The following is a 144,179-nucleotide window of genomic DNA, read 5'->3' on the forward strand; positions in this document are numbered from 1 at the left end:
CCCATAATGGGACTACTAAAGATATCGTATACAGCCCAAAATCCCTAGCACAAATAACACTTTAGTGTAAATTTCAGTGACGTATTTTTTTTCTATATAAACAATATTCATTAAATACACATGCAGAAAAATCCAGAAATCACACTGATCTTTGTATGTTTCTGGCAAACTCGCAGCTCAGGAGGTGGAGTGTTTGAAACTTCAATTTCTATGCGAGTTTGCTCTAATCTCACCAGAGATTGTAATATTGAAATCACAGTAAATTTGCAAACTGCATCTTTTTCATGAAAAGTACTTTCGAGTTTGCCCGATGGTGAGGTGATTCAAGTTTGCGATCTCAACCGAGTTTTACGAGTGAGAAGAGAGAACTCTCTCCCAAACTCACCAGAGTTTGCCTTTAGTAAATTTGCGAGATGAAAAACATTCCTAACCTCACCCGAGATTGTCATCTCGACCAAACTCGAATCTTAGTAAATTTACCCCCTAGAGAGGTAAACATGGTGAATTTGGCATTGTTTGTAAATCTAGTTTATGTAAAGTATTTTAATGAAGCTCCATTGAGATTTAGAGCACCATATAATGACATCGAGCTCTTAAATCTCCTAAAAATTTACCCTGATGTAACAATTAGTAAAAAAGCTTACATTGCTTTTACCAGACACCTCTGGTTTCTTTCTGAACACTTGGTAGCTTTAGCATTTTTTACAATCGAGCATCTAGGAAAACCAAAGAAAAAATGGTAAAAAATCTGAAACGTCCACAGCTACCCGATTTTCCGCGACGCATTCAACTATCTGAGGACGCAGATTTAAGCCTAGAAAAGTTCAATATAAGGCGACCCCTAAATATTGTTTGTTTGAAAAATGTTTTGGTGTACTACCCATTGATGTACTAAAGAATAAAAATAGCCTTGTGGAGAAACAATATTCTAATGTTTTATTTTTTGGACCACCCTAATGTTCTTCGTTATGTATGAATTCTTGTATTTGGGAGGATTTATATGACTAATGATAAAAAATTTATGAATAGATGTGTCTCACTCTAATAATAATAATAATAATAATAATAATAATAATAATAATAATAATAAGTGAAATAACTAACAAGAATAGATCATGGGAAAACACAACCACACAATTCCATATTAATTTGACATTAGAAATTACACAATGCAGACACCGTTTAGCAAAAAAAAAATATCCATTACAAAATACTAATTATATAGCAAGTGTAATCAGCATGCAATATTTAGTTGGATAGATTAAATAAATGGAATATGGATGTGATGAAAAGTAACAGTGACTTATATTAATTATAACAAATAACTGACAAATTGGTAAGAGAAAGCATATTGTGATCAGAGGCTGGTTTTACTATATTAATTTAAACCCTCTTCGTACATGGTAGGAAATTTGAAGATACTAAATTAAACATCAATTTATAACCCATTATTGTCAGATTGGCAGGGAATTTATAATGTATCTTGAAATACTTTGATAGATTAGGTATTTTTAAAATGCCATTGGTCTTTGTGCTAACATAATGTTGGCTACAAGTATATTCAATGAGGTAAGGAAAATGACAATCTTGTCAGTTTTGTTAAAGATAGATTGAGTTTTATTTATTTTTAATTTTAATGAGCAAATCAGAATAATTAATATTGCATATATTATGGTGGTAAGAGTTAAATCCCCATCTATATGTAACCTTTAAGACACTTAAAGGGAGGATTATCAAATCGGAGAGAGATAAAGTGAAGAAGTTACTTACAGCAACCAGTCAGCTTGTCTTATTTTCTAGTACAGGGCCTGATTCAGCAAGGATTGGTATTCTGCTTATACGCACGCAACGCAGTTGCTAATATCAGCGGTGATATGTAAATAATTCCATTCGCATTGCGATTACAGCCTAACATAAGGACGCCCACTTCCCGTTACTGAAATCCATATACTTGGGCAACATAGCTAAACAATCGGTAACATCGGATCCATGCGCACAGTTAAAGCAGGTCAGACCTCACTCAGGAAATGTTTACTTCAGCGCACGTTATGAGGCATCAGCGGCGTCTGTTAATGCAATGCCGTCCCAACGCACTGGCACGCATGCGTTCACCTGACCACCCCCCCATTACCACCCACAAACGGCACTTCCTGTCAACCATGGGTCTCGTGCATGAGCAGTACGCAACAATCGGCCAATTGCGCGCGATCCTTGCTGAATCAGGCCCACAACAGTTTGTAAGATGACAGTTAGAAGCTGATTGGTTGGTATGGAAAACTTCTCCACTTTATCTCTCTTCAAGATTTGATAAATCTCCCCCTTAGTGATTGATTAACACTACTTCAAAGTAAGGTAACTAAAGTTTCTACAATCAAAAAGCATTGCCTGCTTAACGGAATTGCGGGCCATTCAAAGGTAAGAGTTTGCGGAGATCTGCCTGATTTCAGACAGGTCTCTTGCATCAGGTATAGCAATAGTGCATGGGCGCGCACAGGGCCGTTCTAGACCTTTTGGAGCTCAAGGCAAATGTTTTCTTTGGTGCCCCAAACCCCACCCCCCACACACACAAATGTAAAAATCAAAGAGGGTGTTCTTCTGTACGCACCGAAGGCGTGCACGCCACTGAAATGGAGGTGTGGATTTGTGGCATGCCACTCCCCTGTTCATCACTCTAGGGGGTATGCCCTGCAGAAAGTGGATACGCTGCTGCAGTGTGCTGCTGCTCCATTCTCTCCCATGGCCACTTCCAGTATGCCATGCGCGACGACATCACGCCCAGCACCAACTGGGAGGGATTGACAACAGCAGCACGGTTTGTGAATGTGGCGCCACTAGAGTTTGTACGTTATGCCATACAGAGCCCATTCACATTATGCCACACAGAGCACATTCAAGTTATGCCACACAGTAGTACTCCTTATACCACACTGTAGTAGTGCCCCTTATAACATATTATGCCACACACAGTAATGTCCCTTACACATTATGCCACAGACAGTAATGCCCCTTACACAATATGCCACACACAGTAATGCCCTTTACACATTAAGTCACACTGTAATGCCCTTTACACATAATGACACTTTTATGCCCTTTACATATTATACCACACTGTAATGGCCATTACACATTATACCACACTGTAATGCCCCCCAGCAACACACCTTCCCTCCCAGCAACTCACTTGCCCCACCCCTTAGTGACTCCCTCCCAACCCCCCCCCCCCCCAGCAGCCCGTCCCGGTCTTCTCTCCCCTGCGGCTGCTCAGTCCCAGAATGCCAGGCGTGGCCGCGATGATGTCACAGGGTTTGCTGCACAGGCTTTCTGGGAGACAGTGGGAGGAAACAAGTGTCCATCAGAGCACCACCAAATTAATGTCTCAGAAAGTCTCAGGCGCTAAGGGAGCAGGCCTGCCCAGGGCACCCTGTTACGGCTCTTTGAGAATGTATTCAGAGTTGGCTACTTCTGCCTAATTCTGACTGCTGAGTGTATCGCTGGTGGAAATTGTCCCACTTTCCCTCTACACTGAAATGATTGTTGTCCAACTAGTTTGGAAAAATCAGACATGTTTGCTTTCTCCTGCTAGTTAGAATTACGTTGAGTTAAGGCTATAATTACAATAAAATAAAATACCCTTTCAGCATAGAAATATAACTTATTTGGTAAACTATAAGAAAGACAATCTATCAATTCCAACTGGGGAAGCCAAAGCAACTGTAGGTGAATACAACACAAAAATGGATGAGTTTAGCACAAAGTTGAACGATGTGTGCTGGCCGATCCGATGTGCGGCGGGACCCTACATCAGTAAGTGCATACACACTTGCATGGGGTTCAAATCCCGACAGCGGCATCCCGGCAGCAGTGAAAATCCCGATCGTCGAAAGGTAAGTACTTACTAACCTATTCTACCCCCTAACCCTCCCTTAGGGATGCCTAACCCTAACCTCCCCCCTAAGTGCCTAACCCTAATCCCCTTTGTAAGTGCCTAAACATAACCCCCCCTTCCCCACCGCCTAAACTTAAGTCCCCCAAGAGGGGTGCCTAAGCCTAACCTCCCCACGGGGGTGCCTAACCCTCCCTTCCCCTAGCCTAGATCTAACCTCCCGGGGGGGGTACCTAACCTTAAGTCCTCCCCGGGAACCCTAAACCTAACCCTCCCCCCCTGCGGCTGTCCGCGCCCGTTGCCTGGTTTACCTTCGATTGGTAAGCCGGGTGTCAGGCTCCTGGCATAGGGAAAATGACAGGCGTCGAGATTTTGACGCCTGTCATTTAACCCTTGCTGGGATTATACAGTCGGGAAGCCGGCAGTCGGGATTCCGTCCATCAGCTTCCCGACTGTTTCCCACTTGCATGGTGCACGGGGAGATGGCACGAAGTAGGATGCCATGCTTCATTCGGCAGCATGCGACTGCGGGAGTGAGCAAATTGGGCAAACACACTTAACGATATGCCCAATTTGCCCAGAAATGTCAAATCGGGCCAATATCATTTATTTGTACCCAGCCTATCACACAAATAGGTGAAGAATTGTATTGGTAGTTAGAGCAAATATAAGTAGACAAAGACAGTATATGAGTAAGTGTGAGTGGTACAGCTGAACCTAGCAGCAGGGAGTTGCCAGGTTAGCAATGAAGTAACAACAGTTAAGTCTGAGAACTATTTGCAGTTTCATGAAGCCAATTACAATAAGATAGATCATTCATGTTGCGATCTCACCCACTGTCATTCTCCCACTGGTTTTATATTCTCCTTAGCTGAATAAAAGAAAAACAAAATCACATTGCCTATGCAATCTGTAACCAAAACTTTAGTGTGCCTCAAGTTCAGTATGGTGGTGGGCATGCCCTTTGTCACCGAAAGGAGGTCCATTCTTCTTGATTTTTTTTTTTTATTTCCAAAATGTTTTTTTTTATTCTGAAGCATGTCAAAAAAGTACATCAAACAATGCAGTATAATTTGGACATGAAATAGAGTGATTCATCCAGCAAATTGAATATGTCCAGTGAACATAAAATACAATGTCAAAAATTTTAGGAGTGAAGGACACACTGTGCGAATGAAGTGGATAGTTCATTAAGCAGTCGTGGGATCATTGTCAACCAGCCTCATTAGGTACCATGAGGTACATGAGAAACATTAAATGAGCAGTTGTTGCATCTGTTTAGGAAGTATAGAAATGTCAAACCTCAAAAAACCTGGCTACTCTAGATTCCTTAGCCCAGGAAGGCTCCAACCAGTCCATTCACAAAAGATAAAATACATTTTCTTGAAATAGAGAAAAAAGGGGGTTCTCCAGGCTGTATCCAGACCTGTAAAATGTTTTTTAGCAGCTGCACTCAGTGTCAGTAAAAGTTTATGACATCCACTTGACACCTGCTGACTCTGTGGCAAAACTCCCAATATGGCCCATGTGGGATCAAAAGGCAGAAAATTAACCAGATGGTCCAGGACATAGCTACGAACCCGGAGACAGAAGATTCTGACCAGGGGACAAGACCATAAACACTGAAAAAGGTCAGTGTTACTCTCCCGACATCGGGGGCACATATGCGAGGATGAGGAGCACATTACAAACCCACTTTGTGGGCTAATATACGTTCTATGTTATATATTAAGGAACAACTCTCTGTAAGAGCTAGCAGGAATAATGCGACAAGAGTCATACAGGTTTTTAAGCAATATGTCTACGGTGAGGTTGGGAAAGTGGGGGGAGAGAGAGAGAGAAAAATATGGTGTAATATTGTGCGTTATCAAAGGGAGAAAATGGTATCATTAGATGGCAGCATCCGGGTTGGCTTAGAGTGGCTTATTGGGTAGGATCACCACTAAAACAAATGCCTAATAAGAAAATGGTCTACCTATTTTCCTTGGGTTACATAGGAAAAGAGAGTTTGACATCACAACAATGGCTGGCTTTAGCATACAAAGTGCTTGGAAGTAAAACAGTGCTAGGTCATCCCCCAGGGCCTGTGCACCTCCCTCCGCCACGGACTAGAAAAACTATAGTAGAATCATTGGGTCCCTACCAAATATTTATATGGTGCCCAGCAATGTACAGTTCGGCCCCTCAAGTAAAGGCTAGAGTAAATATTCCACGTTTATTTTTTATTTATTTTGTTTAAATATCCTAATTCATAACAAACAGCCTGTGACAACTAATGTGAGCCATACATCTATGGGGCAATTCCTCATTCTGCCAATGCAGATCCGATGGGCGTTCAAAAATGCTGATCGGTGGCAATTGCTGATCGTCGATCCTTGGTGAATCGGCAAAATACAACATATTAAAAATCCCTGACTCACTGATTCCGCTCATTTTTGTGTTGGAATCAGCAAATCAGGATTGTCCAATATGTTGGATTTCACCCATGCCCTGCCCCAGGCACCAGCAGAACATGGAATTGCACCGATAGCTGCCTGATGTAAATACCCCATAATGCGACAGAGTACAATAAAGCTGTACTGTTTAAAGATGATGAAGAATCACATTGGGGCCTATTCATGATGTTAATTATCGGACCCCGATAATTAACATTCTAACTCACCGCGGATTCCTGAGCAATTCATCCCTCTTCGCGACCCGGGACTCCTTCCCATCTGAAGAAACAAATCAAGCAGACCTTGAAGAAAAACGACTGTCCAAACCAGGAAGAACAATAACCAATGCAGGTGGAACAGCACCCCATGAAGGACCCACTGAGCTCGTAGAATGCGCTGTGATTGAAGTAGGAGGTTGTTTTGATGCAGCCAGATAGGCTTGTCTGATTGTCAGACGAATCCATCTAAAAATAGTTGCCTTAGAAGCCGGCCAGCCCGGACGCACCTTATCATATCGAACAAACAGCGTATCCGACTTCCGGAGGGATGCAGTCCTATCAACATAAATCCGAAGATCTGTCTAGGGATCTGGAAGCCGAAGAATCATCTTTAAACACCGGAACCACAATCGGTTGGTTGATGTTAAATGCAGACACTACCTTAGGCAAAAAAGATAACTGCGTACGTAGCTCAGCCCTATCCTCATGAAAAATTAATTAAGGCAGACGACAAGAAAGCACCCCTAGCTCCGACACACGCCTAGCAGAGGCAAGCGCCAAAAGGAGAACCACTTTCCATGATAAAAATTTTAATTCCACAGTCTGTAAAGGTTCAAATAGGGAAGACTGGAGAAAAGAGAGGACCAAATCCAAATCCCATGGAGCTGTTGGAGGTACAAATGGAGGTTGTAACCTGACAACCCTTGTAGAAATCTTTGATTGGACATCCGGCAATAATATTAGTTTATTCTGAAATAAAATCGACAGAGCCGATATTTGAACCTTCAAAGATCCCAGACGAAGACCTGCTGATAAACCAGCCTGTAGAAAAAGAAGCAGCCTGGCTAAGTTGAATTCTGACGGTGGCGCACTGTTGCGTTCACACCAAGAGATATACGCCTTCCATATACGATGATAGTGCTTTGAGGTAACTTCCTTTCTAGCCCATAACATAGTAGGAAGCACCCTGGAAGGGATACCCTTTCTTCTTAAGATAGCCCTTTCAACAGCCACGCCGTCAAACGAAGCCGCTTTAAGTCCTGATAGATAAACGGACCCTGTTGCAGTAGATCTTCTTGCAGAGGAAGAGGCCAAGGGTCTTCTATCAGTAGAAGACTCAGGTTGGAATACCACGCCCGTCTAGGCCAGTCTGGAGCCACTAACAGAACCTTTACCCTTTCTCGTTTGATTCTTTCAAGCAGACGAGGAAGAAGTGGGAGTGGTGGAAACAGGCAAACAAACTGAAACCGCCAAGGAGTTGTTAGAGCATCCACTGCCACCGCCTGTGGATCTCTTGTCCGTGAGCAGTAAAGTGGCAGTGATGGTTCAACCTCGGCGCCATGAGATCTACCTGAGGGAGACCTCAATGCTGAATCAGTTGTTGAGAGACCTGTGGATTGAGCATCCATTCTCCCGGATGAATGTCTTGTCGACTGAGGTAGTCGGCCTCCCAATTTTCTACCCCTGGGATGAAAATTGTTGATAACGGGGATTACAGCAAATTCCTCTGCCCAGAGAAGAATGCGGCTTACCTCCCTCATGGCGGACCGACTCTTGGTGCCGCCTTGTCTGTTGATGTACACCACAGCCGTGGCATTGTCGGAATGCACTCTGATGGCACGGCCCTTCAACAGAGGATGTGCTACCTGGAAAGCATAGAACACGGCCCTTAGCTCCAGAATGTTTATGGGCAGTACCGCCTCCAGTCGAGTCCAGCAGCCCTGAAAGTGTTTTCCCTAAGTCACTGCCCCCCATGCTCTCAGACTGGCGTCTGTGGTGAGGAAAATCCATTCCCACATTGCAAACCACTTGCCTGCCAATAGGTGAGAGGAATTCAGCCACCAAAGGAGAGATGTTCGAGTCCTGGGTGACAGTTGAACTCGCTAGTGAAGAAAAAGGTGGGACCCTGACCACTGAGAGAGGAGGTCCAGTTGGAATGGACGGGCATGGAACCTCCCGTATTGGATGGACTCGAAGGTCGCAACCATCTTCCCCAGAAGGCGAATACACAGGTGTACTGACACCCTGCGATGACGCAGTAACAATCACACCGTGTGTTGGATGGAGGTGACCTTTTCCTGTGGAAGAAATACCTTCTGCTCCACCGTGTCCAAAATCATCCCTAGGAAAGGCAGACACTGAGTAGGTTGTAGATGAGATTTTGGTAATTCAGGATCCATCCGTGTTGTAACAGAAGACTTGGATGTCCTGCAGTAATTGAGTGACTGATGGAGCCTTGAGAAGCAGGTCGTCCAAGTACGGGATGATAGTAACCCCTTGAATCCGAAGAAGGACCATCATTACTGCCATGACCTTCGTGAACGCTCTTGGTGCTGATGAAAGACCGAAAGGTAAGGCCTGAAATTGAAAATGAGAAGCCCGCACTGCGAACTGAAGGAATGCCTGATGAGGAGGTCAAGTGGGAATGTGGAGATAGACATCCTTTATGTCCAAGGATAAGAGAAACTCATCCCTCTCAAGCCCTGCAATGACAGACTGCAGGGACTCCATTTTGAACTTGAAGGTCTGCAAATAAGGATTAAGATGTTTCAAGTTCAGAATGGGTCTCACTGAGCCGTCTGGCTTGGGAACTACAAACAAGCTGGAATAAAAGCCTTGACCCTCCTGATGGATAGGGACATGCACTATTACTCGAGAAGACAGTAGCTTTTCTATTGCTTCCTGTATTACAACCCGTTTGTCCGTTGATCCGTTGGATCTGAAATCCAACTTCTACCCCTGAATAATGATGTCCCGGACCCACGCGTCCTGGCAACACTTGATCCAAACTTTTTTGAAATTGCGAAGGCGAGCTCCCACCCTGGGGTCCACCAGGAGAGAAGGGAGCGCGTCATGCCGGAGGCTTAACTGAAGACTTATCCTGCTGGGAGGAGGATGCAGTGGCTCTACCCCTGCCTCTGGAACCACGGGAGATAGCGGGAGCTCCTCTGCCACGACCCCTGAATCTCCCTGGGAATACGAAATGACGGTCCAGCAAAGGGTTTCCTAGGAGGAGGAGCAGCAGATAAGTGGACTTACCACCTGTGACTTGAGATATCCACTTATCCAGTTCCGTTCCAAACAGAGCTTCCCCTGTGAATGGAAGCGCTTCCACGGCTCTCTTAGATTCCGCATCCGCCTGCCATTGTCTCAGCCACAGGGCTCTGCGTGCTGACACAGCCAAAGCCGAGGATCTAGAGGAAAGACTACAAATATCTTTTGAAGCCTCTCCAAGAAAAGAACCAGACTCTGCAATCTGTTCCGCTAGAGGAACTAGATCCTCCGCCGGAACACCAGTCTTAAGGCCCTCAGAAAGCTGCGTAGCCCATGCTTCCACCGCCTTGTTGGCCCAACAGCTGACTAATGCAGGTCAAAGGGACACCCCCACTACAGTGTACATAGACTTTAAGGTAGTTTCTAACTACCTTAAAGACAGAAGACTCCTTTAAAGAAACTGCTCCTGGAACAGGGAGCACCGTCTTTTTAGACAGACGTGACACTGAAGGGTCCACTGAAGGAGGTGCTGCCCCCCCTTTCACATAATTTCCTGCTCTCTGCAGGAAAGGGATAGTAGGATAAAGTTTGCGTGAGATCTGAAACTTTTTATCTGGGTGTTTCCACGCTGAGGTAAGGATCTCGTCCAATTCCTCAGACACTGGAAAGGAGGCTGCTAGTCTTTGTTCCTATTAAAGATAGACGGCCTAACTTCCACAGGGTCCATGTCCTCAACAAGTAACACCTGGTGTATAGCTGCAATCAGCGCCTCTACACCCTGAGATACAGGCTCCGCTTCCTCTGGCGCCTGTTCCTCTATAGGGTCCTGTACCTCCCCTTCCTCTGTATCAGGCATGATGTCCTCTTCCAGATCATCCCACATAAGGGGATTTGGTATTAGTCTCCTAGCAGGGACACTAGAGGACGATGCCACGGGAGGAAACTGGGCTGACATAATCCTTGTGAGCCCTTCTACAGACCTGGCTAAAGACCACGCCCAGTCTGGTTCAGAGAAGGCAGACCTTTGAGACATGACTGATGTAATTTGATCAGCCCAAATAGGGTGTTGTGAGGATGCTGCAGTCTGTGTTTCTGAAACACACTTCTCACACAACAGGGAACTGGATGATAGTCCCTGTGTAAACTTCTCTGCACAATTCTTACAGGAGAAAGCTTTTTGTGCAGCCTTAGACCCCTTTGAAGTCAGGTTACCAATTCACTGTTCACACACACACAGAGAGAAAAGGTAGTGATACACACAAACACACACAGAGAGACTGTTTAGAAAGAAGAGATTAAGGGCCTGATTCAGAGCCGGACGCTCTGACCAGAGCGCTCGCTCTGAATCAGGGCCCTCCTCCATTAAAATGGAGAGTCCTCCTGGACGCTCGTATAGCTGTGGGTGACCACCCACAGCATATACGAGCGTCCAAAAAGATGGTCGCGATGGTCTTGACCATCGCGACCATCGGACTTGCGACGGAAACCCTGCGGTAGGGTTTCCCAGCCACAAGTCCTGAAGTGATTTTGGCTCTAGCAGAGCCAAAATTACTCCCACTGACATCACTAGTGATGTCAGTGGGGCCGGCTTCAGACCGTAGGCGTTCCCATGGGAACGCCTCCGTCTGGCAGGCACGCCCCCGGCACCATCGACACTCACCATCGACAGCACGCCCCCTTTGGTGCGAGACCCGGAGCGACAGCTTGGCTGTCGCAGTACGGGTCTCGCGCACGCGCACGACGGAGCTCCCTCCGTCATGCGCATGCGCAGTGGGGAACATCGACCCACTTGCGAGCGTACTGCCACTTGCGAGTGGGTCTGAATGACCCCCTATGGGCATAGAGGGAGATTATGCTATTAATCCAGCCCAACCAGCGCTGATGCAGAGACCACCGCTGTGTAACCTGCTCTTCACAAGTCTAACCCCACTGTGCAGTCACAATATGAGCAGACAGCTCTCTCTTCTGCATTTGTCAGCAGCCTGTGTCTTCTAAAATGGCCACCAGCCTCATTCTGGGAGCGCTGGGGCAGCTGGGTGGTAGGAGCAGAACTGTGTTAGGCTCCACCCCCTTCATTCTGGCGCCTTTCAGCACTGTATCAGTTGCTGCTTTTAAATGCCCGTCTGTCATTTTCTCCTGGCCACCCTGCTACTCAGGGTGCCAGGAGTCACTAAACTTCTTGCTGCCAATTGCTGCCAGCGGCAGACTGAGCTAATGGGGGACCACGACGAATGCTGCACGCAGCGTGTCTGGGCACCCCCCAGAGACAGTGGTCTCTGTAGCTGAAGACCCCAGCGCACACCACAAGCAGCGGCGGTGAGGTCTCCCCAGCAGCTAGAACGAAGCAGACAGGCAGGGGCAGTGAGCTGCCTGTCTGAACCTCTTGCTGATCGAGGATCCTTGATTTTTAGCAGAGAGCTCTTTGTATGTGACCAGCTCCCTTGGCACAAAATTAGGACTGACCTGTAGAGGGGTATAGAGGGGGAGGAGCTAGCTACTATTCAGATTTATTAAAGTGCCAGCTCCCGGTTATCCCACATTTATAGCCCACTGTACTGAGACTTCAGTACCCCTAGTGGATGAAGGAGAAATTCTGTTGTTAATTCAAGAGTGTTCTCTATGAAAAATTTGTTTTATAAAGTATTAAAATGAACCAACTTTATGCCATCAGAAAACTAAACAATGATTGACTTAAATGGCTGTACAGAATGAGCTGTCATAATAAAATTGCTGCAACATGTCCAGAACAGGGTAACATGCGTATGCGCCCATGCAAATTTGTGTGACTCTGCCAAATACCCCTGCATGTGCATAAATGGGATGAACATGGTGGGATAAGGCGCACTTACCTACTCTCCTGGAAGTTGCACGAGGCTCACAAATTTTCAGGAAGCCCCCCTCACCCCCGGAAGTGTGTCCGGATCTTCCACATCCCATCCACTTCCTAGTGATGTGGACAGGATGGGGAGAACATTTCTGGGCCTTTGAGGATTATTGTGTTCTTACCAACCCTTGACAAATATGTAAAAGAACCATGCTTTGGTGCATGCAAGATTAAGAATATATTACTTTCTGGAACACTGGATTTTATTGATTCATTTGGAAGATTGTCATATGTCATACTTGCCTACCCTCCCGATTTGGCCGGGAGCCTCCCAAAAATCGGGTGCCGTTCCCGACCTCCTGGGAAGGCAGGCTATTCTCCCGGCTGCCGCCCACCCCTCCTATCCCCCCCACAATAACCCCTACAACCCCCGCAGCGGGGGGGACGGTGAAGCGATTCACGTCATTTTGGCCCTGCCCCCTGCTCCACAATGCCTATTTTATCGCCACTGTGTAGCGGGGCCAAACTAACGCGTTCGCGTGACCCCGCCCCCACCATGCCTACAAGTGATGTCACCTGCCCGGCCACTTCCCCTTGTACCGGCCACGCTCCCCCCCCCCCCGTCCTGCCGATCTGGCTGCTCCCTCCCGGAAGGAGCAGCCAGAAAGTCGGCAGGTATGTCATATGTTTTATTTCCAAATGAAGATTATACATCCATGAAAATATGAGATATGGTAAGAACTTACCCTTGTTATCTCTATTTCTACGAAGTCCATAGGGTTCCACAGGATACCTTGGGGTATAGGTGTGACGTCAGTCGCAGGGCACCAAAGAGTTAAGCTTTCAGCCTCCCAGGATGCACTAGGTCCCCCTCCTATACCCCGCCCCCGGGCCAAGGCACCTCAGTTAGTTACCAAGCCATAGGCCGGAGGAGGAGAAGGAAGAGAGAGAACAAAGATCTGGACACATACAAGAATCACATTCTCACCAGAGGGAGACGGAAAACCGGTGACCAGAGCAAAGCCCATCTGCAGCACAGGTGCGACAGGGCGGGAGTCCTGTGGAACCCTATGGACTTCGTAGAAATAGAGATAACAAGGGTAAGTTCTTACCATATCTCATATTTTCTACTTCAGGGTCCATAGGGTATCCACAGGATACCTTGGGGATGTCCCAAAGCAGTATCCTTTAAGGGTGGGGACGCTCCTGTGCAGAAAGGAGAATCCGCCGCCCGAAGGAAGCATCCTGAGAGGCGAATGTGTCAAACCTGTAATACCTCACGAAGGTATGGACAGAAGACCACGTAGCAGCCTTGCAGATCTGAACTGCCGAGGCACCTCGTCGAGCTGCCCACGAAGGACCCACAGACCTAGTGGAATGAGCCTTCAGAGAAGGAGGGACCGGTAGGCCTTCATGAAGATAAGCTTCAGAAATAGCCATACGGATCCAGGCTGCCAAAGTTTGCTTTGAAGCAGGCCAACCCTTTTTACGGAAGCCATAGAGGACAAACAAAGCGTCCGACTTCCTAAACGAAGAAGTGCGGTCAACATAAGTCCTTAAGGCCCGCACAACATCCAAAGAGGCCTCACCCACGGAAAGACCCGGTGAGTTAAAGGCCGGAACAACTATTTCCTCGTTAACATGAAACTGGGAAACAACTTTGGGAAGAAACTCGGGCCGAGTGCGGAGCACTGCCCTGTTCCCATAAAAAACCAAGAAAGGGGGTCTACAAGAAAGAGCCCCTATCTCAGAAACACGTCTGGCCGAAGCAATGGCCAGAAGGAAAACAGTCTTAGCTGTTAGCCATTTAAGATCCACTGAGCCCAGTGGTTCAAACGGCGGTCCTTGGAGAGCCCTCAGGACCACAGCCAAATCCCAAGGCGCCACAGGTGGAACAAAGGGCGGCTGAATGCGGAGAACACCTTGCATAAAGGTGCGCACATCCGGGATTGTAGCAATCCTACGGTGAAACCAGACAGATAGGGCCGAAACCTGTACTTTCAAAGAAGCAAGGCGAAGCCCATGATCTAGTCCCGCTTGCAGGAAGGCGAGAATCCGAGACAGACGAAACTCCCGCGGTGCATAACCTCTCGGTCGACACCACTGGAAGAACGTATGCCACACGCGATGGTATATCCTCGCGGAAGACGGTTTCCGAGCTCGTAACATGGTACGCACCACAGAGCTGGAAAACCCCCGGGACCTCAGCATGGCCGTCTCAACAGCCACGCCGTCAAAGACAGCCGAGTCAGGTCCGGGTGAAGGCAAGGACCCTGAGACAGAAGGTCCGGTCGTAGCGGCAACCGCAGAGGACTGTCCACGGACAGACCCTGAAGGTCTGAGAACCAGTGCCGTCTGGGCCACGCGGGAGCTATCAACAGGAGCGTCCCTCCTTCCTGTTTGAATTTCCGGATTACCCGTGGAAGAAGGGAGACCGGAGGGAACAGGTATGCGAACCGGAACGTCCACCGGATGGACAGAGCATCCACCAGAGACGCCCCTTCGTCTCTTGTGCGAGACCCGTACACCGGCAACTTGTTGTTGTGCCGGGACGCCATGAGGTCGATCTCTGGAAGACCCCACCTGTCCACCAGCAGTTGAAAAACGTCCAGGTGCAGGGACCATTCCCCCGGATGAACGTCCTGGCGACTTAGAAAGTCCGCCTCCCAATTTAGCACTCCCGGGATGAAGACCGCTGATATGGCCGGAAGATTGCGCTCCGCCCAAACCAGGATCCGAGAGACCTCTACGAGAGCCGCCCGACTGCGAGTTCCTCCTTGCCTGTTTATGTAGGCCACGGTGGTAGCGTTGTCCGACTGGACCTGCACCGGGCGACCCTGGAGAAACCGCTGTGCCTGCTGGAGAGCATTGAAGACCGCACGGAGTTCCAAGATATTTATTGGAAGCTCCGCTTCTGTTGGCGTCCACCTGCCCTGGAACAAGTGTGGACCCGAAACTGCTCCCCAGCCCCGAAGACTGGCGTCCGTTGTCAACAGGACCCAATTTGGAACCCAGAACGGACGTCCCTTGTTGAGGTGGGTCGTCTGTAACCACCACGCAAGGGACAGGCGAACCTCCTGGGTGAGCACAATCGTCTGGGACTTCAAAGACTGAGTCAGCCCGTTCCACTTGGACAGGATCAGGTGCTGCAGAGGTCTGGAGTGAAACTGGGCGTATTCCACCATGTCGAACACCGACACCATGGAGCCCAGTAACCTCATCGCCGAGTGTAAGGACACCCGGCGGCTGTGCAGGCAACTGCGCACCCTTGACTGTAAAGCAGAGATCTTGTCCTCCGTCACGAAGATCCTTTGCTGTCCCGAGTCCAATAAGGCTCCAAGATGCAGAATCCTCCGAGACGGGATTAGAGTGGACTTCTGCCAGTTGATTAGCCAGCCGTGCCGTTGCAGCAGTGCAATGGTCAGGTCCAAGTGGCGTAACAGGAGCTCTGGAGATCCTGCCACCAATAACAGGTCGTCCAAATACGGCAACATGCGGACTCCCTGCAGCCGCAGAGAAGCCGCCATGACCGCCATCACCTTGGTGAAAACACGTGGTGCTGTTGCCAGGCCAAAAGGTAACGCCCGAAACTGGAAGTGGTCGCTGCGGATTGCAAACCTGAGGAACTGTTGATGGCGCCAAAGAATAGGGACATGCAGGTAAGCGTCCTGTATGTCCAATGACACCAAGTAGTCCCCAGGTTCCAGCGCCAGAATGATGGACCGTAGGGTCTCCATCCGAAACTTCGGGACCCGCAAAGACTTGTTGAGTGCTTTGAGGTTGAGAATCGGACGATATGACCCATTGGGTTTCTGTACCAAAAATAGATTTGAATAGAAACCCTGGCCCCTCTGGGAGAATGGAACAGCCACTATAACTCCAGCCTGGAGCATAGTGTGCAATACCTTCCGCAGCTCCGTAGCCTTGTTCCGGTCTGATGGGAGACCCGTGGTGAAGAAGCGAGCCGGGGGTCTGTGCCGGAAGGAGAGGGCGTATCCGTGGGAAACCACCTCCAGAACCCAAGTGTCTGTCGTAGTGGTAGTACTAATGTCTAGAGCCGCCTCGTTGATGTAGGTGGCCGAATCACGGAGATTGCCAATCAACTCCGCCTGTTCGGCCGGACAGTCGGATTCAAAAGAAGCCTCTAATGAATCCGCCCAGCGCTCCATCGCTCTGGCAACCCAGCAAATGGCCATAGCCGGCCGTGCTGCCCCCCCTGCAAGGGAATAAGCGGACTTCAGGCAGATTTCTACCTTGCGGTCCGTAGCATCCTTAAGGGAGGACATGGATGGCATCGGCAATGTGGCACTACGGACAAGACGGGTCACGTGAGAATCCACCTGTGGAGGGGATTCCCACTTAGCAAAATAATTATCCGCGAACGGATAAGCCACCGCCAGGCGTCTCTGCGGCTGGTATCTTTTGCCAGGTTGTTTCCACGCCTCCTCTAAATGGTCCACCAACTGACCCGAAAGAGGAAAGACTGTGGCATCGCCCTTCACATCTTTGAAAAAGGCATACTTAGATTTAGCCGCTGGGAGAACTTCGTCCTCAATCACCAAGGCTGTGCGGACCGCCCGAATAAGTCCAGGAATATATACTTTGGACTTAGCATCAGCGTCCTTAGTATGGAGAGGTTCCTGATCGTAAGGATCCAGAATCTCCCCATCATCAGACGTCCCTTCATCATCCTCATAAGGAGCGGACAGAGACGCCACCGGCCTTTTATGAGGCCGCATCACAGACTCCCCTTGCAACACATCCGACAAGTGCTGTACAGAACTCGTCAGGGAGTTAACCCACGCTGGCTCCTGAGAACTCGGGAGCGGGGAAATAGGGAGACTGTGGGGTACCACCAATTGTCGTGGGAACCCCCGCATGGGTGACGACACCACAGACTGCTGGGACAAACCCCTCGGAGTAAACGCGGGCTGCGGAGCTAACTGGCCCACTAAAGCTGTTAACGCCTGAGCGAAACAAGCCCAGGGCGGCTCCTGTACCGGTGCTGTAACCGAAATAGGCTGCGCCATGGACAAACACTGCCGGCAAAGGCCCTCCGCGCTACCCTCCCCCTCCGCTAACGGTACTTTACACGTGGTACACTGTAGCCGGAGGGGAAAATCACTTTCAGACATGATGGCACCACGTATGTGACCTCTCTCACCAATTAAGTATTAAATAGGCGAGAGACCACCCTGCAGCACCGCACCGCAAGGGCTTTAGCAGAAGAACAGGGACAGTAATAAAGCTGACAGTTTAGAGAAGAAAAGTTACAGGCAGCAGCGCTAGCACAGTCACATACAATGCAGAGAAATAACAATTCCTGCACTAACAGCGCTGATTACTCAACTACACAGACACAGGGCCTGGTAGGACACAGCGCTGCATACACAGACCTGAGCCACAGCGGAGGAGAGGTATGCGGGGGGACCCAGACCACGATGCTTCCGTCCAGCGCTTCCAGCAGCGTTCACCATGCGTTCTGGAGAAGATGGCCGCCGAGGAGCAGAGAGGAGGCCGGCCTGGGGGAGGAGCGCTGCCACAGGACCAGTCGGCAGCATGCAGAGAGGGCTGTGTGCAGCGGGGGAGGCGCCGGCTGTGAGACAGGGAAGGCGCGCTCCCCTGGCATGCATTTAACCCCTGGGACGCCGCAGCGCTACCGCTCTGCTGCGGTCCGCTGTCCCAGGGGGTAGTGGAAGCGCAGGTTGGTCGCCTGGCTCCACGCTGCAGCCAGTCCCCAGGGAGCCCCCTGCCTGGGGACTTAGGACCATGTGATCAGCGGGGACCCACCGCGGGACCCCGCTGCTTACCTCTGTCCCCCTTGAATCCGGCCATGGTCCGGAGCATCTGGGGTCACCGCTAGCTGTGACCCCAGACGCCCACCAGCATCCCCGGATCAGTACCGGCGTTCTGGTACCGGCGGGGTGTAGGGAAGACAGCATGGACGTCAGGACTGACTGTCCATGCTGTTCATCCAGATGTGCAGCCACAGCTGCATGAAGAAAAAGCTTCAGGGGCTCTTCTAGCCCCCACTCCAACAGGTGCACCCGACTCCGGCCGGGCACCAAACTAAACTGAGGTGCCTTGGCCCAGGGGCGGGGTATAGGAGGGGGACCTAGTGCATCCTGGGAGGCTGAAAGCTTAACTCTTTGGTGCCCTGCGACTGACGTCACACCTATACCCCAAGGTATCCTGTGGATACCCTATGGACCCTGAAGTAGAAATGAAGCTAACTTAAAGTTAAGTAATTTTGTACACATTTTATAAGGGTTGATATATGCCCCTTGATGAATGAGCTTAATTCCTGACCAAATCCCAGTGTGGAGTTTATGTTTTCTCCGTGTTTGAGTGGATTGCCTTAAACACTTCAAAAACATAATGATAAATTAATTGTCTTCTGACAAAAAATTACCCTAATGTGTATGTGTGTCCATGTGATAGGTCTTGAAATATGGAGTGTGATACTCGGCATAGTTGCTCCACTAGCTCCATACATCACCGGCTGGTGCTCTATATGTCCCGGTCAAAGTCCACTTCATCTAGATCAAAAAGTGTGTGACTTGAGTACGGCTGTATCAGCAACTACTAATGCATTTCAATAAACCTGACACCTGGTTAAGCACCTGGACTATTTGGTGTGTCTGCAATTCCACTAGTGCTGCTGTTAATTCTGCATACCACTGCCAAATAGCACACACATATCAACAACAGGGAATATAGGGCCTGATTCAGAGCTGGACGCTATTTGCGCTCGCTCGTCCAGAAAATAGGGGTGGCTATTCAAATGAACTGTTCGCTGTTTGCGGTCTGTTCACGCCTCTAGGTCCGCTATTTATTAGATTAATCGAGTACATCGAACAGGGTATGAGCTGCTCGCTAGCAGTTCTGGCTTAAAAAAAACCCAGTGACGTGGTCAATGACGCTGCTGTTTTAAATATGCACACCCATAAAACGCCCGTTTTAACCTTTAAGCACGCCTGCGATCGGATCTCCACTGCCCGTTTTCAAGCACCTTCCCCTGTTACCACCCACATACGCCTCATTCTGTCACTCAAATTAGCAGGCATTCGCTATTTTGCGAGCACATGAATTTCGGCCGCACTGACTGGTTCGCGCATGCGTATAACGAATCGTACGCATGCGCAGTTGGGCAAACATCGCTCGGAGTGAACGAGCTGCCGCTTACAAGTGGCTCTGAATCAGGCCCATAGATTGTAAGCTCCACTGGACCAGGGACCGATGTGAAAGACTGAAAAATTCTCTGTAGAGTGCTGCGTAATGTGTGTGTACTATATAAAAAAAAGTTAATAAATAGTTCATGCTTAAGCTTTTTGTATTTCTAGGTTTTTGCATACACAAGACTGAGTGGTTTCTGCTGTACAAAAGAGGTTTTGTAGTTTTGGGGATATATTTACAAAGCTTCGATTTTGACTTTAGTGTGATTTCTCATTCGATTTTCATTCGATTTTGCATTTGGAGATTTACTAAAGGCAAAATCGAATGTCAAATCGAACATAAAACCGAATTTCACTCAAGATCGAACATCGGAAAAATATCGGTACTTTTACATAGACCAACACACAAATCCCTTATTTACTATTATTCGATTAGAAATCGAACCTCAAATCGAACTTCAAATCCCCAAATGAATAGACCTGCTTTATGCTTTTGATTTTAGCATGAGCAGGTCGGATTGACACAGATACATGTATACATCAGTGAGATGCATGCATGTATCTTACTGTAAAAGCTTAGAAAGAGTTAAAGTAAAAAAAAAAATGTAGGTGTCACCCCCTAAATACACAACCAGCACCAGACTTTTCATAGCCAGTCCTGGTCGTGTAAGTACAGGGAAAAAATTGCGTAGGGTTCCACTGTACTTAGCACAACCAGCACCAGGCTCTGATCTGGTTCTGGAATTACAGGGGAAAAAATGCGTAGGATCACCCTGCAATTTTTACAACCAGCACCGGACCCTTTCTAGCGGGGGGAAGTAATGTCACAGCCAGGGAAACCCTATCACTGGGTTCCCAGCCGAATCACTACTCCTGACCGCTAGTCAGCCCAGGCCAGGGATCCCTGGGGAGTTGGGGACCCCCCAATAAAGGGGTCCCCCTCTCCAGGGCACCCCTGGCCTAGGCTGGTAGCCAGGGGCTATCCCCGCCACTCCTGGGCGGTGGGTGGCGGGTTGATGCTGAAAATTAAAGCATAAAGCAGTTCTGGGATTTGGTGTTCAATTAGGACATGAACATGCAAAAACGAACATCAAAACACTGTTCAAAATCGAACCAAATCGAATTCGATTTTAGTAAATGTGGGATTTGAAGAGGGATTTGTACAGTCGTTTTGATTCGATTTGAGGTTAGCTAAATCGAACATCAAAACGAAAGTAAAAACAAACTTTGATAAATATACCCCTTCATGTTTAATACTGTGTTTATTGCAAATAAAACACATGGTTTAAATCATGGGTGCAAGTGGGACGTGGTTGTTATGTGTGCCAGCCGGAAATCAGATGCATAAGCTAGTGTTTCCTACTGTAAGGTATCTTTTCCTTTGTATATGTGCGGAAATGCTTTCTTTTAGAGTCATTTAAGCCAATATTGCTACCAATGCTTCATCAGCCCCATTGTTTGGAATCTCACTGGGCCGAATTCAATTCAGAGCGATGTTGAATAGCCGCGGGAGGGAGCTCCCGCAGCGATTCAATGCACCGCACTGTTTGGGCGGCTAAAGGATTTCTTCTTGCACCCCCCTGGGGAACTGAGCAGAAATTCGACAAAGGTGCCAGGCGCGCGTCTGTTTGACAGCGTAGCGCGGTACTAGCAGCCACGCGCCCGGCACTTTAGATGGAGAATGCCGCACCTTAACACCCAGGTTAAGTCGCGAGAACCGCCATTCTCAGACTTACCTGCTTCCCGACCAGACAAACAACGCGTTGAATTAAATAGAGAGCTCCCGCAGCTATTCAATATCGCACTGAATTAAATTCGGCCCAATGTGTCTACTAATTCAAAGCCCCCTAATATAGGCTGTATCCTGCACCTGGCTGTATATCTCTACAAATTGTCCCTGCTACTGCTACCCTTTAAAAATTATTATATATGTTGTACAATCATATTACTCAAGAGCAAAACAAGAGCTATTTCACAATAACCCTCTGTGGTTCTTCGATTAAAAATATGAGATATGGTAAGACCTTACCTTTGTTATCTCTATTTCTATGAAGTCCATAGGGTTCCACAGGATACCTTGGGGTATAGGTGATGACGTCAGGCATCGGGCACCATAGAGTTAAAGCTTTCAGCCTCCCAGGATGCACTAGGGTCCCCCTCCTACACCCCGCCCCCGAGCCAAGGCATCTCAGTTACGTACCAAGCCATAGGCCGGAGGAGGAGAAGGAAGAGAGAAAAAAAATATCTGGACACACACAAGAATCACATTCTCACCAGAGGGAGACGGAAAAACCGGTGACCAGAGCAAAGCCCATCTGCAGTACAGGTGCGACAGGGCGGGAGTCCTGTGGAACCCTATGGACTTCGTAGAAATAGAGATAACAAAGGTAAGGTCTTATCATATCTCATATTTTCTACTTCAGGGTCCATAGGGTATCCACAGGATACCTTGGGGATGTCCCAAAGCAGTATCCTTTAAGGGTGGGGACGCTCCTGTGCTGAAAGGAGAATCCGCCGCCTGAAGGAAGCATCCTGAGAGGCAAAGGTGTCAAACGCGTAATACCTCACAAAGGTATGGACCGAGGACCATGTGGCAGCCTTGCAGATCTGGACTGCAGAGGCATCACGTCGAGCAGCCCACGAAGGACCCACAGACCTAGTGGAATGAGCCCTCACAGAGGAAGGAACCGGAAGGCCTTCATGAAGATAAGCTTCTGTAATGGCCATACGAATCCAGCCTGCCAAAGTCTGCTTTGAAGCAGGCCAACCCTTTTTACGGAAGCCATAGAGGACAAACAAGGCGTCCAACTTCCTAAACAAAGAAGTGCGGTCAACATAAATATTCAAGGCCCGCACAACGTCCAAAGTGGCCTCACCCACTGAAAGATCAGGTGAGTTAAAAGCCGGCACAACGATTTCCTCGTTGATGTGAAAACTTGAGACAACTTTAGGAAGGAAACCAGGACGAGTGCGCAGCACCACCCTGTTCCTATGAAAAATCAGAAAAGGGGGTCTACAGGAGAGAGCCCCTAAGTCAGAAACACGTCTTGCCGAAGCAATGGCCATTTGAGGTCCACTGAGCCCAGTGGTTCAAACGGCGGTCCCTGGAGAGCCCTCAGGACCACAGCTAAATCCCAAGGCGCCACCGGTGGAACAAAAGGTGGCTGAATTCTGAGAACACCTTGCATAAAGGTGCGCACATCAGGGATTGCAGCAATCCTACGATGGAACCAGACGGACAGGGCAGACACCTGCACCTTCAGAGATGCAAGGCGAAGCCCATGGTCCAGTCCCGCCTGCAGGAAGGCTAACAATCTAGACAGACGGAACTCCCGAGGGGCATAACCTCTCGGTCGACACCACTGGAAGAACGTATGCCACAGTCGATGGTATATCCTTGCAGAGGATGGTTTCTGAGCCCGTAGCATTGTTTGCACTACAGATCTGGAAAACCCCCTGTACCTTAACATGGCCGTCTCAACAGCCACGCTGTCAAAGACAGCCGAGTCAGGTCCGGGTGAAGACAAGGACCCTGTGACAGGAGGACCGGTCGTAACGGCAACCGCAGAGGAATGTCCACGGACAGACCCTGGAGGTCTGAGAACCAGTGCCTCCGAGGCCACGCGGGAGCTATAAACTGTTTGAATTTCCGGATTACCCGTGGAAGAAGGGAAACCGGAGGAAACATATAAGCAAACCGGAACGTCCACTGGACGGACAGAGCATCCACCAGAGACGCCTTTTCGTCTCTTGTGCGAGACCCGTACACCGGCAACTTGTTGTTGTGCTGTGACACCATGAGGTCGATCTCTGGAAGACCCCACCTGTCCACCAGAAGTTGAAAGACGTCCTGGTGCAGAGACCATTCCCCCAGATGAACGTCCTGGCAACTGAGAAAGTCCGCCTCCCAGTTTAGGACTCCCGGGATGAAGACTGCTGATATGGCCGGAAGATTGCGCTCCGCCCAAACCAGGATCCGGGACACCTCCACGAGAGCCGCCCGACTTCGGGTTCCTCCTTGCCGATTTATGTAGGCCACGGTGGTGGTGTTGTCCGACTGGACCTGCACTGGGTGACCTTGGAGAACCCGATGTACCTGCTGGAGTTTATTGTTTATTGTTTATTGTTATTGTTTAATGTTTATTGGAAGCTCTGTTTCCGCCCGAGTCCACCTGCCCTGGAACAAGTGTGGACCCGTGACTGCACCCCAGCCCCGAAGACTGGCGCCCGTTGTCAACAGGACCCAATTCGCCACCCAGAACGGACGACCCTTGTTGAGATGGGTCGTCTGCAACCACCAGGTTAGAGACAGGCGAACCTCCAGAGTGAGCACCATTGTCTGTGATTTTAGAGTCTGAGGCAGTCCATTCCATTTGGACTGGATCAACTGCTGCAGAGGTCTGGAGTGAAACTGGGCATATTCCACCATGTCGAATACTGAGACCATGGAGCCCAGTAACCTCATCGCCGAGTGTAGAGACACACGGCGACTCTGCAGACAACTGTGCACCCTCGACTGCAAGACCGAGATCTTTTCCCCCGTCACAAAGATCCTTTGCTGTCCGGAGTCCAATAAGGCTCCGAGGTGCAGAATCCTCTGGGATGGGATCAGGGTGGACTTCTGCCAGTTTATCAACCAGCCGTGCCGTTGCAGTACCGCAATGGTCAGGTCCAAATGACGTAGAAGGAGCTCTGGAGATCCTGCCACCAACAGAAGGTCGTCCAAGTACGGTAACATGCGGACTCCCTGCAGCCGCAGAGAAGCCGCCATAACCGCCATCACCTTGGTGAATACACGTGGTGCTGTCGCCAGCCCAAAGGTAACGCCCGGAACTGAAAGTGGTCGTTGTGGATTGCAAACCTGAGAAACTGTTGATGGCGTAAAAGAATAGGGACATGCAGGTAAGCGTCCTGTATGCCCAACGACACCATGTAATCCCCAGGTTCCAGCGCCGGAATGATGGACCATAGGGTCTCCATCCAAAACCTCGGCACCCGCAAAGACTTGTTGAGTGCTTTGAGGTTGAGGATCGGACGATACGACCCATTGGGTTTCTGCACCAAAAACAGATTGGAATAGAAACCCTGGCCCCTCTGGGAGAATGGAACAGGCACTATAACTCCAGCCTGGAGCATAGTGTGCAAGACTTTCCGCAGTTCCACTGCTTTGTTCCGGTCTGATGGAAGACCCGTGGTGAAGAATCGGGACGGGGGCCTGTGCCGAAAGGAGAGGGCATACCCATGAGAAACCACCTCGTGAACCCAAGTGTCTGTCGTGGTAACCGAGCAACACTGGGCGAACTGCAGCAGGCGGCCTCCCACTTTGGGGTCCCCCAAAGGGAGGCCCGGACCGTCAGGCCGCAGGCTTGTCATCCGGCTTAGGGGCCGGACGTCTGGTACTCCAGGCCTGTTTCCTGGGGCTTGGCCGATTTTTTGGGGCCAGCCTGTCTGGGAAAGGACTGAGTCTTAGGCCTACCCTGGGCCCTGTAAGGCCGAAAGGACAACCTACCAGAACTGGAAGGGACCGCAGCAGACGGAAGATGCCGACTTGGCTGCCGCCAGTGTGGCTACAATTTTGTCCAGATCCGGACCAAATAGGACTTCTCCATTAAACGGCAAAGCTTCCAAGTCCTTCTTGGAATCAGCGTCCGCCTTCCAAGATCGCAACCATAAGGTGCGTTGAGCAGCTACCGCAGCCGAAGAAATCAGAGACGCCAGGGTACTGACATCCAAGGCCGCTTCATTGATATAAGTGGCCGAATCCCGGATATTTCCTATCAACTCGGTCTGTTCAGCCGAACAGTCGGAATCAAGAGAGGCCTCCAAAGTATCAGCCCAGCGCTCCGTAGCTCTGGCTACCCAACAAATGGCCATAGCCGGCCTAGCTGCCCCCCGCAAGGGAATAAACGGACTTTAGGCAGATCTCTACCTTACGGTCCGTAGCATCCTTCAAGGAAGACATGGAGGGCATGGGCAACGTAGCACTACGGACCAGGCGTGTCACATGAGAATCCACCTGTGGAGGTGACTCCCACTTAGAAAAATAATTATCCGCAAACGGATAAGCCACCGCCAAGCGCCTCTGAGGCTGATACCGTTTGCCAGGCTGTTTCCACGCCTCCTCTAAATGGTCCACTAACTGACCCAAAAGAGGAAACACTGTGGCGTCACCCTTAATATCCTTAAAAATGGCATATTTAGACTTGGACACTGGAGGATCTTCATCCTCAATCACTAAAACTGTGCGGACTGCCCGAATAAGTCCAGGAATATATACCTTGGACCTAGCGTCCGCCTCTTTAGTATGGAGAGGTTCCTGGTCAGAAAGATCCAGAATCTCCCCATCATCAGACGTCACGTCGTCATCCTCATAAGGAGCAGACAGAGACGCCACCGGCCGCTTATGTGGCCGCAACACAGACTCCCCTTGTAACACGTCCGACAAGTGCTGTACAGAACTTGTCAGCGAATTAACCCACGCAGGCTCCTGAGAGACTTGGGGAGGGGTATTAGGGAGACTGTGGGGTACCATCAATTGTCTCGGGAAAACCTGCATGGGTGACGACACCACTGACTGCTGTGACAATCCCATCTGTGAGAGCGCAGGCTGTGGAGCTAACTGGCCCACCAGGGTTGTAAGTGCTTTGGCGAAACAAGCCCAGGGCGGCTCCTGTACCAGGGCCACGACAGTAATTGGCCGCGCCAATAAATAACACTGCCGACATAGCCCCTCCGCGCTACCCTCCCCCTCCGCTATTGGTACCTTACATGCAGTACACCGAAGCTGGAGAGGAAAGTCACTTTCAGACATGATGGTAAGTATGTGACTCCTCACACTAATACTTTTAGTATAGCGTGAGACCACCCTGCAATCACCGCACCACAAGGGCTTTAGCAGAAAAAGATCAGGGACAGTGAAAAGGCTGACAGTAGAAATGAAAGTACAGGCAGCAGCGCTAGCAGAAGTCACATACAATGCAAAGAAAATGAATTCCTGCACTATCAGCGCTGTTACTCAACTACGCAGACAAGGAGCCTGGTAGGACACAGCGCTGCATACACTGACCTGAACCTTAACGGAGGAGAGGTATGCCGGGGGACCCAGACTGCGAAGCCACCTTTCCAGGCCTCAAGCAGCGCTCACCTTGCGTTCAGAGAAGATGGCCGCCGAGGAGCATAGAAGAGGCCGGCCTGGGGGAGGAGCGCTGCCACAGGGCCAGTCGGCGTGTGCAGAGAGGGCTGTGTGCAGCGGGGGAGGCGCCGGCTGTGAGACAGGGAAGGCGCGCTCCCCTGGCATGCATTTAACCCCTGGGACACAGCACTACCGCTCAACTGCGGTCCAGCTGTCCCAGGGGGGTAGTGGAAGCGCAGGTTAGTACCTGGCTCCACGCTGCAGCCAGTCCCCAGGGAGCCCCCTGCCTGGGGACTGTGGACCATGTTCAGCAGGGTCCCACCACGGGGCCCCGCTGCTTACCTTGCTGTCCCCCTTAGATCCGGCCATGGTCCCAAAACATCTGGCGTCACCGCTAGCTGTGACCCCAGACGCTTACCAGCATCCCTGGATCGGTACCGGCGTTCTGGTACCGGCGGGAGTATAGGGAAGACAGCATGGACGTCAGCACTGACTGTCCATGCTGTACTTCCAGATGTGCAGCCACAGCTGCATTGTAGAAAGCTTCAGGGGCTCTTCTAAGCCCCCCTCTAAGAGGTGCATTCAACTCCGGCCGGGCACCAAACTAAACTGAGATGCCTTGGCTCGGGGGCGGGGTATAGGAGGGGGACCCTAGTGCATCCTGGGAGGCTGAAAGCTTTAACTCTATGGTGCCCGATGCCTGACGTTATCACCTATACCCCAAGGTATCCTGTGGATACCCTATGGACCCTGAAGTAGAAATACACATTTTCTATTCCTTGGGGTAAATTTACTAAAGGGAGAGTTTTTAGAAGTGGAGATGTTGCCCATAGCAAATAATAGCAGCCTGTAAAATGACAGTGAAGCTGGGTACACACCATACAATGGCACAACCCAGCGACGGCACAATGCAATGTACCGATACATCATGCGCGCCGTACACACTGCACAATCCAGTGTACAGTGTATGATGGTGAGATGTATCATTACATATGTCATGTAACTGCACTGCGTTGTTCATTGCATCGTCCCATCTGAAGTGCAGGGCAGCAGATGAGACACTACGATCAATATCCATTAGGAACAACGGATCGGGCGTACACATTATACGATGTGTACGATATATTGTTCCATTCCACAATGAAACGGTATATTTCGTACAATGGATTGTATAGTGTGTATCCAGCTTTAGTAGCTGATTTATTAGTACGTTATATCTCTCCACTTTATCTCTCTCCAAGCTTGTATGGTCTCACTAGTATGGGGACAGAATTCATCAAGCTCCCTATGGGAAGGAGTCCCGGGTCCGCCGGCACTGCGGCGATGTGTGTGTTTCAGCAGCTAATGAGAGTCAGACAGACTCTCATTGGCTGCTGCGCCCACTGCCAGAGCCTGGCTGGAGCTCACTCCTGAGCTCCGCCTTCCAGCTCCTGCAGTGGATGATGGTAGAGACGTCATGACGTCTCTCCCATAGTACTGAGCGGGAGGACGGAGGAGCAGACAGCGGCGGGTGCGGCAGTAGCGGGGATTCAGGTACGTCATTGTTTTCTGTTTTGTGTGTGTATGTCTGTGTGTGTTATGTAAGGGGCACTACTGGCACTGTATCACTACCGGGGGCACTGAATAGATGGGATCACTACTGCGGGCCTGCATAAGGGGGACCACTACTGGGGGCACTGTATAAGGGGCACTAATGGGGGCCTGCATAAGGGGGGCCACTACTGGGGGCACTGTATAAGAGGCACTAATGGGGCCTGCATAAGGGGGACCTCTACTGGGGGTACTGTATAAAGGGCACTACTGGGGGCCTGCATAAGGGGGACCACTACTGGGGACACTGCATAGGGCGCACTGTATAAGGGACACTGCATTAAGGTGCATATGGAAAGGAATGTTCCCAGAGTGATGAGAAGGGGGGTGTGTCATATTAACATGCCCCATTTTTCAGTGACCACACCCATTTATTTTTTGGCGCGCCCTGGGCTCCAAATACCCTAGTTATGACACTGGTAGCTGTTATATTAAAAAATAATCAGAGATATATACATTCAAATGGGATCATTAGTATAATTTCCCTGCATTGATTATAAGGCACACTGGGGCAAATGTATGAAGCTCTGGGAAGTGATAAAGTGGAGAGTGATAAACAACAAACCAATCAGCTCCCAACTGTCATTTTTCAAACACAGCCTGTAACATGACAGTTGGGAGCTGATTGGCTGGTCATTTATCACTCTCCACTTTATCACTTTCCAGAGCTTCATAGAGCTGCCCCAATGATGCTATGGTTGCATACATTTTCTGAAAGGTATTAAGGCAGAATATACTAAATGGAAAATGTGATAAAAAACCCTGTTTTTGCGGTTTTACCGCAATTTCCATATGTACTATTGGGTGACCGCCGGGGCTCTGGCGCAGAGGGTAATGCCAGCTTTTACATCGCGATGGTATGAGGGATCCCTCCCAGCATGCCCGGCTGCCGCCGCGTCACTCTGCACATGCGCAGATGGACTCCCGGGTCATAAACCTGGAAGTCCAGGGCGCAGCGCTGATTGCAAAGGACAGCTCTTATCGCTGTCCTTTGCGGAACTGATTTGGGGCTCATTTACATTTGTACTGTATGTAAATACATTTTATGACACGCCTCTCAGATGTAGCAGTACACGCCCATTTTAATGCGCTCTTATAGGTGTTTCTTTCACAATCTCCCTGAAATGCATTTTCAAAAGTAGGCAAGTATGCCCCATAGTGATAGTGTGCTCATGGATAAGATCAATAACTAATCAGAGTCAGTGACTTTAAACATGGTAAATATTTTCATGTAATTTGTTTGTTAAGCAACTTTGAAAAAAAATTATTGTAAGTAAATAGTGACAGTGTGACATGCAAATTAAGACAAAATTTACATATTAAGTTAAAGACAGAAATAGTAGCAAAAATATATAAAAGCGCATGTCATATTATCACTTATACAGTAGGAGTTTTGGGGCCCATTTATCAAAGAACATTTGCAGTTTTTCCGATAGCAGCCGCGGCCCCCGTAGGTTCCTATGAAGATTGCATAGCTGTCAGTTTGGCCCTGATAGGTAACACCATGACCAGATAGCATTGTCCTATAGTAGCTTATGGGCTACAGTGCGTAGGAGTCCCGATAGAGGAGTGAAGAGGCTGCTGATTCGGTCACTTCAATCCGAGCACATTGCAGGGACGGGCTCCGCTGTCCCTCCGGGTATATATTTATACATCCGGGAGGTATTTCATTTCTCATTGCCGCGAAAAGCCATAAAACCTGATATTTGATAAATATGCCCCTTTATCCCTTTAAAGCAGAGACCCTGACTCCTGACAATATAACCCAATTATATTTTCAGTCGTGCACAATTGTGAACTAATATACTGCAATATAACAGATTGCATCAGCTGGCACATATGCACTTACAGTACTTTTCAGCAGTACTTGGGTGGCATGAACAGCACAACAAGCGTGCCTTGTGATATACTGCAATTTGGTGAATAGTACTTTACACAGTAGTCATAGCTTTTCCGACCAATATGAATTCCAACACCTGATGCCAAAAGATAATGGCTTTGCATGATAAAAGCACATTTTACTGAACAGCAGGGAGAATAGACAGTATGAACAGACATTAAAACAAACAAGCAAAAAATCCTGTTGCAGTATTGCTTTAGTAATCTGCAGTGTTCTACACGTTTTCAAAGATTGCTGGCATCACTGCAAATGTACCATGTGTGGATAGGATGGCACATGCATTTATGTGATTGTTCTAGGCTTTGATGTCACCCTAATTCACCTTGCTTATGTCTTTCTGCATGCTAAACATGAATGATTTCAAAGTTGTCTGCAGCATCCCTCTGAGGATAAAGCAGACAGTATGCAAGGTGAGAGATCCAGCAATGCAGCATGCCACACACTGAGCACATGGCCAGCACCCGGCTCATCTCCTTGTGTACTCACCTCAAACGTAGGAGACGCACCCTTGTCTCGCAATGTGCAGCCCAGAAGCTCTGCAAAAAACTTTGCCATATACAGTCAGTGTGGATAGGTATCTCACCAGCAGATATTGCAGTACAATTGTAATGAAGTGCTTAATATCCCGAGTTCTCCAGTAAATTATCAGCATCAGGGCAGTAAAACAAATTCCATACATCCCATCCAGCCCATAGTAGTAATCTGAAGGTGCTGCTCCATGCAATGTCTCCGGTCCAGCATGGTGAGGTTGCTATATAGACACAAGGGGACCTAATAAGCAGGAATCACCAGCACTGTCTACGCTTTCATGTCTGCTCCTAGCCTTTCCAGCTGAATGTCACTATTACCATAGTAAAAAAGAGAAGGGCCCCACATAGGGGGTAAAGAGAGGGACAACACTGCAGCGTTCAGTAAAGATACATGATGGGGAAGAAGCCTGCTTCAAACTCTTTGGCTGAAGGATTATGTGATACACAGCACAGCCCTGCTGCAGATATTTGTCATAGATCCTATGTACAAGTAGGACATCACAGTAACAATTATATGTTTATTTAATAAACATGTTTGTACTTTGTAGACATAGTAGTTTTAGAAGGGGCTGGTGCGGAGCTGAAAATATGCCTGTGTGCAGAGCGGGAGCAATTATGGCCAGTTTGTGTTCACCTGCATCAGTCCCTAAATATTTTTGTACTTATTATGTTTTATGATAGTGCTAGTGATGATAAATCTCTGGTGATGACGCCCTTCATTCAAAATAGAGAAGGATCAAGAAAGATCAAAATTAATATTCTGAGCATCTAGCTAAGAATAATTTAAAACCAAGGAACATTGTAACTGCTTTACCTGCAACTCCTTTCCACTTACTTGGCTTCCTGTTGGATTAGTCTGGTCTGCCAATCTATCCATATTTTACTGATCCACCTGCTAGAACCAAAGAGCCACTCACCGTCACATAACGGGAAGAGATAGATCCCCTTCCATAGCTGTACGATGACGTCATCTGCCAGTGTCCAACGTCATTCCCTACCATCCAAGTGGGCATATTCATGTGGCGAGCGAAGCAAAAATCTCCACTTCAGCCCTCACTCACGTCACTTCCAGGTACGGCTACGGAAGGGGTTTTATGCTCTTCCGTTACATAACCCAGAGCTGATGATCCCTGCAGCAAACTGCTTCCTAGTCACAGGTTGAAGTGTACCTGTGATTAAAAATCAGTTTGCAGGAGGGATCAGTAGCACCCACAGTCCTGACAACATACAGCACTCACTCCACGAGCCCCACACACCAAAAGCACTCACAAGGCAGAGGCGGGAACATAGGAACGGCAGCCCCTGCACCCACGGTAGTTGGGCTCACCCAATTTATATATATATATATATATATATATACAAATGTGTGTGTAAATGTAGAAGGAACAAAAGACTGCGGCACTCGGGGACTGATATTAATCAAATGTACTAAATGGTGTCACAAAAAATAATCCAACGTTTCGTAGCTCTGTGGCTCCTTTGTCAAGGTGTGAACCGTGTGTATAATTAATATATATATATATATATATATATACACAGTCAGGTCCATAAATATTGGGACATTGACAGAATTTTCATATTTTGGCCTCTATTCACCACCACAATGGCTTTGAAATTAAACAAACAAGATGTGCTTTAACTGCAGACTTTCATATTTAATTTGAGGGTAATTACATCCAAATCAGATGAACAGTGTAGGAATTACAACGGTTTCTATATGTGCCTCCCACTTTTTAAGGGACCAAAAGTAATGGGACAAACTAAACAATCCTAAATCTAACTTTCACTTTTTAATACTTTGTTGCAAAACCTTTGCAGGCAATTACAGCCTGAAGTCTGGAACGCATAGACATCACCAGACGCTGGGTTTCATCCCTGGTGATGCTCTGCCAGGCCTCTACTGCAAATGTCTTCAGTTCCTGCTTGTTCTTGGGGCATTTTCCCTTCAGTTTTGTCTTCATCAAGTGAAATGCATGCTCAATCGGATTCAGGTCAGGGGATTGACTTGGCCATTGCATAACATTCCACTTTTTAGCCTTAAAAAACTCTTTGGTTGCTTTTGCAGTATGCTTCGGGTCACTGTCCATCTGCACTGTGAAGCACCATCCAATGAGTTCTGAAGCATTTGACTGAATATGAGCATATAATATTGCCTGAAACACTTCAGAATTCATTCTGCTGCTTTTGTCAGTAGTCACATCATAAATAAATACAAGGGAACCAGTTCCATTGGCAGCCATACATGTCCACACCCTGACACTATCACCACCATGCTTCACTGATGAGGTGGTATGGTTTGGATCATGAGCAGTTCCTTTCCTTCTCCATACTCTTCTCTTCCCATCACTCTGGTACAAGTTGATCTTTGTCTCATCTGTCCATAGGATGTTGTTCCAGAACTGTAATGCCTTTTTTTAGATGTTGTTTGGCAAACTCTAATCTGGTCTTCCTGTTTTTGTGGCTCACCAATGGTTTACATCTTGTGGCGAACCCTCTATATTCACTCTTGTGAAGTCTTTTGTTGATTGTTGACTTTGACACATATACACCTACCTCCTGGAGAGTGTTCTTGATTTGGCCAACTATTGTGAAGGGGTTTTCCTTCACCAGGGAAATAATTCTTCTGTCATCCACCACAGTTGTTTTCCGTGGTCTTCCGGGTCTTTTGGTGTTGATGAGCTCTGCGGTGCGTTCTTTCTTTTTAAGAATGTTCCAAACAGTTGATTTGGCCACACCTAATGTTTCTGCTATCTCTCTGATGGGTTTGTTTTGATTTTTCAGCCTAATGATGGCTTGCTTCACTGATAGTGACAGCTCTTTGGATCTCATATTGAGAGTCGACAGCAACTGATTCCAAATGCAAATGTCACACCTAGAATCAACTCCAGACCTTTTACCTGCTTAATTGATAATGAAATAACGAGGGAATAGCCCACACCTGTCCATGAAATAGCTTTTGAGTTGATAGTCCCATTACTTTTGGCCCCTTAAAAAGTGGGAGGCACATATAGAAACAGTTGTAATTCCTACACCGTTCACCTGATTTGGATGTAAGTACCCTCAAATTAAATTTGAAAGTCTGGAGTTAAAGCACATCTTGTTTGTTTCATTTCAAAGCCATTGTGGTGGTGAATAGAGGCCAAAATCTAAAAATTTTGTCAATGTCCCAATATTTATGGCCCTGACTGTATATACACAGGTTGAGTCTCCCACATCCAAATAGTTTGAAATTTGGAATATTCCGAAATACGGATTTTTTTGGGGCATGACTGAGATGATGAAACCTTTTATTGTTGATGATTCAATGTACACAAACTTTGTCTAAGGTACAAATTATTAAAAATAATGTATAAAATTACCTACAGGCTGTGTGTATAAGTATATGAAACATAAATGATTTTCATTGCTGTACACAAACTTTGTTTGAGCCATAAAATTATTGAAAATATTGTATAAAATGACCTGCAAGGCTGTGTGTATAAGGTGTATATAAAACATAAATGCATTCTGTGTGTATATGTGGGTCCCATTCCCAAGATATTTCATTATTAAATGCAAATATTCCAAAATACGGAATATTCCATTATCCAAAATACCCCTGGTCCCAAGCATTTTGGATATGGGAGACTAAACCTGTATATATATATATATATATATATATATATACATATATATATATATATATATATATATATATACTGTATATGAAGGGATGGCATGCAATCCAAGCCTTTAAAATATTTCAACATATTGTCATGGAAGAACGGATTCATAAAACTATGTACATGTTCTTACTATTAAAGACTGTGACATATGTAAAAATATAATAAAAATAATGAATGCCTTATTAAAATCACAGGGCCTTATTCAGATGTGGGTATACAGTAAGACTGAGCAAGTAACTGTGTGCAAAGTGTGCAAATACATACATTTGTTTTTTGCATGCAGGGTAAATACTGGCTGCTTTTGCATGTAGCCCTCAAACACTGCACAGCTTTATTTTTACATTGCAATTTAGATTTCAGTTTGGACATGCCCTTCCCAAATCTAAATCTCTCTGCACATTTTACATGTGCCCGCCTGCAGTGCAACATGGTTTTATCAAGATGCACAGTTGCTTGCTCTATCTTACTCTATTCCCAAATCTGATTCAGGATCACAGTACTACATGGTAGAAAATAACTGGCATAATTATGATAAAATGTATAAAAGCATAAAATATTCATAAAATATCTCACTGAAGGTCTGTTACAAGGGAATGGGTAGAGAGAAAGCTGGTGAGGTGATTGTACAGCACCGGTCAAGTAGCTTGGAACCTTAGGGGAGAAGAGAGAGGGGACAGTAATTAATGAGGGCGAGGGTCAAGAGAAGGTTTCTTAAGAATTGGGAGACTAGGTCATGATTGAAGGATGAAGGGAAGGTGCCAGAGGAGACAGATAAGTTGACCATGTTAGGTACTTCAGGATGGAGGAATGGAGGAGGTCAGAGGCAATGAGGTCAAGGGGGCAGTTGAAGGGTGAAGAGGAGAGCATGGACATCAGTCCTTTAGACTGGTAAGAAGGAGGACAAGGTTGGTGGTTCCAGAAGGGTGAAGAAGGAGAATGAGGTGAGCCCTACAGTGACAAGTGGATGGACTCTATATTGGAGGTAAAGTGGGTGGGAAAATCAAGCACACTGAGGTATGATAGAAAGTGGAGGAGACAGGGAAAGAGGAGGGAGTTGAAGGTAGCAAAGATGCATCAACGGTTGAAGGCCTGTGAAGAGATGAGAACTTTAAAGTAGGATCGTTTAGTGAGTAAGAGAGCAAAGCTGTAGGATGATAGAATGAACTTGAAGTGGAGGAAGTTGATTTCCTCCAGGGATGCACAGCAGAGTGAGAGCACTTTTGGAGAAAACAGGTCTGACTTTAGTGCCATGGTTAAGGAGGGGACTGTCGAAGATTGACAGTAACAGCTGTGGCAGCATAGCTAAAGCCAGTAGTGAGGGTATGTTCAGGTCAGATGAGGCTAGTATTGGAGGAGAGAAGGGAATCAAGAGTACAGATGAAACTGGTGGGATTTAGGGAGACTAAATTCTACTCGATAAGAGTGGTCTTATGGAAGGGTGGTGTAGTGGGGGATGGGTAATTCTGAAGAAGAGTTGATGGTGGTCTGAGAGATTGAGGGTGGAAGTTGTTGGGAATAGGGTATGATCTGGGTATTGGTAGGACCTATAGGTGTCAATATAGTTGTCAGTAGTGTATGATGGAGGTCAGTCCACACAATGAATAGCTTAACCAGGATTGGTTCATTAACCAGGTAGAACACAGGATGCAGGTTAACACAGGGTTAAATCAGCAGGTATACAATGCAGGAATACAGGTGCAACACGTGCAGCCAGGAACGGGCGGGGTTAACACAGGTGTTGTGCAGTGTGGTAAACCACACACCTATACATTGAGACATTGACACAGTGGTGGCAGATGAATATATGCTCTGACTAGCTTTGGTGACACAGAAGTAGTTTGTAGGCTCTCTAGTGTAATATATGCAGTTTCCGCTCAGCTGACCCTAATGGGCATGTTCTTCAACAATGGAGAATGAAGGAGGAAGATGCACAACTAGGCTATGTATTAATGAGAGGTAGAAGCCTACATCTAACCATAGAAAGTGCAGTGGATATGAGGAAATTGACACTTAAGGGTATATTTACTAAAGCTCATTTTTAAACAATTTTGATCGATTTTAAATCAATTAAAATCATTCAATATCTATCAACATCGATGTTGTGTTTCTGGGGCTAAAACACACATTTACTAATACGTTTTTTTACTAAAATGTTAGTTGTCAGTTAGCAAATATGTGATTTAGCCCCAGAAACACGAAATCGATTTTCATAAATTTTAAATCGACCTTTAGTAAATATACCCCTTATGGTGTGGTAAGCCAAGGACAATAAGGAGATGGGTGACAGAAGGAGTGAGGATGTATGGGAAGTTGATGAAAAAGAGACAGGGAGCACTAGTCAGTAACAGTGACTACAAAATGCCATTTACAATAATATATGTGCCTCCTTAATTTAATCACAATAAATGTAGCCCTGTAATTATTTTAAATGATCTAATATGTGGCCCCTATATAAATACAATTAGCAATATTGCCCCCTTATCTAAAATATCTGTGGATTCTTAACGTTTAATAATAATATATTTGCCATATTAATAATAACAATTAATGGCCCTTTCTGTAATGTAGATTATTGACTCGTCGTAGTCCAATGGGCTAAAAAAGAAACCTCAACCAAAGACAGCTCCATGAATGAGGTAGTAAGATTGGCATGTCCGTCTTCTTGTGATCTTTTAGGTGAGGGAAGAGAGAATCTTTTGCCACAGCGTGGCTGCATCCTTATGTTAATGCCGCAGCCAATGGGATTAGTACAGAGATACTCAACGGCTGCGGTTTTAATCCACCGCTGTGCACATTCTAAAGCACCATCGGTCATATCGATTGCACCATTTGACGTACAATTGGAGATTGCGTCAAGTTGTGAATATGGCTGCCAGTGTCAGTGCAACTTGGTATTAATATGCAGTAGCTGACAGCAATATGTCAGCGTCTGGCTAGCCACCCTCCTGTTACCACCCAGAAAAACCTACCAAAATTGTCTCTCTGCATCCCAATTCCTTCAGCTGCTCCCGGCTGTAACCATTGGATGCAGACTGAAAAAATCGGCCACTTTCGTGTGTTATCTGTGATTGCAATGAATCATGTGTCAGACAGGGATATTTAAAGGTCCAGTGAATCTAAAATCTATAACTTATCAGTAGATTCACAAGTGGAACAACTTTGAGCAGAAAACTGAATTACAAATGTGATTGGGAAGTGCATGCTATTGCAACAGCTACCTTATCTTTTGCCACAGCGCGACTGCGTCTTTATGTTAATACCGCAGCCAATTGGATTCGTACAGAAATGCCGACCGGATGCGGCACTAATCCACCACTGTACGCAATAAGAAGCACCATCGGTCGTGGGTTGCACCTCGGAAACACCAGCCCTGTGGCAAAGGCAAATTCTCTGACTGACTATGGCTGCCAGAGTCAGTGCAACTGCTTCTCAAGACAAAGTCGCTGACCACGATACGGCAGCGTCTGGCAGGCTCCTCTTCTGGGTAACACCCAGAAACGCCAACCGAAAATGCCTCTCTCTGCATCCAAATTCGTTCTGCAGCTCTCGGCAGTAACCATCGGCATGTATGTGCAGTGCGACTTGGACACTTGCGCAGACTGAAAACATTGGCGTAAGGACACTGCGTGCACCTCTGAATCAGGACTATTGGGTGATGAGGAAAATGTAGGTAGTATAGCCTGAGAAAAACTAATATATATTATTTTTACCTTATTCAGATTTCTTAATATTTAATTCTCTTAAGCAAACCATGCTATAGGAATGATTAAGTAGGTAGTACAGCAAGACAGCAAAGAGGTGCAGCTGCAAAGCCGTCTGGCCTAGATCTATCAAGGTGATATAATCCCCCTGTGGGGAACATTTTGGGTTATTCTAAGACATCAGTTTATCATACTGTCTTAAGCTATCTCTGCTTACTAAATTAGTACTATACAATAACACTGCATTGGGAAACTGCCTGGCATACATCAAAGCCTTTGCATAAATACTGTATGCTACTAAACCTAATATATATATATATGTGTGTGTGTGTGTGTGTGTATATATATATATATGTATATATATATATATATGTGTGTGTGTGTGTGTGTGTGTGTGTGTGTGTATATATATATATATATATATATACATATATATATATATATATATATTTAGCATACTATCCCTTTAAACTGGGTCACACATAAATTTCACAGTTTGTGTGGCTGATCAAGACCTGCTGAAATGCAGGCTTGAAGTCAGCCAGTCACAGAGCCTGTGTAATTCATGGGTGTCCTGATTTAAAGGGATAGTATGGCAAGCCTATATATTACATATACGCACACATACACACACCAATCAGCCATAACATTAAAACCATTGACAGGTGAAGTCAATAATATTGACTGTCTCATTACAGTGGCACATGTCAATGGGTAGACTATATTAGACAGCAAATGATCAGTCAGTTCTTGAAGCTGATGTGCTCGAAGCAAAAAAAAAAGTGCATGCATAAGGATCTGAGTCACTTTGACAAGGGACAAATTGTGATGGCTAGACGACTGGGTAAGAGTATCTCAAAAACGGCAGGTCTTGTGGGGTGTTCCCAGGGGGATGTAGTTGATGTACTGACCGCCGGGAAGCCGTCTGTCTAAATCCCGACGTCTTAATCCCGACACGGGACTAAAGACAGGCGTCGAAATACTGACACCGATCTAGATCCCGACGCTAGGGTTAGGCACCTCCGGAGGGTGGGTTAGGGTTAAGCACCACTAAGGGAGGGTTAGAGGGGGAGAGGGGTAGGGTTAGTGTACTTACCTGCCCCTGTTGGAATCTCTTAGCATCGGGATTCTGGCGTCGGTATTTCACCCGGCGGCTATTCAGCCGTCGGGATTTCATACCCAACCCGTTCCTAGGATGCAGTGGTTAGTGCCTACCAAAAGTGGTCCAAGGAAGGACAACCGTGAACCAGCGATAGGGTCATGGGTGCCTAGGGCTTATTGATGCGCGTAGGGAGCGAAGGTTAGCCCGTCTGGTCCTATACCACACAAGAGCTACTGTAGCACAATTGCTGAAAAAAATACTGGCTATGATAGAATGGTAACACACAAAATGGTGTTTGCTCATATCAATTTATAACTCCATTATAGATGCGTGTGAGGGGGGGTTAATCTAGGCAAGAAAAAATTCCCCCAGCACTCTGCATATAGGGCTTGATTCAGTACGGATCGCAACTGCGATTGCAATAACGATTACACACACAGGACCTGATTCAGAGCCGTTCACTAAGGCACATTCGCTCGCTGCCGGGCGATTGTTGCTCAGTGCGAATGCGTATAATTCGCAGTGCGCGTGCGCAAGCCAGTCTCAGCGATGGGGAATCGTGCGCTCGTAGTAGACAGACTTCCTGCTACTTTGAGTGACAGTGCCATTTGTGGGAGGTAACAGGGGAAGGTGCTTGTAAGCAGGGGAGTGGTGTTGCGGAAGCAGGCGTGTCAGGCCAACAAAACACAGTTTAAAGGGCGTGCATACTTAGCAAAGTAGTGTGATTGCACACGTCACCTGCATGTATCTCAGCCAGCACTGATCGCAGTGCTTGCGGCGGGGTAAGGCTACCTCAAGGGCTGCAAGCAGCTCCGATGGCTCTCGATGTTACCGATTAATCCAACAATTCCAGGAGATGACGTGTGTTGCTAAGGGAAAGGGGGCGTCTTTATACACTAGCGAAGGCTCAGTGCCGTAGCTCGCTAAGACATAGAGGGCGTCCTTACGTCACGCATGGAATTTGAATATCTGGACCCTTTTTGCCAGCGAGCGGCCACATCTTGCGAGCAGGTCTGAATGAGCTCCACAGTCTCACTGTGATAATATGCTAATCCATTGCGATCACACATCCGTAATACTTAGCAAGACTGCGAAACCATTGGTAACATTGAGTACAATAGCAGCCTCACACACACTTGCACAAGCTCTAACCTTACTCAATAATTGCTAACCTCATCGCATGCATTGAAAGCCCAAGCTGGCATCGCAGTGCCTAATTTATGCATGTCCCTGCAACGACATTCAAACGCACTGACACGCCAGTGTGCACTGCTTTTTGCTGACCACCCCCCCATCACCTTTCGCTGACCACCTCCCCATCACCTCTGGTCTGCGTAGTCACTGCGATCTCAGTCCCGATTGCAGTGGAGTTTTCACACACTCGCACTGCGATGCATACGCATGTGCAGAATGCAACAATCGGCCAATTGTGTACGTAATGGTATGCGTAATGGTTGCGATCCTTGCTGAATCAGGCCCATAGTCCAGTAAAGAGATTTGCATCCTAGATAATAATAATTGCAGAGATCTCTGGGCCTGATTCAGACCCGGTCGCAAACGTTGAGCACTCGCAACCGGGTCGATGGTGGCCCACAGCGCATGCGCACGACGGAGCCGGCTCTGTCGTGTGCATGCGCGAGACCCGGCTAGCGACAGGCAATCCGTCGCTCCGGGTCTTGCACCAAAGGGGGCGAGCTGTCGATGTTGAGTGACAGCTGGTGGGTGGGCTGGGGAGTGGCTGCCCAGACGGAGGCGTTCCCGAGGGAACACTTGCCGTTTGGGGGCGGCCACACTGAGAGCTTCCGGCTCTGTTAGAGCCGAAAGCTCTCTGAGGCTTGCGATGAACGAGACCCTACCACAAGGGTCTCGTCACAAGCCCGATGGTCGCGATGGTCTTGACCATCGCGACCATCATCATGGCTGCTCGCTATAGCTGTGGGCGGTCACCCACAGCTATGCGAGCGGCCAGGAGGCCGCTCCTAAAAAAATCAGCGCCCGCCCTGATTCAGAGCAAGCGCTCGCTTTTTGCAAGCGCCTCATAATCAGGCCCTCAGTACATATATTTGCAAACAAGTGGTAAAGCCACCAGCCCCGCCAAGGCATCCATACTTTTGGTGGTCCTAACATTATGGTGCTATTATCATGCAGCCAACATAAAAACATGACAATTCAGATTTTTGTAAGACAACACATCAGCAAACACAGGGCCTGATTCAGTTTGGATCTTGGATCGCAGTAGCTAATACCCACGCAATTGGCCGATTGTTGCATTTTGCGTATGCGTACGCATCGCAGTGCGCGTGCGTGAACCGGCCACTGCGATCGGGACTGCTATCGCAGCAGCGACGCAGACCCATCGCAGAGTGATTGACAGGAAGTGCCGTTTGTGAGTGGTGTCTGGGAGGTGGTCAGTGAAACGCAGGTGTGCCAGTGCCATTTCAGGGGTGTGCATAAATTATCCACTGCAAAGCCATACCGAGTGTAAGGTCTCATAACTTGCATGGCTGTTAGAAATTTCTAATTTCTAAGGTCAGGGCTTGTGCAAGTGGGCGTATGGGTCCGATGGTACTCGATTGTACCAATCTTTTTGCTATTCTGCTAATTATTATGGATGTGCTTATGGTAAAGTGGGTGTCCTTATGTGATGCTGAGTTTGCATTGCGATCGCAGTGGTCTGGCTTTCTATCGTAGTTGAACTGTGTGCGTACGCAGTATTACGATCTGTAGTGAATCAGGCCCACAATCCCGAACAAGGATTCCGAGGCTGGAGATGGCAGAATCCATTGGCAATTTTCAAACTACTCAGTTTATGGCAACTGAAACACCCCAAAATGCACAACACTGATGCTATATACTGAACTGGAGCCACACTTAAGATACAAAATACAAAAAATCACCAGTGTCTGTGCAGAGTAGTGTTCCACATGGGACACAGCGGCGGCTGATGCTGTTACACGGCATGGACCCATCACTGGATAGCCAGCCAATTAGAGCACTGCACGTCTTAGCACTGCCCCATTGCAGAGGTTTGTATTGACTACTATGAGCAAGAAGACATCAGTTCAATGGGAGACAGGAAGCGCTCAACAATAGTAGATCTCCTGGAAAGATAACCAAAAAAGATAGGTGTCGGTAGCAGGTGAAGTCTGTGCTAACAAGGCCCAGCTGACCCCTGTAGAGATGTGCCGGTGCAGAAGTGGCAGCCCATGCAAGAACTTATCCAGGGTGTCCATTCTGTGCCTGCCAAGGTCAACTGACCAGATAAGGCCTCAGTGGGACACCCTTTCTTTTACCACCAGGAATTTGGCGCTTCCTCTATTGGGCATCAAGCCCATGCTGCGTGTTAAGTCCTAGCTGTTGTCTCTCCTGCCTATATATTTACTTTATGTATTTTCCCGGTCATAACATCTGTCTCTTCCCTAGAGAGAGTCACCAAGCCTGTGCTTCAGGACCATCTACAATATTGCGGTGGCCTGAAGGAGAGAGTGTGTGGAGCATGGTAAGCACCAGACTACACCTGCACTCACACAAGCTCCATTCATCTTACATCTACTGGCTCAGAGGATGGCACAGCATAAAGCTTCCAGATGATGCCTTTCATTACTCAGTCTCAAAGTAGGACATTAGGACTCATGCGGTACTATAGAATGCTACTTTTAACTCATGCCATTGTAACTCCTGGGTGGGAAACAGATTGAGGAATAACACTCTCTTCTCGGTAAGCAGGACCTGTGATAAATGGCATGAAAAAGTGAGCTGGCTAATGCCCAAAACCAGAGGGGTAGCGTGGAACCATAACTACCGGAGAAAGTGCATGTCATAGCGCCCCCCTCCCCCCCACTACCTGTACTGAACTGTGCTAGTGGGGTATGGCCAGCCTGCAGGGAAATACTGAAGTGAATATAAAAACAGAAAGCAGTGGCAGTATCACGCTGGGCATTGAGGTCCCATTGGGGGAATGGAATGCTTCAGTGATGCACTATCTGACATTAAGGGGTAGCTTCTTTGGCACTGCTTTATTTATTTATAGCACCTAGGATCTGACTTTTATCTCCTTTGAATTATTGATATTAGCCAATAGAGGAGACTGTATTATATATTCTGATCATTTAAATTACAGAATACATGTGCTAGAGTAAAATTCCACAGGGTGCACAGCCACGGCTATGGGAGACAATGGAGGCGCCTGTCGCCGGGCTCTAGCTCTGAAGGGGCACCTCCTCAATTGTCCACAACATATTCACCCCACTCAGGGCTGTAACTATGTACCTGGAGTGTACCATCATGGCCACCCAATACATGTTATCTCTCCCGGCACCTGAGAAGCCACCATGCACTAGTGGAGAGCTCCATGTCAGACCATCAGCTGCCGCCTTCTTCTATCTATAGCCTGTTTGTATGCGAAATGCTAAATTACAGCATCAGCGTCTGTGACGGGGGGGGGGGGACACGCACACAACAAATTATAACTTATCTCCGAACATCTGAGATGAACTTACACCACTGTGCACAGCTAATGACTGCAATTACTGCCCCAAGCAGCTTTCACTGGAGTGGGAACACCTATGGGAAGCTCCCTTCTCTGCTATGCTCCTACTTTGCAAATATACAGTCAAGTGCATAAATATTGGGACATTGACAGAATTTTCATATTTTGACCTCTATTCACCACCACAATGGCTTTGAAATGAAACAAACAAGATGTGCTTTAACTGCAGACTTCAGATTTAATTTGACAGTAATTACATCCAAATCAGGTGAACGGTGTAGGAATTACAACGGTTTCTACATGTGCCTCCCACTTTTTAACGGGCCAAAAGTAATGGGACAAACTAAACAATCCTAAATCTAACTTTCACTTTTTAATACTTTGTTGCAAATCCTTTGCAGGCAATTACAGCCTGAAGTCTGGAACGCATAGACATCACCAGACGCTGGGTTTCATCCCTGGTTATGCTCTGCCAGGCCTGCTTGTTCTTGGGGCATTTTCCCTTCAGTTTTGTCTTCATCCAAGTGAAATGCATGCTCAATCAGATTCAGGTCAGGGGATTGACTTGGCCATTGCATAACATTCCACTTTTTAGCCTTAAAAAACTCTTTGGTTGCTTTTGCAGTATGCTTCGGGTCATTGTCCATCTGCACTGTGAAGCGCTGTCCAATGAGTTCTGAAACATTTGACTGAATATGAGCATATAATATTGCCCGAAACACTTCAGAATTCATTCTGCTGCTTTTGTCAGCAGTCACATCATCAATATATACAAGGGAACCAGTTCCATTGGCAGCCATACATGCCCACGCCATGACACTACCACCACCATGCTTCACTGATGAGGTGGTATGTTTTGGATCATGAGCAGTTCCTTTCCTTCTCGCTACTCTTCTCTTCCCATCACTCTGGTACAAGTTGCTCTTTGTCTCATCTGTCCATAGGATGTTGTTCCAGAACTGTAATGGCTTTTCTAGATGTTGTTTGGCAAACTCTAATCTGGTCTTCCTGTTTTTGTGGCTCACCAATGGTTTACATCTTGTGGTGAACCCTCTATATTCACTCTTGTGAAGTCTTCTCTTGATTGTTGACTTTGACACATATACACCTACCTCCTGGAGAGTGTTCTTGATTTGGCCATCTGTTGTGAAGGGGTTTTTCTTCACCAGGGAAATAATTTTTCTGTCATCCACCACAGTTGTTTTCCGTGGTCTTCCGGGTCTTTTGGTGTTGCTGAGCTCTCCGATGCATTCTTTCTTTTTAAGAATGTTCCAAACAGTTGATTTGGCCACACCTAATGTTTTTGCTATCTCTCTAATGGGTTTGTTTTGATTTTTCAGCCTAATGATGGCTTGCTTCACTGATAGTGACAGCTCTTTGGATCTCATATTGAGAGCGACTGATTCCAAATGCAAATTTCACACATAGAATCAACTCCAGACCTTTTATCTGCTTAATTGATAATGAAATAATGAGGGAATAGCCCACACCTGTCCATGAAATAGGTTTTGAGTAGATAGTCCCATTACTTTTGGCCCCTTAAAAAGTGGGAGGCACATATAGAAACAGTTGTAATTCCTACACCGTTCACCTGATTTGGATGTAATTACCCTCAAATTAAATCTGAAAGTCTGCAGGTAAAGCACATCTTGTTTGTTTCATTTCAAAGCCAGTGTGGTGGTGAATAGAGGCCAAAATATGAAAATTATGTCAATGTCCCAATATTTATGCACCTGACTGTACATTGCACCTATAGTAATGTGAGTACTACTAATCATGTTCTGTCTACCACCATTATTATTATTTTAGGTATCCTAATATTTTTTAAAACACCTTTCAAATAACATATTGTCATATCTGGGAACACCTCATTTCTTTAAATAGCAAAGCAGTGACTTTTTTTAAACTCATACCTTATAATTGAAGTTTAGGATTTTACCTCAGATGTGTCACTTTTAAGTCCATTGAAACACTGAATGAAGAGAGAAGGAGGGAGGGATCACAGAGGAGAGGGGAGAGGAAAGTGCATCAGAGAGGGCCCGTGACAGAAGCCAATAAGAAAGGGGAGAGGCAAAGAGTCAATCAGAGAGGGGTCGTGACAGAAGCCAATAAGAGAGGGGAGAGGCAAAGAGTCAATCAGAGAGGGGTGGTGACAGAAGCCAATAAGAAAGGAGTGGACAGGGGCAAAGAGCCGATCCCATGGTAGAGAGGGGAAGGAATTAAAGAGGTGAGAAGTGAATGTAATCAATCTGACAGGAAAGGGAAGGTGACAGAAGATGATCACAGTGGAGGGAGGGCCGGAGGGGAGGCAATCTGCATATATGCAGTAACTAGTATGCTTGAGTTTGCCAAAAAACTTAAATTTTCCTAAAGCCAAAGTAGTGTACATGTTTGACATGTTAGATCAATTGGAATTGTCTTTCCCCAGTCTTGTCTGTCAGAAGCCACACCTGTTTTAGGTAGTTGAAATTGCGTTTTAAACTGGATTTTTAAGAAATGTTTTCCAATGTATAAATCATGTCACACATCCAGGGGCCCCGTTACCAGGTCCGGCGATGTCACTTACTGTCAATCTGTGCCCCCGCTGGTTGCCTGCACTGTTCCCAAATCCCCTAGTCATTTATCTGAAAATGTGGCTGACATCCTCCTCCGGCGGTTTTCACCCTTCTGAACTTTGGGCACCGCCATCTTGGATTGTGCCACATGTTCTGCTCTGCCAATCTGCATTTAGCAGCTCCCAGTCATATGTTTTGCCCAGCCAATCAATGCCTAAAGGTAGGTACACACTATAGCGATATATCTGCATATCGAGTGATCTGCAGATATCTGCAGATGATGGTCGTTCATACACACTGAACGACCATCATCTGCATGCTGCAGCGTGTTGGGCCGGCTTTTTCGAAAAAAAAGGAAAAAGCAAAAACATTTGCGTTGGGGCGCTGGGGAGGGAGGGGGCACTGAGTGCCCCTCAGCCGCTGCACAGCCAATGGGGGGCGCGATCAGCGTGATCGCTCCCCCACATTTGGCATAGGAGACTCTCCGACTGTTGCTTTAGCAGCCTAGGACAGTAACGTGTGGTGGGCTGCTGTGACCTAAGAGGGATGGGGATCGGGGCCGGACCTGAGTAATCAGTACCCGCTGGCAGCTCCCCCCACCCTCTCGGTGCCCCTGTGTACGAGCGATTGGCTGATCGCCCAAACACACTTGCCGATGGACAGATATATCTGTTCATGGGCTATGCAGCACAGCCAATGCGATATATCGTCTGTACACACTGGCCGACGGGGCACAATATATTGGCCGACCAGTATATTGGCCAGTGTGCACCCAGCAGATGGCGCTCTATTTAATTACTGGCAGTAAATTGCCAGTACAACTTCTCATCTAGCGGACCTAGGGCCTGATTCAGCAGCGATCGATCGGGACTGCGAACGCAGTGACTACGCAGACCCATCGCAGAGTGATTGACAGGAAGTATCATTTGTGGGTGGTGCCGGGGTGGTCATCGTTGAAAAGCAGACGTGCCAGTGAGTTTGAACGCCGTTACGATATATAATAGCCACTGCGATGACATACACAGCATGGGCTTTCACTGTGTGCGATGAGGTTAGCAATTCCTGAGGTAAGACATTGTGTAAATGTGCATGAGGCTGCGATTGTACTCAATGTTACCGATGGTTGCAGTCTTGTTAAGTATTACGGATGTGTGTAAGGTAAAGTGGGCGTCCTTATGTATTGCATTGCAATCGCAATCATTAGCATATCTTCACAGTGAGACTGCGTGCATAATTGCTATTGCGATCGCAGTTGCGATCCGTACTGAATCAGGCCACTAGTATCTTGGTTCTGTGTTCTGATCCTATATATTCCTGTAGTCTGTTCCAGTTGTGCTTCCCAGCATTCTGTTCCAGTATATTCCTGCAGTACTGTATGTTCCAAATGTGCTTCCGAGCATTCTGTTCCTGCTTCTCAGCATTCAGGCAGATCCTGAAAACATGCACCTGCCTAATATTCTAGTTAATAGGCAGATCTTGAAAATCTGCACTATCCTGATACTCCAATTAACTTATTATCGTATATGCCTGCAATCCTTCCTCAATGTCTGTCTCTCAGTCTACCTTTCTTGCACTCTGGCCGGGATCCCTCTGTGTGGAATCAGTCTCCCTCTACCACCACCCAGGGGCGTATCTATAATGCGTGCAGGGCACACAGGCCCCTGGGTCCAGGGGGACCCACACCGCACACCCTGCACCCATAGTCTTATACTTACCTCTTCGTAGTGCTGCTTTGCAGCACCGAGCCGGCGCTGCAGAGCAGCAAAAATCACTGGGAAAATGGTGGCGCCCATTTTCCCAGTGACCTGCGCATGCGCAGTACTAGTGTCCTCGGGTAAACGGCGTAAGCGCCATTTTCCCGGAGACCCGCGCATGCTAAGTAGATTCTGGCACTAAGCTAGAATCTACAGTGCACTGCGGGACTGGCGGATCGAGGAGGGGGCCCGCACTGGTCTGCACACAGGCCCCCTCCTCTCTTAAAATGCCCCTGCTACGACCAGTAGTCCGCATGACGAATATCAACATAAGGGCTATTTCACACACACTGGCTTTGACCGGCCGGCAAAAAAATGGTCAAAGCCAGGTGTTTTTTTGCCGGCAATCAGTGCCTTTCACATGCAATGGCTTTGAGCCATTTTTAATGTTGTGGTTTGTGTTCTTAATGTAGTAGGCATGTGCAGCAGCAGCTCTATTCAAATATAATACTAATTTATACACAATAATTGAAAACAGTACTACAATGTTTAGGTGGAAAATACCTAAACATGTCAATTTAGCAAAACCGTCCCTTAGCTAATTTCCACCCTAGCTGCAATAATGAAAGCAAAAGGTGTTACCATAAAGTATTAGATGTGGGGTGTGTACAACTTATTCTACTAGGATATTGTGTGGAATGTGGCCCCGTGTGGAAAAAGATATGACAATTTATCTTCCCGCTACCCACTCCTTCCCTATGGGAAGGTCCCAATTTGCGAAACGGGATTCTTACGGATCCCTCCGCCTCTGTCTGGCTCCTTCCGCCGGACCCCAGGGGTCTTGTGCGAATGCGTAACCTGAAGGTCATGCATGCGCACTTGTCTCACTGCAATTGTCTCAGCTGATTTTTGCATAATTAATGCCGAGTCCCCAATAATTAACAAGTTGAATTGAGCCCTTATTCAGAATTGTTTTGTTTATATCACACTGTGCAACCCTGTGTTTGTTCAAAATGTCTGTCGGAAGTCAACTACGGGAGCCATTGTAACTGCGTGAGCTGATGCAGTCGTAGGCTGAGACACGCCCCCAAAATAGTCGACGACACACCAGCTTTTGACTCACCACCCCCTTTCCCTTGCACAAACTCTCACTGACTGTGAATTATTCTGCGTCCAAATCCTCACTGCGACCACCATGGTAATGAATTGGGACACATGCACAGTATGACTCAGACGCATCCACAGTACAGAAATAATCGCTCAATTCCACAAACATCGGCATTGCAATCCTTCTGTCACAGTATTGATAATTTGTAGGTAATCAATATAAAATAGACTGTAAATTAGTGTAAATGAATGTAAATAATAGCAACAAAACAGATCAAAAAGATATGCTGTTATAAGTTTTTTTTTACCATTCTTCGTTAAATTGCCATTTTTCCATAAAACATAAACACAAAACATCAGCCTGGTCATGCTAAAACCAAAACCAAAACACGACTATAGATTTGGAAACAAAACCAAAAACATAGGGTGATTCAGAATTGTCCCTGTGAGGTCAAGTTAATAGATACTGCTAGGAATTTTGTTTTGTCTTCTACTGGCTTAGCAAATCTAGGGCTGAATCCCAGCAGTATACTAGGGCTGCAGTGTCCCTGTGCTGCCTCCACCCCCTGAGTGCATGACATCATGACGTTGCTCAGAGGGAGCAGGGCCTACAGCACTGAGAAGTGCAGCTCTGCATGGAGCAGCCTGAGGAGGCTGTACAAGCTTGTAAGAAGCCTGCCTGAAGCGTCCTTTGGATGGTCCGTGGGCACTGCAGCAACGATACTGGCTACATGGTGCCGTTCTAGACACCCTGCTAGCCAGAAGCAAGCCCCGCGGGGCAGCGATAGTGCCGCCCGTAAAGCCCTACACTCTGTACGACGGCAACGGTCGCACACCGCTAGTTACAGCCCTGCAGAATCCAGTCCAGCGCGATGACAGCAAAGTTCGTGTGACGCCAATTTATGACCTGTATCTATACTCATATTTCTTCCCACCCCATAGAGCAGGGATGGGAAACCTCAGGCCCGGGGGCCGTATAAGGACCCCGGAATCATTTGGTCTGGCCCTTGGAGCTTTTTTCTGCTAGCCCTATCTGGCTAGCAGGGTGCCTAGAATGGCTGCAGCTGCTCTGTGCTGTAAACTGAGATGCTGGCATCTTAGTTTACAGCACAAGTGAGATGCCGGGGTCACAGTGCAGGAGCCCGGCGATCAGCTGACCGGAGTCACAGAGGCGCTCATCGGATCACCGATCAGCGGTCCCTGGTTACAGGTAAATTTTATTTTTTCTTTAAATATTTTCTTGTTTTCATTGTGATTAGCTAGACACACACAGCTGATCACAGGCACTGGCTCCTAGCTCTGCTCTTCCTTTCAGAGCAGAGCTGGAGTAGGTGAAATGGAAGAAACAGTGCCGGCACTAGGCTTCTCTGCGGCCAGCGCTGCCCTGTGCTGTACCGCCGCGCCCCTTCCCTCCCCCATAGCATATACCCAATAACGCCAGCGGGGGGGCGGGATTTTCTACCAGCAGCCAATGGTGACGGAGTTCAGGCAGGGCGCAGGGCTGCGCCCTTTTGGTTATGTCGCACTGTGCGACAGCCTTGCTGGCCCGTGCCTAGAGTCGCCACTGGGGAGAAAGCACTAATAACGCCATCTCCAGGTGGTGGTATTATCACAGGGCTCCCCCTGTTATTTTTTTGCAATTTTATTTTAGTAAATCTGAAACAGATCACATTTCCCATTACAAGTATGAGAAATACGATCTGCTTACTAAAATAATGCGAATTTAAGGTCTAGCAGTCGTTTTTTAGAAAAACTGTTCCAAAAGTCATTTGCTACATTTAAGTGATACTAAAATAATGTGAAACCTGAAAAGGGTGTAAAAACACCTGTTTAGACATTAATTTAGTAAAAATAATATTGATAAATATGTTTACCCATATATATGTATCAAAAACATTTTGATTTATCTATTAGCTGTATTTCACCTTTCAGTTGCAATTGCAGAATGTAATGCATAAATGTATGTTGATACTTAGATACAGCAATGAGCCATTCAACCTGTTTCTGATAACTAGAAACATCTACCACATCACTCAGGTCAGCATGCCATAAAGGGTAAACAATGGCTATGTGTTCAATTTTAGAAAACAAAGAAGATGATAATTGAGATCACACCGTTCTTCCCAAGGGTAAATGAAGTGCTGAATCTGGTGTAATTCACCAAGAGCTGAAAAGAATTTTTTATAAGTGCATCAATTCAAATATTACACAACTGAGAGCCTGATTCATTACCGATCGCAACTGCGAATACGCACACAATTGAGCGAGTCTTGTGTACTGCTCATGCGTATGCATCACAGTGCACTTGCACAAGCCGGCCACTGCGACTGCGATCGCAGTGACCACGCAGACCCATTGCAGAGTGATTGACAGGAAGTGCCGTTTGTGGGTGGTGACAGGGTGGTGGTCAGCAAAACGCAGGCGTGCGCCGATGCAGGGGCGTACATAAATTATCCACTGAGATACCGTATGCAGCCTGAGGTCTCATAGCGTGCGTGGAAGTTAGCAATTTCTGAGTAAGGTCAGAGCTTGTGCAAGTGTGCGTGATGCTGCGATGGTACTTGATTGTACCAATGGTTTCACAGTCTTGCTAAACATTATGGATGTGGGTAAGGTAAAGTGGGCGTCCTGATTTAGTGCTGCGGCGGCATAGCGATCACAAAGGATTAGCATACTATCGCAGTTAAACTGCGTGTGTAATTGCTATTGAAATCGCAGTTGCGATCGGTAGTGAATCAGGCCCTGAGATAGAAAGGAGCCGGTGGATGTAATTGGAATTGCAAATGTCACATGCACTTCAATTTTCCAAAAGTTCTCAAATGTAATAGCTAGCAAGCTGGCACAATTTTGGCAATTTAGCCTGTTTTCAGGTTGTTTTTTATTTTTAATTTATTTTCACTTTAAATCTAAAGGCTCATACACACTTAACGATATGCTCCATGAGCAATATCATTAAGTGTTTCCCCTGCATTGCCAGGCTCAATGTCATTAATGTCATTAATTACTTAAGTGAGCCAGGGTGGTCAAATAAACTACCAAACCGTGATCCTGGGTGGAAACACATAGTCAGTTGTCCGTCCTGTTTCAGCATGACTCACATGCTTTCCTCATGGAAGGCGGGTGACCAAAAAAACAATTTGTGCTGGCTCTTTTTCTATATCTTTATATATTATAAGGACACAGTCTTGGCATTATATTAAGGCTGCATCTAAAAAAATGGATTTCTCCATAGAGAATTCTGAAGGGGGGGGTAGGTTGTTCAAGGGGCTACACCTCAAAAGCTATAGGAGGTATGGATCTGAAATTTGGCATGGCCGGGTAGAACTGTCACTGGGTGCTGCATGCCATATTTCAGGGCATAAACATAAAAAATGAGGATATGGGAGTAATCTAAAGCTCCAACTGTCACTTTTTTCTGACATTCTCAATTAGGACAACTTTTCTGCTATAGTCTATGAGGTTTGTTTGGGAAGGCAAAACTGAGGGTAGGGGTGGAATTTAGACTTGGGGTTTGTTTTATTAGGTAGCTATTGTGGGAAAAATTTCTGGACTGCGCAACCTGGCTATATATATGATGGGAGGTGCTATCTGATGAGACTAATTGCAGGCACAGAAACAGACAAATCTCAGGTGCACAACTCCAAATTATTAATAATATATATAAATGCAATAAAATTTTGCAATCAATAGAGGTTTTAAGCATAATCATGGCCAAGGTTATGGGCCTACCCACCATATCCAGGTAACCTCTTTTGGGTAGGTCCCTAACATACTAGGATTCAAATCCAGAGCGCGCAACCCTCCAAAACTGGCCCAGCCAAGCTGCCCCGGGGCAGCACCATAGTAAGAAAATTGCAGTGTGAAGAGATAGATAGGAGCAGCTGCAGCTGCATATAAAGAATGAAAATAAAAAAAGTGAAGTACATATATATTAAACACACAGTGAAGGGTTAAAATGTGTTATAAAGGAAAATGTGTTATAATGCGGTGCCCTGAAACAGATCAACCAATGCAATCCAGGGGGACCCACGCCCCAAAAATGAACCAAAGTTGCACTACAGTATATAACTTGTAGGACTTACCTAGAATTGTGCCTAATACAGTGTGCATATACATTACCATACTCCATGCTTTTAAACCAATAAGGAAGGGTGCTAAGCCAGAATGTGGGCGTCTCCTTTCCCTCAGAAGTGCAATAAAGCACATTAAATGGAGTATATGGGAAAGATTTCTGGCCTGCACAACCTGACTATATATATGCAGGCACAGAAACAGATAAATCTCAGGTGCACAACTCCAAATTATTAATAATATATATAAATGCAATAAAATTTTGCAATCAATAGAGGTTTTTAGCATAATCATGGCCAAAGTTATGGGCCTACCCACCATATCCAGGTAACTTCTTTCGGGTAGGTCCCTAACATACTAGGGTTCAAATCCAGAGCGCAGGACCCCCCAAAACTGGCCCAGCCAATCTGCCTCTGGATTAGCACCCTTCCTTATTGGTTTAAAATGCCACAGCCAGGGGGGCTCTTTCACCAGGTCCCCCAGCCGCAGCATCAACCCTGACCACTAGTCAGTCCAGGCTGGGGATCCGTGAGGAGCTGGGGACCCCCCCAATAAAGGGGTCCCTCTCTTCAGGGCACCCCAGGCTCAGGCTGATAGCCCGGGGCTATCCCCGGCACCCCTGGGCGGTGGGTGCCGGGTTGATTATGTATAGTGTGGTGCATAAGAAAATATAAATATTGTCTTTTGCAATAGTACTACAGGTCCCAGTAGGTATCCCCCGCATGCTGGTACTTGGAGAACCACAAGTACCAGCAGGCCAGGTATTAAGGGCCTGCTGGCACCTATAGTACCCCTGCAAAAGAAATATTCAAATAAAACACACAGACACAGTCTTCTAAATCTTTTATTTAACGGGACCTTCACCTGGAGCGCGGTGGCCAGTAAGCTCTTTTGCGCACGCGCGTCGCACATCCAGGGCCTCTGCGGCGTCTTCACCTGGAGCGCGGCGGCCAGTAAGCTCTTTTGCGTGGCCGTCGCACATCCAGGGCTTTGCGTCGTCTTCATTCTTCAGCTGGTCTCTCCAGCTCCCCGGTGAAGTGTGGTGCATTTGAAAATATAAATATTGGCTTTTGCTGTGGAACTACAGTTCCCAGAAAGCCTCCCCTGCATGCCGTTACTTATAGAACCACAAGTATCAGCATGCGGGGCATTACGGGCTTGCTGGTACCTTTAGTTCCACAGCAAAAGCAATATTGAAAAAAAAACACACACCGTAGAAAAGTATAATTTTATTAAAACATACATGCAAACACACATGAACTCACACATGCATACACACTATCTCACATACTCACCTATGTATCCCTGAAGCCAATCTGTCCTCTTCTCCAGTAGACAATCCAATGGATTACCTGTGAAAAAATATTCCATACTCACCTCCTCCTATGCGTGGATCAGGTCCTCTGCACACAATCCAGGGTATTGGCAAAAAAAAAAAACGGAGATACCCGAATGACAGCTCCGCCCAGGACTTCAGTACACAAATCCCGATGCGGAGCGCTCATTGGCTGAGAGAGGCGGGCCTTCCGCCTATCAGCCAATGAGGGGTTCTAACCATTGAATTCAATGGTGAGAACCGAGCGTGCCCTTTTCAAAAATGGCGCCTTAGCACCATCTTTGAAATTCAAAGATGGCTGCCGCGAGCCAATAACGGCTCGTGACGTCATTGACCTGCCCCCTCGGCTGGCTTAAATACAGCCAGCAGCGCGAGCTCCGTCCATTCAGTCCGTCGGCCGGGGAGCTGGAGAGACCAGCTGAAGAATGAAGACGACGGGAAGCCCTGGATGAGCGGCGGCCGCGCAAAAGAGCTTACTGGCCGCCGCTCTCCAGGTGAAGACGCCGCAGAAGCCCTGGATGTGCGGCGGCTGCGCAAAAGAGCTTACTGGCCGCCCCGCTCCAGGTGAAGGTCCCGGTAAACAGAGTGGTGCGGGTGGTGGGGGGAGACAGAGTTGCATGGTTGGGGGACCAGAGTAGTGCAGATGGAGGAAGAAAGAGGGCCACAGATGAGAGAAAGACAGCAACGTGACTGTGGAGAAGGCACAGATGCAGGGCGGTGCGGCTGGGGTAAAACATTGGTGCAGATGAGGAAACACAGACTATCACAGTTGGGAGACGACACAGCAGTAGGGATTGGGGAATATATAACAGCGTGGAGGCATATAGAGGAAAAGAGTATATTTTTAAAAATAAGGCGACTGAAGGTGTATTCTAAAGTAGATAAATGTATGCAGTGAGAAGGATGTTGGAAGCCAGTAAGATTGTTTTGGTGATCAAATGGGAAGATTGTGGGCACTGAGTGGGATGTGGAAGCCACATAACTGCTCAAACCTCAGTTGCATAGACTGCATGTGTGTATTCCAATGAGCACACAATTCTGTGAATTAGCAGCTCCACCATTTTGTGAGTGACAGCAATCTCATTATGTGAGAGTGCTGAATCTGCCGTTAACCACAGAGTGTGATGGCATACCATATCTGTATTGCGCAAGGAACACGTCTATTAAGGCGTCAGCCTTAATGATCGTAATTTCATTGCTTTTTGAAGTTTGAGTGGCAGAAAATCAATAGGTTTTGTGAATTTTCAGATCATGTCTAAGCAGCCTTAATGGGACATATGAAACCGTAAGGTTTTTTGTCTATGGGAAATACATATATATATATATATATATATATATATATATACAGTGGCGTAACTAGGGCAGGGCGAGCGGGGTTCGTGCCCTGGGCGCTGTTGGACCGGCGGCGCAGGGGGGCGCCGCTGGCCACGGTACCGGACCTCCCGCCCTAGATAGCCAGTGCGGTCAGCGCTACACATTTGCACAGGACCGGCGCTAGGCTTCCAGCGCCGGTCCTGTGCTGCACGCCTGAGCCCGTTCCCTCCCCCTGAGCGCTTGCCCAATAGCGCCAGGAGGCGGGCTCAGGCCCATAATGCTGAGCGCGCCAGCCCGGGCGGATTGGAGGGCGGGAGCAGCATCGCGGACAGCAGCAGCGTGGACTCAGGTAAGTATATTTTTATATATATATATTTATTTTTAATCCTATCTGCACAACGGGGGAGGGGTTGGCTACTACTGGGGGGGACATCTACTGGGGGTGCCATTGGGAGGACATCTTCTGGGGGGGGGCTACTCTACTGGGGACTACTACTTGGGGGGGGGACTACCACTGGGGGCATTCTAAAAGGGGCCTAGTATTACTAGAGGCACTGCACTCGGGGGACCACTACTGGGGGCAATAATAGGAAGGGCCACTACAGGGACCACTGGATAGGGGGGGGGTCACTACTGGGAGCCTGCATCAGGGGGACCACTACTGGGGGCACTGCATGGGAGGGGGGGACACTACTGCTGGGGGCACTATATAAGGGGCTTACTGCTAGGGGCACTGCGGGGACCACTACAGGGGGCACTAGATAGGGGGGATCACTACAGGGTGCCTGCATAAGGGGACCACTACTGGGAAAACTGCATGGGGGGGACTACTGCTGGGGGCACTATATAAAAGGGCACTGCATAAGGGGATACCGCTACTGGGCGCACTGCATTGTGTAAACAAAAAACGGAAAACTCTGTAACTATGATATTACACTGTTCAAGCTGTCCACGGATAAATACACCAGCTGATTATGGGTTACTAATGAGGTTTTTTTGCCCATTAGATTTGCATTCAGTTTTCATATATGATATGTATAGATATGACCCATCACTACCTGTGTCTGTTCAGTATGTGTGCTATTCAGGCACACATCAGTTTGACTGATGCGCTTGAATAGCATAATATCATAGTTACAGAGTTTTCCGTTTTTTGTTTACACATATCCATGGCAACATGGGGGTGTGTCTTTGCTAGATGATTCAGTGGCGTCTTCAGCTACTGTTATTAGCGCTAGTCATTATGGCTCTCGTGAGTCACATGCTCATGCCCACTTCCTGGTTACAGCGTTACAGCGTTTAGGTAACCAGGATGTGTGCGTGCCACGAGAAGGAGTGAGCAGGGACTGAAACGCATGCGGGAGCTCCGTGCCTGATTAGACTATATAACAATTGGTGAGTCAGTTTTGGGTGTCTATTTAATATATGCCTTTTAATATGTGCCCATCATATTTATCATCTAATCCCATTTGTTGCCTCTCTGGTTGTTGATTGCATATGTAACATGAGATAGATACTACGCAGGTGTTTTAAGTGGGAGGTGTTTGATTAAGGTAATTGCATTAATTATGTGAGTAGTGTGTGTATTTATATGTTCAGTGTTATATGTACTTGCATCTTGACAAAGGTCCATGGACTGGACCGAAACGTCGATGGCTGTACTGATGACTGTACTTTTAAGTAGGGATGTGCGCCGGACCATTTTTGCCGGATTTGGATTTGGATTTGGTTCTAATTCGTCGTCCGGCTTTGGATTTGGATTTGGATTTGCCAAACTGCGGTGACTGGCTTTGGATTTGGATTTGGATTTGGATTTGGATTTTTTTACAAAAATTGACAAAAAAAGCTAAAATCACATAAATTGGTCTTTTTTTTCTTCCTAGAGTATTATTAACCTCAATAACATTAATTTCCAGTCAATTTAGACCATATCACAGCTTATAATATTGTTTTCAACATTATTGGCCAAAGGTTGCAGTGAGCTGACTGGTTACTAAGCGACAAAGCAGCGGCACAACGACACAGACACCACAGTATAAAGCACATCTATGACACATTGCCACACAGCAGTGGCAGAAATGAAAAGTAGTGCACCCACCCAGTGGGGTACGGCCAGCAGAGTCACAGTACTTGTTTACAAAGTGGGCTACGGCCCTAGGAGTCACAGTGCACAATCTTATTAGCATTACACCGCACATAGGGCCTGATTCACATTACACCATAAAGTAGTGTCTCTTATTTATGTTACGACACACAGTAGTGCCCCTTTTACACAATGCCCACAGTAGTGACCCTTTTACACAATGCCCACAGTAGCGGTGTCCCTTACACAATGTCCCCCAGCAGTGGTGCCCCCTATGCAGTCCCCTTAGTAGTACGGTCCACTATGCAGTGCCCCCAGTTGAATGCTCCCCAGTAGTATGCCCCCCATTAGCAGGCCCCCCCAGTAGTATGTCCCCCATTAGCAGACCCCCCCAGTAGTATGCCCCCCATTAGCATGCCACCCAGTAGTATGCCCCCCCAGTAGTATGGCTCCCCAGTAGTAGGCTGCCCCAGTAGCAGGCCCCCCCAGTAGTAGGCTGCTCCAGTAGTAGCCCCCCCTGTAGTATGGGCCCCCCCTGTAGTATGGCCCCCCCTGTAGTAGGCCCCCCCAGTAGTATGGCCCCCCCAGTAGCAGACCCCCCCCCCAGTAGTATAGCCCCCCCCAGTAGCAGGCCCCTCTGTAGTATGGCCCCCCCAGTAGTATTGCCTCCCCCAGTAGCAGACCCCCCCCCCAGTAGTGCAGACCCCCCCCCCAGTAGTATAGCCCCCCCAGTAGCAGGCCCCTCTGTAGTATGGCCCCCCCAGTAGTATAGCCCCCCCCCAGTAGCAGACCCCCCCAGTAGTGCAGACCCCCCCCCCCCAGTAGCGCCCCCGGACCTTTGACAAGTAAAAAAATAAAAAAAATAAAACTTACCTGTATCCCCGCTCCCGCGCCGTCCGCTCTGTCACACGCTGAGGAGGGAGCCGGAAGACGGAGCTCATGTGTGAGCTCCAGCCGGCTCCCTCCGTGCAGCAGCCAATGAGAGTCTGTGTGACTCTCATTGGCTGCTGTAACAAACACACAGCTGCCGCTGGCGGCTGTGTGTCTGTGTCTGTGTAGGGCAGAGCGCTATCACTGCGCTCTGCCCTACACGCGAGGAGACCTGATGTCGGATTCTCTAGTGAGAATCCGACATCAGGCGGCCGCCGTTCGGCCCCGAACGGGGATCCGAGTCAGGCGGTGAACACCCGAACAGGGTTCGGGTGGACTCGGATCCCCAATGTTCGGAGCGGTTCGGATTCCACAGAATCTGAACCGCTCATCTCTACTTTTAAGATGACGTAAATAAAACAAAACTTTTTGATATTTCTATGAAGTCTGGTGAGTGCACCCTCATTTCTTTTGGAGATTGTCTTTGACAAGGTATTTACCTTGCTTGGGTCAGCTACCCCAGCATTGGATTCATGGTAAACGAGAGTGTGGAGACTTTGCGTTTTTTAATATATATATATATATATATATATATATTAGGGGTGAGCGGGTTCGGATCTCTGAAATCCTAACCCCCCCGATCCGAGGCCGATCCGAGTCAGGCTCGACTTTTCCCGCCTAACTCGGATCTGAAATCGAGGCAAAACGTCATCATCCCGCCTTCCGGGTCTCGAGGGTTTTGGATTCTATATAAGGTACCCGCGTCGGCGCCATTTTCTCACTCAGCTGTGGACAGTGAAGAGGGAGGGTGGGAGTTAGGGCTGGCTGGGCTGTGTAGTGTAGTGCAGTGTTGTGCTGTGCTGCGCTGCTGTTGTCCATAGGGGCTGTGTCCACTCCTCCAAAGTCCATAGGGGCTGGCTGTGTTGTGCTGTGCTGCTGTTGTCCATAGGGGCTGTGTCCACTCCTCCAAAGTCCATAGGGGCTGGCTGTGTTGTGCTGTGCTGCTGTTGTCCATAGGGGCTGTGTCCACTCCTCCAAAGTCCATAGGGGCTGGCTGTGTTGTGCTGTGCTGCTGTTGTCCATAGGGGCTGTGTTCACTCCTCCAAGTCCATCGGGGCTGGCTGGGCTGTGTTGTGCAGTCAGTTGTCCATAGGGGCTGTGTCCACTCCAAAGTCCTGTGCAGTGTCCCAGTCCTAAAGGGGTGCTGTAGTGTTGTCCATGGGGTGCTCTGTCCATCAGGGGTGCTCCCCCCAAGTGCAAAAAAAAATAATATTTTTTCTGTGTTTGTGAATTGTGTGTGCAGTAGCCGAACGTGCATCAACAAAGTAGCGCCAAGCGTGCGCCTGTGTCATAAGTAAAGGGCCGGCTGGCTCGTCCGTTAAAGGGTGCTGTAACCCCCAAAGTACACTCCAAATAATATTTTTTTTTTCTGTGTTCGTGAATTGTGTGCCCAGTAACCGCACATGTATCAACAAAGTAGCGCCAAGCATGCGCCAGTGTCATAAGTAAAGGGCCGGCTGGCTCTTCCGTTAAAGGGTGCTGTAACCCCCAAAGTGCACTCCAAATAATATATTTTTTTTTCTGTGTTTGTGAATTGTGTGCGCAGTAGCCGCACGTGCATCAACAAAGTAGCGCCAAGCGTGCGCCTGTGTCCCATAAGTAAAGGAATGGCTGGCTTGACCGTTAAAGGGTGCTGTAACCCCCAAAGTGCACTCCAAACAAAATAAAAAGTTATATTCTGTGTTTGTGAATTGTGTGCACTGTGGGCCTGATTCAGAGCCAGACGCTCTGACCAGAGCGCTCGCTCTGAATCAGGGCCCTCCTACCTAACAATGGAGCGGCCTCTTGGACGCTCGCATAGCTGTGGGTGACCACCCACAGCTATAGCGAGCGTCCATGATGATGGTCGCGATGGTCAAGACCATCGCGACCATCGGGCTTGCGACGGAGACCCTGCGGTAGGGTCTCGCTGCCGCAAGACCTGGAGTGATTTTGGCTCTATCAGAGCCAAAATCACTCCCACTGAAATCACTACTGAACGCCTCCGTCTGGCAGCAACGCCCCCGTCTGGCAGCAACGGGAACGCCTCCGTCTGGCAGCAACGCCCCCGGCACACCCACCAAAGGGGGCGTGCTGTCAATCAACATCGACAGCAGGCCCCCATTGGGTTAACATCGACCCGCTTGCGAGTGTCCTGCGCTCGCGAGCGGGTCTGAATGACACCCTGTGGCCGCACGTGCATCAACAAAGTAGCGCCATGCGTGCGCCTGTGTCATAAGTAAAAGGGCCGGCTGGCTCGTCTGTTAAAGGGTGGTGTAACCCCCAAAGTGCACTCCAAACAAAATAAAAAAATATATTTTTTTGTGTTTGTGAATTTTGTGTGCAGTAGCCGCACGTGCATCAACAAAGTAGCGTCAAGCGTGCGCCTGTGTCATAAGTGAAGGCCGGCTGGCTTGACCGTTAAAGGGTGGTGTAACCCCCAAAGTGCACTCCAAACAAAATAAAAAAATATTTTCTGTGTTTATGATTTGTGTGCACTGTGGCTGCACATGCATCAACAAAGGAGCAGCGCCAAGCGTGCACCTGTGTCCCATAAGTAAAGGGCCGGCTGTCTTGTCCGTTAAAGGGTGCTGTAACCCCCAAAGTGCACTCCAAAAAAAATAAAAATAAATATATTTTTTGTGTTTGTGAATTGTGTGCGCAGTAGCCGCACATGCATCAACAAAGTAGCGCCAAGCGTGCGTCTGTCTGTCATAAGTAAAGGGCCAGCTGGCTCGTCTGTTAAAGGGTGGTGTAACCCCTAAAGTGCACTCCAAACTAAATAAAAAAATATTTTCTTTGTTTATGAATTGTGTGCACTATGGCTGCACATGCATCAACAAAGGAGCAGTGCCAAGCGTGCACCTGTGTCCCATAAGTCTGTTAAAGGGTGGTGTAACCCCCAAAGTGCATTCCACAAAAAATAAACAATTCTTTTTTTTCTGTTTGTGTGCAAAATGTATGCGCAGTAGCCGCACGTGCATCAACACAGCAGCAGCGCCAAGCATGCGCCTGTGTCATAAGTCAAGGGCCGGTTTGGACATCTGGTCCAGACTGAAGGACGTGCCAACAATTTCTGACATGTCTACTGTCACTGCATATGATACTGTCACCACTGACAGAATGGTGGAGGAATTATTTTCTGTGTTTGTGAAGTGTGTGCACTGTGGCTGCACGTGCATCAACAAAGGAGCAGCGTCAAGCATGCGCCTGTGTCATAAGTAAAGGGCCAGCTGGCTTGTCCTTTAAAAGGTGCTGTAACCCCCAAAGTGCACTCCAAAAAAAATAAAAAAAATATTTTTTTTCTGTCTCTGTGAATTGTGTGGGCTGTAGCCGCACCTGCATCCTCAAAGCAGCAGCGACAAGCGTGCGTCTGTCTGTTAAAGGGTGGTGTAACCCCCAAAGTGCGCTCCACAAAAAATAAAAATTCTACTTTTTTTTTCTGTCTTTGTGAAATGTGTGGGCTGTAGCCGCACCTACATCCAAAAAGCAGCAGCGTCAAGCGTGTGTCTGTCTGTTAAAGGGTGGTGTAACCCCCAAAGTGTGCTCCAACAAAAATAAAATAATCTTTTTTCTGTGTTTGTGTGTGAAATGTATGCGCAGTAGCCGCACCTGCATCCTCAAAACAGCAGCAACAAGCGTGCGTCTGTCTGTTAAAGGATTACATCGGTGACAGCATCCAAGTAGTCCGTACCTGTACTGGCAGGAAAAAGAGGCAATTTGGAGGCCCCTGTACAAACTGGCTCTATTTTACCTGAGTTGCCCCCCCTCCAGTGTGTACTCCGAAAGAGTGTTTAGTGCAGCCGGGAATCTTGTCAGCGAAAGGTGTAGGAGGTTGCTTCCACAAAATGTGTAGAAGATGATGTTCATAAAAATGAATTATCAACTCTTCCAGGGAGACCAGCCTCCAGAACGTACAGAGGGACCTGTGGTGGTGGATTCCAGCGGGGACAAATTAATACTCTGTGAGGATGAGGATGTACACAACACTCAAGAGGGTGAGGAATCGGTGAATGAGGAGGATGATGACAACATCTTGCCTCCGTAGAGCCAGTTTGTGCAGGGACAGATTAATTGCTTGTTATGTGGGGGGCCAAACGAACCAATCATTTCAGCCACAGTCGTGTGGCAGACCCTGGTTCTGAAATGATTGGTTTGTTAAAGTGTGCATGTCCTGTTTATACAACATAAGGGTGGGTGGGAGGGCCCAAGGACAATTCCATCTTGCACCTCTTTTTTTTCTTTGCATTATGTACTGTTTGGGGCCTAGTTTTTCAAACTGCCATCCTGTCTGCCACTGCAGTGTCACTTCTAGATGGGCCACGTGTTTGTGCCGCCCACTCATGTCACTTAGCATAGTCATCCAGCTACCTCGATGCAACCTTCTGGACATAAAAACACTATTGTGAGGTGTTCAGTGTTCAGAATAGACTGGAAATGAGTGGAAATTAAGGTTATTGAGGTTAATAATAGCATAGGAGCAGAAAAACCAACACATCCTGTGATTTTAGCTGTTTTTATGCTTTTTTTCAAAAAAATACAGATCCAAAACACAAAACCCAGAACCCAAAACACGGAAGGGTGGTTTTGGCAAACCCAAAACACGAAGAAAGATCCAGATCCAAAACCAAAACACAAAACACGAAAAGTGGCCAGTGCACACCCCTAATTTTAATATGCCCCTAAGTCCATCCACTGACTCTCTATCGGATTTAGGTCAGGGCCCTGACTTGGCCACTCAAGGAAACCCTTTTGAAAGCACCTTTTCAGCCATGGTGAATTCTTTGCATCACCATGCACTATTATACCCCTTTTACAACGGAGCTAAGAAAGATCCTGATCCAAAACCAAAACACAAAACACGAAAAGTGGCTGGTGCACACCCCTAATATATATATATATATATATATATATATTTATATTTAAATAGTATAAGCTAGGGATGTGCGCCGACCGCAATATTTTGGTTTTGGATCTGTATCTCCTTCAAGGTTTTGGATCTGGATTTGGTTTTACAAAACCACCCTTGCGTGTTCTGGTTTTGGATCTGTATTTCTTTCCAAACAATGATATAAACAGCTAAAACAACATAATTTGAGCCTGTTTTTGTTCCTACAGTAATATTAACCTTAATAACAATCATTTTCAGGCATTGGGACCCGGACGCTTTTATACGGACGCATTTCGGATTGGCCCAGGAGGGAAGCCAGACCCTCGCACTTTAAGTGCATCTTGAGGGGAAACATTTCAGTCGTCCCCCAAGTTTCTCGGTTTATATGAAAGCTAGAACTGAGCTTGCAGCGTCTCTTAGCCACCACAATTAAGTTAATGAATTAATTGTTAATAAAAAAAGTGACCTTTTAGCCAAGCTGTTATTGTGTCCATGTCGTTATTTATTAGTTTTAGTTATGTTAAGGTATTAAAGGTTGTTTCAAGGTTAATGAGCAATAAACCAATGGATGTCTTATGATAATTAAGAGCTCAAATCAATCCTAGATGTCATACATAATATACATACAGTACATACTCAAACAAATTATATATGGATATAAAGTTAAACACACTAGACATTTTCATTTAATTTCATATTCAATAGGGTATCGGTTGTTTTGTTTTATAATGAACAGTTCCATAATGGGATAAGCTTAAGAAGCGCTGCTTGTTTAACAATCACCACAATATAAAAGGTGGTGTCATTTTTATGTGTATTATAAATAGAGATGAGCAAGTTCGGCTCTCAGAGAACCGAGACCACCCGAATTTAGCATAACCGAGTCGAATCCAAGCAGGCTCGGAGGTTCCCGCCTTACTCGGTTCTCGAAACCGAGGCAAAACCATAGAGACGGAAATCTTGCGGTTCGTGAGCTTTCGTCTCTATGATCAATGTAGTATATAAGGGACCACGCGACAGACGCCATTTCCACTCCGGCTGTGTAAAGTGAACAGGGAGGGTGGGTAGTTTAGGGCTGGGAGAGGTACTGGTGCTATCTGCTGTGTCCTGGGCTGGTGACGGCTGATCCATTCTGGTCTCTGGTCACGGTGCTGTCACTATCACTGTGCTGTCTGTGCTGATCCATTCTGGTCTCTGGTCATGGTGCTGTCACTGTGCTGTCTGCTGATCCATTCTGGTCTCTGGTCACGGTGCTGTCACTATCACTGTGCTGTCTGTGCTGATCCATTCTGGTCTCTGGTCATGGTGCTGTCACTGTGCTGTCTGCTGATCCATTCTGGTCTCTGGTCACGGTGCTGTCACTATCACTGTGCTGTCTGTGCTGATCCATTCTGGTCTCTGGTCACGGTGCTGTCACTGTCATTGTGCTGTCTGCTGATCCATTCTGGTCTCTGGTCACGGTGCTGTCACTATCACTATCACTGTGCTCTCTGTGCTGATCCATTCTAGTCTTTGGTCACGGTGCTGTCTGATGATCCATCTGGGCCGTCTGCTGTTGCCTGGGCTTGTGCTGTGTCCATCTCTGGGCCCAAGTCCTGGACTCCAAAAAAAAAAAGTGTCTTTTTAAGTTTTTATATTTTTCTGTGTGTGCATGCGTGTTAGGCTTAACCACAGTAGCGCACAAGAGCCAGCCAGCAATGCACGTTGCACTTGCAACCTTGTGCTGCCCGACTCAAGTCGTTCTAAAAAAAAAAAAAATACAAGTGTCATTGTCTTATATATTTTTTTCTTCTGTGTGTGGGTGTTAGGCTTAACCACATTAGCACACAAGATCCAGCGACTACAGTACAGTCGTGCTCAATCAAAACAAAAACAATACAAGTGTCACTGTCATATATTTTTTTCTTCTGTGTGTGCGTGGGTGTTAGGCTTAACCACATTAGCGCACAAGATCGAGCGACTACAGTACAGTCGTGTTCAATCAAAAAAAAAAACAATACAAGTGTCACTTTCTTATATATTTTTTTCTTCTGTGTGTGCGTGGGTGTAAGGCTTAACCACATTAGCGCACAAGATACAGCGACTACAGTCGTTTTCAATCAAAAAAAAAAACAATTAAAGTGTCATATTTTTTTCTTGTTTGTGTGGGTGGGTTTTCAGCTTAACCGAAGTAGTGGACAAGATCCAGAAAGTAATACAAGTTGCAACCTTGTGCTGACAGACTCCAATCGTTTTTAAATAAAAATACAATTTAAGTGTCATATTTTTTTCTTGTTTGTGTGGGTGGGTTTTCGGCTTAACCCCATTAGTGCACAAGATCCAGCCAGCAATGCAAGTTGCAACCTTGTGCTGACAGACTCCAATTGTTCTTAAAAAAAAAATACAATTAAAGTGTCATATTTTTTTCTTGTTTGTGTGGGTGTGTTTTCGGCTTAACCCCATTAGTGGACAAGATCCAGTCAGCAACGCTAGTTGCAACCTTGTGCTGCCCGACTCCAGTCGTGATCAATCGTTACTCTGGGGCCAAGTTCTTCTGGAGCTGACAAAAAATAAAAATCATCATTTGTCTTTTTTTCTAATATTTTTTTGTGTGCGGACGACTGCACGTGTGTGAATTTTGTAACTGCACCTTGGCTACACTATTGGTGATTGTGACACTGCTTCTAGACTGCAGACAAAATATGGAGGGCTGTCACATGACAGGAGAGCAAGGCCAAGAACCACATGTTGTAGCTGCCGCCAGCAGTGCAAGGCCGTCAACTTCCTCGATCTCTAGGAAGGCCCATGCCCCAGGGCTTAAGTCACACCATCGATATGGTAAAGCAGGTTTTACTGAAATTAAGAAAAAAAAATTGAAAGGATATTTGACTTTAGCTAAACAAAAAATTGGCAATATGCTATTCACTACACGAAGTGACAAGGAAAGGATAAGGCCTTGGCCTTCTTACTTTATGAAAAAGACTGCTGATTCTGATAGTCCTTCTGCTTGTAGTAGTAGTGGTGGTGGTCCAATTAAAAATGTGAAAGTTGTTAAGACAGCTCTGGAAAAACCAACTGTGTGCCCTGAGAAATCAAAATTACAAATCCCCGAGGAGAGTGCAAGTGTGTCTGCGGTTGCCATGTGTGAGCCCGACCTAAATACTAGTGTACTGGAGGATCGTCCAAGTTCCAACATTTGTGTGCCCTGTGTAAATGTGGGGAAGGGCAGACAACATCTTGCACACGTAGTCATTGAGGACGCTTCTGTGGAATTGAACATGGAGGAGGAGGATATTTTGCTGGATGAAGGCGCTAAGGGTGATGAGGATGTTGATGATGAAGATGGTGTTGGCGATGAGGATGTTGATGCCGAGGATGTCCTTTGTGTAAGTAAGGCAACAGCTGTTGCCCATGGTTTGAAAAAGCCAAAGCCCATTGTTGTCATGCCGGGACAAAAGACAAAAAAAATCTACTTCTCACGCGTGGAATTATTTCCATCCCGATCCGGACAACAGTTGTCAAGCCATATGTGCCCGTTGCCATGCAAGAGTGAGTAGAGGGAGGGACCTAAACCACCTAGGAACCTCCTTCTTGTTACGTCACTTGGAGCGCATTCATCAAATATCAAAGTGTAAATCGCCAAGTTCCAAAACTCAAAATGTAACAAGTCCAGTGTCACCTACCTGCTCCCTCTCTGTGAGATCCAAGCGCCTTCGATCTCCAACACCAACACCTGCATCATCATCTACATCCTCATTCGTGATCGGAAGTAATTTAAAAAAACAATTGACTATTAAACAGTCCTTTGATAGAGGAAGTATAACAGCTGTCACCCAGTTTCACAGAGGATCACTGACGCCATGACGGCTGTGCTAGTATTAGATGGTGAAATAATAAAAAATGAGGCTGATAGTGTGGAGGAAGTGCAAAAGGAGGATGAGGGGGAAATTTGCGTCCTATCTGACGCTAATGTGGATGTTGATGATAAGGATGTGGTTTGCGTAAATCAGCCACCAGTGGCAGCAGTTCTTGCTAATAATAAAAAGAAAGCCAGAAAAGAAACGTCTTGGGTGTGGAATTATTTTAATCTAAATTCTGACAACAGTTGTGAAGGCATGTGTTCCATTTGTAAAGCCAAAGTTAGCAGAGGAAGGGACGTTAACCATCTAGGCACCTCCTCCCTGTTACATCATTTTCAGCGAGTTCATGCAATTTGTTTAACAAAATTATAATTTGTAAATTAATAACAAGCAGTCCAGTATCAGCTACCAGCAGTTTGGACCATAACATGCAATCTCCACCACCAACACTCTCATCATCAACCTCCTCCTCAATAATTGAAGGTAGTCCTTCCAAAAAATGTTTTGTGGGGCCCAAACAAACCAAGGAGTTCAGCCACGAAAGTGTCAGTCCTAGTGGCTAAAGTGCTTGGTTTGTTAAACTGTGCATGTCCTTTTTAATATCCCACATAAGAGTGGGTGGGAGGGACAATTCCATCTTGCACCTCTTTCCTTTACATTTGGCCCAATTTGGGGCATTGCCGACTGACATTATTATAGTTTATTAAACTGCCATCCTGTCTGCCGCTGCTGTGTGGCAATGTTTTATAGATGTCTGATATTTTTTTTAACCTGCCGTGCGTTTGTGCCGCTGCTCTGTTGCTTACTTTAGCCAGCCAGCTCGCTGCAGCCTTTGGCGTATATTGGTGAAAAATAGTGAAATCAATATTGTGAGCTGTGAGGTGGTTAAAGATGCCTAGAAATGCCTGAAAATCATTGTTACTAAGGTTAATAATACTGTAGGATCAAAAACAGGCCCAGATTATGTGGTTTTAGCTGTTTTTATGAATTTTTGCAAAAAATCCAGATCCAAAACCAAAACACGAAAACAAAACACGGAGGAAAAAAATCCAAAACCAGATTCAGATCCAAAACCAGGGGAGATCCAGATCCAAAACACGGGGGTCGGCGCACATCTCTAATTATAAACCACAAATACATTTAGAAATTGGAGAGAAATAGGTGGATAATACCAAACTCTATAAGTAAGCAATGACATGCCACGCAATCAGATATTGCGGACTACTTCGCCATCCAGCGAGGAGGCTGTAATAAATTATACTAAAACAGCAGCAGTCATATTAATTATTTTTTTAGAGGTTTGGAGCTAAATTTTACTAAGCAGAGGCTTTTACTAGCTTATTGATTCCAAAATTTTAAATATCAATAATATTGAATGCAAAACATGCCTGGTTTTGCGATTATTGTTATTGCCAAATTAATGCAAGGGTATAAAATAAATGCACAAAAATGCAGAATGCCCATACTATACATGTAGCATACAAATGCTGTGCAGCTCTGATTTTATACTTAAATTTGTAGTGACCTAGACCATGCCACACTGCAAAATCTAAGTGAGGGGACACATTTTACATTTGAACCCTAGCAGCACAGTATGATTTTAATTAAAAATACATAATGTATGAAATATACATCATAAAATATTATATAAAAATTTTACAATATAAGGCTAGTTAAAAAATATGTAATTAGATATTTTAATTATTAAAATGTTGTTGTTATATATTTTTTTAATTAAAGCTGCACCATTAAATATTTACTATGTAAAATATTTTATTAAAATGCCCCACCCCGTAGTGAGACCCCTGGGGATTTCTAAATACAATTTGCCAGGGCACTGATGGTTCTGTAATATAAAATTGGTATCAGCCACAGCTTCAAGCAGCAATAAATTGTTCAAAAGAGGCAGTATAGAAGATGCTACTAAACACATTGCAGCAACTACAGTCAAAATTGCCGAAATAAATGTAGTGGCTCTGACATAAAGCATGGTGTTTGAGCAATTTGGCCAATCAGAAAGCGAGGCATCACATAATGACAGCAATAAATGAATAAGGAAATAAATAAAATTAAGAATTCTCTTATGTGGACAATCTTATTTTATTGAAATATTAAGAGGCAAAATCAGTGTTTAATTTTATTATGAGAACAGCATTATTGACTAATTATATTACAAGGGCAGTATTAAATAATTGGTAATTGGAATCAGAAAATGTTGTCATGACAGGGCAACATTTATTATTTTATGATAGAAACATTCAATTTGATGGCAGATAAGAACCACCTGGCCCATCTAGTATGCCCCTTTAGGGTTAGGGGATTAGGTTAGGGTATTAGGGTTGGGTTAGGGGTTTGGGGTATTAGGGTTAGGGTCACATAGAAACAGATAATTTGACGTCAGGATTTAAACGCCTATCTTTAGTCCTAAATCGGGATTTTGATGCCGGGATTCCGTCAGACGGCTTCCCGGGCATCGGTATTCTGACTACATTCCGTTTCACACAAACCTCAGTTTAGAAAATGTACCCGTTAATGTTAAAGTAATTAGCGAATTGGTAGGCGTGTCACATGACTTGTGAATTGTGTCATGATGATGTTAATCATATAAATAGTACATATCTTACTCTGGGCCTGATTCAGACATGGACGCAATGTCGATGTCGGACACAGAGGAGCGATATTTTGCCACTGTGCATGCATCAAAGCGCTGCAATTGTTTTGTGATGACTGCCACAGAGAGGATTTATTCGTAAAGTGAGTGACAGGTAGTCAGTGTTTGGGGAAGGTAATGGGGGTGGTTAATGAAATGCAGGCATGTCGGGAACGTTTTCTGGGCTTGCTCTAGTGAGCCTCAGTGAATTTGTTTGGAGCTGTCGAGGCCCCTACGTCTAAGGAGAGCCGCTCTGTCTGAGACAGCATTGTTTCCGATGTTCCTGATTTTGTACGTGAGCTGCGGATGTCAGATGCCGGAGGTGGGTGTATCAGTGCACAAGACAGCAGATTAGTCATTAGCATATTTTCACAAATTTGCTGCGTACGTAATCACAGTCGCAACGGGATTTACATCCACCTCTGAATCAGGCCCTCTAAGCTTAATTTATTACCATTGCACAAATTTTCACTTAATGCAATAGCAACCAATTAGACATTTGTTATCATTGTTTAGCTTGCATTAGACTTATAAAAGCTAATTGCTGATTGATTGCTACGGTTTTGGTACACAGCTGCACATTTAGCAATGCTGATAAATAACTTATTCTGGTCACATGACATATGCACATAATCATGATGTTATGATGTTCATGCCACCTCACGAAGACCTCTGGGTCTATTCATGCTGCAGTGAAAAGCCCTCTTTCATGAAGCACTTCAGAATACAGGGCTTTTCACTGCTTTCTCATATTCAAGAAGAGGTATACCATGGAGAAGTCAAAGATTTCTCCACAGGTTTCCCTGATCAGTGTTAAAATCACTTCTCCATACTGTACACAGTATGGAGCGATTCAGCGAAGAACAGAAACTTATTGTTTCCGCTTCATTCTCAATTTTATTTCTCCATTTGAAAATGGCAAAATCAGCTGAAGCGTACATCGCTGCGCGGTCTGTATTTCTATATGTTCACTGACAGTTGTCCTCTCGCAGCATCTTACTCTCCACCCATTCCCACATCTTGGAAGCGGCTCTTCGTGTAGTCCCAACCCATATCGATCACCATGGGAACATGCTTTCTCTGTCGTGAAAAAATACCAGACTAGAAATATTTGTGCGCCTAAACCTGCAGCACGTGTAGAGATAGACAAAAGAGGGGCTCCCAACTCCTCTAAAAGCTATATATAACAACAAAAGATAGTAATCTCATGCACATGCGCTGGAATATACATTACATTCCTGTAAGTGACGAGTCAGGAAAACTTTCCTCATCAGTGGACACAGTGGTCTCAAAAACAAATATAAATAGAGGAATATAGTGAAGCACAGTTTAATTATAACCATATACAAATAAAACAACAAAAGAAGATAATCATAGGGGTATACCCAGGCAGCTGAAAGAAAAACAATTACCAGCTGTGGCAAAGAACTGGCAACGGACAGTTCTTAATAAGCAGTTTGGTGTATTGTCACCGTGTAGTGTCCGGACGCTGCACGAGTGGCTCCGTTTCCAACCTCTGGTATACAGTCCTTCAATAACTCCTGGCGTCCCCGTGCCACCAACGCGTTTCGACCTCCAAATCTGAGGTCTTTTTCAAGGTGCAATCCAAGGTGTATGGTCTCTCTCCCAAAATCAAGTCCTTAAATACCCCAGTGTCCAATTGGACACCAACGGCTATACCTCCAGTACTCAGTATTGACAAAGACTCCATTATATCATCACATGATCCCAAACGGGACTACACAGAGCTGCAGCAACCAACTTCATCTATTTGCAGCCATAGTTTGGTCACAGACCTACAACACTTTACAGATGGCCAGGACGAATACTTTCAGTGGAAATGTAAAAACTTTCATTCCCTCTGCGGGACATTTTGCTTGCAATCTTCTCATTTTAACCTTTGCACAGTAGCTTAATGTAGTTTATATTTTGCACCTACATATTGCCACTCATGGTTTTTATTGTGTATTGATTGTATGATTATTATTTGTTAAATATGCATTGTATTCTTAACTAATCTCTTTATTGCTACATTGCTATGCAGTATAGAATAAATTATATTTGATACCACTCGCACATGGTTTAGCAATATTTGTTTATTATTGTATAATCTTTACTACCTATGTACATTCTTTTGCACGTTCCTTTTTTCTCAGCTAGCCACCAATAGTGCCTGCTGCTTCTACGGGTACCTGTTTTAAATTGGGGCACTCAGCTCTACAAACAGCCTGTAGGGAGGATATGGTTCCCTGGGCAGCATTGTATGGCCTTGCTTATATATGGATTGCATCTGTGAATGCATTTTTTTATTGGGGGCTTGGGCACCTGGCTTAATGTACCACCGCTGACATTAAATTTAGGTAGTGAAAATAAAAAATTTACTTGTTTAGGGCAATACTTAATAACACTTGTTTAGGAAGGGGGTGAACTAAATAGAAATTGTGGACATGCTGTCATCTAGTCATCAGTTCTAGTGAAGCAAATTACTTAAATGAGAATGTATATTGGAAAAATTGCACTAAAATTATGAAGAAAGGGTTAGACCTGAATATCATCAATAGGGTAGGCTGCACAGAATGCTATGATTCATGATGCCAATTTCTTTCAGAATTGAAACCCTTGGCATACCTGAATTGTCATGTTTAATTGTATTAGAGTAGTGTAATTGTTTTTCCTTAAAATAAAAAAGCAACAGGTTTTATTATTCTGCTGAATATACCAAGTACAGGTTGAGTCTCCCATATCCAAATATTCCGAAATACGGAATATTCCGAAATACGGAATATTTTTGGCATGACTGAGATAGGGAAAACTTTGATTTTTGATGGTTTAATGTACACAAACTTTGTTTAAGGCACAAAATTATTAAAAATAAATATAAAATGACCTATAGGCTGTGTGTATAAGGTGTATATGACACATACATGAATTTCATATATGTACACAAACTTTGTTTGAGCCACCAAATTATTGAAAATATTGTATAAAATTACCTGCAGGCTGTGTGTATAAGGTGTATATAAATCATAAATGTATTCTGTGTTTAGATTTGGGCCCTATTCCTAAGACATTTCAATATGGTATGCAATTATTCCAAAATACGGAATATTCCGATATCCAAAATACCCCTGGTCCCAAGCATTTTGGATATGGGAGACTCAACCTGTACAACCAGGTCTGAAATGGTTCATTATCTGGCATCCGCCACTGATCCAGCAGTAAAGCCTCCTTCATTTGTATGAACCGGAATAAGCCTCCTGGTGACCATTATTTTCAGCACCTAGACACTGCACCACTGACCACTCTACTGAACTAAAATACCCCAGAACTTCAAAATATATATATATATATATATATATATATATATATAAAGTACATTGACTTAAGCTGGCCACACATCTAAAGATTATCTGTCCAACCAGCCAACTAGTTGATTGGTTGGAATGAAAATCTGGTAAGGGATGAAAGCAAATGACAATCAGCAATTTGCTCCCAAACGCTGGAAAATGGACCAAAACTGTTGTTTGAACAAATAGTTTAGATCAAACATTTAACAAACTTGTCTGACGACCATTTTCATCTGTTTTCTGGCATTTAGGAGCAAATTGCTGATCATCATTTACTCCTATTCCTTACCAGATTTTCATTCCAACCAATCAACAAGTTGGCTGGTTGGATGTAAGTTGGTCTAGTGTGTGGCCAGCTTTAGTGTGATTGTTCTTAAAAATCTCAATGTTATTTAAGCGGCAAAGGACTGGAGGAGGTGTGTCCTAACAAGCAGAAAGGACACAGAAATGTTATTACTATTATAAGGTCATATATATCCTTTTGCACAGACACATGACGTTAGGAGCATGATGTCATTACGTTGAGAGAAGGGGGTGGGGCCAGCAGCACTGGTAAGTGCAGAGCTGACTTGGAGTATCCTGAAGGCGCTCCAGATCAGCTGCACAGACTGCAGGGTGCCTGTCTGGAGCATCTAAAAGACACTCCAGGCACACTGCTAGCTAGAAGCAAGAGCTGTGGGGCAATGTCGTGGGGCAATGTCGCCGCCCACAGAGCCCTGCGCACACTCCTAGTTATGGCCTTGCTTTTACAGTGAGCTGGTGATATAATACTTAAAGCAGAGTCTTGGTAAACGTGCATCTCAACAACAGGCATGGAGGGAAAAAAACTAAAATATTTATATAATAATGTAATAAGGTTCTAATGCATTATTATTAGATAGATAACTTGTATTATTATTTACTAGATATAGCCATTTACTTTAATTGAGAAGGGCTGAAAAATAAAACATTTTGACTAAAATTGACATTTAGTTTATTTTTACACTGAAAACTTTGCAACGCAGGTACAGGAATATCAATAGTCTTATTCAGCTAATGATGTCTCACCCAGACCCTTTGTTGAAGAGAAATGTCATCTCCTATTAGGTGAAAAAGAATTTGACTTCATCCGTGTCAGCAGAAAGCACCAGACGCGCTCCGTTCCCTGTAGAGATAGGTACACAAACACACTTTTCGCCAGGAAATCTGCGCTCATGAAAGATTAATGCACTGAACTTGGAGAGCACAGGATGAATATGCCACAGTTTTTAAGAGACAATACTAATAAGGTTTTCAGTGACATTTATTAAATGTATAAAATATCAATGATTAATGGCTATGTAAATGTTTGTGGAGGAATACTGCAAGAGTAAAGTAAGTATAGTTTGTTACTCAACTATATTATTTTAATAAACATGCTTATATATTTCTACTACATTTTTATAAATCTGTTGTTCTGATATAAACTTACAGTTATTGTTGGCATTAACCACATCACTGCACGTTGCCAAGGTGCTATCTAGATGTGTTTTACCTATCTTATTTTTCAGTGACTCCTTTTTCAGACAATGTTCTTGGTGCATCTATAGTTGGGTACACAATATACAATTATCAGGTTAATCAGCTGATAATTGTGTGATTGGCCAGATAATTGTACAGAGTGTATGCAGGAGAGATAAGGTGCGTACACACGGGACGATTATCTCCCCAAACGAAATCGTCCTGTGTGTCCCCGGCAGAGGTATGCGCAGTGTTTTTAACAACATTCAGCACAAACACTGAACAAAATGAAGAACAATTTTGTTCAGTGCCGAGCTCCCTCCCTCATCCCCGAACATGTTCAACCTGGCATTATCGTCAGGTTGGACGGGAGTTTCGGGCAATGAACGGCAACTACCAACTGCAAACGGGAGTGCACATTGGTAGTTATCGTTCATCGTTTAAGGGCAGAAACTGAACGATTTTTTGGACGACTGAACGATAACTACATCGTTATCGTTCAATCGTCCAAAATATTGCCCAGTGCGTACACACCTTTAGCTGATAAACGGCATCAAACACTCCTGCAATGATCAGATCAGGAGGTCAGGATCTCATGTGCTGCACACGCTATCCCGTTCCGGACCTCCCAAATCCGTTGAAGACATCTCCAGACATCACACACTGAGCGAAAAAATGTTCAATGTGTACAGAGGCACACTGGTCCGATAATCACTCTGCTGGGTCACAGTGTTTATCAGACCTGCAGAATATACCTGCTAGTGTGTACCCAACTTATCTTTTTAATCTGTTGGGTCAGGTGTATAGCTCTATATGAATAAATTTATACACCGGCTAACAAAAATGTATGTTTAGCTAATAAAATTATTATACCATCTACTAGAACTGCAGTGTTTTAAAGCTTTGTGCTCTTTTAAGCAGTGTGTATTACTTTTTAATTATGTTTTATTTCTATATGCATGATTAGGAGTAGAACTAGCATGAGTTTTAGGGGATCTTTGAAAGCAAGAAAAATACTTTTGATGCTTTCCTTTCTGGCCAGTAAACGTTTTAGGAGGTATGTCCCAAATTAGTGGAAGTTTTAGGTTTTCTTGAATTCAGAAAAACATTTAAAAATGGTGAGTTAATAAATAAACGAAGTATCCCTCCTGCTGCTTACATTAATTCTACTCTCTTTTTTGTCATAAACAGGAGGAGTCTACTAAAATAGGTGAACTGGAAAATGTAAAAATAAGCTGCCAGCTTACAAATTTCTAATGGGGATTGATAAAAAGGTAAAAAGCAACAGCCCTGAATAAGGTAATACTTTTGAAAATCAAAGTATACTATGTTAGATTTACAACAAACGTAGCAACTCCGACATCAACTCTCATTAGAAGCGAAATGCAACAGTGTACTCCAGCTTCTTCTCCAAAGAATCGGAGGACACAATTAGATGACTTATCAGACACCAGAAATGACCTTAGTTCAATAGTAAAATCTGCCACTCCCCTGTGATCCCCCAGTCCTACCGTATGTGAAATAGCAGCAGAGCAGTGGCTTCTCATTGGAAGCTCTTTATTTAATCACACGTCAGACAGGCAGCCCCAGTACCCATAAGCCCCCCTCCCAAAGTAAAAAGGCATGAGCCGCCCTGGTCACCACTAATATTCACATTCACTTTTCACTTACACTATTGTTGCCCATTAGTCCACCAGAGGTCCTAACTCTGGGTTCCCTTATGCTCCACCATACCACACCCTTTTGGAATACCATTCTGAGTCATGTGCCAAATTCACATGGCTCCCCTGCACCTAGCGTGTGGAAGTGCTGAACAATGATTACCACTGCCATTGCTTACAAACAAATGGGGAGGTGAGATCATATAGCTGTGTATGTATTAGGATGTGCATATAGTTGCATCAGCAATCTGGGCCTGATTCAGAACCGGATGCTATTTGCGCTCGCTCGTTCAGAAAAAGGGGCCAGATATTTTAATAGAGCGCTCGCTCTTTGCGGTCTGTTGACGCCTCTATGTCTGAGCGAGCGAACAAAATATGCGCTCGCTATTTTGTAAAGACGCCCCCTGGCCGTTCGCATCATACGTCATCTCCGCTATTTATTAGATTAAACGAGTACATCGAAAGGCGTCTGAACTGCTCGCAGTGCTTGTGGTTGGATTTTCCTACCGCAATCATGCGAACAGTTGAGGCTAAGAGACAACCAAGTGACGTGGCCGATGACGCTGCTTTGTTAATTATGCACACCCTTAAAATGCCCGTTTTGACCGTTTGGCACGCCTGCGTTCGGATCTCCACTCCCCGTTTTCAAGCACCTTCCCCTGTTACCACCCACAAACGCCTCATCCTGTCACTCAAATTAGCAGGCACTCGCTATTTTACGGACATACGATTTCCGACAGCAATGACTGGTTGGCGCATGCGCATTACGACCCATATGCATGCGCAGATGCGCAGATGTGCGAACATCGCTCGGAGCGAACGAGCGTCCGCTTACGAGCGGCTCTGAATCAGGCCCTCTGTGTGCAATTCATCTGGATTCTGTTGGTAGTGGGCAGCTAAATATGTATTTGCATTACATCCAGGGCCGGCACGACACATACGCCGGGTACGCGGCTGCGTAGAGCGCCAGAATGAAGAGGGCGCCGCAAACACTGACAGACTCCTCCAAAATGATAGGTGATGCGCGCCTGCTGTCATTGATGTTAGCGCGACGTCAGTTGGTGTGTGCGCGGTGGGGGATGCGTGTTTGTGGCGTTTGCAGGGGGTCGGCGGGTGCGGGGTGCTTTTGGGCCACCAGCGGGCAGCAGGCGCCAGGCGGGGAGGGGATGTTGCAGCCGGTCAGTAACAACAGCATCCCCAGCCAATCACTAAGGCTGACATAATCTCCTTAACCAATGGTCGCCTGAGGCCTCTGCCTCCTAGTCATGTGACCGCTGTGATGTCTCCGGGATACCTTGCCTGTCTCCTCATAGATCGCTGGTCGGCCACCACTGCCATGAAGGAGGCGGGGCTGCCATTTATCCCAGAGCCTGCAGACTGCTCCTGCCTCTCTCTCCCACCGCTCCTCTGGGCTCCGTAGGGGAGGGCAGCATTACTGCTACTACGAGGGGGTCACATCTGCTATCACCGGGATGCCGCACACTACTCTGGCGCTGAGGAAGAGGTAAGTACAAGACCTGGGTGTGAGCGTGTCAGGTAGGGGAGGGAGAGGGGGGGGTATCGAGGGAAGTGTTTGTATGTGGTTCTATGTGGAGTGGGGGAACTGTGCAGCCACTGGGTGTAGGAGCATTGTGAATGTCAGTTACAGGGACCCTTTCAGGGGATGCGGGGTGGAAAGTGCCCTATTAAGCCACAGGTCCTCTGCAGACATACATACTGCACACACAACCACTGCACACATACATACTGCACACACAACCACTGCACACATACATACTGCACACACAATACCACTGCACACATACATACTGCACACACAATACCACTGCACACATACATACTGCACACACATACATACTGCACACACAATACAACTGCACACATACATACTGCACACACAATACCACTGCACACATACATACTGCACACATACATACTGCACACACAATACCACTGCACACATACATACTGCACATACAATACCACTGCACACATACATACTGCACACACACATACTGCACACACACATACTGCACACACAACCACTGCACACATACATACTGCAAACACAATCACTGCAGACATACATACTGCACACATACATACTGCTCACACAATCACTGCACACATACTGCTATCTACACTTGCCCTCTCTCTACACCCAGTACTGACGCAACTGTCCCCTCCCTTCCGCCAGCTCTGCCTACCCTTACTCCCCTCTAACCCAAAGTCTACTCCAACTTATTCCTGCCTTTATCCCCGCTTTACCCCAACTGCTGCTTGACTTTAACCCCCATTACCCCAGCTGCTACCTGCCCCCAGCACTGTCTCAGCTGATGCCAGCCCTCCCCCCTATATGTGACGGGACCCAGAAACAGTGTAGTGGGACCCCTATTTGTTAAAGTGAGGGGTCCCTGGGACCCACAATTTTTTTAACTTACAGCAATCACTGGGGGTGACATAGGCCCTCATTCAAAGCCGTACGCTCTGAGCAGAGCGCACGCTCTGAATGAGGGCCGTCCTCCATAACTATGGAGCGTCCCCCTGGACGCTCGTATAGCTGTGGGTCACCACCCACAGCCTATACGAGCGTGCAGTTTGATGGCCGCGATGGTCGTGACCATCGCGACCATCGAAACTGCGAGCCGGAGCCTGCGGTTGAGGTTTTCAACCGCAAGGCCCGGAGTGATTTTGGCTCTATCAGAGCCAAAATCACTCCCACTGACATCACTAGTGATGTCAGTGGGCCGGCTTCTGACGGGAGGCGTTCCCTTGGGAACGCCTCCGTCAGGGAGGCACGCCCCCGGCACGCCCACCAAAGGGGGCGTGCTGTCAATCAACATCGACAGCACGCCCCCTTTGATCAGACACAACGAGGGAAGGACTTTCCTTCACTCGTCGCGTCTGGCGCATGCGCACGACGGAGCTCCCGCCGTCGTGCGCATGCGCAGTGCACAACATCGACCCACTTGCGAGCGGACAGCGGCTTACGAGTGGGTCTGAATCAGGGCCATAGTGCCTTGTGGGAGAGTGAATTTTCGGCAGGGTATACTGACACCCATGCTAGCTTCTACCAGCCTGGAGAGCTGTAAGATATACAGGAAGCTGGCACAGCAGTAGAGTGCAGGCTGACAGTTCATATGAAAAGCCGAGTTGTGCTGTCAAACTGGAGTACTCTGTCCCAATTGAATGTGGTTCCATGTGAACCTTGGGCCTGATTCAGAGCCGTTCGCTATTTGTGGTCGTTCGTTCAAAAACAAGGGGTGGCTATTCAAATGATCCGTTCGCAAATCGCAGTCTGTTCCCACCTCTAAGTCTGAACGAGCGAGCAAAACATACGCTCGTTTATTTGATAAAAACGCCCCCTGGCCGCACGCACCATACGTCATGTCCGCTATTTATTAGATTAATCGAGTACATCGTACAGCGTATGAACTGCTCGCTATTCTTGTGGTTGGTGTTTTCAACCGCTATTTTGCGAGCAGTTCTGAGTTGAAAAAAACCAAGTGACGTGGTCAATGACGCTGCTGTATTAATTATGCACTCCCTTAAAACGCCCGTTTTGACCTTTAAGCATGCCTGCGTTCGGATCTCCACTCCCCATTTACAAGCACCTTCCCCTGTTACCACCCACATACGCCTCATTCTGTCACTCAAAATAGCAGGCCCTCGCTATATTGCGTACCAACGATTTTCGGCCGCACTGACTGGTTCGCGCATGCGTACTAAAAACCGTACGCATGCGCAGATGTGCGAACATCGCTCGGAACGAGCGTACTGCCGCTAGCGAGTGGCTCTGAATGAGGGCCCTTGTCCCTAATGCCTTCACTGCACTCCTGGGCTCTTGTAATCTATACTTGTCCCCCTCGTTCCCATAAGAAACCTGTGTGTGTATATACATATTAGACAGAGTAATTATTTATACATTTGTGTAAATATGAAATTGCATAGTTATATACTGTATATATGTGAACATGGTTTAGGTATGTGTATGGCTTTTCAGACTAGACCACGCCCCCCCTTAATCTTTTTTGTTTTGCGTGCCTTTTGCGTGCACAACAGGACCCCTAGGGGCGCCCAAAAAAATATTCGCTTACCAAACAAATTGGGCTCAGGCCGGCCCTGATTACATCACTTACATGTGACTCAGAATCAGGCTTTTAATGTGTTTTAACATTTTTACCATGCTCTTTCTCAGGCATTGTGCTTTAGCCAATAAAATCAATTGCACTAAAAAATGTACATTAATACATGATAGGTAGTTTGCCATTCTAATATTTCAAACACAGCATTGGCTCTTTCTTGTCCTAGTTTTTCATGATTTTAATAAGATGTAAAAACACTTATTAAACAGATATGTAAGAATGACGCCTCAAGGAGCTTCTGTCAATTAGAATATCCTAACACTAAGCTAGCACAGTACCAGCAACGGGTCACATTTATACATATATTTTGAAATTGAAAGCAAATTATAACAACGAAAGTTTCTGAGTAGAAGGACTCTCTTTCCATTTTGGAGAATAACCCTAATACTGGCACTAAATAAGGCAGGGGCGTTTTAAGAGAGGTCCGTGTTCATTCCCCGTCCGTGGCTCCCTTCTCTCTCGGGGGCCGGCAGCAGACTGACGCTTTTTTTTTTATTATTATTATTATTTATTGCTTTATGTAAAACAGCTAAATAAAATGTAATAATCTTTAGAAATATAATGTAAGTTGAACAGAGTAAAATCTTTTATCTTTGCATTTTATAAATTAGCCATGAGTGGAATTGTAATGGGGCGTGCATTTAGGGTAGGTAGATGAGCCTGAGCCTCCCCTGTCATACTCCTGAGATTTGATATAAAAATGATAAGAATAATAAAAAGAAGATATTTATTACTTATAACCATCTTTTTTGTAATAATTTTTATAGTTAACACTCACCAGCATTGTGGAGCTCCCTGTTACTGCAGGGAGACGAGATTTGAGGCAGCAACAGCTTGCAGCGCTGGGGACAGGTCCACACCACGGGCAGTAAGCTGCACAGAAAGATAGCTAATAGAGGCATGCCTCTGAGTATGAGTGGGGCGTGCCTTGAGCACTGATGGACACCTTGGATGTGTCATGTGACCAGGAAGTGCACTGCAGTATTTAGAGATTGGAGCTCAGTCAGCAGCAGCAAGAGAAGATGATGATGCAGGTAGGAGAGTGTCATGTGACCAGGAAGTGAACTGCATTGTTTAGAGATCAGAGCTCAGCAGCAAGAGAAAACAGTGATGCAGATAGGAGAATCAATGGACACTGAAGCTTAGTGTAGTGAGGGGAGCATTACAGTGAGTAAGGGTGAAACAGGCTCCCAACACTCAGACCCATCTCCATGTGTGCCTCCCCAGCCATGGACCTTACCACATGTCACTGCCTTAATTTAATAATCTAGAGGGATGTGGTATATTTTGTTGACATTCATCGTGTCAAGTCAACATTGATAATGTAGACATGAGAATTTCAACATGGTCGTAAATTCTACATGCAACATTGACCATGTTGACATTCATCATGTCATTGACAACACTGATGAAATGTTAATTAGAATGTAAACAAAATGCCCCTGGTGTTCTAGTGGTGACTTATGCGGTCTGGCAGGTCCAGTGGTGCCAGTGGTGTTTTCCGTGTACGGTTGTGACGTCAGGACTACTTCTGGCAGATCCTGAGCGGCTTCCGACAGTAAATATGCCCTCCCGTAGCCTAACCCTAAACCTCCCTCTTGTGCCTAACAATAAACTACCCCTCCCATAGCCTAACCCTAACCCTCCGCAGCTGGTCTGTGCAGAACGTTGATATTCTGCACATGCTGACATGTAACTTTCCACATTGTGTGTCATCATTATAAAAGTCAACATTATCACTACTTCCATCTAGAGGCAGAGTGGTTTTAGAGAGGAGAGGGCTAGTATGAAGACTCTGTGTGGGCCCCCTCCTCTCTGACAGCACAGTAGACTCTGGCTTGGTGCCAGAAACTACTGTGCATAAGTAGGTCTGTGGGAAAATAGTACCAACGCCTTATTCCCAGGTACATCTCTACAGTGCATGCGCAAATCATGGGGAAAATGGCAGCGGCACCATTTTCCCTATGATATTTGCTGCTCTGAAGTGCTGGGCCCAACCCATTATAAAAACACAAACTGCAATCTTGAAGCATGTAATATTATCAAAACACAGTAACAATTGAAAGTACTATATACAATGCCTATAGCATTAGGCATCATGGACCCTGCAGGTCCAACAGGTGATGTCACTGACGATGCGCTGATACACAGTGGCCTATGTGCCTGATATCCGGCGGATTGGGCAACATATCATCTAGTGTGTACCCAGCATTAGGGCTTACATAAGATTTTTTTTTAAATGTTGTGGGATCCCCCTAAATACATAACCAGCTCTGGACCTTTTATTGTGGTTTGGTCCTGGACATTGAGGGAAAAACCAGTGTACGGTTCCCCCTATTTTCCATTTACCAGCACCAGGTAATGAACCATCCAGGGCAGTAATGCCACAGCAGGACAACACAAAGCAGGGCTCTTCTCTGCACCTCTGGTGGTGGTGGGTGCAGAGGTAATGGGCTTTCAGCTCAGGGTCGGTTAATTCTAAGGAGGGGGGACCCCATTTCTTTGGGGGGGGATCCCCACTTTCCGAGGACTGCCAGCCCTGTGCTGACCAGTTTGGGCTGCATAATGCTTTGGTAGGAGGACACCACGCTGTGTGTCTTCCTGCTGTGGCATTATAGCTCCAGCTGGTTCAGCCTGGTGCTGGTAAGTGGAAAATAGGGAGAACCCCATGTTGGTTTTTCCCCTGATTTTCCAAGACCAGACCAAGCTAAAAGGTCAAGAGCTGGGTATGGATTTAGGGGGAACAACACGCCATTTAAAAAAAAATATTTTACCATTTTTTAAGCCCTAAGAAGCATGTACAGATCATAGTGATCTGTGAATGCTTCTTTTTAACATGAAATAGGTAAAAATGTATCAAAAAATCTTAAAAACCAAGCGCTTATGCAAAAATAAACATAAAAGACAGACTTAAAAAATATCCAAAATATGAGCTATACTTACAGCTGTTTCTATGGATATCAAAAAATAGATATTTTCTGCTAAAAATAGCACTAGTTCCACCTCAACATGCGATTGCCGCTTTTTTTTTGAGGATTTCCGGTTTTACCCCTTCCTGTTTGGAGAATAAAACTATTCGAGTGAGCCACCCGGCGTCTGACGTCATCATCCTGTGCCGCGGGCACCACGCAGTGTGAGAACAGCGCCGCGAGGAAGAATCCCCGGAGGGAAAAAGTACTAAGCGATCCTTCACCAGTGCGGGTCTCACCACGTGACGGCTATTACTTCCATCAAGCGCCGCGGCACACGGAGGAACCCCGGAGAGGGGATTAGTAAGGTAGGGACAGTTAGAAGTTGGCTACACGAATTATTAACATCGGGACACTGCTGTTTTAAATCTACCACTCCACCAATTGGTCTGAAAAGACTATAAACATCACAGCTGTAATAAAATTGCTCTAATAGTCTTTACAGGGCATAGATCCCTTATTGAGGTGGAGCTAGTGCTATTTTTAGCAGAAAATATCTATTTTTTGATATCCATAGAAACAGCTGTAAGTATAGCTCATATTTTGGATATTTTTTAAGTCTGTCTTTTATGTTTATTTTTGCATAAGCGCTTGGTTTTTAAGATTTTTTGATCATGTACAAATTATACTGAGCAGCTTATCACATATACATAAACTATTTTACAAAGCGCAGCACACACACATTGTATTTTAGGTAAAAATTTATGAAAGGTCAATTTTTGGTTGATTTTAGGGTGATTTTACCTAAAAATCAACAAAATTTTAATATACAAAAATCGACCAACATTGACGGAAATTTTAACATGTCAAAAAAAAATCGACTGATACAGTAAATGACCTATATGAACACACAAAATTGATATCGATGTTGGTCGATTTTACATTGATTTTAAAACTACGAAAAGAATCAAGCTTTAGTAATTCTTGCCCCATGTCTCAGGTGTGAAAGTCCAGTCGTACAATCTTTGACATCCACTTTTACTTCATTTCCAGGGACTGCTATTGTCGAAGCTGGATAATTGGCTGAGACAAGATCAGTTTAAAATTGGATCGCAGCGAAGCCATCTTGCGACTGGCCGCAAGACGCCATCTTTGAAATGAGATCGCAAGACGCCATTTTGTGAATGGCCGCCCAAGCGCCATTTTAGATAAACTCACACTTTAGTACATGTGGCGATATCACTATTAGCATCATGCGATCGCATCTTTCACCATTTCTCATACACACATTAATACGCACAATTGCGCTGTTAACTAGTCGCATATTAGCGAATGCATAAGATCCTGTATGAAAACGCTGAATATTAGCTTCATGCACATGCATCTGCCCCAAGTTAACTAGCGTCTTTACATCAAACCCCACATACTCACACATTACGTATTCACATACAAGGTTCCATAAGCTTTAAGGTATAAGATTCAAGTATGCACATTTATTATAATAGCTAGGAAATAAAGATTATTTCGCAACTAAGGTTTTATACGTGATAAATAAGCCATGTTTGGTATTGTACTGATGCGTACTCTCTCAACGGTATTCCGGTAATATCGATGGAGAGATCGCAACATGCATTCTCAACTTATGAACCGCAGAGACTTCAAGCAACAAAATGTACATTATATGACCAACTGTTAGGATTTGCATGAGGCGGGAAACCAGAGACCACCAGTTGTTAGAGGCTGGACTGTGTCTATTTGAACCAACCTGTTAAATGCCTTGTAACATATGCCCTCTCCTTTAGGACCAATGGTATTAGCAACAAACTTCTCTATTGTGTTGTTTATTTCTGGGGGGTATAAATATGTGTGCTCTGACCCTGGGTGCCTGGTCTTCGTGCTGAATGCTGATTGACGAGGGTTTTCTTGCTGATGCCTACATCTGGTCCAGAGCGCTGCGTATGTATAACTGTACTTGGGTCTGTATAATTCCTTTGTGCCAAATTGTACTTATAACTAGCGTGTAACTGACTGTACTTTTACTTGAATAATACTTTGTGCTTTGGAACCACAGGTTCTAGGTCTGGAGTCTTTATTTACTGTATAACTGCGTACGCAAAATAGCATCATCTTTAGAGGTTTATAGGCAGGATATCAGAAGGTATAGGCAGGGGTTTATAGAGGTTCAAAGGCAGTATCGTTAGTTGGGGGCTCGTAGTGAAGTCACTTACCCACTCACACGGCACATACGGTTATCGATATCTCACCAAAGGGTGGAGTGGCCATATGCAGGGTTTACCTGCAAACGCTCGGTGCTGAGAGATCGCTACCCGTTTTCATGTGAGCCAGGGACGCTGACTAAAATCCAGGGACAAGAGAGGAAAAAGTTTGTTTTCCTTTGTTGATAGAACCTAACATTTAAAGGGGTGCCGCAGTATTGAACACGCGGCTGAGTCGCAGTTTTGCGCACAGTAAAGACGCATTTTTTTGTACGCAGCTATAGATTGTCATACGGTTGTGTGGTAGTCGCATTATCGTGTATGCAACTGGTCACACAAGATCGTATATGTACTTCGGGTTGTGCTGCCACATGTTTAAACAAAGCCATTGAGTTTACATTATCAATTGTTGCCAATAATTGGGTTAACGTGTAGTTTTCTGCGCAGGAAAAGAGTGTGTGATTGTGAGTATTTGTTTAGGGTGTAACACGGGACCTAAAGGTTAAGGGTATTGATTGACCCTTAAGTACTAGGCGCAGGAGTTGGCCTAGTAGCTCGGTAAGTAGCTTACCGTTCTATACACATCAGCAGGTGTACATGTTGTCTTTGTTGTAGGGACCGGCTCTCAGTGTGATTGCAGTGTTCAATAATTAGGTTGGGTTATTTGAGCAATGTAGTTGAGCCACACTAGGAAACTTGTGATTGTGAGCTCAGAGATAATAGGTGAGCGGGGGCATCTAGAAATTTCTTCCGTAGGTGAGCGGGGGCATCTAGAAATTTCTTCCGTAGGTGAGCGGGGGCATCTAGAAATTTCTTCCATAGGTGAGCGGGGGCATCTGGAAATTTCATCCGTAGGTAAGTGAAAGTATCTATACTGTCTTTCACCAATCAAAATCTTTATTGAAAAACTTAGGGTTCTCCCAGGATGAGGGCCAAGCAAACAGTAGAGATGTTAAATGATTTGCTGCTGTTGGAAGCGCCACTTGGGTCGGCGCGGCATATTATGCATATTAGGTATGGTGCCAATGCAACCAGGTATTGTGATTTATGGTTTAATATGACGAGGAAGAGTGTTAAACTGTTTCCTAGAATTGGTAGCTTTGATAAAGATGTATTGAATAATGTCCGAGACCACATCAGTCTGATGCGCCCTAGAGTTAAAAAGGTAAAATATTATGAATGTTTAAAGTTGTGGCAGCATGAAGGGGATGCGTGGCTTAAAAATGCGCAAGCGACGCAAACTAGCGTTGTGAGCGCATTGCCAGAGAATGCATCCACGACGCTAAATTGCAATACGAGCGAGCCGCAAAATGGCGCGCACGTGCGGCATGGTAGCATTGTAGAAGGTATTGCCAGCAGTTCATGCACACCACCTCCACCTTATGTGGATGGAGGTGCAAGTACAGTTATCAAAAATACCCATAAAAATGTAACAAGCAATTTGTACCCTCTCTTAAGCAACCATAAAGAAAATGTTCATGATGTGGATGATGAGCCTATTGTAATGTCTGCCATTTCCCATGCTGTACAGATGATAGATGCTGCACTACAACAATCACGAGTGGTGCCGTCATCTCCATCAGTAACAGTAAGGGAAGTGCTAGCCCCCTCTGCACCGTTAGAGGAAGTTGTTAATATCATACATAGCAGCAGCAGACTAAGGGCCCTGATTCAGACCCACTCGCGAGCGGCTGTCCGCTCGCAAGTGGGTCGATGTTATGGACTGAGCATGCGCACGACGGAGGGAGCTCCGTCGTGCGCATGCGCCAGACGCGACGAGCGAAGGAAAGTCCTTCGCTCGTTGTGTCCGATCAAAGGGGGCGTGTTGTCAATGTTGATTGACAACACGCCCCCTTTGGTGGGCGTGCCGGGGGCGTGCCTCCCTGACGGGGGCGTTCCCACGGGAACGCCTCCTGTCAAAAGCCGGCCCACTGACATCACTAGTGATGTCAGTGGGAGTGATTTTGGCTCTGATAGAGCAAAAATCACTCCGGAGCTTGCGGTTGAAAACCTCAACTGCAGGCTCCGGCTCGCAATTTCGATGGTCGCGATGGTCACGACCATCGCGGCCATCACAATGCACGCTCGTATAGCCTGTGGGTGGTGACCCACAGCTATACGAGCGTCCAGGAGGACGCTCCATTTTCATGGAGCCCGGCCCTCATTCAGAGCGTGCGCTCTGCTCAGAGCGTACGGCTCTGAATGAGGGCCTAAATCCCCAGCCAGGTAGCAAGGTCAAAGGTAGCAGTGCTGCCGGTCTGCATCCCATTCGGACTATAACTGTTCTGAATGGAGTGTAGTGCCCACGAGGGAAGTGGTAAAGCATTGTCCTTGGACAAGAGCAGAACTAAATTCCATCATAAAAGATTTCCCAGATCCCAAAAAGGAACTAGCCAAATGTCAAAGATTTTTGAGGAATTTGGGTAGTTCTCATGAGCCAACTAATAAAGATTGGCGTGTGGTGTTAAGGGCCTGTCTACCACACAATACCGACGTGACAAAATTTATCACGGATTGTGTATTGGATGGTGACATTCCCTTAACAGACCAAGTAAACCAAGATAATATTTCCTGCATCATAACTCAATTGGGTATATATTTTCCAGTAGTAGTTAACTGGAACAAAATTTTTACCATAAAACAAAAGGAGAGTGAATCTGCAGAAGATTATTGCGACCAGGCTCTGCAGACTATCACCCAGTACACTGGGTTAGAAGATATTAAAGATAGCATACACCACAGGGGAATGATTGTCACCATACTCATGGATGGCCTTAAAGAAGACTTAAAGACCCGGGTTCAGACCTCACAACCTGACTGGAGGGGAGTCACAATAGATACCCTCATAGAATCTGCCATAGAACATGATAAAAACATCTCAAAGAAGAGAGAGACCCAGAGCGAAAAACTAATGGCTGTCAGTATCCAAGCTCTGGAAGGAATGACTGTAACATCACAGCCAGTAGACACCCCTGCACCTATACACACACTTGCACCTGAACAGTTACACTTCCTAACCAATCCCACACCACAGCAAACACATCATTGCCCCACATATCATACACAACCACAGGTCCCATGCTACCCACAAACTTCATACCTCCCACCATACCCTTATTCTCCATATTCCTACCCATACCAACCATCTTTCCCTCTTGCTCAACTCCCACAACAATCCTTTCATCGACCCCGTTCAAAAAGATGTTTTAACTGTCACCAAATGGGACACATAAGTAAGTACTGCAAAGTGAAGAACACCACACATGAACACAGGTTTCCCATGGGTTCATAGGCAACCCCAGTATCTTCTCCCAGGCCTTATATGACTGTTTACAATCTTTTCAACCTGCCAATGGATCTGTTCTAATGTAAAATGTGGACGATTTATTGTTGTATTTAGGTCATGTTTAAATGATATTAAACTGTTGTGCTTTATCTCTCACACACAGGACACAAGGTTGCTAAGGATAAACGGCAGCCATGCCAGGCTAAGGTCAAATACTCTGAATACTATCCAACCCAGGGGCTCAGGCATTATTTAGAGCAGTAGCTATTAATAACAAGATTTAATTGCAGGAACCTGTATGCAGATACTATATCCCTAGAATTATTCAAAGTGATAGGAGGACTCATTTTACAGGTGATGTTTCCCAGAACATGTGTAAGGTGATGGGTAATAAAACCAAGATCATTTAAAACTATCATTTCTTTTATCTGTCCCCCCTTTGAGATACGAAGATGAATAAGAATAACAGAAATTGAAAGTGTTATTAACTAACAATGTCTAATGCAAACTGTCATGATGTCAAACCTGGGGATTTGTTATGATCCAAATTTTTTTAGCTCAGGTCATTTGACTGATCGGTGGAAAGGTCCGTATCTGACGATTGTTGACAAAGTACCACATCCTCAAAGGGTGGTCCATTCCACTCACTATAGGGAGGTTAACCAACCAGTGGAGATACAAGGCAGAGACGAGGCCGATAACGTGGACCTGTCATTTGCGAACTTGTGCCGGAAGGATTAAAAAGGTGACAGTGAGATACCTGAGCTAAAGAAATGTGTAGATCAGTGCTTCCAGCAATGGAGTGGTCTGCTGTGGTCATCCTAGTTCTTTCTTACAGAGTTTCTGTCGTGATGATCTGTTTGGGGATACCCAGTTTCTGTGATGGAGGACCGATATAGGAGATGGGAGCTGGTGGCAGCGCTGATGGAGTGGAGTCAGGAGGAGTGCTATGCCAATCAGGGGAGTGTCTGACCAATCTTAGTACTGTTATTGTTAAGAGAGCTGTTATTCAGGATACTCGGGGACGGTGTGAAAGTTTGTCGTCTGAAGATTCCTGTATTTGTGAGCTTTGTGGGTCCCTAGTTGATGAGAACTGTATCCAACAGTGCCAACCTAAATATAACCCGTACTGGGGTGGGTATCCTTTAGAGGATAATCATAGCATGGTAGGCAAAGTGTTAAATCAAACTGATTGCTGGGTGTGTTCACATGTGCCACAGGGACAGCATAATGTAGGGTTGGTGCCATTTCCGCTGAATATCACGGAAATTTTAGAATTACAGAAAGGGAAGACATTGGATGGAAAATTCCTCTCATCCAAACCACCTCATTTCAAACTCTATCAATTCCAAGTAGATAGATCACTTTTGTGTTTAAACATAACCAACACTAATAAATCTGGGAGTTGGGAAGTGACAGGGAATAATCAGACGATGACCTTCTCACAAAGAGCTGATAATGAGTCCATAAACCATGATCTGTTACGCTCAATTAAATCTAGTGGGAGACATTTTAGGTACATATTGAGTTCCACCAAAGAAATTATTGGTAAGGTGCCAGATGGTTATTGTGCTAAAATAATACAGCCAGAGATTTGCATGTACCAGATGGAAAACCCAGAAATAGGATTGTTTGCAAGGGAAATGTGTTTAATGATAATGATGCATACCATTCCTTATGTTCTCCCTGATAATGTATATTTTATATGTGGAAGAAAAGCGTATAAGTGGCTCTCCTCGAGTTCCGAAGGTTTGTGTTACCTGGTAAGAGTAGTCCCAGAAGTTATGACCCTCACACATGTTGAAATGCTTGGAATACATAAAAACACACCATCACCATATCTTCACACGCAATATGAACACAGAGGCAAACGAAATATGATACTTGGTGACGTGCATAAAGCCACTCAGTTAATTAGTGAGACAACTGGCTTTCAAGTTTTAGTCGCATTGGATCCCACCAGGATCGCTCGGGGTACATTAAATTTTAGATATATTCAGGAACTTGCTAAATTAATAGATAATATCACCGAGATGTACGATGACACATTCAGGTATACAGGGAGAGAATTGCAAGCATACAAGAAAGAACTGGTGCAACACAGGCTAGTGTTAAATTATTTAACTGCTGTTACTGGAGGGTATTGCGTAATGTGGGCCACCCAATTTGGAGTAAAATGTTGCACCTATGTCACCAATGATACCAGCGACCCTAAGGAAGTGATAGACCGGAAGATGGATGAAATTCTGCAGCTAAAATGGGAATTTCGTAAGAACCATAATACTTCAGTGGCTGAAGTAGGGGAGAAGATAGAAGGATGGGTTTCATGGTGGCTGAACCCAGTGAAATGGTTCTCAGGTCTAGGGGAATGGGTGCAGGAAGTGATCGCCAGCATCGGCAAATTCTTAATCCTTATACTGATTGTCATCATAATAATTGGCATATGTGTCCAGTGTGTTCCTATTGTGTTGAAGTGTGGAAAATGTAAAAATAGAGTAAAACGAAAGAACGAAATCATGATGGTGGTCAGTATGAATACCGAGGTAAATACAGAACTGCATTACAACCCTGAACTAGGAAATACCATCATTTAATGTATTATATTTAGACCTACATAGAATGTATTATTGAAATGTTATTTTTAGAACACCTCAGATAATGTAAAGTCTCAAATTCCCCTTCAAGACTGCCTTTATAGTACTGGTGTATCCCCACACCTTGCACATGATCTTCCAAGATCCGCGGTGTGCGTATAATAGTAGTTTTATGTCCCCACCCAGAGACACATTATTGATGGATTAAGAACCACCTTGTGCCATCCCATAATAACACTAAATAGTATATAAATGTAAGCCTAAATTATATTTTAAAATCAGATTGTGATAGCATGTTGTTCGCTATCAAAGGGTGGACTGTCGAAGCTGGATAATTGGCTGAGACAAAATCAGTTTAAAATTGGATCACAGCGACGCCATCTTGTGACTTGCCGCAAGACGCCATCTTGGAAATGAGATCGCAAGATGCCATTTTGTGAATGGCCGCCAAAGCGCCATTTTAGATAAACTCACACTTTAGTACATGTGGCGATATTACTATTAGCATCATGCGATTGCATCTTTCACCATTTCTCATATGCACAATTGCGTACACATTAATACGCACAATTGCGCTGTTAACTAGTCGCATATTAGCGAATGCATGAGATCCTGTATGAAAACGCTGAATATTAGCTTCACGAACATGCATCTGCCCCAAGTTAACTAGCGTCTTTACATCAAACCCCACATACTCACACATTACATATTCATATACAAGGTTTCATAAGCTTTAAGGTAGAAGATTCAAGTATGCACATTTATTATAATTGCTAGGAAATAAAAATTATTTTGTAACTAAGGTTTTATACGTGATAAGTAAGCCATGTTTGGTATTGTACTGATGCGTACTCTCTCAACGGTATTCCGGTAATATCAATGGAGAGATCGCAACATGCATTCTCAACTTATGAACCGCAGAGACTTCAAGCAACAAAATGTACATTATATGACCAACTGTTAGGATTTGCATGAGGCGGGAAACCAGAGACCACCAGTTGTTAGAGGCTGGACTGTGTCTATTTGAACCAACCTGTTAAATGCCTTGTAACATATGCCCTCTCCTTTAGGACCAATGGTATTAGCAACAAACTTCTCTATTGTGTTGTTTATATCTGGGGGGTATAAATATGTGTGCTCTGACCCTGGGTGCCTGATCTTCGTGCTGAATGCTGATTGACGAGGGTTTTCTTGCTGATGCCTACATCTGGTCCAGAGCGCTGCGTATGTATAACTGTACTTGGGTCTGTATAATTCCTTTGTGCCAAATTGTACTTATAACTAGCGTGTAACTGACTGTACTTTTACTTGAATAATACTTTGTGTTTTGGAACCACAGGTTCTAGGTCTGGAGTCTTTATTTACTGTATAACTGCATACGCAAAATAGCGTCATCCTTAGAGGTTTATAGGCAGGATATCAGAAGGTATAGGCAGGGGTGTATAGAGGTTCAAAGGCATTATCGTTACTATTCCACACTGCTTTTGCTAATTCATATGTAACACAATTTATAGATTACTAATACAGTTGGGAGGACAACCATCTATGCTTTCTGCTGTGTTGTGTATAGTGGGTAAAAAGGGAACAGTTATGGGCAAATTGCGCAGAAGAAACGTGCAAATTTTACTGCCAAATACAAGAAAGGGAATATTTTACAAAACAGTTTTGCTTATCTCTTTCTATAAAATCTTGATAGTGTAGCATTCAATGTTAAAATAGAACAAGTATTGTTTAAAGCTAAGTGATTGTACTGATACAGAACACTACTAATTAGTCTGCTAATTAATGTTTATCATAATCATGTTTTCATTATGCAGTGAGATGGTTGTGCTGCTATGCACAGTAATTAAGGACATTTTCAATATCTCTGTTGTCAATCAATTCAATTATGTATATTTATTTAAAGGTAAGTCAAACCGCTCTTCTACTTTGCATGTATAATTCCAAAGCATTCTCTTGGTAGCTACTTATTCTGATGTGCAATTAAAAACTTCAATATGTATTAAGATGGAGATCGTGTTTGGTGTGTATTGATGCAAATATTGTTTACAATTGGAAATATGGTGTAAACATTATTATAAGATGTATTTAATGTATAATATAATTGATTCAGTGATGTGTTTTGCAACATGTCCTGTTTCTATGCTGTGTTGCTTTACTGAGATTCCCAGTTATGCAGAGTACCTTCACGTATCCTTAGTACATGACAGAATGTTAGGTAAGTAGGCCTACAAAGAAGAAGGATTCGCTGTCCTTTTCATAGGCAGGGAGATAGTAACATTATAGTGACCACTATAGTGATAATATCAAGTACACAGAAATAAATGTGTCTATTAGTAATGCAGAGTTGACGGTTGATCTGCTACTAGTGAGCATTATCTTTACTTGGTGCAAAAAATACACCTGGAAACAGGCGTATTTACTCTTACCTCCAACTGTGCATAGCCAGCTATTGTACTGACATAAACCTCACTGAACTTTGCCCTGAAGAGAACACAGCATTATAACCCAGTTACATCTCTTCAGGTGCAAGTCGAGATGCATGAAATGCATACAAATCTGTATTGCTCGTAATAACATATACTTATACGTATGTTCACCACGGCCTCAACAGATACCTGCATGTAATGGACAAATAGGGCACACTATATACTGAATGTAAACATTTATGTGACTATGCGACATGCATACAGTAGTATGGACAGCAACAATCGGATATACCTAAGTGATCATACCCATTATTATGACTACTATACAATGAATTTTACAAGCAATGAATGTTAAAGAATGCTGTAACAATAACACAGAAGACCTGGCTAATACAATCAGCTGAAACAAACACCCCCTGCTGAATACAGAAAAACCTGATGGCACATACTGACCAATATACTGTGGCGGATCTACATTTTTGGGGCCTTGAAGCTTGAACTGTTATGAGGGCCCCTTTGCAACCAGCAACAATAGGGCAACATCTAACAAGATACAAATGGCTTTGCTGCCCTTGCAAGGACCGTGAGGCCCAAATGGCGGAGATGTAGAGAGTGAAAGATTGTAGATAAATAGATAGATAGATAGATAGATAGATAGATAGATAGATAGATAGATAGATAGATGTAGAAACCCACAAGTGAGTAAGAGACTGTAAATAGATGTAGAAACCCCCGAGAGTGAGAGACTGTAGATAGATAGATGTGGAAACCCCCCAGAGAGATAGAGACTGTAGATAGATGTAGAAACCACACAAAGAGTGAGACACTGCAGATAGATAGATAGATAGATAGATAGATAGATAGATAGATAGATAGATAGATGTAGAAAATCTCAGATAGTAAGAGACTGTCGATAGAGAGTGAGAGACGACAGATAAATAGATGCAGTAACCACCCGGAGAGTGAGACACTGTAGATTGATCGAAAGATCGATGTAGAAACCCCCCCAGAGAGAGAGACTGTAGATAGATAGATAGATAGATGTAGAATTTCCCAGAGAGTGAGAGACTGTAGATAGATAGATAGATAGATAGATAGATGTAGAAACTCCCCAGAGAGTGAGACTCTAGATAGATAGATAGATAGATAGATGTAGAAATCCCCCCAGAGAGTGATAGACTGTAGATAGATATATGTAGAAACCCCAAGAGAATGAGTGACTGTAGATAGATACTGTAGATGTAGAAACCACCCAGAGAGTGAGAGACTGTAGATAGATAGATGTAGGAACTCCTTGAGAGACACTGTAGATTAGGGGTGGGCAATAAGCGGCCCCCCAGCTGTTGTAGAACTACGCATCCCAGCATGCCCTACCAGAAGTTTTGCTATTTTGCCATGCTAGAACTGTTGTAAGGCATGCTGGTATGTGTAGTTCTACAACAGCTGGAGGGCCACTTATTGCCCTCCCCTGCTGTAGATAGATGTAGAAACCCCCTAGAGAGTGAGAGACTGTAGATAGATATACAAACCCCCCAAAGAGTGAGAGACGATAGATAGATAGATTGATAGATAGATAGATAGATAGATAGATAGATAGGTACTGATCCACGGGGGTTCTGGGTACTCAGAAAGGGTCAATATTAAGTACTTCAACCCATTGGCTTATGATAATATCAGTAAAATAACCTTATTTTAATAACACACACTTAAAAAACTACTGATTTTGTTGAAAAATTCAGTCATTAAAAAAAAATTGCTTCAGGGCTCCTCCAGGGTTAGTGGCCCTGAAGCTTAAGCTTCATTTGTTTCAAAGTAGATCCGCCTCTGCCAATATACCACACATTATATAAACTGATCATGAAGAAGGCAAGTTACCTTGCATGTGACCCTTACCAGAAAGCAACTCACATCCACGGAACGTACACTTGCTGTAACCCACTGGGACCTCTGAGATTAAGAGGGTGAATGGAGGATCTGCATGAGTAATGGAGCTGCCAACACAAGGATTAGCATTACAACAGTGACTACCCTAAGGACAGCAAACACAGCATATCCCCGGCCAGGGCTGTGAAAGCATTCCCATGGTCACTACCAGGTCCATGAAATATAGAGGGCCTGATTCAGAGCCAGACGCTCTGAATCATGGCCGGCGTTCTGTTTTTTAGAGCAGCCTCCTGGCCGCTCGCATAGCTGTGGGTGGGTCTCGTTGCCGCAAGCCCCAAGCCCCACTTGTGATGTCAGTGGGGCCGGCCCCAGACGGTAGGCGTTCCCATGGGAACGCCTCCGTCTGGGCAGCCACGCCCCTGGCCTGCCCACCAAAGGGGGCGTGCTGTCACTCAACATCGACAGCACGCCCCCTTTGGTACGAGACCCGGAGTGACGGTTTGCCCATTACTATCCGGGTCTCGCGCATGTGCACAAAGGAGCCGGCTCCGTCGTGCGCATGCGCACTGGGCCACCATCGACCCGCTTGCGAGCGCATAGCGCTCGCGAGCAGGTCTAAATCAGGCTCAGAGTCCACAGCCAGACTTCTATGGCTGGATACTGCAATAACTGCACAGTTAGCCAGCATCAGTACCTGAAACATGGCACTAGAGTTCTATCAGGAGATGCAGGACACTGCACTCCTGTAGGATACACAATATACTAAATTTTACTGGGCCACTACTATGTTGATTATTTAGCCACCATCATTACAGACTGTGGGGCTGATTCGGAGTTAGATGTTTCTCTTTCCTCACATGCAAATAGCGAGTTTTACATACAGAACATGTGCAGAAACAAATTTATCTATATTTCTGTATCTCCAATTTGGAGTCAAATGGATCTTTCCTGGATCTTGCTTTGCGTGAAATGAACATTTTAGAGCTGGAACTTGGCAGAGACAATGAGATTGCACTGAACAGTACTGCCTTGTACGAGTGTCATGAGCAGGGCCGGCGCTACCATTAGGCAGACTTAGGCAGCTGACTAGGAGCACCAGCCCCTCGTTAACATTGTGCTTGGTCTGACAGGGCCACCCACTGTGCAGTTATTATCAGTGGCTGCTGATACGGTCAACGCCGGCCCTCACTGCAAGCAATGACCACCGTCCAGGCTGCAGTAGGGGAAGATAGGGCGGGCCACAGGACTTGCTTAAGTGCATGTCCCTACCTGCTCTATTGGCTCCTCCTCCGTGACTGCCCGCCTGTAACACCCAAGGCGGTAGCCGCGGGACCTGTTACCTGCTGCTAAGTTCCTCAGCTCTGGACGGAGAGGTGGGAGTAATGAGCACCATGGAGCAGCAGTCGGAAGACCAGATCAGCAACAGGCGGTGAGTTGGGGTGAAGGGGCCAGGATGTGTTTTTGTTGGTAGTGTACTGAGTGCTGGCAGTGTAGAAGGGGGCTGTCTGGGTGCTGGCAGTGTAAGAGGGGGCTTTCTGGGTGCTGGAAGTGTAGGAGGGGGCTTTCTGCGTGCAGATAGTGTATGAAGGTATTGGTAGTGCATGAGGAGGGTGTCTGGGTGCTGGCAGTGTAGGAAGGGGTGTATGCGTGCAGGTATATAACTGATTAATTTGCAATATATATATTTTTTGTAATATGTATTTCAGAGTTCTAAATTTACCAAGCTCTTGATTTCTATTAAAATAGAACAAATCTCTTTGACATTAAAGGGGTGATTCAGATGCAGACGATGTTGTAGTAGCGACTGCAAATTTTGTTGAAGCAGATGCTATATGTAATGCAACTGATGATGGGCATCCTATGGAGATGGAGTTTACATTTTTTTGGCAGACTTGGGACCCTGTATGACTAGGGATCTGAAATGTAGGCTGGGTGGGCTTGGAGACGCAGTAAGGGGACGTGCAGGTGCAAAAAATTAGCAGTAAAGGTATGTATGTGGGGGTAAAGGAGGGGAGCAGGGGTGGTATTTTGTAACTTTGCCTAGGGCACCTGCAAACCTTGCACCGGCTCTGGTCATGGGAGTGTTATGGGAGTGTGATGGTCATGTACCTAGCGTTCCATGCTATAGGGAAAAAACCTGTTTCAGACAGATTTCTTGCACCCAGAAAGAAGCATGTGTAACGAGCGATAATAATGATGACAGTTGTGGCTGTGAATGGAAACCCAGTGGGCAAAGCACAGATCCCAGATAATAAATCAGGCTGCGATGCCTTCATGCGAACACAGTCACTTTGTGCCCGACCCAGAATCCGGCCCTGTATGTCTATCCTATGTTGAACATTAATAACTGCATTATCATTTAGCACCAGTGAAGGATCACTTGTACCTTACACACCATGGGCCTGATTCAGACCCACTCGCGAGCGGCTGTCCGCTCGCAAGTGGGTCGATGTTCTGGACTGAGCATGCGCACGACGGAGGGAGCTCCGTCGTGCGCATGCGCCAGACGCGACGAGCGAAGGAAAGTCCTTCGCTCGTTGTGTCCGATCAAAGGGGGCGTGCTGTCAATGTTGATTGACAGCACGCCCCCTTTGGTAGGCGTGCCGGGGGCGTGCCTCCCTGACGGGGGCGTTCCCACGGGAACGCCTCCCGTCAAAAGCCGGCCCACTGACATCACTAGTGATGTCAGTGGGAGTGATTTTGGCTCTGATAGAGCCAAAATCACTCCAGAGCTTGCGGTTGAAAACCTCAACCGCAGGCTCCGGCTCGCAATTTCGATGGTCTCGACCATCGCGGCCATCAAAATGCACGCTCGTATAGCCTGTGGGTGGTGACCCACAGCTATACGAGCGTCCAGAAGGACGCTCCATTTTCATGGAGGCCGGCCCTCATTCAGAGCGTGCGCTCTGCTCAGAGCGTACGGCTCTGAATGAGGGCCCATATCCCTTTAGGATATTACACTACTGATCACGCTGACATTTCCTATACAGCCGGTCACCACGGAAACACTTGTATTATATCACTATTGTTTATTCCATAATTTTTAATACTGTATGTGATTACCAGGTTATGCACCCAAAATTAGTAAAGTGATTTATTTTTATTTGATACATTCTGTGCACATATCACTCCTTTCTCACACACCTGAGCTTGAGCGTTCACTCACCTTATTCTACTTGTATCAACTGTGTGTGACCATACCCAGCCTCCAGGGTACTTTTTCGGTAAGTTGTGCAGTAGAAAGTGTAAAGAAAGTCCGTATAGTAGAAGTTTTCCAGTTCCTGTCCATCTTTGGTTACATTGGGCTCTATTTACTACAATCTTTTCGTGTTTTGTGTTTTGGTTTTGGATCTGGATCTTTCTTCGTGTTTTGGATCTGGATTGGTTTTGCCAAAACCACCCTTCCGTGTTTTGGGTTCTGGGTTTTGTGTTTTGGATCTGTATTTTTTTGAAACAAAAAAAAAAAAAGCATAAAAACAGCTAAAATCACAGAATGTGTTGGTTTTTCTGCTCCTATGCTATTATTAACCTCAATAACCTTAATTTCCACTAATTTTCAGTCTATTCTGAACACCTCACAATAGTGTTTTTATGTCCAAAAGGTTGCACCGAGGTAGCTGGATGACTGTGCTAAGCGACACGAGTGGGCGACACAAACATGTGGCTCATCTAGGAGTGACACTGCAGTGGCAGACAGGATGGTAGTTTGAAAAACTAGGCCCCAAACAGTACATAATGCAAAGAAAAAAAGATTTACAAGATGGAATTGTCCTTGGGCCCTCCCACCCACTCTTATGTTGTATAAACAGGACATGCACACTTTAACAAACCAATCATTTCAGCGCCAGGGTCTGCCACACGACTGTGGCTGAAATGATTGGTTCGTTTGGGCCCCCACAAAACAAGCTGGCAATTAATCTGTCCCTGCACGAACTGGCTCTACGAAGGCAAATTGTCATCCTCATCCACCGATTCCTCACCCTCTTCAGTGTTGTGTACATCCTCATCCTCACAGAGTATTAATTCGTCCCCGCTGGAATCCACCACCACAGGTCCCTCTGTACATTCTGGAGGCTGGTCTCCCTGGAAGAGTTGATCATTCATTTTTATGAACATCATCTTCTCCACTTTTTTTGGAAGCAACCTCCTACACCTTTCGCTGGAGGGGGGGCAACTCAGGTAAAATAGAGCCAGTTTGTACAGGGGCCTTCAAATTGCCTCTTTTTCCTGCCAGTACAGGTACGGACTGTCTGACATGCCTACTTGGATGCTGTCACCGATGTAATCCTCCACCATTCAGTCAATGGTGACAGTATCATATGCAGTGACAGTAGACATGTCAGAAATTGTTGCCAGGTCCTTCAGTCCGGACCAGATGTCCAAACTTGGTCCTGCCTGCCCTGCATCACCACCAGCGGGTTGCTTAGGATACCTAAGTTTTTTCCTGGCAGCCCCAGTTGCGGGAGAAAATGAAGAAGGAGCTCTTGACGTGTCACGATCCGTTTCAGCTGACAGTGTTTTCACCAGCAGGTCTTTGCACCTCTGCAGGCTTGTGTAGGTTACAAGGCTTTAGGCTTGTACAAGGCTTCTAGGTTTATTTCAAAGTGGGTTTTTTTCTAAGTGGGACTACATGTACAGCATAACTTAAAGAGTTAGTCAGGAGTTCTTACTAGCTATATCCTCTGCGATCAGTGAGGGATGATGATTTGACAGATTTTTCCATTCTTTCATTGCAGGTAATCATATATTTGCACCAGGCATCTATTATAGAAAAACCAATGCTGTTTGGAATTCTCATTTGCTAGGTAATCATATATTTGCACCAGGCATCTATTATAGAAAAACCAATGCTGTTTGGAATTCTCATTTGCTAGGTAATCATATATTTGCACCAGGCATCTATTATAGAAAAACCAATGCTGTTTGGAATTCTCATTTGCTAGGTAATCATATATTTGCACCAGGCATCTATTATAGAAAAACCAATGCTGTTTGGAATTCTCATTTGCTAGGTAATCATATATTTGCACCAGGCATCTATTATAGAAAAACCAATGCTGTTTGGAATTCTCATTTGCTAGGTATACTGTCTTTAATATCTGTAAAATCCAGAGTAACTTTAAATGTAAATATCTAGTCAGATCTTATCTCCTAGCTTCATGGGATGCTGTTTTGGCTCTGCTTGTTTGTATTAGAATTTTATGACTTGTTTCTGGTGTGGGTGAGGGTATTGAGGGTGGGTGTAATCAGTGACTACACATGTTATGCTTAACTATATAATCAGTAGGTTACAAGGCTTTAGGCTTGTACAAGGCTTCTAGGTTTATTTCAAAGTTGTTTTTTTTCTAAGTGGGACTACATGTACAGCATAACTTAAAGAGTTAGTCAGGAGTTAAGCAGGAGGAAGACAGGAGGACAACATTTTAAAAGAACTCTCTATAACTTGGAAAAAGCAAAGGATCTTCTGAGCTTCTGGAAACCCTGCTACTCATACCACTGTCAATTTATCTTTATACCACTGTAGTACCTACCATTGTTTCACACGTATACCTTTTTCTTATATATATATATAAATATATATATTCATACTTTAGACTAATTCTCAAGTCTTGCTACTTTAACAGCTCTAAACTCTTTTTTTGGTTATAATATACTATTGTAGTTGTGCCTTTACATCTTCCTGCACTGTTCTTCCTTTTATCTGATTTTGACCTTTGACCTGTACTGCTCCCTCATCTCACACTCATTACTACTACTGACTTCCCCCCCCCCGACTGCCTCATCTACACGATGTCTCTTTTCTTCTACTCCTCCCTCACTCAGCTGCTACATTATTTTCTCCTCTACCACCAGTTTTCACCTCTTTTCTCCATCCATAGTCCCCTCTACATTCTCCCCCTCCTCTGTCTCTCTTCATCACATATTAGTCTCTCAACTGCATCTCCCACAACTCCAGTATTATTCACTACTCTTCCACCATGGTCCTGCTGCACCACCACTAAACCCTGCACCCTCTCTTTTCTCCAAGATACTTATCCTTCTCCCCCCCACACCACACTAAACCTCCACCTTACCCATCACCTGCTGTCACCCTTCCTCATTCAGAAGCCAGCCACATAACCCCACACTCCTTATCCCCCTTCTCTAGATCAATATCACCTCCACACTACATCAACCCTAATAATCTCATTCTCCTCTCGCCTCTTAACTCTATCCCTCTCTCCTGTTCCTTCTGGAAAGCCAGTTTTGTCTATAATAAACTGGTCCCTGTTCATGAGCACTTCATCTGTAATGCCTTGATTCTCCTTGCCATCACCAAACCCTGGGTTTACCCCTCTGACACCACTGCTCCTGCAAAATTCCTCCATCACTTGGCTTCCTGGCTTTTAATCTTCAACTGGGCCCTCAAGACCCATTTCTTCCTCAATGCTTTCCAGCGCTCATCCTAACCCACTACTCTATGCTCCTTCCTCACTATCTAGCCCATCTGTGTCACCCCTGTTTGTCTGACCCTCCCCTCAGAATGTAAGCTCTCACGAGCAGGGCCCTCTTTCCTCACGTGCTTCTTCTTGCCTTACTTTTACTTTCATTTACAATGGTGCCTAAAACTGCTTACTGACCCTGCTGCTTATTTAGGTGTTATGCAGCATTGTTTATAAATCATGTGCTTGTCCTGCATTGTCTGTACTGTTAATAACTGTTGTCTTGTGTGCTCATTTGTTTTTGTACTTTGTAAGGCGCTGCGGAACCCTTGTGGCGCCATATAAATAAAGGATAATAATAATAATAATAATTGTGTCGGCCGTAAAGAGAGACACCACATAGGCTTTAAACCTAGGATTGAGCACGGTGGCCAAAATGTAGTGGTCTGATTTCAACAGATTGACCACCCTGGAATCCTGGCAAAGCGAATGAAGGGCTTAATCCACAAGTCCCACATGCCGAGCGGAATTGCTCCGTCTTAGCTCCTCCTTCACTTTCTCCAGCTGCTTCTGCAAAAGCCTGATGAGGGGAATGACCTGACTCAAGCTGGCAGTGTCTGAACTGACTTCACGTGTGGCAAGTTCGAAGGGCTGGAGAACCTTGCAGAACACGGAAATCATTCTCCACTGCACTTGAGTCAGGTGCATACCCCCTCCTTTGCCTATGTCATAGGTGGATGTATAGGCTTGAATGGCCTTTTGCTGCTCCTCTATCCTCTGAAGCATATAGAGGGTTGAGTTCCACCGTGTCACAACCTCTTGCTTCAAGTGAAGGCGGGGCAGGTTCAAGAGTGTTTGCTGGCACTCCAGTCTTCGGCACACAGTCGCTAAATGGCGAAAGTGGCCAGAAATTTTTTGGGCCACCCAAAGCGTCTCCTGCACACCCCTGTCACTTTTCAGAAAATTCTGCACCACCAAGTTTATTGTGTGAGCAAAACATGGGCCTCTTACTGAAACTGGTGATACACAGCGTAGCCTGCCTTGGAATGAGCTGGCGTTTCTGAGATGCTACTACTGGTGACGCTGCTGTTGTTGCTGCGTAAGGTGATACATCTACCCACTGGGCTGTCACAGTCATATAGTCCTTAGTCTGTCCTGTTCCACTTGTCCACATGTCCGTGGTTAAGTGGACATTGGGTACAACGGCATTTTTCAGGACACTGAGGACACTTTTTCTGACGTTTCTGTACAGTCTCGGTATCGCCTGCCTAGTGAAGTGGAATCTAGACGGGATTTGGAACCGGGGACACACTACCTCCATCAATTGTCTAAATCCCACTGCACTAATGGCGGATACCGGACGCACGTCTAACACCAACATAGCAGTCAAGGCCTCAGTTATACGTTTTGCTTCAGGATGACTGCTGTCGTACTTCATCCTCCTCGCTAAGGACTGTTGGAGGGTCAATTGTTTAGTAAAAGTAGTGGTGTTCCTACTTCCTCTCTGGGACGATGAATGACTCCCAGCAGCAACAGCAGCAGCGGCAGCAGTAGGCGTAGCAATGCAGGATCCTCCGGAGGAATCCCGGATAGGAGAGTCAGTCATGCCAGTGACATGGCCTGCAGGACTACTTCCTATCATGGCTAAGGGGGAAACTGACGAGGAGGGAGTTGACTGTGTGGTTTGCAGGCGCTTGGATACAACAGGACAAAGGGATTTAGGTGTCCCTGGACTGCTTACGGTCTTAGCCAAAGTTTCTGAACTTGACAATAACTTTTTATGAACGCGCTGCAGGTGACGTACAAGGGAGGATGTTCCTAGGTGGTTAACATCCCTACCCCTACTTATTTCACCTTTACATATGGTACATATGGCAAGACAGTTGTTGTCCGGATTTGGATAGAAATATTGCCAGACCAAAGAGGTGGAATGTTTGGTCTTCTGCCCAGGCATGACCGTGCTGGGCTTTTTCATCCCACGGACAACAACTGTTTCCCCCGAAGCCTGATTTAAACAAACCACATCACCATCAGAATCCTCCTCGCCAATTTCCTCCTCAGCACCAGCTACACCAGTATCCTCATCCTGTTGTACTTCAACAGTGACATCTTCAATTTGCATATCAGCAAGTGGACTGTGGGTGCTCCTTTCAGCACTTGCAGAGGGTGTGCAAATGGTGGAAAGAGCCACCTCTTCCCGTCCAGTGCTGGAAAGGTCAGGCATCGCAACCGCCACCACACTTGGACTCTCCTTGGGGATTTGTGATATCTTCCTAGAATGCACAGTTCTTCGCTGTGCTTTTGCCAGCTTAACTTGTTTGATTTTTTTAGCAGGATGAGGGCTTCCATCGTCATGTGAAGCTGAACCACTAGTCATGAACATAGAGATAGACCTTAGCCATTCCTTGCCACTCCGTGTCGTAAATGGCATATTGGCAAGTTTACGTTTCTCCTCAGATGATTTAAATGTTTTTTTTAAGGTCATTTTCCTGAACTTTGTCATTTGGGATTGTATATGCCCTGTACTATGACATTGGGCATCGGCCTTGGCAGACGACGTTGATGGCATGTTATCGTCTATGTCACGACTAGTGGCAGCAGCTTCAGCACTAGGAGGAAGTGGTTCTTGATCTTTCCCTATTTTATTTTTATCGGAGAAAGTTTGGTCCTCCATTTATGTTATATTGATATATACGTGTGGCTAAAGCGCACACAAACACAGAAAATAATTTTTTATTATTGTTGGAGACTAGTGCACTTTGTGGGTTACACCACCCTTTAAGAAATGAGCCAGCCGGCTCTTTACTTATGGGACACAGGCACAGGCGTGGCGCTGCTCCTTTATTGATGCACGTGCAGCTACAGTGCACACAATTACAAAGAATTTAACAGACAGGTGCACGCTTGGCGCTGCTGCTTTGAGGATGCATGTACAGTGCAGAGAATTCACAAACACAGAAGAAAATATTTTATTTTTGTTGGAGTGCACTTTGGGGGTTACACCACCCTTTAACAGACAGACGCATGCTTGGCACTGCTGCTTTGAGGATGCACGTACAGTGCACACAATTCACAAACACAGAAAAAAAATATATTTTTTGGAGTGCACTTTGGGGGTTACAGCACCCTTTAACGGAAAAGCAAACCGGCCCTTTACTTATGACACAGGCGCACGCTTGGTGCTACTTTGTTGTTGCACGTGCGGCTACTGCGCACACAATTCACAAACACAAAAAAAATTTTTTATTTTGTTTGGAGTGCACTTTGGGGGTTACACCACCCTTTAACAGACGAGCCAGCCGGCCCTTTACTTATGACACAGGCGCACGCTTGGCCCTACTTTGTTGATGCACGTGTGGCCACAGTGCACACAATTCACAAACACAGAAAATAATTTTTTATTTTGTTTGGAGTGCACTTTGAGGGTTACAGCACCCTTTAGCGGTCAATCCAGCTGGCCCTTTATTTATGGGACACAGGCGCACGCTTGGCACTACTTTGTTGATGCACGTGCGGCTACTGCGCACACAGGGCCTGATTCAGACCCACTCGCGAGCGGCTGTACGCTCGCAAGTGGGTCGATGGTCTGCACTGAGCATGCGCACGACGGAGGGAGCTCCGTCGTGCGCATGCGCCAGACACGATGAGCGAAGGACTTTCCTTCGCTCGTTGTGTCCGATCAAAGGGGGCGTGCTGTCAATGTTGATTGACAGCAAGCCCCCTTTGGTGGGCGTGCCGGGGGCGTGCCTCCCTGACGGGGGCGTTCCCACGGGAACGCCTCCCGTCAGAAGCCGGCCCACTGACATCACTAGTGATGTCAGTGGGAGTGATTTTGGCTCTGATAGAGCCAAAATCACTCCAGAGCTTGCGGTTGAAAACCTCAACCGCAGGCTCCGGCTCGCAATTTCGATGGTCGCGATGGTCACGACCATCGCGGCCATCAAAATGCACGCTCGTATAGCCTGTGGGTGGTGACCCACAGCTATACGAGCGTCCAGGAGGACGCTCCATGAAAATGGAGCCCGGCCCTCATGCAGAGCGTGCGCTCTGCTCAGAGCGTACGGCTCTGAATGAGGGCCACAATTCACAAACACATAAAAAAAAAAATTATTTTGTTTGGAGTGCCCTGTGGGGGTTACAGCACCCTTTAGCGGTCAATCCAGCCGGCCCTTTATTTATGGGACACAGGCGCACGCTTGGCACTACTTTGTTGATGCACGTGCAGCTACTGCGCACACAATTCACAAACACAAAAAAAATTTTTTATTTTGTTTGGAGTGCACTTTGGGGGTTACACCACCCTTTAACAGACGAGCCAGCCGGCCCTTTACTTATGACACAGGCGCATGCTTGGCCCTACTTTGTTGATGCACCTGTGGCCACAGTGCACACAATTCACAAACACAGAAAATAATTTTTTATTTTGTTTGGAGTGCACTTTGAGGGTTACAGCACCCTTTAACGGTCAAGCCAGCCGGCCCTTTACGTATGACACAGGCGCACGCTTGGTGCTACTTTGTTGATAACTGTGCGGCCACAGTGCACACAATTCACAAACACAGAAAATATTTTTTTATTTTGTTTGGAGTGCACTTTGGGGGTTACAGCACCCTTTAGCGGTCAAGCCAGCCGGCCCTTTTCTTATGACACAGGCGCATGCTTGGTGCTACTTTGTTGATGCACGTGCGGCTACTGCGCACACAATTCACAAACACAGAAAAAAAAAATATTATTTGGAGTGCACTTTGGGGGTTACAGCACCCTTTAACGGACAGACGCATGCTTGGCACTGCTGCTTTGAGGATGCACGTACAGTGCACACAATTCACAAACACAGAAAAAAAAAATATTTTTTGGAGTGCACTTTGGGGGTTACAGCACCCTTTAACGGAAAAGCAAACCGGCCCTTTACTTATGACACAGGCGCATGCTTGGTGCTACTTTGTTGTTGCACGTGCGGCTACTGCGCATACAATTCACAAACACAAAAAAAATTTTTTATTTTGTTTGGAGTGCACTTTGGGGGTTACACCACCCTTTAACAGACGAGCCAGCCGGCCCTTTACTTATGACACAGGCGCACGCTTGGCCCTACTTTGTTGATGCACGTGTGGCCACAGTGCACACAATTCACAAACACAGAAAATAATTTTTTATTTTGTTTGGAGTGCACTTTGAGGGTTACAGCACCCTTTAGCGGTCAATCCAGCTGGCCCTTTATTTATGGGACACAGGCGCACGCTTGGCACTACTTTGTTGATGCACATGCGGCTACTGCGCGCACAATTCACAAACACATAAAAAAAAAATTATTTTGTTTGGAGTGCCCTTTGGGGGTTACAGCACCCTTTAGCGGTCAATCCAGCCGGCCCTTTATTTATGGGACACAGGCGCACGCTTGGCACTACTTTGTTGATGCACGTGCAGCTACTGCGCACACAATTCACAAACACAAAAAAAATTTTTTATTTTGTTTGGAGTGCACTTTGGGGGTTACACCACCCTTTAACAGACGAGCCAGCCGGCCCTTTACTTATGACACAGGCGCACGCTTGGCGCTACTTTGTTGATAACTGTGCGGCCACAGTGCACACAATTCACAAACACAGAAAATATTTTTTTATTTTGTTTGGAGTGCACTTTGGGGGTTACAGCACCCTTTAGCGGTCAAGCCAGCCGGCCCTTTTCTTATGACACAGGCGCATGCTTGGTGCTACTTTGTTGATGCACGTGCGGCTACTGCGCACACAATTCACAAACACAGAAAAAAAAAATATTATTTGGAGTGCACTTTGGGGGTTACAGCACCCTTTAACGGATGAGCCAGCCGGCCTTTTACTTATGACACAGGCGCACGCTTGGTGCTACTTTGTTGATGCACGTGCGGCTACTGCGCACACAATTCACAAACACGAAAAAAATATATATTTTTTTTGCACTTGGGGGTGCACCCTTGATGGACACAGCCCCTATGGACAACTTACTGCACAACAAAGCCCAGCCAGCCCCTATGGACTTTGGAGGAGTGGACACAGCCCCTATGGACAACAGCAGCACAACACAGCCGGCCCCTATGGACTTTGGAGGAGTGGACACAGCCCCTATGGACAACAGCAGCACAGCACAGCGCAGCACAGCACAGCACAACACTACACTACACAGCCCAGCCAGCCAGCCCTAACTCCCACCCTCCCTCTTCACTGTCCACAGCTGAGTGAGATAATGGCACCGACGTGGGTACCTTATATAGAGTCCAAAACCCGCGAGACCCGGAAGGCGGGGTGATGACGTTTTGCCTCGATTTCAGATCCGAGTCAGGCGGGAAAAGCTGAGCCTGACTTGGATCAGCCTCGGATCGGGGGGGGGGGTTCAGATTTCAGAAATCCGAACCCGCTTACCCCTAGAATGCAGATAGTAGTGTGATATCTCCGACTGAATTCGCATTGCGAATTAAGGCAATATGGCAGGGATTTGCTAAAAATCCCCTGCACGGACAGAGAATGTGATAGAGCTCTGTCCCTGCATATCCCCTCTGCAGCTTTATCAGTATATTTTCCTGAAAAAAAAAATACAGTGACAAGGTGCCGCACATGCACCATCCTGCCGCCGCTACATGCCACTCCCCCGCGATGGCCCCCTGCCCCCCCTTAATTTCACTTACCTCTGGTGAGTGGTGCTCCGGTGATGTCCTCATGTTCAATGCAGCAGCTGACCAGGGTCACAGTGCAGGATGGGAGACCAGCTGACCACAGCCCCGGAGGACATCACCAGAGCACCGATCACCGGCCCTGGACTCAGGTAAGTTTTTATTTTTGTACTATTTTTTTTTTTGCAGTGATCAGCTTGTGGTCTGTTTAGACCACACAGCTGATCACTGGAGCCCAGCTACCGGCTCTGCTCTGCCTGTTAGAGCAGAGCAGAAGTCTGGTAACTGGGGGACAGCCTGGATAACGCCACCTCCAGGTGGCGTTATTATCAAAGGGCTTCCCACAGTATTTTTTCACATTTTATTTAGTAAGTCCCAGGCAGATCGCATTTCCCATTACAATTATGGGAAATGCGATCTGCTTACTAAAAATATGTGATAATTATGGTTTGGAGTAGAATTTTACGAATTCTACTCCAAATGCCCTTTAGTAAATTTAGGTGAAACTAAAATAATGTGAAAATGGTGTGAAAACACCCTTTTTCACTTTATTTTAGTAAAAATAATGTTAATAAATAGTGCCCATTGAGAGATCATAAAAAGTTTCTTTATTGAGAAATTCAGCAAAAAATATTACATTTAGTAAATTGTGCTTACTTGGGTTCAGTTATGTGGTGGTGGAATTTTTTATGATTGGCAGCGCTGCTCGAAGTGTGCCAGTATACAACGGTATGGTATACTGGCGCTTCAAGTACTGAGCCGCCCGCTGCAACATCTGGTGCTGTGCCGCCAGCTGGCCCGTGAGCCGCCCACCATCTACCGCCCACCGCAACATCTGGTGCCGGGCCGCCAGCCAATTGGAGCTCACAGACTGGCAGCCAGTCAGGAGGGCTACAGGTCCAATTGGCTTGCGCACAATGCCAGATTTGAAATGACAGCGGCACTGTGTCGCTGTTTCTCCATGGATGCCTGCCGGTCAGGTACCAAATACATGAGAGTCATGATGAGACTGAGGCTGCTGGAGGGACACAAGGGTGAGGTAAGAGGCTAAAGGGGGGCTTTACTGTGGGGCATAAAACTTCAGCCACTTGCGTGCAGCATTGACTTAGTGCGCACCTCTGAATCAGGCACTTTAGCACCCAACTAATGCCCCCTTAAATATGTCCTCTGTTTTGTACCCCTGCAGACATCTCTACCTTCCTTGTCATGCTAACCTATGTACTTATATTTTTACAATAGTCGCACCAGTATTTGCACTGCATGTTTGCATTTTTGAATTTCACAAATTGCCTGTTTGTAATAAGGACAGGGCTATTTTTATTAACATTATTTTTACTAAAATAAAGTGAAAAAGGGTGTTTTCACACCCTTTTCACATTATTTTAGTATCACCTACAGTTACTAAAGGGCAATTGGAGTAGAATTCGTAAAATCCTACTCCAACCCCTAAGTATCACTTATTTTTAGTAATCAGATCGCATTTCCCATAATTGTAATGGGAAATGTGATCTGGCCAAAGTTACTAAAAATAAATTGTGAAAAAATACCGGGGGAAGCCCTGTGATAATAACGCCACCTGGAGGTGGGATTATCCAGGGTCTCTCCCGTTCTGACGGGTGGAGCAGAGCCCGGAGTCGGCCCCAGTGATCAGCTGTGTGGTCTAAACAGACCACACGCTGATACACTATAAAAAAAAGTAAAAAAACCCCAAACTTACCTGACTCCAGGGACCGGTGATCGGGTTCCCATGATGTCCTCTCTCCGGTCAGCTGGTCTCACCAGTGCAGTATGGAATGTCACCTGACCGGAGGACATGGAGGACATCACCGAAACCCGGATCATGCTGGTAAGTGTAATTAAAGGAGAGGGGGGGTCGCGGGGGGAGGGGTCGTGGGGGTTCCGCTACTGAGGCACTTGTCAATGTATTTTTTTGCGAAAATACCGTGACTAGTGTACTGAGGGGATTCGTAATGCGGATTGTAGTAAATAGAGCCCAATGAGATTTGCTGGATTAGCATGCCACTCTATTTTATTCAACACACCTAGTAGCATCTAAAAGAAAGATTGTACTGAAATACTTCTTTTATAAAACCAGTGAATGTTATGTAGAGCTCTTTTCTTCTTACGATTAAAACATCTACATCTACACCAGGCAATGTCACAGACTTTTGCAGTGCCTATATAAGATCATCCGAGCCTGTCAAATTCCTTACCTTTTGTTACATTACACACCGGAAAATAAAATGAATGAAATCTAACTTTTTCAAGCTTTATTTAGGCATGTCGCTTGACAACATTCAACTACTGAAAATTAAGGCAACAGTTCTGAAAATTAATAAAAAATAAAACTAGATTAACATGGTTGGAAAAGTGATCGGTCCCCTGATTTAGTGCTTTGTAGAGCCACCTTTTGTTACAGTTACAACCATCAGTCTGGTTAGATATGTCTTCATTGAAAACCTATTTTGGGGAATATTTGTCCATTTTTCCTTGCAGAATTGTTCAAGTTCAGTCAAATGTTGTGCTGAGTGGCGATGGACTGCTCTCTTCAAGGGCCCTATTTATAAAGCAATTCTGCTATCAAAATATGTGGGAACTGTGGGCCTGATTCAGACCTGGTTGCAAGAGCATAGCACTCGCAAGTGGGTCGACGGTGGCAAAGTGCGCACGCCCGGCGTGCGCGCGCCCCGGAGCGAGCGCAGAAAGCACTCGCTCCGTGGCTCACTACAAAAGGGGCGGCTGGCGATGTTGATCAACAGCTCGCCCCGTTTTGTAGGCGTGGCGGGGGGTGGCTTCACAAATGGAGGCATTCCCATGCGAACGCCTGCCGTTTGTGGGCGGCCCCACTGACTTCACCAGTGATTTCAGTGGGAGAGCTTCTGGCTCTATTACAGCCGGAAGCTCTCTGGAGCTTGCCGCCACGAGACCCTACTTTCGTCGCAAGTCCAATGTTCGCGATGGTCTTGACCATCGCGACCACCATCCTGGCCGCTCACAATAGCTGTGGGTGGTGAGCCACAGCTATGCGAGCGGCCATGAGGCCGCTCCCAAAAAAAAAAGAGCATCAGTCTCTGAATCAGGCCCTGTATCTCCTGATGTACCAAAGATGAAAGCAGTTTCTGTCCGCTTGCTCCTGAATAGCCTGTGTGGACTAATAGATGGCGTCAGCGAGGGGCGGATTGGGCCACCGGGACAGCATGCAAGTCCCCGCTGCGCCGGTCCCCTCACCCCTCTGCTGGGCCGCTTTACACTGACCGTGGCGCCGGCCGTCAGCTGGGCAGCAGTCATGAATGAGCTTCTGCACATGCGCAGAAGCTCATTCAGCAGTAATATGTGAAATGGCCACGGGAGGGCTGCTGCAGCAGCTCCTCCCATGGGCCATTGCGGAGCACGTGAGTGACACCTCATGGCTCCGCCTCCGAGTCCAGCAGCCACCGCGCCCACCAGTGCAGGAGCCGGGAAGTGGGCAGAGCAGCTGACTGCAGGACTCAGGTAAGTGAGCAGCCGCGACTGGCACCAGCACGGTCAGTGGCGTAACTATGGCCCACGTGGTGGCTTGGTGGGCGCCGGGGGCCGTTGCTTCACCACTGCCATACTGAGTACGCTGGCCTCCGATCTCTTCATAGGCCAGCGTTCCCAGTCATGCAGTGCGCGGGTGACGTAATGATGTCACCCGCGCACTAAGTATCCTGTGCGGCCGCGCCTGCTGGATCATGTTAGATCCAGTCAGCGCGGCAGTGTGAGGGACATCCTGGGTGGCGGTGAGTCAGGTAAGTAGTAGTACTGGTGGGTGGGGACTCAATTTGAGGGGGGCCTGCATAAGGGGCACTGCTACAAGAGGGGCTGCATAAGGGGCACTGCTACAAGAGGGGCTGCATAAGGGGCACTGCTACAAGAGAGGCTACATAAGGGGCACTGCTACAAGGGGGTCTGCATAATGGGCACTGCTCTAGGGGGGCCTGCATAATGGGCACTGCTCTAGGGGGGCCTGCATAAGGGGCACTGCTCTAGGGGGGCCTGCATAAGGGGCACTGCTCTAGGGAGGCCTGCATAAGGGGCACTGCTACAGGGGGGCATTACTCTGTGTCATTATGTGTTATACGTGGCATTATTTTGTGGCATAAGAATTTGATTTGGTGCTAGACCACCAACCTGAGGCACGCAGGGTGCCACGGCGCACAGTTTGGGAACCACTGGTATACAGCATTGTGGGCTTGGTTCTGAGTCAGACGCAGTGACAATGTTGGATGCAGTGGAGCAATATTTTCATCTGATTTGCACCTCATATACATCCTGATTGTGTTGGTACAGAGTCACAATACTCATTCACATGCACACACAAAGAAGTGAATTATAAATGTGATGGGCATTCCTGGGCAGTTACAGGTTTTTGGCTTATTAGATGCAGATATAGCGCAGCATGGCCATGTTACTCTAGAGTCGTGGGTGTGTCGCTGAAAGTGGCTGCTAACACTAGAGGCCATACTTAAACAGATAATCTGCACCTAGCAAAGGTCTGGTGAAAGTTTCAATGGTGCGACCGATGGTGGCATCTAAGACACACAAAGCATGACTGCAGCATCTGTAGCCATGAACAGTGGGCGTCTCAGTCCTTGCACATTTGGACGCATGGATGTACACCATGGAAGGGCATTGTAGCGGCATTAGCATAAAGTCACAGACGAAAAAGACAGAAGGAAGGCTGCAACTGCGTCCAACTCAGAATCAGGCCCTATGAGGAGGGATCCCGCCCCCTCATCAGACCACGCCCCAATTAGGGCTGCTTCCATAAATTTCCTGGGCTGGTTTTCCATCCCAATCCGCCCCTGGCATCAGCCTATTACCTGCAATCAGGCTGCCCTGCCGGAGATGTGCATTGTGGCTTTTGCTGTATTGCAAAGGCGTAGCTGAAAAGCTGTGCATATGCAGAAGCTGTAAGGGGGTCCATAGGCAGAAGTAAAGTAATTGCAGATGTGATCACTTTACTTCTCCTGAACACAGGCACGGGTTCTTATTGGAGCCCTTGTCCCTGCGATTAAAATTAGTACGTTTGAATAAAAAAGATAATTATTATTGCCGTCAGGACCGCCATCAGGCCGCCAGGCCTTAAGTCCCGGGTCCGGAGAGAGCTGAAAGAGAAGAGGGCCCAGACGCAGCGGTGCTGCGCCGGAAGCCAGGTATAATTGATATACATCGCCGGTGGCATGTATGGTGCCAGCCGCAAACTAGTCAGAGCTCTCGGAATGGCAGCCAATCAGGAGCGGCCGCTCCTGATTGGCTGCCAGCCCTCGAGCTGTGATTGGCTCACGGCCGGCACCATATTTGAAATGCTGCCGCCGGTGCAGCACTACTGCCAGAGCCACTTGGGCCCCCTCTCTCTCTGCTCTCTCTCTTCAAATGCAGTAGGCTGAGATTCTGGTTAAGAAAGTCTACAGGTATGCTACCAGTACTATATCATAATCCCTGACTTAGTCATGTGCTCCCCCCCAGGCCAGCCAGCTGTCCCTGCCCTGTCTACCCCATTCCAGCCATTCATCCCTGCCCAGTACTTCCACCCTTAGTCCAGCCAGCCTGTCCTGTCTCCCTCCTAGTCCTGCCAGCCATCCCTGCAATGTCCCCCCCACTCAGCCTTCTCTGCCATGTGCTACCCACCCCCCCCTCCCCAGTCCAGCCAGCCTTCTCTGCCATTTGCTTCCCCCATCCCGGCTATTTCAATGTATTTTTTTTTTCTGGATCTGGCTTTTTCGGTGTATTTTATGCAGTCTGTCTGTTTCAATGTATTATGTGCATCTGGCTTTTCTGCCCTGACTTGGCCACTCAAGGAAACCCTTTTGAAAGCACCTTTTCAGTCATGGTGAATTCTTTGCATCACCATGCACTATTATACCCCTTTTACACCGGAGCTAAAACCCGAGTTATTGCAGGGTTAACCCGAGTAGCTCCTTGGTGCACACATACCTTTGCTCAGTCCGGCATGGATCGGGTTTTTTGCGATTTTTTATTTTAACCCCTGGATTGCCTACTTGGAGAAGTGGACGCGATCTACGCATAGGAGAGGTGAGTATGTTTTTTTTTTTTTTCAGGTACACCCCTATGGATTACTTCGGATACTAGGTGAGTATGTGTGAGTGTGAGTGTGCATGTATGTTTTATTAAAATTTAACTTTCACGGTGTACGTTTGTTTATTTACGTATTTCTTTAGTTGTGGAACTACACTTGCCAGCGGGCCTGTAATGCCCCGCATGCTGGTATTTGTGGTTCTCCAAATACCAGCATGCAGGGAAGGCTTGCTGGTACTTGTGGTTCTACAACTAAAGACAATATGCAAACTTTATTTTTACACTTTACACTATCAACCCGACACCCACCGCCCTAGGGTGCCGGGGATAGCCCCGGGCTATCAGTCTAGGCCTGGGGTGCCCTGGAGAGGGGTACCCCTTTATTGGGGGGTACCCAACTCCCCAGGGATCCCCGGCCTGGACTGACTAGCGGTCAGGGATAATGCTTTGGCCGGGGAAACCGGTGAAAGGTTTTCCCTGGCTGTGGCATTATCCCCCCGCTTGAAAGAGTTCGGTGCTGGTTCTGGAATTTTCAGGGGACTCCTACTCGTTTTGTCCCCTGATTTTCCAGAACCAGGACCAGCTCAACAAGCCCTGTGCTGGTTCTTAATATACAGGGGCTCTCTACGCATTTTGGCCCCTGTATTTTTAGAACCAAAACAGGCTTTATAAAGCCCGGGGCTGGTTATGCTTTTGGGGAGGGGGAGCACATTTTTTTTTTACACACACACAGAAGCCATCACGGATCTCACTGATCTGTGATGGCTTCTTTAAAACTCGCACCTTTTAATGCTACTCGCATTAAAAGGTGTCAGTTTACATAGTCCGAAACTCGCAAATGCAGTAGCCTCGAGCTGAAAAGTTCGCAGGCTATTAAATTTGCGAGTTTCAGTACAAACTCGCACTTTTTAAAAGTGCGAGAAAGTGCGAGTTTGTACTGTTACTAAAACAGACTACCTATTACATTTGGCCCATGGTGTTTGTTCTCGTAGCCCCGTTCCTTCCTATGGGAAGGAGTTTCAGGGATGTGAGCAGATCCCTCCACCACCTCCTCGCTAACTCCCTGGTGGCTTGACACTTGCGTGACTTCAGGCGACAGGAAAGTTTCACAGCTACTCGTGTAGCTGCGCTGCTAATCACAGGGACACTTGCTTTTTGGAGCAGCTGTCCCTGCACCGGAGCAATGATGATTTGCTCCGGTTATAAGTATTACCCGATGCGAGGAGGATGCTTACTCATCGGGGGGGCCGTGCAGCCCCTGATGATGAATAGGGCCCATAATGTGCAAATAAAGCTTGAAAAAGTTTGATTTAATTTATCATAGTTTCAAGGGTGTAATTTGGCAAAAGGTAAGATTTTTGACAGGGTATGATGATTTGCTATAGGCACTGTACACCCAAGTTATACCAATAAGGGGTCTATTTACTAAGCAGTGTTAGGAGAAGTGAAAAGTGCAGAGTGAAAAGTGATAAGGTGCCAGCCAATCAGCTCCTAACTGTCATCTCACAGGCTTTGTTTGAAAAATGACAGTTGGGATTGGCTGGCACCTTAATGGTGCATACACACGGTCAGATTTTTTTTTTGAACAATATCGTCCGAACGATTTTTTTTTTTTTCAAACGATTTGAACGATTTTTGTAATGATTTACTCAACGATTTGAACGATTTTTGTAACGATTTACTCAACGATTTGAACGATATTTATGAATGATGCACGATTTAAACGATATTGGACAAATCTGACAGAAAAAAAGGGTGGAAATTCAAATGACAAAGATTGTTCCAAAGTTAATGATTGACAGAAAAATGCTGGGTGTGACTAGCATGAGGGAATAAAAAGCTGGGGGCCATTTTAAAGCTTTGCATTTCTTGCTCTGTGGCTAGTTTGGTTCGGTTTATACCAGCTACACGTTGTTGCATTGCTAATTTGCTCCGCTTTGTTTTTGGCTTGCTTGTTTATTGTGCTATTGTGACAAGGATTCCATTCGTCAGCGAATGATGGTGGCCTACGCAGGAGTCGCAATTTTGTCTGAGAGGGAGAGGGCTGAGAGGAGGAGGAGGCCTCACTCTTGCTGGACAAAGGAGTGGCTTTTGCGGAGGGATACCATGTCCCATATGCCTTTGCTCATGGAAATCCGTGAGAATAATCCGGATGACTACCAGAATTTCTTGCGGATGGACGACGTCGTCTTTAAGGAGTTGCTGCAGCTTGTAACTCCTGTTATTCAGCGACAGGATATGATTATGAGGAGGGCCATATCGGCTGAGAGTCTGGTGGTTACCTTACGATATTTGGCTACCGGAAGATCCTTGGCTGACTTGAAATTTGGTTCCCTCATTTCACCTCAGGTGTTGGGCGTCTTCATACCGGAGACGTGCAAGGCCATATACCAAGCCCTCCAGCCCCAGTACTTAAAGGTATTTTAAATTATTATTTTGATTTGCAAGTAATGACATAGCGTTTTTTTTTTTAATAACCAACTGACTGGGGTAATAAATTTGTAGGGAAAAGGTCGTAATCGGCTCAAAAATATCGGCGATGACGTTATATGTTTGCCTATTTTCATTATCCCCGTATTCAATTTAATTTAATTACATTTAATTTGAAAAAAAATTGCCGGTGAAAAGTCAATGTAAAATAGGGGGATACATTTTTGCCTGCCTTTAGCAGGTTAAAAAAAATGCAGGTTTAGGGGTGCAGCCAGGAGTGGTTTCTAAAAATAAAGTGAACAAAATGTGTAGGGTTCAACCGTATTTTAGAAATCAACCCAAGGCTGCAGGGACTAATAGGCTTGTACACAAGAGAAGAAGTACTCTCTTTTTGTGGGGCACTCTACCTACCTATTGAATGTAATCATAAAATTTAACTTTTATTAGTATATTGCTAAAAGCTTACACATATAGAATGTTAAGCATAAGATATCAAAAAATATTCTATAAATAAACAACATAAAACATGGAACAACAGACAAACATTACACATGAATATTAAATCTGGCCACAATGGCCCAGTGGATAAACAGCTGACTGACTTATAGCAAAGAGATCATCAGTTATCTAATCTCTGAGTTCCTGTTAATGGTAAATCAAACATTTGAGTAATAACACAATTTAGTCAGACAGGTGGCGAAAATTATATAATATATATATATATATATATATACTCTCCCACAGCGGCGGCACTCACGGGACTGGTAACGAAGATAATCACAAATACTGCTGCCACAGCAGTCCAACGTTTCAGTTTATTACAACTTTTTTCAAGGACAAAGTACAAAAATACAGTCTTACCTTAAATACACATCACCGCAGTGCTCAAAACCCTCACGGCTCGCTGCTGCCCAAGACTGTCGCCTCAAAATGACGTCACAGCGTCAGGCCAACCGTCGGCAGTCAACGTATCCTAGCAACCCAGTGAACACACACCGTCACCACAACACATAAGACAATGACATACAAACAAACATACATTACTGAGATAACTAAACAGACATTAAAATGAGAATAAACCGCTTTGAGAAAACGGAGTGAAACCACTCCCTATATAATATTGCCCAAACAGCATGAGCTATAATTAAAGAGGGCAAGCTGCATCAATAGAGTACTTAGAGCCAAAGTATACTAACTATTGTTGATGAAAAACAAACTGAGTAAACACAGCGCCTAAGGCCATCGTGTAATATTGATATTACAAAAAACAGTTATATGATAGATGTTCATTGAGACCATGTGGATACACGCAATTCAATCTGTGTATCCACTTTGCCTCCAATTGTAGTAAACATTTCTCCCGATCACCTTACCTGTTGTTCATGGGGACGTGATCTATCATTTTATATCTCAGAGTTGCAAGACCATGCCTCATCTCTTTAAAATGACGTGCCACTGGCTGGTCATTTTCTTTACCATCCAGCGCCTGTCTGATGGCAGATCTGTGCATAGCCATCCGTTCCTTAAATTGCCGAGTGGTCTTCCCTACATATAGGAGACCACATGGGCAATGGATGATATACACAACAAAGCGAGAACTGCAAGTCAGAACAAAATTAATCGACAAGCTTTTTCCTGAGTGAGGGTGCATGAAAGTATTGCCCGTTTCAAGGTAACTACAGGTGACACAACCAGTACATCTGTAGTTTCCAAACTTTCTGGATAAAAAATGGTGTGAAGGGGCCAATTGCTGACCAGACACATCTGGCCGCATCAGCCAGTCTTTGATATTTCTGCCACGCTGATAGCATGGCATGAGATTAGAATTCCTTAAAGATGGTAGGTCCGGATCCTGGCTCACTATTGGCCAAAAGCGTTTTGCTGATCTAGAAAGTTGATCACTGGATGAAACAACATTTGATCCTATTTCATCGAATGTATCTATAAAAAGTTTTTCTAGGATTATGGAAGACAATATTACAGCGTGTGAACAAATAACAACACACAACCAACAGAATTTATCTAAAATGCAATTTGCAGCACTTAAAAATTTGAATGGTTATAAAGACATCGTGATCCGACCAGCGGACAAAGGGGGAGGCATAGTTGTTATGGATCTGATGGCATACAAAGATGATATCTACAAACAACTAGCCGAACCTGGAGTATATATGAAACTACCTGCTGATCCGACTCAAACCTATAAACAAGAATTGGCACAGATCATTATGAAAGCAAGAGAAGATGACATCATATCAAACAGATGTGCTGAAGCTCTAATTGTGGACCATCCAGTTACCCCATTACTATATACCATACCTAAACTGCACAAGAACCCAAACACCCCACCTGGGAGACCGATAATTTCTGCCCGAGGGTCTTTATGCTACAAGATATCGGAATATCTAGATGCATACTTACAGCCAGTGATACAAGCAGAACGGACATTTTTGAAAGACACGACTAATCTGATACTAAAACTTCAAAGTTTGCCAGATATTTTACCATCCTACATCCTACTCTGATGCAGAACTTCAAATGGATAAAATGATATTAAAATTCATGGCCAGAGGATACCAGGCAAAACAACTGCAAGAAACTAAACAAAAAGTGCTCTCTATTCCTAGAACAGAGACTTTGAATAGACATAGTAAGCCAGATATCTCTCGCAAGACCATTTGGATCAATCATTTCACTTCATCCAGTGATCAACTTTCTAGATCAGCAAAACGCTTTTGGCCAATAGTGAGCCAGGATCCGGACCTACCATCTTTAAGGAATTCTAATCTCATGCCATGCTATCAGCGTGGCAGAAATATCAAAGACTGGCTGATGCGGCCAGATGTGTCTGGTCAGCAATTGGCCCCTTCACACCATTTTTTATCCAGAAAGTTTGGAAACTACAGATGTACTGGTTGTGTCACCTGTAGTTACCTTGAAACGGGCAATACTTTCATGCACCCTCACTCAGGAAAAAGCTTGTCGATTAATTTTGTTCTGACTTGCAGTTCTCGCTTTGTTGTGTATATCATCCATTGCCCATGTGGTCTCCTATATGTAGGGAAGACCACTCGGCAATTTAAGGAACGGATGGCTATGCACAGATCTGCCATCAGACAGGCGCTGGATGGTAAAGAAAATGACCAGCCAGTGGCACGTCATTTTAAAGAGATGAGGCATGGTCTTGCAACTCTGAGATATAAAATGATAGATCACGTCCCCATGAACAACAGGTAAGGTGATCGGGAGAAATGTTTACTACAATTGGAGGCAAAGTGGATACACAGATTGAATTGCGTGTATCCACATGGTCTCAATGAACATCTATCATATAACTGTTTTTTGTAATATCAATATTACACGATGGCCTTAGGCGCTGTGTTTACTCAGTTTGTTTTTCATCAACAATAGTTAGTATACTTTGGCTCTAAGTACTCTATTGATGCAGCTTGCCCTCTTTAATTATAGCTCATGCTGTTTGGGCAATATTATATAGGGAGTGGTTTCACTCCGTTTTCTCAAAGCGGTTTATTCTCATTTTAATGTCTGTTTAGTTATCTCAGTAATGTATGTTTGTTTGTATGTCATTGTCTTATGTGTTGTGGTGACGGTGTGTGTTCACTGGGTTGCTAGGATACGTTGACTGCCGACGGTTGGCCTTACGCTGTGACGTCATTTTGAGGCGACAGTCTTGGGCAGCAGCGAGCCGTGAGGGTTTTGAGCACTGCGGTGATGTGTATTTAAGGTAAGACTGTATTTTTGTACTTTGTCCTTGAAAAAAGTTGTAATAAACTGAAACGTTGGACTGCTGTGGCAGCAGTATTTGTGATTATCTTCGTTACCAGTCCCGTGAGTGCCGCCGCTGTGGGAGAGTGTTGGTTTCAATATACGGAAGGCACCTGGGCAAGTTACCCATTTACTACTTTTTATTCTTGATAGAGTGCCGAACTGTTTGCTTATCTTATATATATATATATATATATATATATATATATATAGGGAAGGAGAGTATTCCTTCTATTGATAACGTAGGTGACCACCAGTGCAATTCCAATGATTAATTATCACACCAATGTTATTCAGTATATAGTTCCAAATCCCAGCATGCAATTCTGTATGGATAAATCTCGGAATAACAGGTGCTTTGAGCAGTAAAGAGTAATGACATATTCAGGATTACATATATATAAAATTCATACGTGTGGAGAGCTTACATAACTCTCGATTCCTGACGTCCCATATGATAAATCATCCACAAAGTATAAATCGTAGTATCAACAATATTTAACCTCATCAGGTATTGTACCAGATATACAGTAATTATATTGAATTTAATTTAAGAAAAGAAAATAAGGAAAAATGATCCACCCACTGATATATTACAGAGATGGCTACAACAAAAATTAGTGAAAAACCCAAGGACAATTGTGTCAGAATATGTAATGAAAAATGTAATGAAAACTTCAAAGTATCTCCACTTTCAAAAAATTATAGGTGAAAAGGGTAGTCTCTCCACTGATGTATGGCATGAATGGCTGCTGCAGGGCATCTTACTTATGCATAGGATGCCCTGTGAGCAGATCCCTCCCTATACATGGAGATAGAGGGATAGGTCATAGGCATCTGCTGTTACACAGAAGCACTGAGATAGGTGAATCTGGTGAGAATCAGTGCAGATACACCTTCCTGTGTCTGTTAATGAGAGTGCCTTAGCAGAGTAAATAAAGGGTTAAATAGTAAAAATGAAAGTGAAAGTAAAAGTCAAAGATACAGATGTGTGGAGAATAGGGTAATTCTCAAGGGTGCTGCTTCTCATAGTGTGTGTCCAACCATAGTGGACTGTGAGTGAGCGGCCTGTGAGTTCCCTGTCACACTGATAAGTGCAGGAGAAGGGAATCCGTGCAGAGTACTATTCCTCCTGCGCCCTGATGGGATAAGCCAGCGCAGGGACAGAGAAGTGGAGCGCTACTGCACTCTTCCCAGAGTACCTGAGTGGAGAGGTAAAATTCTGCTCGTGGTGGTGGTCATCCAGAGTGGGTATCCCATTGCACCAGGGACACCTCGTGGTCACCCAGACGTGCGTTTTGCCAGAGGCTCTCTCAGTGGGTGGCCTGCAGAGACCAGCGCTGTTTTCGGGTATATCCCGGCGGCGGCCAATGGAATTGCTGCATAAAAGACTGGCACTTCACAGGGCCAATCAGCGAGGGTTAAAAGGTCCATCCACTACCATGTAAATGCTGTGATGGACACATGTGAAAGCCAATCAGTGTCGATCTATCCTGTATAGCCAGGGAGAAGATCGTGGGTAATTTGCATATGTAAACAGAGAGGGAAAGTTCCTATCTGTTGTTGTTTGCAGGGGTATTGCAGAAAGGAGAAGTAAATCTATTGTGTATATACGCATATATATTATATTATTGCATGAACCACATATTAAGTTTCAAGTAGAAATTATTTCCAATAGTATTAATTAAACGATAATGCTTAACTAATGTATCATATTAAATAATTTAATGAATATTGCTGCAAGTCAGAACATGAGCCTAAATAATAAATAAATATCAGAATTGAAATAATATTAATGAGTAAATAAATAAATGAGAATACAAATAAAGTTAGAAATAAAAATAATAATAATAATAGGGCTATGGGGGGCCAAAGAATGTAAAACTGTTGTACTTTACAGTGGGACTACAGGTGCCAGAATGTCTGCCCTTTGGCATTTGTGGAACTACAAGTGCCTGCAGACACACGGCACCTGTACCCCCACTGTAAAATAAATAGTAAAATAAAGACAAAACATACACACCGTGACAAGTATAACTTTATTTCATACCCCTACCCACTCACACATACTTACCTATACCAGCCGGTCTGTTCTCTTCTCCAGTAGAATCCTTAATGATTGCCCCTGCAAGTGAAAGAAAACATACTCACCTATATCCTGGCGCTGGTCTGCGCACCATCCCCAGGAACTTTGACAATCAAAAAAAGGAATGCCGTCTAGACGGACTCACTATCTGCATGTGTGTTGACACACATACCGATAGCTTGCGAATGCCAGCTGATGGGCCAAGCACACTGACTGTAGAGCGGACACTGGGCCTGATTCAGACCCGCTCGCGAGAGGGAGCTCCGTCGTGCGCATTCGCAATACCCGAATAGCGACGGCCAAGCCGCTGTCGACGGTGATTGACAGTATGCCCCCTTTGGTGGGCGTGCCGGGGGCGTAGCTGCCCAGACAGAAGGCGTTCCCATGGGAACACCTACCGCCTGGGGCCGACCCCACTGACATCACTAGTGATGTCAGTGGGAGTGCTTTTGGCTCTGATAGAGCCAAAAGCACTCCGGCTTTGCGGCAGACGAGACCCTACCACAAGGGTCTCGTCGCAAGACCGATGGTCGCGATGGTCTTGACCATAGCGACCATCTTTTTGGCCGCTCGCATAAGCTGTGGGTGGTCACCCACAGCTATGCGCTCCAATAATAGGTAGGATGGCCCTGATTCAGAGCGAGCGTTCTTGTCAGAGCGTCTGGCTCTGAATCAGGCCCACTGTCATGTGGGAAATGTCAATTTACAATATGATAATGTCAATTGTCAATATGCAATGCCCACTGTAATGGTGGCCATTATACAGTGCACCCAGTAGTAATAATGCCCCCTGTATTAGTGCCCCCAGTAGTAATGCCCACTGCAGTGGCCCCAGTAGTAAAGGCCCCTGTAGTGATCCCAGTTCTAATGCCCTATGTAGTAATGCTCCCTGCAGTTACCCAGCAGTAATGCCCCTTGAAGTGCCCCCAGTACTTTGGCCCCCTGTAGTGCCCCCCAAAAGTAATGCCCCCTGTAGTAACCACCCCTCCCCAGCCGGGCCCACACACACATCCAAAAAAAAAAAAAAAATTAAAACACACTCCAGACCTGCTGCCATCCATCCACGGCGTCCGTTTCCTCGGCAGTATGGAAGTGACATCATGGGTGATGTCACTCCCATAGTGCACTGTGCAACCTAGAAAACGGAGCTCAGGAGTCAGCTCCCTTCTCCGGCTTTTGTTGGCGGTGGCGCGGGGGGCAGGGGGGGGTAGAGGAGGAGCCAGGTGCCCGATGGTAACAAAATGTCAGTGGGCACCCGTCAATTTGGGGGAGTGGGTTATCCGAGGGCTGGCCGCCCTCTACTGGGGGCCGCCCCTAGGAAGATGCCTAAGCTTGCCTAGTGGAAGCACCGGCCCTGCATGGTTGAAAACTAATAAGTTCTGTCGTCTTTATTAGTACACCCTATGCTGTGTCCCCATGAAGTGGCCCCCCTATATGGTTCTCCCTATAGTGGCCACAGTATACTGTAATGCCTGTTTTTGCACCACTCTAATGCATTGACAGTGCCACCCTATCACACACATCAAAAATACTAGTCAGAAAAATACCTTAATTCACCCACCTGATACAAACGTAATTTACACTTCGCCGAGACTCAACTCTTCTATTGCACTACAGCATAAGTCATGACGTCTTTCTTCATTTGCCGTTCCCTTGAGAAAATGGATTGTGGGGCAGCTGGTGGCTGGATGTATGTAATTTTTCTTTTTCATCCTGCGCTCCTTGCAGTCTACACGACGCAAGCAGAGGGCACACCAACGGTAGGTTGACACATGGGCCAGTAGTTTTGGTAAACCCATGTGATTGTGGGCCATTGTACAAACACTCCTTTTAACCCTCCCTCCCCATTAAACCGGCCTTGCTAAGTTGTTTTTTTAGGAAGTATTATTTTGGACACTAAGTTTGATGTTATGTAAGGATGGCATTTCAACAGTTTCACACTGTCTTTTCACAAACACCCCCAATTGGCTGTCAACTTTATTGTTGTTTCACTCTGTCTCTGAAAACACTGCGTAGTAAATTGACCCTTGTAAATACTGTTATTTTTTGATCATCAATTTAAAAATTAAATGTGCTGAAACATATTTTATGTTTTTCATTTCAGTTCCCTGCTACAGTTGCCGATTGGCAGAACATTGCTGCGGAATGTGAAAGGAGATGGGATTTTCAAAATTGCGGTGGTGCCATTGATGGCAAGCACATCCGGATTACCCAACCCAGCAATACTGGCTCCTTGTACTTTAATTACAAGGGCTATTTCAGTATCGTCCTAATGGCAATAGTTTCTGCCAAATATGAATTTATCTTCATTGATGTAGGAAAGAATGGTCGAGCCTCCGATGGTGGATCATTTAAAAACACGACCTTTTATGAAATAATGGAGAAGAACATGTTACAACTTCCTACTGCTAATGATTGTTCACATGGGTTATCATTTGTATTTGTGGGTGATGAGGCATTTGCCTTGCACAAACATGTCCTTAAGCCATTTGCCCAAAGAACATTGACACCAGAAAGGCGACTTTTCAACTATCGTCTATCCAAAGCCAGAAGAACAGTGGAGAACACCTTTGGGATTTTGAGTAATCGTTTTAAAGTTTTCCACACGGCTATAAATCTGCGTGTGGATAAGATAAATTGGGTGGTTCTGTCAGCATGTGTCTTACATAACCTTTTGCTGCGTAAAACCCAAGGACAACCCAGTTTGACAACAGGAGTTTCCACTGAACCGGCACTTCCAAACTGGTCCTCTGTCAATCCTCCCTTGCTTCCCCAAGGTGTCACAGCAGGGGCAAAGCAAATCAGGGACCGATACGTCTCTTATTTTAATGGTGAAGGTGCCGTTCCCTGGCAGGCAGACCGTGCCTAAAAGTTTTTTAAAAATTACCTGACATACAATTTGTACTTACAAGGAAAAATAAATTTAACCCTTCTTTGTTATATGTTTTCCTGTGTTGGCCTTTTTAAGTTGTCTCTTTACTTATTTTGTTCTTGTACATTACAAAATTAAACAGACCTGGGAGTAACGCCAAAGCTTCAGAGACCCAAACTCCTGGCCTCTAGGTCCAAAGCATTACCACCCCTAAACCACTTAGGGAAAGCCAGGGATTTTGGGGGAGTGGGGAAACCCCTCAAAGAAGTTTACCCCCCCTCCCCAGAACCCCCCGGCTTACGCTGAAGCCTGGCGCTCTTCTCTCTATCCCTTTCAGTGTTGTGTATGGGTGTAATGTGTTGGGCAAATGATCTTAATTTTTGGACTCTTACAGTTGAACTACTTGTGCCAGCATGCCTGTCATTATGCTCTTGTGGAACTACAAGTGCTAGCAGCTATGTGGCACCTGTGAGTTCACTGTAAAATAAATAGTTAAATTAGTGTGGATTTCCCCCCTACTGCAAATATACGCAATTATTAAACTATCTAGGGCCCTTTTTTCGCCAAACCACCCCCCCAGGGACAATTTGGGTATTTTGTAAAATATGTACAAAAACATTTTTTTTAATCATCTACAAATGGTCGGAATCAGGGTGGAAAATTTGTTTATTAAAACCATCCTCCTGGCCGCTCATTAACTTGTGGGTGACCACCCACAGCTTTAGCAAGCGTCCAGGATGATGGAACATCGACCCACTTGTAGGCGTTCTGCGCGTGCAAGGGGGTCTAAATCGGGCCCACTGTCTGGTCACAGATTTAAAACAATAGTTATAAATTGCAAATACTAAATACATAAATTGTTTTGCTTAATAATATTGAATTAAAATAAGTTTTAAATAAAGACAGACGAATTTTGAATTTTAAATTAAATATAATTTTTAATTTTTAAAATAAAAAAAAATAAATCGCCCAGGAATACTGGACAGGATATTCTGGGTAGTGCCAAGCCAATGAGTGCTTTGAAAATAAAGAATACTCAGATCGGGGCTATAAGGCTTTATCAGCTGCTGCAGAAGTATTGCATGGGCAAAAAAACAAATGCTACCAAAACTGGGTAAAGCAGAAGATCAAAAAAAATTTTGAACTATGTCAGCGGAAGTCAACGCAAAATATGTAATGCCAAACATTCCAAAGGAAGGGCAAAGATAAGGTGAAGAGAGTCCAACATTATGGTATTATGAGCAAGTGTCCAAAATCCAGACGAAAGAGAAGGAGAAATCAGGCTAAAAAAAATTAACAAACATGCCATCAAAAAACGTGTCTACAAAAATTAGGTATCCAAAAAATCGTCATGGGCAAGAGTGGCCAATGCACTCCCAACAGCAGAGTGAAGGGCAATTGAGGACGGCCCAGGAAGGTTTGACGGTGATGGAGGGGATCCTGACGCAGAACGGGGAGACATTTGTGGAGGAGGAATTGGGGGAATCGGCGCATGGAGGTGACTGGTACTTCTTTCCGTTGGAAGACTTTGCTGGGGTATGTATGGGCTTATAGTCATGGTTTCATCCACCTCATCTGTCATACCACGATAAATAAGCCCATATATAAGCCGCCGGCAAAGAAATTGGGTTTGTGGCTTCATTTTCCTCAACTCATTGCCCATGTTGATACCGAAAACTGTCAAGTCATCCGAATTTTTCTGAAGAACCTCCTCAGCATGTGTTAAAAATCTTTCAGCCCGATCAGGGCTGGAACTTGAGCCCCCTTGGCTGCCAACCTCCACCTCTTCGCCGCTGGCTGGGGCTGCGGTGTTGTTGGTGGTGCCTCCACACTGCTTGCCTCAAGTTCCGTTAGCTCACTGGTTGGAGGCACAGGATCCACTTCCTCCGTAAGGATGAAGCTAGGAAAGAAAATATGAATTAATTTCAAATTATTATTAAAAATACAAAACCCCCCCCCAAAAAAAAATTTTATTAAAAAAATTAAATAAAAAAAGTAAAAAAAAAAAAATAGGACCTACATCACTACATACCATCTGAAAACTATATTTAACAGGTTCTAGAATGTTTTAAAAAACTATATAGTCCATGAACTTACAGAATCCTGAGTCTCCGCTACTTCAATAGGAGGATTCACCTCCACGACCGCCTAACGGTCCTATATGACATGCCTGGTTTTCCCATAACATCGCAGTTGAAAAAATAACAACATGGCAGGTTTTGCAGCAGCATAGCAGGTCCTATATGACATGCCAGGTTTTCCCATAACATCGCAGATGAAAAAATAACAACATGCCAGGTTTTGCAGCAGCATAGCAGGTCCTATATGACATGCCAGGTTTTCCCATAACATCGCAGTTGAAAAGATAACAACATGCCAGGTTTTGCAGCAGTCGTGCCGCTGATGGCCCGCTGAATACATTGTCCACAACTGGTGTCTCCTCCATTTCCCCCATCACCCCGCCCAGCCCCCGCTGCTGATGGGCTGCTGCTCATATAAAAAACAATGTCCCCGCTGGTGTGTCCAACATTTCTCCCCCCCTCCCCCCCGCACTGCCCCCACTGCTGATGGCCCGCAGCTCATATACAAAACAATGTCCCCGCTGGTGTCCTCCATTTCCCCACCCCCTCCCCCCGCTGCTCATATACAAAATTATGTCCCTGCTGGTGTGTCCTCCATTTCCACCCCCTCCCCCCCCCGCACTGCCCCTACCGCTGATGGCCCACAGCTCATATACAAAACAATGTCCCCGCTGGTGTGTCCTCCATTCCCCCCCCTGCTCATATACAAAATAATGTCCCTGCTGGTGTGTCCTCCATTCCCCCCCCCCTCCCCCCCGCTGCTCATATACAAAATTATGTCCCCGCTGGTGTGTCCTCCATTTCCACCCCCCCCCCGCACTGCCACCACTGCTGGTGCCCTGCTGATCATATACAAAATGTCCCCGCTGGTGTGTCCTCCATTTCCACCCCCTCCCCCCCGCACTGCCCCCGCTGCTGATGCCCCACTGATAATATACAAAATGTCCCCATTGGTATGTCCTCCATTTCCACCCCCTCCCCCCCTGCCCTGCTCCCGCTGCTGATGCCCCGCTGGTATCGTTATTAACCCCCATGCTGCTGGCCCCCACTGCTTTGAAATGCTGCTCAAAAAAAAAAATACACTTACCTTATTTAGAGTGTCTTGGGCGTCTTCAGCTGCACCACCTGCCTGCACTGCTGGCTCTGCGTCGCGCTGATCACAAAATGGAACCTTGGGGAGTGGCCGCCAATGAAAAAATCGTTCAAATCGTCCAAATCGTTCAAAACAGGCAACAGTGAACGATTTGAACGATATCTGAAGAAAAAGAACGATATCTGACAAATCTGACTGCAAACATGTCAGATCTCAGATATCGTTCTCTGACAAACGTGAACGCGCATCGTTCATCGTCCATGCTTGTATACATGAATGATTTTTTCATCAGATTTGAACGATTGAACGATTTTTAAAATCGTTATCGTTCAAATCTGATGAAAAATCTGATCGTGTGTAATCACTTTTCACTTCTCCTAACACTGCTTAGTAAATAGACCCCTAAGTAGTAAACCATTTATTTTATGTGACACAAATGCATTTGCTATTAGGCATTGTTTAAATGACAGTGCCTCTGTAATACAGCTGAATCAACCCTTCTGTGTACATTAACTAAAGTTTCTAAAAATGACAAGTGGTGGCGTTCCCCATAGCAACCAATGAGATGGCATGCGTTCAGCATCTCGGCGATCCGGATGCCGCTGCTCCTATTAGCAACGACTAAATTCAGACGCCGGTCAGAAGCCCAGCGCCAGCATCGCGACCGCTGGGATACTGAACTGTTAGGGTAAGGCGCTAGAGGGAGGGTTAGTGTTAGGCACTACGAGGGGAGGGTTAGAGTTAGGCACCTGGGAGGGGGAGATTAGGGTTAGGCACTAGGAGGAGAGGGTTAGGGTTAAGCACCAAAGAGGGAGGATCGGGGTTAGGGTAAGGAGTGGGGGAGGGTTAGCATACCGACAAACAAGTGTCAGCATGTTAACCGTTTCAGGATGCCATCGTCGGGATTCTAACAGCTGGGATCACGAGCGCCAGCATCTCATTCTGATTCCAATCAGATATTAGATTTCATTTCTCTATTGCATTCTAGAAAATGATAGACATAATCTGATTGGTTGCTATGGGAAACACAACCACGCAAAGCTTTAGTAAATCTGCCCCTTTGTCTTCGTCTGCTCGCCTAAGGGGAAAAAAATTGCTTAAACCCTTCGCCGTTGAGGGTTTTCTCACCCCTGTGTTGAGCTTACATTTTGGGCTGATCTCATTCCAACATCAATATCAGTTATTTTTTTAGACAGTAGCCATACAAATTAATAATTATACCTCGCCAAATAAAATTGATCCAAAATGGCCATATTAGTTTTTATTGAAATTGTAGGAAACTGAACTAAAGATCAAAATAAATATTTTGTGGTTGTTGCTTTTGCATTAATTCACCTTTACAAAATAGCATAAAGCAGAATTCCACATGTAGGTAATTAGACGAAATTCAACAGTTGAAACTTATGCTTTTTTTTTTTTATAGTTTTCACCATCTTGAATTAAATGCTTACAATGTGTAGGAATAGTATGGTAGTCCAACAAAGCATACCCTTTGAAAGACTAGAAATCTTAACACATTAAGGGCCCTATTTACTACAATACGCATTTAAAATGTGGTTGTAGTGTGATATTTTTGCCTAAATTCACATTGCGAATTTAGGAAATATCTCAGGGGTTTATCAAAAATCCCTTGCGGGGACAGAGCTTGTAATAAAGCACTGTCCGTGCGAATCCCCTCCGCATTCTTCTCATTGTATTTTCGGAAAAAATACAGTGAGAAGGTGCCCACACATGCACCGACCGACTCACCTCGCAACCCCCATTGCCCGCAACTCCCCCTCCCTCATTTACACCTACCTATGTGATCGGTGCTCCGTTGATGTCCTCTGGGGCACAGATCTATTCTGACATGTTGGAACAACTGTTTTTCTAATGGCTAGGATACCATCGATACCAAAAGCGAGACATTTTGCAATCCTTGACAATAAGGACTTTAGTACCACTTGGTGGATCATAGGGACAGTGCTGTAACAGGGCTCTATGCCATCCTGTTACTAGAGGGCAGGGCCTCCGACTTCAGCGAATAGAGGGATGTTCTAGGCAGCTCCACAGGATGCTGGGTGCTTATTCAGAACATCTCTTGGATGCTCCAAGCGGCTCTGCAGGTCTTGTGGGGCAGCGACGATGCTTCCCACAGGGCCCTGCAAACCCCTAGTAACAGCCCTGCATAGGAAGACACATGAGATTAGGTATATTATGTTTTCAGGCATGCCACAATGGGCAAGATATCATTTAATTTTGGCACCCCTAAATCACTGAATGTCACCTCCTCACACCACCTACCAAATGGTAGCGATCAGTAAGCCTGAGAGGGCTTTATTTTTGCTGATTTGGCTCTATATGTGGACATCACTGATCTCACCAAGTCTTAGGGCCGGATTAAGGTCTGTGGGGGCCCCTGGGCAACAAACATGTGGGCGCCCCTATTAAATGTGACACACTGAGGGTATGCGCAATAGGGACCCCAGTAGTGTAAGTGCCCACAGTGGTAGAGCCCTGTATGCAGAGCCCACAGTAGTGGTGCCCTTTATGCAGTGCACCCAGTAGTAGTGCCCCCATGAGTGGTGCCCCTTATGCAGTACCCCTTATGCAATACTCCCATTAGTAGTGCCCCCAGTAGTCATGCCCCCTGTAGTTATGCCCAATAGTAATGCCCTAGTAGTAATGTACCCTGTATAAGTGCCCTCACTAGTAATACCCCTGTAGTTGTGCCCCCAGTAGTCATACCCCCTGTGGTAGTGGCCCCAGTAGTAATACCCCCTGTAGCAGTACCCTCTGTATAAATACCCCCTGTATTAGTGTCCCTAATAGTAATGCTCCCTCTGTAGTAGTGCCCCAGTAGTAATGCCCTGCCTTCAAGTAGTAGAGCGCCCAAGAGTAGAGCCCCCAATAGTAATGCCCCTGAGTAATGCCCCTAGTAGTAATGTCCCCATTAGTAATGCCCCCCCCTGAGTAATGCCCCCTGTAGTAATGCCCCCCTGAGTAATGTCCCCCCCGAGTAATGTACCCCCCGCACAATGCCCCCAGTAGAAGAGCCGCTTGAGCTAAAAAGAAAAAAAAAGTGAATACTTACCTTAAGCACCACTCCCGCGTCCTGCCGTCCACGTCCAGTCCGCTCGGCTGCTCCTCTGCTCCATGGGAGAGACATGCAGCCAAAAGTCATGACGTCCCTCCCATAGTGCACTGCATGAGCCGGAAGCCGGAATTCATGAATGGTTACAATCTCAGCGGGTGCCTGGCAAATGAAGCCTCCCTGCGGTCCGGTGTTAGGTTCCTTCTCCACCGGTTCACTTTAACCCCGATGAGTGTGGGGGTCCTTCAGGTGTGGGGGCCCAGGGACGACCGCCCCTGTCGCCCTGCCAAGTCTCCTCAGTCATAGACACAACACTAACACAGCATTACTGCATAGCTTTGTGAGCACATGCAGCCAAAAGTGCGTCCCGGTACAGACAATTTATCCTAGCAGTGCTGGGGGAGGAGGAGGACAGCTAATTAACTAATAATGCGTGACGTTTAGCACAATAGGTGCTATACACATTGCATTCATGGCACACATGGGAATCATTATCAGACACCACTACACACACTATGATGGGCTGGTTACACCCAGAGGTGGAAGATGCTCAAACTTCATCTTATAATGACCAAAAAGCAACAATAAAAAACATTTAGTCCTAAAACTATAGGAGGTGTGTGAGGACCGCAGGTCAGATTGTTACCAAAATGCAGTTTATTGTATAGATGACAATACAGATATGTGGATATATAATCACCAGATAGATGTGCTTCATCTCAGCTTGCACAGGTGATGGAAGTGCAGGTCCTAATGACCAATCCACGAACACAGCAATGCAGTTGGAAACACAGATTATATTCCCTTAATTATTCCCACGGTGTTGGAGCTGGTGGTAGACAGATGAGGGGCAGTAGCCAGATTGTGAAAGGTGGGAAAAATCATAAGTTTTAACTTTGTGTGTGTCTTCCCCCCATGGCGGTTGGCGACTGTTGGCTCCCTGTGGAGCAGGTGCCTAGTCACCTTGTCATAACTTATCTCTTAATAAACACGCCACCTGGCAACATTTAAGAATAATTTGTCTAGTTTATAGAGCAATTAACATAAATACGCACAACATAAAATAACATGAACACATAGGAACAACAAATGACCATCAACTGTAAGGCATCGAGACGATGACAGTTCAGGGTACACAGAAAAGGGTGATGGATCACAAGTGTCTTCATGCTTTAATCGCACCACATGGTTTCACAATGTGTCAAATGTATTTTGAGTTGCCAAATAGGGTCAAAAATAAACAAATATGCAAACTCATGTTACCTAAACTGTATCCTCTGATAAGCCAGACATGTTACATACAGGTGTATATGTGTATCCAACATAGTAAATACCTCACTGCTTCTGTTCATTACGGGGTGCTCCATTTTTCCTCAGCATTCAGGAAATATTACCCAGGCCCAGCAGGCAGCCCTGCTCTCTGCTCTGACTCTGATGACTCCATCCTATGAGGCTGCTGTTGATCTCCTCCATGGGTCAGAAAAGCATATGATGAGCTCCACCAATCAGAACTCAGTACATGCCTCTCTGACCTTTTGTGCTAAGGGGTTTATGTAGCAAGCAGTGTTAAGTGTGGAGATTTGGACCAGTGGAGAAGTTGCCCATAGCATCAGCTTTGAAGTAGCATTTATCAAGTACAGTCTATAAAATACTAGGAAGGAGCTGACTGGTTACTATGGGCAACCATCACAAGTCCACTTCTCCACGATTATCACTGCTTGATACATAGGGGCAGATGTATTAATTGCCAAAGCAGCATCAGCACACGTTATGTGCACTGATATCGCTTCTCCCCCATGTATTATTGGGAGGCTATGCGCCCCTGTCATTATCGGCGCTGCTATCTACAAGATGTGCTGGGCTATGTACAGTATGAACGGTCAGTTCGTCTGACCGTTCCGCCAGCTGCAGCTATCGATATCGACAGCTGCATCTTGGCGTTACCCTACCCCCATAGCTGCGGCAGCTGCCTGCTACGGTGCTGCACGCGGGATCTCGCGATGCTTGTGAGATCTCGTGCATGCTCAGTGGAGCCAGCCGGGAGTGAGACTCAGCGCACAAGGACTAGGCTGATGCGCTGTGTGCTCTAGCAGGGATTGCCGGAGGGGGAAGTTTGCACTCACCCGCACTGGCCAATGAGATGTTAATACATCTCATCGGTAGTGCTTCCTGCTTCGCCTCGGAAAAGCAGGAAGCGTTTTAGTGGCACAATAAGTGCCGCTATAATACATCTGCCAAATAAACCCCAATGTCTCATGGCACTTACTCATCTCCCAGCAATGCACTGGACTTGTGTGCCCCGATGGATTGACTGGCGCCTCTCTCAAATGTTGGTAGGAGGGCGAGACGCCCCCCTTGTCCCCCTGTTCCAGGGCCTATGTATGTTTTAAATGTTACATATAGCTAACCATGGTGGAATACACGCGAACCAATAAACTACAGAGCACTTAACATCTCAGCTGAAAGGTAAGTTAATCCGTGAATTGTGAATGTATGATTCAAACTATGCAGTTGTGCAATAGGTATTATTATGTTAGTGTGTGTTCTATGTTTGTAGGGATTGAGGGGTCTATTTACTAAGCAGTGTTAGGAGACAGTGAAAAGTGATAAGGTACCAGCCAATCAGCTCCTAACTGCCATCTCACAGGCTGTGTTTGAAAAATGACAGTTGGGAGCTGATTGGCTGGCACCTTATCACTTTTCACTCTGTCTCCTAACACTGCTTAGTAAATAGACCCCTCAGTATGATTTACCGCCGGCCGGCGGTTCTAATCCTGATAGCGGCATCCTGGCAGAGGAGGAAATCCCGATCATCCTAGGGTACGTATAAACTAACCTAATTCCCCCGCCTAACCCTCCCTTAGGGGTGCCTAACCCTAACCTTCCCCCTAAATGCCTAACCCTAATCCCCCCTCTAAGTGCCTACACCTAATCCCCCCTTCCCCGCCGCCTAAACCTAAGTCCCCCGGGGGGTGCCTATCCCTAACCTCCCCCCAGGGGGTGCCTAACCCTAACCCCCCTTCCCCTAGCCTAACCCTAACCTCCTGGCGTGGTGCCTAACCCTAAGTCCCCCCCCAGGAACCCTAAACCTAACCCTCCCCCCCGGCGGCTGTCTGCGCCCGTCGCCCGGCTTACCTTCGATCGGTAAGCCGGGTGTCGGGCTCCCGGCGTAGGGAAAATGACAGGCATCGGGATTTTCGACGCCTGTCTTTTAACCCTTGCTGGGATTATACAGTCGGGAAGCCGGCGGTCGGGACTTCCGGGTTTAAGACCCAAGCATGTGCAGAAGGATGACGGCCACGGGAGTGATGGAAGAGATCTCAGTAGGAGCGTCCCGGAAAGAAACCCATAGAAATCTATTGGGTAATGGCGTTACCCATCAGGACGATGCATTACGGAGCTTTGTACATATGGGGTATGTGGTAAAACCCCGAAAATGCAATTTTCAGGGATTTTACCGCATTTCCCCCTTTAGTACATCCCGTCCTCAGTATGTTGATATTATTTCAGCCAAAACAGATTGTTTTTTTTATTGCTAAGCGCAGTACCATTAATATCTTATTTTGTGATGGTTTGTTATCCTTCATTGGATAACATTTCTTACTAAGGTGTGCATTCAATACTTACTTGCCGGTGAGCAGATCAGAGCTATATCCCTTGAACGATTAAGATGGTTGCCACTTTTAATAATATATATAAAGGTTCCCTTGGACTTATACTATTCATCTAAAGAACAATATAACCACAAGCGGTATTAGTACAAGCCACATTTACCATTTGTAGCTTTGTAATATATCTATTGTGATAGAAGCACTGGAAAAGTTGTGGATGGTATATATGTGTGTCCCAGATTTCTCACATATGTCTTTTAAACCCCCAGGAATAGTCTGTTCTGCTGAACAGATTGGAATGTCGGCTTTGGTGAAAAGCCGGAATGGGTCCTGGGGGTGTGGATGTGAGGAGAGGGAGGGCTCCATCCACAGGCCACTCCGGGTGTTGGGCCTTTCAGCATGGTAGCAGGCTCATTAGGGCTTGCACCTGGAAATGGCTGTTATAAGCTGGATTTAGTTCTGGCAGAGTGTCTCACACCTGGGAGAGCAGGCCCGCAGGCTAGCTTGCTCTGAGACATTGTTTTTATACAGACCTGTAAGTACTGTGGACGTGAACTTGTTTATAGTGTTCTGATAGTGAGGGAACCTACTGTCTAGTTAGAGCCCAGATGGGCTAGGATTTTGTTTATGTTTTGTTTTATTTATGTACCTGGTACAATAAAGACTGGCTACGACCAGCTTGCACGAGAACCCCAGAATTGTGTCCTGTTTCTCCAGCTGCGGTGTGTGTAAAGAGGGAGTCCGTCTACCCCAGGAGGGGGACCCCTATTGTGACTGTCACACTATGTATGTGTATCATGTTAATGTGATATATGTTATTTATTAAATAATATATTATTTTTTATTGAAAGAAGCCTTGATCAAATATTTTATTCTCAGTCAAGTGATACCATTAAAATATATATATAATGCAGTCCAACTTGAAGGAAAAATTACTAAGGTGTGCGGCTACAGGCATACTTGGGTGTCTGTGGCTGTTGATAACCAGTGATACTTGTCAAATTAAAATATATATACATAAAGATTTCTATCAGTGCCTGAACAAGTAGGACAAATCAAATAGTGGTCATACTTGCTTTTCAAGCTGCCTACTATGAACAGACAAAGAAAGTAAGCACGTGTGCCATTAAAGAGTAGGAAGACTGTATAATAGAATATTTTAAATTTTATTTAAATGCACACATACACAGTCATATCTGTAAGAAATCATTTCCATCTTCCTAAAATCTATTTATTAGCATTTACAGTTTGTAAGGTAATAAATTGTGAATAAATGTATCTATCAAGCCCCTAGAGCAAAAACAATAATGTCACTAATGCGTTTCCTCTTCATCACTGAGAAAGCATAAAACAGATCAGACAACAGATTGCAATGTTCTAATGCATTATAGTCCGTCATATTGAGTATGTTCTTAATGCCTTTAGTTAGCCAAAAAGCCACTTAACGGCTTGTTTATTATTAATTTAATTAAATAACAATGAAGCAATATTTGTACAATCTGCAATGATTTCATTTCTTTAGCTCACGCTGATATATAAAAAAACAAGTTGTCAAAAGAAATGAGTTGAATGAATGTATGATAGTTATTCTAAACAAAGATATAGGGGTCTATTCATCATCACTTAATTTCTACAAAAGCGGGTGAAAATGAAAATTTTCACCTGCAATTGTAGAAATTAAGTTATTATCGGGCTATTCATCAAAATCACAGATATCTCCTACTTATCTTTCTCTCGCAGATTGGCCTGCTGTCCCATACACTAGTATCACAGATATCTCCTACTTATCTTTCTCTCGCAGATTGGCCTGCTGTCCCATACACTAGTATCACAGATATCTCCTGCTTACCTTTCTCTTGCGGAATGGCCCGCTATCTCCATACACTAGTATGGGGACAGAATTCATCAAGCTTTGAAAATATAATATTTTCGGAGCTTGTATGCGGGAGCATTCGCCATCTTCATGTGGCGTTTGCTCCTGCTTGTAGATCGCAACCCGTTTCTTCCCAATGGGAAGAAACGCCGGACGCCGGGGCTCTTGTGCGCATGCGTGACCTGTAGGTCACGCATGCGCACTAATGTCACTGCTCCGATAATTAACATAATGAATAGACTCCTAAATAATATTCTACATATTCAAATTTGTATAAGTATTTGAGGCCCTATTCTCAGCTCTATGGGGTATAATAACTTAGTTTTGTTTGATATAATAATAATAATAATAATAATAATAAATAAATAAAAAGATTTAAAATTAATGGGAGAGTGGAGGGACAGCATAGCTAGATCTCAGAATGGCAAAAGAGAGATAGTATGCAGATTCTGATTGGTTCTGATTGAATACTTTAGAGTAACCTTTACCCATAGTCCTTTCATAACTACATGCAATTTGACTTTTTATCTCATGTTTCTCCTATCATATTAAACCATATTATATTTTTTATACCTTAATTGGTCTGTTTTCATAATCCACAGCACTACTGAATGGCTGTCACCATTGATATTCATTAGTTGTGTTTAATGACAAATGTTGACCATTGATCCTACAGTGATGGAACATCTGCCCCCCCAAATAGAAATATGTCAGCTGTATGGTATAGGTCCATGATTTTGTTGCTATCACATTTGTAGCATAGATATTATAGTGAAAACTATCAATGTCTCTCAAAATTATCTATACTATCTTTTTATTTGGGATGCCGACGGTCCTAATTCCGATGCCAAAATCCAAATAGGTCAGGATCCCGACACCAGTATCCCGACGGTCGGCATTCCGAAGGTAAGTATTGGGGTGCACAGGGAGGGTAGCGTTACCTAGTGGGTTAGGGTTAGGCACTAGCGGGAGGGTCAGGGTTAAGCAACAGGGAGGGAGGGTTAGGGTAAGGGGGAGGTTAGGTTTAGGGACTAGGGGGGAGGTTAGGTTTATGCAACAGGGAGGAGGTGTTAGGTTTAGGGTGCGGGGAGGGGGAGGTTAGGTTTAGGCACTAGGGGGGGGAGGGTTAGGCACCGAGAAGGGTAAGTTAGGGTTAGGGTATGGGTTAGGTTAGGGAATATACTTAGCATTAACTCCAATGCCTGTCGGGTTGCCACTGTCGGTATTCTGACTAGCGGCATCCCGACAGCCGGCATATCATACCCAACCCTTTTATTTATCCACAGCACCACAATTGAGCGGCCTTCACCATAACGTTACCATAGAAAGCCTTAATGACAATGCAGTGAAGGAACATCGTCACATGAAGTAGAATGAAGCTACTAAATCTATATTTTTAAATATAATTCCGTCATAATAGCTTTTAATGGTGTCATCTGGTTAACATGCGGCCTGGTTCACTGATAGTATTTAAACCAGCACTGGTGTATAGATGTCTTCACTTTATAGTTAAACAATTTGTTCCACTAATTCATGGTAAACCGTGCAAGAGAGGGAGGATTTGTCAGGTGGGGAATTTTCTTTTACTTAAAAAGAACATCTGGGTCCATTGTTGTTGCTTTGAATATGAACCTAACTTGATAGATACCCAACGATATACTTTTGTTATGACAGCCAACATAAATAAAGTGCTATGTATTATGTATTACAGATTCAGATCCGGACAGCACGTTAATACATTATTCTACTTGTACTACTATATGTATGGTGAGTTTCCCAAACTCTTGTTAATATTAGCACGAGGGTTTTCATATATAGGGGGAGACAGGGGCGTCTTTAGAGAGGGGGGGCCGTGTGCATTCCCCTCTCTTCTCTTCCCGGCGGCTGGCAGCCTACTAACGCGACTGGCCAGCCACTGGGGCATTAGTAGACTCTGGGCACTAGAGTGTGTCATAGTCTACTGAGCATGCGCAAAACGCCGGAAAAATGGCCGCGTCGGACATTTTTCCGGCTTTTTGTACAGCGCTGACACCCGGCACAGGACCTCTGAGGTAAGTTTTAAGTAATATGGGTGCAGGGTGTGCGGGCCCGTGTGCACCACACACCCTGCACCCATTATAGATACGCCCCTGGGGGAGATGTATCAAACCTTTGAAAGAGATTAAATGGAGAAGTTGCCCATAGCTACTAATCAGCTTCTAACTGTCATTTCATGTACTGTGCTAGATATATAACATTTAGGGGTCTATGTACTGAGCCTTGGAAAGAAATAAGCGCATATGGGATTGTCCTCTCTTAACCAGATTTCAGTTCTGGAGGACTGGATAAGGAACAATTTTTAAAACTTGTATCAGTTCTCTTCTCAGCGGTCAGTGACCATGGTGTGACATTGCTATATTTTTTTTTTCTGGACTTTTCCCTGAGATAAATGAGGGCCTGACTCAGAGGTGGACACTAATGCAGCTGCGACTGCATCTTTTAACAGGGGGGGGGGGCGCACATATTCTCGATTTAAGTCACAGACTGTCCCCTTCTCCCATTGCCACTTAATACAATGTCCTAATACTTTAATGTCCTTTTTTTCTACTATGAGTGAGGACTGTTATATACTGCATAAGCCAAAATTGAGAAATACACAGCAATTTTGCTATTAATTGTGCAATTGTGCTATTATTTTATGCCCTGCATAGGAGTTTAGGAAAGACATCCAATTAATTGGGACTTTATTCTACATGTGCAGGTGTTGTTCACACATTGGGGGATATGTATTATAGCGGCACCTATCGCTTCCTGCTTCGCCTCTTTACCGAGGCGAAGCAGGAAGCACTAACGATGAGGTGTATAAACTCCTCCCTCTAGCGATCCCCGTTATCAGAACATAATCAGAGCTTTCCCCCCAGTCCCCAGACTCCTGCTTCGGTCTGGCCGGCCCCTGTGATCAGCTGTGTGGTCTAAATAGAAAACTGCTCACTGAAAAAAAAAAATGTTTAAAAAACCCCCAAAAAACTACCTGTTTCCAGGAACAAGATCGGTGCTCTGGTCAGGTCTTCTAGGGCGCCGGTCAGCTGGTCTCCAGGCTCCTGCACTGCACTGTGACCCCGGTCAGCTGTGCTGTAAATCGGCATCTCAGTTTATCAGCTGACCAAGGTCGTAGTGCAGTGCAGGAGACCAGCTGACCGGTGGAGAGAGCTCACCGGGCAGGTAAGTGCTAACGATGGGGCAAGGGGGTAGTGGGGGGGTTGTAGCGCTAGCGGGTGCATTCATTAGCCGGCGTGCGAATGTTAATACATCATTGTGATAACTTTGATTATGCAATATGATAATGATCATGAAATTGGAAAAGGTTTGGCTGACCCTGGCGCTCACTATGTAAACTGTGTCTGGGTAATTAATTGGCTGCAGCTGCCCATAAGAGAAGAGTTGTACAATCTTTCCAAATAACTAGTGTATAAGCATAGGCTGCGAAATCCTATAATTATGACCAAACAAAACCTCACTATGTGTTCAATATAATATTTATTGCAACATTAATATGAAAAACTAGTTTATAAAATAGAATCTATAACAGCATATGCTGTAAAATACTTATTAAAAGAGTTGGACATATGACACAATGTAAAACACATATATTAGCTCACACATATATTGATCCAGTGTATATTATTATTATCGTTTATTTATATGGCGCCACAAGTGTTACGCAGCACCTTGCAAAGTACATAAATAGGTTGATTTACAGTAATCAATTGGCATGAGAGGCGACGTGCATTTGTTGAACGAAGAGGGCGGACAGGAGAGTGAAGGAAGATGAGATCAGAGATGTAAATGGGAGAGGAATGGCTGAGGGCTTTGTAAGTGAGTGTGAGAACCTTAAATTGGGTTCTAAAAGGGAGGGGAGCCAGTGGAGAGCTTGTAGGAGAGGGGAGGCAGATGCAGAGTGTTTTGAGAGGAAGATGAGCCGAGCAGCAGCATTGAGGACAGACTGGAGAGGGGAGAGAAGGGAGTTGGGGAGGCCAGATAGGAGGAGGTTACAGTAGTAAAATCTGGAGATGACCAACGAGTGTATGAGGGTTTTAGTGGCATCCTGGGTGAGAAAGGGTCTAGACTTGGAAATATTTTTAAGATGAAAACGACAGAACTGTGAGAGATTCTGGATATGTGGTTTGAAGGAGAGGGAGGAGTCCAGGATAACTCCAAGACAGCGCACTTTGGGGCTAGAGAAGATAGTTGTGCCATCAATTGATAGAGAAATGGGGGGAAGTGTGGTTATGTAGGGGGGTGGGAAGATGATTAGCTCAGTCTTAGACATATTAAGTTTAAGAAATCGCTGGGACATCCAGGAGGAGATGGCAGAGAGACAGTTGGAGACACGAGTGAGGAGAGAGGGAGAGAGGTCAGGGGAGGAAAGGTAGATCTGAGTATCATCAGCATAGAGATGATATTGGAGGTCAAAAGAGCTGATGAGTTCACCTAGTGAGGATGTATAGAGTTAGAAAAGGAGAGGTCCAAGAACAGAACCTTGGGGAACACCGACTGCAAGAGGCTGTGGGGGAGAAGAGGAGTCATGAGAGGAGACAGAGACAGATCGGTCAGAGAGGTAGGAGGATAGCCAGGAGAGGGCAGTGTCACATAAACCAAGGGAGTAAAGGATTTGCAGAAGGAGAGGGTGGTCCACAGTGTTGAAAGCAGCAGAGAGGTCAAGGAGAATGAGTAGAGAGTAGTGGCCCTTGGATTTAGCAGCAAGGAGGTCATTGCTGACTTTTGTGAGGGGAGTTTCAGTGGAGTGGAGAGAATGGAAGCCAGACTGAAAAGGGTCAAGGAGGGAGTAGGAGGAAAGAAAGGTGGTAAGGGAGGAGAGAGATGAGAGGGTAGTTGGAGAGAGTGTTAGAATCAAGGTTAGGTTTTTTTAGAATGGGGGAGACAAGGGCATGTTTGAATGCAGATGGGACAGTGCCTGATGATAGGGAGATATTAAGGAGGTGGGCAAGATGGGAGCAGGCAGAAGGAGAGAGGTAGTGGGGGAGACATGAAGGAATAGGGTCAAGGGGGAGGTGGAAGGGGGGGAGGACCAGATAGATTGTGCGGGGGCCAGTTCTGGGAGGGGAACCTGTAGGTGGTCAATGATTGGCAGGGAGGGAGTTTAATATGATATGGGTGGGGTGGGGTGACATGGAGAGGAGGTTTGGAGGAGGGATTATCAGTGGGGTAGTAGGACATAGGAGGGGTAGAAGAGTAAGAAAGTGTAGTAATGGGAGAGGAGAGGGAGGACGGCAGACAGAGGGGAGAAAAAGGAAGGAGGAGGTTGAGGAGACGTGGGGGATATGATATAGGTGGAAAAAGGGGGTAGAGCAGAGGATTAGGTAGACAATGAGTGGAGGGGGAAGTACACATGATAATTGTGTGGATGAGTTGAATAGGGGGAGGAAAACTAGATGTCGGAATAAAGTATGAGTGTTAGAGTCAGTACAGGAGATTTGCAGAGAAGCAAAGAGTACAATGGAGGAAAATGTGCCTGCTCAATTTCCAAACTATTATTGAGCAGAGGAAAAGAGGAGAAATGGAATATTAAAGTAAACTGAACAGTGAACAGTTCAAAATTAGATGTATATATATATATATTGTGATAGAAGCACTGGAGAAGTGTGGAATGGCTTTTATGTATGTCCTAGGTTCCTGTTATATGTGTTCTGAAACCCCCAGGAGAAATCTGTTTGGGAAAAACAGCCTAGAAATGTTGGCTTTAGAGAAAAGCTGGTTTGGGTCCTGGGGGTGTGGATGTGAGGAGAGGGAGGGCTCCATCCACAGGCCACTCCAGGTTTTGGGCCTTTTAGCCTGGGAGCAGGCCAATTAGTGGTTTCACCTGGAAATGGGTAATATAAGCTGGATTTGTTTGTGGCTGAGTGTCTCACACCTGGGAGAGCAGGCAGACGAGCCTGTTCAGAGACACTTGGTTACTTCCCTTGTAAGTACTGTGCATGTGTTTTGTTGATGGTGAGGGCAATAGGCCCTACCATTATTATAAAGAGGGAATCTACTGTGTAGCTAGTGCCCAGCCTGGCTAAGACTTATGTTCATGTTTTGTTTATGTTTATATTCATTTGGCACA

This window comes from Taudactylus pleione, unplaced genomic scaffold (genome assembly GCF_031769625.1).
Source record: "Taudactylus pleione unplaced genomic scaffold, aTauple2 ptg000033l, whole genome shotgun sequence".
In the NCBI taxonomy this organism is placed as follows: domain Eukaryota; kingdom Metazoa; phylum Chordata; class Amphibia; order Anura; family Myobatrachidae; genus Taudactylus; species Taudactylus pleione.